We start from the raw sequence: 144,179 nt of genomic DNA on the forward strand, positions 1-144,179 counted from the left end.
AGCAGCGACTACGGCGGCCTCTTCTCCAACTCGGCGGCGGCGGGCGTATCCCCGCAGGAGCCCGGCGGGCAGTCGGCCTTCATCTCCAAAGTGCACAGCTCGGCGGCCGAGAGCCTCTACCCGCGGGTGGGCATGGCGCACCCCTACGAGTCCTGGTACAAGTCGGGCTTCCACTCCACGCTCTCGGCGGGCGAGGTGGCCAACGGTGCGGCCTCCTCCTGGTGGGACGTGCACACCAACCCGGGCTCCTGGCTGGAGGTGCAGAACCCGGCGGGGGGGCTGCAGAGCTCGCTGCACTCGGGCGCCCCCCAGGCCTCGCTGCACTCCCAGCTGGGCACCTACAACCCCGACTTCAGCTCCCTCACCCACTCCGCCTTCAGCTCCACCGGCCTGGGCTCCACGGCCGCCTCGCACCTGCTCTCCACCAGCCAGCACCTGCTCACCCAGGAGGGCTTCAAGCCCGTGTTGCCCTCCTACACGGACTCCAGCGCGGCGGTGGCGGCGGCCAGCGCCATGATCTCGGGCGCCGCCGCCGCCGCCGCCGGGGGCGGCTCGGCCCGCTCCGCCCGCCGCTACTCGGGCCGCGCCACCTGCGACTGCCCCAACTGCCAGGAGGCCGAGCGGCTGGGGCCGGCGGGGGCCAGCCTGCGGCGCAAGGGGCTGCACAGCTGCCACATCCCCGGCTGCGGCAAGGTGTACGGCAAGACCTCGCACCTGAAGGCGCACCTGCGCTGGCACACGGGCGAGCGGCCCTTCGTCTGCAACTGGCTCTTCTGCGGCAAGCGCTTCACCCGCTCCGACGAGCTGCAGCGGCACCTGCGGACTCACACGGGCGAGAAGCGCTTCGCCTGCCCCGTCTGCAACAAGCGCTTCATGCGCAGCGACCACCTGAGCAAACACATCAAAACGCACAACGGGGGCGGCGGGGGCAAAAAGGGCAGCGACAGCGACACGGACGCCAGCAACCTGGAGACGCCGCGCTCCGAGTCCCCCGACCTCATCCTGCACGAGGGGGTGGGCGCCGCCGCCCGCGGACCGGGCAAGGAACCTACCGCGGGGCCCGGCGACTCCTAGGGGCAGCGCCGGGCAGCCCCCGCGGAGCCGCCGGGGGAGCCCCCGGGGAGCCGCCCGGACTCTGCCCCGCGCCGGCCGGAGGGACGCCAGCCGCCCTGCCGGGGCCCGGGGCCTGGGGCAGCGGGCGGGCGGCGGGGCCGGAGAGGCGCGCCCCCCCCCACCCCCCACCCCCGCTCCGTCCCGCCCGGCGGCCAGTAGGTACCGAGTGACACTTTCTTCCGTTTCCTTTTTCTCTTCTCTTTCTGTTGGAAGGAAAGCATCCTAAGAGAGGCTGAAGGTGAGAAATCAAACTGCAAGTCCGAGGCGGTTCCTCTGTATCTCATAAACATCTGTATAAATAGGGTTCAAAAAAGAAAAAAGAAAAAAAAACAGATCGTGTTCGCTTATTTTTCCTGTAAATGTTGATCTGATAGGGGGTTTGGGGATTTACTTTACTTTTTTTTTATTGGTGAATTCCTGAAATTCAGGGAGACTTTGGGGGTTTTGTTTTGTTTTTTTGTTTTTGGGTTTTTTTAAATTTAATTTTAAATTTCTGATGCACTTTGTGGAAGTCAGTATATATGTAAAAGATATTTAAAATGTTGAGTTAACATTTCACTCAAACACACGTAAGTTAAGGTCTCTTAAAGAAATTAAATGCGTTTATCTGTATGGAAAAAAAATCTTGACATATTTTCATTTTGGTATTATTAAAGGACTCTGAACAATATACTCACGGGTTTGTTCTTCTTCGTGCCCCCTCCTTATCCCCCACCCAGCCCTCGCAGGGGTCAGGGTTTAGTGGGAGCTCTCGCACCCCCTCCCTGTCCCCCTTACAGTGACCGTCATTAAAAATACGGCCGGGAGGGAAGGAACCGGCCCCGGGCCAGGAACGCTTGAAGTGCTCTGGCCGCTCTTTTCAAACGCCTTAGTTTTGATTTTGGGTTTCTTTTTTTGTTGTGGTTTTCTGTTGTTTGTTTGAGGTTTTGTTTGGTGGGGTTTTTTTTGTTGTTGTTGTGGTTTTTTTTATTTTTTTTAAGGAATATAAACAGAGTCGGAACCCTGCGACAGCAGCTGGGAACCACACCGAGCCCTAAGAGCCTTTGGCGAAACCAGCACCGAACTGTGCTGAGAAACTATTTATTTAATTTAAAAAGCCTTTAGTGCCACAAGGCTGCCTAGGTTGGGAGGTGATCTCGGGGGAATAAATCGCTAGAGTCAATACTCCGGAAAAGACATTTCATGCCTAAATGAAAATCTTGTTAAATGTTATTAATTTTGACTTAGAGCACACAGCAGCCCCCTGTGCCTTGTATTCCCTTATTAGGGATTCATGTCTTATCAAATATCTAATTAATCTCCTAGACATCATTTGTTCTGGCCAACTTTATCTCAGCTGGTCCACGGGGAAAACTCCGAATATTCTCGGTGACAAAGCTCCCTTGAAGATCCTTTTAATTGTCCAAATTAACTGCACCAAATTTGCATGTCAAACGGTAAAGGGCAACCTGAGATAAAATGTAAACGTTTTAAAAGCCCCAAACTAAGCACTTGATTTGATAACTAGGCTTTTTAATGTTATGGAAGACAACTGCTCCTTTCCTTTTCAAAGACAGTTGATCTATGCAAATAGTGAATTGGAAATGCTTATGTCCCCATGCAGTCAAATGGTCCTTGCATGTTATTTGAATATCAGTGGCTCTGCTATTGAAAAGGTTCAAGGATGCTCTCTGACTTCTTTGTGATTACTCAGTGCAGCGTCTTATTCTGAAGAAAAAAACCTCAGGAATAATTAAAGGCTGGGCTAAGGCCTGGGAACACATTTGGGACAGGAATCTCATTTAGACAGGCTCTTTCAAAATAAGGCACAGTTAAATTGACCAGAAGGCAATTATTGAAATGAAAATTATTTTCACTCCCTTTGTCTCCTGACCACCAACCTAACAGCCACAGTATTTTTTTAAAGGCAAATTGTTAAATGAGATAATTGTGTTATTAAAAAAAAAAGGGGGGGGGGAAGGGGTGAGAAGGAGGGGGAAAAAAAAAAAAGTTAATTTAATCTGCCCGGTACAGATTGGAGGAATACAAATATTTTAATCCTCCGTAAAACAGGGAATGCAAATAGCATCGGGAAACGGATTCTGCTGTCGGCCACCAACTGGAATAAAGACGTTGCGTTAAAGAAAATACATCTGCCGTGAATACTAATAACCGCGTCCCACCTCCTCCGCGCCACTGTTGCACAAAAGCGACCGGGGCAGCGCCGGCACCGCCTCTGCCCCGGGGCTCCCGGCGGGTCGGGGGCGGCGGGCATCCGGGAGCTGCCCCTCGCATCTGCCCGCTGGCGGCACCCTCCCCGAGAGCCGCTCCGGAATTTTTCTGGCCGAAAGCATCCCGGCCAGGTCCCTTTCCTGCCGCCCCCGTCCCGCGGCCGCCGGGTGCCGGCGGGTTTCCCGGCGGGCCGGGCAGGGGGCTGCTCGGGCAGAGCGGCCGGGCGGCAGCGGGCAGCGCGGCTCTCCCCTCCCTGCGGGCGGCGGTGGGGCGGCGGAGGAATGCACCCGCGCGGGGTGCTGGGCAGGAGTCAGCTTTGTTTTCGATTTATAATAAAACACATCAAAGGACGCCATCCAGGTCCAGTTTCTGCCAGGCCGGGGTTACAATTCTCAGCTCACTGATCAAGGACCTCTTTGCATTGCCTTTGCCCCTTCGGGTCAGAAAACGTCCATCACTTGCAGACTCCCCAGAAACGAAGAAGGGAGCAGCTCCGGGCCGCAGCGCCGGTTCGTTTAACCGGGAAAATAGAAAGCATGTCACCTTTTTAAAAATAAACGACACCATTCTTTCGTACATGTTGGCGATAATTATGTGGTCTGGTGAAACTTCTACACAAAGAGAAACTAAAGACCAGACGGCATGAGTACCGAAAACTAAACCTGATTTCTCTCATTGAGCCCGTAGTTCAGCAGCACCCCCTTAGCGGGAAGGCGCTAACCCGAGGGGGCTGGGCAGCCGGGCCCCCGCCGCCCCGGCCCCGCTCGCCCGGCCCCAGCCGCACACACCGCGCTCCGCCGCTGTCCTGGCCCCGCTCCGCCGGCCCGGTGCGGCGCGGCGGAAAACCAGCCGAAGGCGGCAGCCGCCGGCCGCCGGGAAAAGGTAAAAACGCCGGGAGGAATTATCTATTAAATGCCACTCGATCGGCGAGCCCGGCTGGCAGGCAGCGCGTCCCCTGCCCCCCGCGGCGAACCACAGCCCCAGCGGCTCGTTCTACACTTAAAAGGTAACGTTAATGCTTTTGTTCTAACGGGATGAGACAGAAACGCCCGCTCCCGTGCCCGGATAGTTTCTTAATTGCGTCTTTCAATTCAAACGGAAACTTTATCTGCTGGAGCCGCGATTTATTTGCAGCCGTTGCCCGTTCGCCGAGAGCCTCTCCCACCCTCCCGAGCGGCAGATGAAGGGGAATCCAGCAGACAGCCCGCCCCTCCGGGTAATCGGTGCGCTAAGTGTTTATTTTAAGTGAGAATAATTTAGCTGCAAATTTCCTCAAGGAATAACATTCTCAGCACATTATTAAAAAAAAAAACAAAACCAAAAAAACCGACAAGCGCGCCCGCGGGCCGGGGCTGGCGGTGGCGCCCGGCGGGGCCCTCCCCGGCCGCACGGCGGCTCCGCGGCGCCACCTAGAGGCCGGCGCCGCCCCGATGCCGCGGCAGGCGGGCCCGCGGGCGCGGCCGGGGCCCGCCGCGGGGGTGGCGGCGCTGCGCGGGCCGGGCCGCGGCGGGGGCGCGGAGAGGCCGCGGCGGCCGGAGGGAGGCGGCGGGGGGCGGGAGCGGCGGGGCCGGGCCCCCGGGAGCGGGCGGGCGGGCCTGGCGCGAACTTCTGCGGCAGACGGCGGGGGTGGGGCAGGACAGGCCCACGGCGGCAGCGCGCGCACCCACCGGAGGGTCGCTGGCTGCCGCGCGGCCCCGTCACCTGGCGGGGCGGGGGGGACGGGCACCCCGCCGGAGGTGGATAACCGCTCTCCGCCCTCCGCCGCTCCCGGGGGCCGGCCCCGCACCTGCGGCCGTCCGGGGGGGGCCGGGCGGGGCTCCCGGCGGGCACCCACCAGCGGGCACCGGGCGAGGCCCCGCCGCCGCCTTCGCGCCGCTGTTTTAACACAAACCCCCTGCAGCGCCGCGCTCCGAGATGTGCTAATTGCTACCTGGCTGGCAGGGCGCGAAGTCCTTGTCCGTTCCCTGGTACAAAGTAGGTTGCTAGAAAATTTGAAATTGCCTTTCAGCCTAAAGCTGCCTTACCTGAATGTCATAATTACAGTAATTATGTACATCCAAATTACACGCTAATTAAATTAGAATCAAATCGTTCTAAATCGAAATCAAATGAGGTAGCGAGAATTAATCAATGACAACATAAATAGAGAGCTTCCTTCAGGGATATTTATTGTAACGATCCGAGCAGGAACCCGATCCCCAAGTCACCTGCTCATTTGCTTTGGGAACGGGCGGAATCACGGCTCTGAGTTAATTTCAGACGCCCGGTTCGGCGGGGCGGCGGAGCGAAGGGCGGGCGGCCCGGCGGCCCCCCTCGCCCCAGGACAGCGGTTCCCTGCCAGGCCCCGGCCGCCCCGAGGGCCACTCGACACGCGGGGCCGCCCCGTCCCGCCGCCGCCCTCAGCGCGGGCCCCGACCCGGGCCCTGCCCCACGCGGCGCCGGGCGGCGGGAGAGCGGCCGCTGGGGCCGCCCGCCCGCGGGGAGCCGCCGGCCCTCCCCCGGCCCCTGCCTCCTCCGCTCCGGGCCAGGTAGGCCCGGCCTCGCCGCCGGGGCCCGTCCCCCCTCGCCGGGCGGAGGGAGCCACCGCCCGGCGCCGCGGCCCCGGCCGCCCGGCGGAGGGTGAACCCCGTGCCGCCGCTTGAAGGAAAAAGCGGAGAGAAGAGCGCGCTTACCGTCATCTGCGAACCGACAGCACCTCCTACAGGGCCCGGCCGCGCTCTGCCGAGCCGCCGCGCCGAGCGCCGGCGTCCCGAGGGCCCTCACCGGGGTCCCGCGGCGTGTGCCGGGAGAGCCGCGCCCGCCGCCCCTTCCCCCGCTGCTCTTAACCGGGCTTTGAACCCGGCGGCGCGGCAGGCCCGGCCCTCCCACCGCCCGCCGCCGGGGCCGCTGCCCGCGCCGGTGAGGGCACAGCGGGCCCAGGCGGCACCGAGCCCCCCCGGCGGCCACTCCCGGGCTGCCAGCGCCGCGCCCAAGGCGGGACAGGTGTCGCAAGGCCGACTGCTCTGTTTCACAGCCCTTCAACAGGTGGTCTTGAGCCAGACCCATCCAAAATGTCACCATTGCTCTTCTGGTCTAGTTCTCATTCGCCGCGGCCATCCATCATGGTGAACCCGTGCCATTTGTCAGTCCCTTCCAGTGCGAAGCAGCAGGATGCACATAGCACACGGTGTAACGACATGCGAACAATAAAATGCAGAGCCCACAAAAACGCCTGCAACTGTCGGTGCTGAGCTGCCCTTCCTTCCGCAGGGGGAAGTCAGCTGCGCTGCGGTCAGCTGGCTCCTGTGCCACGCACACAACAGAGACAGACCTGTAAGCAAGGGACCTTTCTTTGGAGCAGAGGCACCTTCCAGCACTTACTAGTTATTCCTTGTATCCTTCACACTGCACTTCACATGAAAATGTTCTACCAGAATATGCCTCTTCCCCTGTCACACAACTCCGTTCTCTTACACGGACGGATAGTAAGATGTTTTGTTTAGATCGTTCATACGAGTGTTTCACCAGCCTCCTGTTCCTTCCAAATCAGAGATTCCACACACACAGTAGTACAGGGCCTGACTCTGCTGAATTGTGCGTGCCCTTTCACTCCCAGCTACTTCAGCAAGAACGCCTGGAGCAACCTAATGCAAAAGCATTTAAAAGAAGACCGTGACATTCCTTAATGGCTCACCCTTTCAAACTCATTCACATGCACTTGAGAGATGAGCTAGGTCACCTCCACCATATATTACAGTCTGCATGATACTGGAAAACTTCTGAGTGACCGTTTTAAGAAGCAGAAGTTGGCTGGTAATAAAAGATAGTTACATTTGTCCTGTCACTGAGGAGGGGAAGAAAGCTGCTTGCCAGAATACTGGGTATGGTGACACCTTCTCACGTGCCCGCTAACTAATGCACTTCCATCTGCCATCCTGAAATGGCAGAAGCACTTCCTTTGCAATAAAAACCTCGTGAAGTGTTGCCCTATGCATTTGTACTGGTTCAGAACTCTGAAGAAGGCAGCAGTTCTCACTGTTTCTAAAGAATAAGGTATTTTATTATGCAAGTCCATCTTCATAACAACATGCGCAGAAAATGACTGACAATCATTAAAAACCCAGAAAGTGTTTCATGAAAACAAAAAGATGACTATTTACATTAACCTTCTACCACAAACAATGAAATACCTGAAACAGTTGAGGCAGTAAATATTCTTTTCATGTCTTGAGAGATTATTGAACAGTAACTTGACATTGTACTGACACATACCAACAGGGGTTCAAGATGTTTAGATAGCCCTGACCAAGTTGTACACTGCAGGAGGTCAAAAAATGTTGGCTACACGCTTATGTGAACTATGTGTCTCTGTTGTTTTCACTCGTGAAATTGATCTCTTACAGGGAAATTTAGGAAAAATGCTTCAGCATGAAAAAAAAACCCTCTACAATACAATGTTTTGATATCTGAAGCAGTGGTTTTATCCAGAACGATCTCAAACATTTGTTAGCATTTAGCATGTCCCAGGACTCTTCACAAATTACTCTCCGCTTCCCCTCTCAGTTGCATCTAAACAGAAATGATCATTGACAAAACCAAGAACATCACATACTGCTCTGAAATACTTTAAAACGCTAAAATCAGGTCTATGAATTACTGCATGTATACAAGAGGTATTTGCCAACAAGTATATTTATACAGTAAGAAAAATATCATCACATTTATACCTAATTTACAAATATTCCGACATTATAGAAATGATGCTGTTGGCTTTATGTAGGAAATGCTAGTTGCAGAGGTTGGAAAAGGAACAGCAGTATGTAACTGAGCCCTTGTTAAAGGTATTCATCAAAAAAAGGAGATGTTTGCACCTGCCCCCTATACTACCTAGTTTTTTTCCTCTCTCTGCTTCTGCTTCTACTGCGTCTGCTCCTTTCTCCACGTTCCACTTTACTGCACTTGTCCCCATAGCGCTCTCTAATTTTTTTCTTCTCTCTGTGCACATCTGTGCTGGGGCTCCTGGCTTCATTTTTCCTGTGCCGCTCCTCACCAGGGCTTTGACTTGGACTTTTTCTTACTTGCCTTTGCCTGGAACTGCTGTGACTTGTGCAAGGGCTTGTCCTGCTCCCCTCATCCATGCTTTGGCTTCTACTATCCCTCTCCTTTCTTTCAGCCTCTCTCTTGTCGGTGCTATGGTATCTGCTTTTGGACTTCCTTTCCCCCTCACAGAGGCTCCATTTGTTGTTCTCCGCAGAACTATCTTGCTTTAAAAGTCTGTACTTCTCCCTATCTTTGTCCTTGTTACCGTGACTACTGGGGAGATCTTCACAAAGTTTTTCTTTCCTCATCTTTGCCTTTCCTTCTGAATCGCTGCTGCTGCTGCTAGCTTCTGAAAACTTGTCTTTTTTTCTTTTCTTAGAATACATCTTCTTTTGTGCCGCTTTATCTCTGTTGTCAGTCTCGCTATCACTGCTGCTTACTGAAGTCTCACTGGAGGATGAGGAAGAGGATCTCATCTTACGTTTCTTGTGTTTACTTTTGCTTTTTTTCTTTTGCTGCTTTTTCTTCTTTCTGTCTTTCTTTCTCTTTTTCTTCTCCAGACGATCCAACTTCCTTTCATTTTCAAAACAGAAGAGTAGCACAATCAGATGTGTTAAAATATTCTAAATTACAAAGTCATTGTCTTTTAAAGTTCACTACTTCTGATGACCTACACCGTAAATGTGCTATTTTCCACAAAAACATGTTCAATTCCTCTCTCAACAAAGCATTATTTTTAAACTTCTAACCTGACGTTAACCATAGTAAGAATCCTCCTGTACTCCACAGCTGCTCTCAAACAGGAGGAATATGATTTTTTAGTTCTTTAATTTTAAAAAAGGTAAGTAAGGTATGTCAATTTTGTCCTTGTAATTAGGAATAAATACATTCACTAGTGCTTTTTTTTCCTTGCCAGCCTGCTCTGGAGACTTTGGGAAATCATTGCTGCTTTTGTTTGTGCATTTTCATAAAAGGTTTTGAAAATGAAAAAAAAAAGCAATTAGCGTTCACTTTCTATTAATGATGGAAACTGAGACTCTAAAGCCTACGCCTCTGAGTTCTCCATGCAAACAATACAATATTTTCAATAACATTTTCTGTCACAACTAGAAATGTACAGTTTCTAGCTATAAGTACAATATTCCATCGTGCACAGGCATTTGCTGCTATTTGCCTGCTTTCACCTAGCTTTCATTTTGCTTTCTTTGTTTATTCTTTTCAAAAAAATCAGTGCTGAATAGTGAAACTACCTTCAGTATATTAAAAAGAATCCTTTCAGGCTAGTAAAATCTAAAGGACTCAAATATTTACTGAACTTCAACTTTCAAAGATAAAGTATTATAATTTCATTGTGTTGGGCCAGCAGCTCAAACAAAGTACTGTTTTAAATGACTCAAACTACATACGTATTCCTTACTTAAAAGGAATGTAAAATATGCCACCTCTTTTCAGATAATTATTTATTATATAGGTGAATAACATACGTACCTACCTACCCACGTATCTCCTTAGCCATTTACCTTTCACCCCCCTCCCACTCTCTCTATACAAAACTTCTCTTAACTTAAAAGGACGTAGTGATACCTGTATGGGATCTACCAGGCAATAGTTAATATTTTCAATTTTAAACATTTTCAGTTATTTCAAGATAACGTTGCAAATTAATAGAGAAAAAAAAGAAGTCAGTCACCTGCCATATGAAATCAGCAGGATAGAAGCAAAGACTTGAAAACCTCATTAACATTTTATTAGAACCACAAAGTGGGTTAGCTCCCTCCGCTGGAGCAGTAAACTGTAAACCCTGATCCCAGAGCCACCGGGCTAGGCCAGCCGCGGCCTGGGGTGCAATGTCAGGTTCAGTTTAGCCGCACGGGAGAAGATAACAAACTCTGCCAAGTTGTAAACCAGTAAACAAGAACATAGAATTTTTAATCCCAGAGGAAGATGTTGTAAACAGTGGAATGTAAAATAATATTTTAAAATAGCAACTGACAGCATCTTCAGCCAGCCTATTATTATTATTATTATTATTATTAATTATTATTATTATTATTATTATTATTCCTTCAGTATCCCAGTTAAATTGGAAATGAGCCCTGGTGCAAAGGCATCACAACTAGACTGGAAGAGCCAGATTAAAATGAAACAACTAGATTAAAAACCCATGCTGCATAATGCCACTTGCGGCCAAGTGTATGTTAAAGCAAGCTGATTTTCCTCTGCACTGATGGTGCTAAATTCTTCAACGGCATAGAAGAGTTACAGGGACAATCACAGAGTCAGATCTACTGGCAATACAGATCTCCTCCACTAGCTACCACACTTACCTTAGAAGTTTCTGTTTTTGTTTGGTTGATAGTGATTTTAAAAATTCAACTTCTGGATCATCATCTCCTTCACTTGCAACAAATTCCTAGGAAAATGTGGCAAGACATTAAGTTGTTACTGATAAAAATAATAATCTCTTCATTCAGATGTCTGTATTAAAAGTGATGCCTCTATGTACCTTGTTTTTGTACAGGTACAAATGTATTTGTATTACTAAGTCAGCTTAAGAGTCTTTCCAAAAAGAGCAGCATACTCGTTACAAAGTGACCCCCCTCCCCTCCCCATTCTGTCTCAAAGCTGAGTAGGTGTTATAATGTGGGGGTTATACAACAGGAGTTATTAGTAACATATGAAAAAATCACTGCTAGGGAAAGAAATATTTCTGAAATAGTTAATAAAAATGAGCCAGTTTTGGAACCCACATGACTTCTCAGGATTCGTCACTCCATTGTTACCATGCTTGGATGAATAGGTAAGATGCTAGTCCTGCTAAAACCCAGAGTAATTTAAGCAAATTACTTTTCTGTCTCGGTTTAGTCATCAGGAAAATGGGTATTAAGACATCTACCTCACTGTTGTGTTATTAGTCTTTAAATGTTCATAAAGTGTTCTAGCAATGCAAAATACTGTAATCATATAATCTACATACAGTAACGCAATCAGCAAAGCATAGCTGCTTTGAAGACCCTGAATTCTTCAAATTATGTGCATCTGGTACACTACAGTTCTCCACTGTGATGTTTTTAATTTTAAGCACATTCAGGAGGGGAAAGAAGAAATAAAGATTAAAAAGCTCTTCCAAAAAACCCCCAACATACCTAACATAAACCAAACATACTGATATCACCATGACTCATTTAACGGTGCCCATATGCTACGTTTTTCTGGGGTACATAGCTTTTTTAAATGCAAAGGTACATCCATCTGTGGAGACACAATGAATTGTTGATTTACTCAAGATTTCAAGACCAGCTTGAGGTCTTCCCCTCTTTATTAGTGGTTTGACTATCCTGCTGCATGAACAAAGGTTATTTCATAGTGGCTCACTCAAGGAGTATACATGATTTTTTTACTTTACAGTTTTATTAAAGCACCTCAATTAGAAATGTACTCTGTGCAGTTTAAGTAAAGACAATTTAATATTTTCACTCCCAGAAATAATAAATGTAACAATAGTGAATCAAGTAAAAACATCTTTAGATATAGCATTACTGGCATTAATTATTTGTGCATGCCTCCTCAAACTTCATTCACAGGCTAGCATTGCATCAGAAGTACGCAGCAAAACCCGTAACCATCCCCTTTATGAAAAACTGAATTTCTAGTCACCCAGAGGAGGGATTTATCTTATTATGCGTGGTTTTAAAAGAAGCAATTTATGATTCACCATTCTGACTGAAACAAGTCTGGAAAACAGTAAGTTTCTGGACATTTTTCTACTGGTATAGCTATTCAGTTTTCCTATGGATATGCATATTTGAAAACATTAAGTAACAATTCACAAGCAATCACATTTAGATTTATAGACATTTTCAGCTTACTGGTAAAAAGATCATTACCTGTGATGGATCATTTGCGGTCAAGTTTCTCCCCAGTACATTTTGTTTCAGTGCAAACCCACTGTTTCTCATCTCCGCTATTAGCTCCGAGGGGTGCATTGATGGCCCTGTTCACAAAAATCACAGTTTGAATGTATCATTTATATCTCTCTACCTTTTTTGGACTCCACAGTAGGAATTCAGTTGAAGCTTTGTTAAGTAAAATCACAGCTAAATCAACTCAATAATCTTCTGCTGAGCAAATAATCAGATATGATTTTCTAAAACAGCAGTCTGGAGATTCAGAATAGAAAATAATTGCATTTTTCTTTAAGTACAAGGGGATTCTCTTATGTAACTTTGTCATGCTGAAAACAATATATATTTAGGTAAGTCTAGTAATATATTTTTATTACAGTAAAAAAGCACAGGAAACCCAAAGAAAGCACATTAAATAAGACTTTTAGGTGCCCCCTCTTCCTTAAAACAAAGGGAAAATGGACTTCTAATATGTCACTAATAAGGCATTTCTCAAAATGACTCAAAGTTTTGAACTTAAATGTAAAAAGTAACCATTGTTAGAAACTCAGTATACATATAAAATATAAATAAATACGTGAAAAAATAATCTGTGTCCTTAGCTATTCTAGGGACCCCCAAATATGCTGGTTCTCTAGGCTGTTATCTCCTCAGATATTTCTGTTTTATCAGCTTAAAACCCACACTATATATTGTGTTAGAGTAGGTGTTGGGGATTAGGCACATCATCTTTCTTTGCAAACATCTAACAAGGAGTAAAATATGGGATGTATTTTGGATCATTCAGACTTGACTGTGTAGTTCATAAACCCTGTTTACTCACTCTTTTGCTTTAATGATCATCAAAGCCTCATGTACTTGTCTGATTAGGTACTTTTTCTTCACCCTACACATGCACTCTTTTGTTAGGCCACTTTCAGTAAATTTCCTTACCAGTTCATTCACCAACTTTACTGTCAATGAATTAGTACTACTGTATAAGGTAAATCTAAATTAGAAGGAATGTAAAATAGAGCATGGAGCACATGGTGACTACTTTTCAGTAAACTAACTGTAAATTATATGATTAATTAGTTTTACGAAACATACCGATCCTGCATTGTGGTTTTAAGAGTTCCTTAGTTGTGGAGATGGACAAAACCCATATATTTTTAGCTCAGAAAAGCATGGAAAGGGAGATTTTTAGTATGGAAAATATATGGAAAGTCAAATAGCACTTTCTCAAAAAAATGTCATCTTCAACTTTTTCTTCATCTTCCCGTATAATACATTGCTTACAGAAACAGGCCTATAAGTAAAGCAGGAAGGAAGAAGATAAAACTTTGAAAACGGTTTAAGAAGCCCTTACATTACTGACTTTCTTTTCACAAGTTCCTTATTTTGCCAGGCAAAAGAATTTCCTAATAAGATACCTTTTAGCCTTTCCTCAAGTTTACATTTTTATTAAGTAGGGGGTTATACCCCACGCTCCCAATATATGTTACCAGAAGCGCTTTTTCTTTTTACATTTTACAGTGTAACTGTAAGCTCACTGATAAGTTAATGAACGTATATGGGCTCCAGTGTCTACATTTTTGCTTATTTCAAACTTAAAACCTTGCTCTGCTTGCCCAAATCTACTCTGGCTGGAAGAGAGAGACATTAGACAGAAACCTAACAACAGAATTTGGTACCAGCAAGCATCTTGCTTTGAAAAGGCCACACAAACCAGCCACACCGTTCAGTCAAATACCCTCTACAAGGAAGCTGAATGGAGACAAAGTTTAGAGTTGTGAAAGAAGATTTCATCATACCAAAGAAACCAAAGCATTCGACAGGATGGCCTGCAGTACTATTATTCAAAGGCAGCAAGAGCCACTACTAACAAAGTAACCTAACTAATTTACCAGCTATTCCTCTTCCTTCAGGGTCTCAGACTTGTCTGCATTTTGATGTGTATTGGATACCTAATTATTCTCATCAGTGTGAAAGGTAAGTAGAGGAATTCAACTCGTTCAAATCTATAAAGATTTGCAAAATAACGAAGACAGAACCTAACTTTGTGGTTCCATACAAGGACTACGGGCAGAACTGAGGCCAGAGAGGTGTAAAGGCATATCAGCCTCCAAAAGCACAGTTCAAAACTATTTTCTAGAAATAAACTTTTCAGGCATTTTTTGTGCATAACACTAGAAAGCGGTAAGCAAAATAATTTCCTCTTTTATGTAAAAGGTTTATAATTAATGCACTCTACTACTGATTTTTGTGTATTTATGCTGAATGGTATCAGTTGTGCTGTAACGCACAGTCCATACAGAAGAACAAGAGACCTGTCAAGGTGGCTGCTCACGCTGGGATCCAACACACAATGGCATGCAAACTTTTGAGTTAGCTTCCCTATGCTTTTTAGAGGTGAAATCAGCAACAGATGTAAAAACCAAAAATACAGGTAAGCTTAGGAGGAAAGCAAGACAGGCTAAAAATAATTTAAATGCCTTCTGTTTCCCTGTTTATTAATGATATCAAAGAGACACTCATAGCTCAATCTACAATATTTCAGTTGCAACATGGTATTACCACGATGACGACAGTTACCAAATGACTGTTATTCCTGCTTTGTGGATGTATGCAAGCGGCACCAGATGCACCTTCAAAACCTTGAGACTAAAGTGGTTTATGGAATAAATTATTCCTGTTTGGGTCTCCCTTTAATTGTGAGGGAAACAGTAATTTAGGTTCAGACTAGCTTGTCAGGAGAAGCAAGATCTCCGTAAAGCTTTATGATGTATGCTATTTTTACTGTAACTAAAGGTTTTACAAAACGCTAGGAAATGAAATTCAGGAAATAAACCAACCCCACAAATGGAAGTGGTGTCAAAACACAGCTCTGTTTCACAACCCTTCTGCGTGCAGACCCCAGCCAGGCAGGCATGATACAAGCACGCTGTCCACTACGGATGATTACAGAGGGCTCTCTCCCACTGTATGACCTTTGCAGTTTAACAAACGTTAACATTTTTGAGAGGACAACACAGGTGAACCTGCTCACACTTTTTTCCTGAACAGCTGATGCCACTGAACTTCCCAGAAGTTCTGCTGCCCAATGACAGCAAGACTGCATCGCTACCTCTGTGCAGGTAGCAATGCTAGGCCACAGCAGAGAGAAAACAATATCTGATCTGGGAAACCTAAAGAGACTGTTTTCTACCTGGTTACAAGTCCAGGCTGAGTTCTATTAAAACATTCTATTTGACAACAGCTGCACAGCTTAATAACAAATCTTTATTACTACCTAATTTCTGCAACACAACAATGAGAATCAAGATTTTAATCTTATAATTAAACTCCTTTGCTTGGAATCAAAGGAATCAAATACTTGGTAACTTTCCTTTCCCATCCACGCCTCATCAGACTGCTTTTGGTTTACACTTTGACAATTCTGATAAGCAGATCTGATTTTCTTTGAAATATCAGTACAATTTGAGGTCTCCCAGGATTCCTGGGCACAGCTAATTTATGTGACAGCACTGAGATTTGTAACACACTGTGGGCAGCTTCTTTGCAGAGTTTTAAAAGATGTAGGTGCCTAATTGTGTGAGCAAACAATCGCTTTCCCATTTCCACACTATAAAATTAAACAGGGCATTTCTCCTGGCTAACACAAACGAGGGACACAAAATCTGTAGAAGAAACACCAAACACTGAACCTCACTTAACAGAGGTTTGAAAAACTCAACTTCTCAGAAATGTCTTTGACTTCCTTATTTAGGAGCTAAAGCTTAAATCTTGGAGCCAGCAGTATATTGGCTGGTAGAGGGCCTCTTCCTTTGTTTGCTGCGAACCGATTGTGGAGTCCTACTTGCTGGACATGCAACTATGCTTGGAGTGACAAAACTTGGTTTGCCTGGTGAGCCAAAGAGGTAAATCTTTTCAGCCTGTCTTTGGCTTATGACTACACTTACGTCATTACCCTCCAAGATCTTCAGAGCAAACAGTACAAAGTATACCTAATAGCCATATATCTTGACCTAGGTAAGTTCTAATTAAGCCATAAACTGTAAAACACACAGTAAAATTGAGCTGAGAGGCTCCCAGCTGGCTAAAACTTTGGGAACTGATGTTAACTAAGTATTCTTGAATAGCATCCATCAACTTGCAAAAAATTACTCCTACATTAGGCATAGAAAAATACTTTGTCTACTATGAATTCTGATGTCCTCATATTTGCATTCCTTATGGACTTATGAGACAGTGTGAAGAAGCTACCTGCAGGATGTCATCCCGGTCAAAACATCTGGAGATGACATTATACTGTGAGTTGACGGAACGTTAGATGTAAGAATCCTGTCAAAATAGCTGAATGCTACAACTTCTGACAATTAGTCTCTCTGCATTCTTCTACCAGCAAACTAAAAATAAGTCCAAAGTTACAATGTTTCATCATCTGTTTCTTATTCTTTCTGAAACAAGTCAAATACAGTACCTTGCTATTTCTGAATATGACTGTCAGGCTTATTTTCTGGAATTTACATTTTGAGAGGGAAAAAAAAAGAAGAAAAAAAGAGAGAAGAAAAAAACCTGTAAAACTTTTCCAGATGACATTCCTTTAAAGCTAAAACATTTATCTGCTTTAAAATTAATTTATAGTCTCAGAAAAGCTTTTTACCATATAGTGGAATTAATTGCTTGCTGATATACTTATTTTTATGCATTAAGACAACTGACAACTTGTTCAGTTTTCTACAGCTACAGGTACTTGAAATTATATTACGGGCTTGCACAAAAGAGGCTCCATATTTAAAGACCCACCAAAGAATTTTTAAAGTATTTTTTCATGGCCTTTGTAATTCTCAAGAAGTAGTCTTGTCAAGCAAATAGGCTACAGTTTCTTCCTGCTTCTTACTTCCCACAGAAGTTCTTGCTGGATTAATTCTCTCTGTTTTCTTCTGTTTAAGATGCTATTTAAGGAAAAAATCAAGATAGCTCAGTTGACTCAAAGAGCTGGGGCACAAAATCAGGAAACTCAACCATTCAATGAAGAAAAGGATTTTTAGTCTTTCCAAAGTACAAGCTGAGTGCAACCTTAGCTTGACAGCTGTTGGTACATCTTTGTAATACTTGTACAACTAAATAAACAAAGAGCTATAAAAAGATTTTTTCTGAAGCCTATATGAGCATCAATTATACTGGATTGGAGAAGGATATCCTACTAGGATTTCTACAACATATTGTAAATTTGCTCCTTTATAACAAAAAGCATGCCAATTTCTTATCACGCTTAACAGAGATCAATTCTGTTTCTATTCAGCATCTGGTGGGGGGGTGTGTGTGTGTGCAATATAATTTTGGATTTCAATTACTTAAATGCCTAGCTTATAGCAAGCTCTCCCACTCCGCATAACTACCCCCTCTCCTGTCCCAGAAACGAGAAACCTATAGCTGCAATTAATTTTCAATTCTTTCTGTACTGCTCCTGAAGCTACAGATGCAAAGTATATGTAACACCCTCTCCTTGCCACAATGTTTCCTACAGGAGGCATGGGCACAGGCTTCCTCATAGGAGAACAATGCTAGCTGTAACATACCATCTAGCAGGCCTCCATTAAAATGTCTAAAGCACATTATTCAAATTATCCAATATTAGAGAATAGTACACTAAAACCTCTTTTCATAACGACTGTGATTAAATACCACTTTTTCTGCAACAGTTTCAGTGGCAGTAAGGACAGACCATAATGTTATGATTGCCAGTATCACCAAAAATAGCAGTTTTACTTCTATCTACTCATGATGCATAGTCTTGACAGTATCCGCTCAATTTATTGATAACAGCTTTCACTGCTGTCCCCAGTGCAGATGAGCAAACTGAATTACTCTTTGCAGTCAATTAAGTTTTAAATGGATTTTTATTAGGGAATACATATGGAGAGCAAAGAGATAAGGAACAGCAATAGTGTAACCACTATCCCCACCTGTGGCAGGGGAAATTAAGGTAACCAACTGTACTTAGATAGCGGCTGCAGTTCTATATTGTTATGAAATGGACTACTCAATATAAAAGTTACTGAAAAAAGCTGAAGGTTCTTCATGGTGTTATTTTAATTACAACTTTTTAACCTTTATTTTAACTAATGCTCATTTTGTGTATCAGCAAAACAGAGTATTTAGAACGGGGCTTTTCTAGAGCTTCCCCTTCCTGAAAACATGCTCTGGTGTAGGACATCTTTTAGTTTACAGAGTGATCATTTAAATCTAAAACCACCACAATCAACACATCACACTTCTAACTTGGAACTAGAGAGATAATTTACATAAACATAAATGTAAACAAAGCACACCTGTATATCTGCTATCAATTCACCAGTACACATCACACCCAGTATACTCCACTCTACAGTGTTTAAAAATTAATTTATGAATCAAGGACAAGATACTTTCAAGGCTTACCCTTTATTACTACATAATTTTTGTTAACAGTAGGCCTAAAGCATGTTGTCCAAGATGCATATAAGAAAGAGCGAAGACAACATAACTCTTCCTAGTTGTAATTTGAGTTTCTACATAACAGTGATACTGAAGCCACACTCTGCTGTGGAAAAATAAATAAATACATACTCCAGGGAGTATGCAAACAGCTCTTTCACATTCACCAGGTTTTATAAGACCATTCTGCTGGTGGATTTTGGTTCAGCACAATCACATGAAGGATGAACATACTCTGAATTCAGAATGCTGCCTTTTCTGGGTGGCAGCAAAGGAGTAACATATGATACAAGGCTTTTTTGGTTTTTATTTAAAACAGAAACTAAATTTAAAATCAGTAGACAGCTATGTCAATACATCCATATACTTTTTTTTGTGCTCTCCACAGAGTTTTGTAGTTTTTTCATATGGCTTGAAAGGAAACTGAACAAAACCAGAAAAAATTTACAGACTGAACCTAATCACACTGCATCATCTGTGAAGTTTTACTGTGGTTGTAACAGACATAGGAGTGGACACTTGCTTATCTGAAGTACAAAGAGCCATTATCAAAATTATGTGATCAGGATCCTGGACATGAAGAACACTGCAAATTTATGCTGCCTCCACTAATACAGAATTGATCATTTTTTACTAATAATTTTTCCATCTATTTCAGAGTTGACTGCATTTTGACCATATTTACACTTCAAAGCAAGTGCTGCAGTTGGCATTAAGATAAATCAATGAATAAAAAAAAAAATCTGGCTTTTAATTAGCTCTTCTTAAGATGGTCTGCACTTTAACTGAATTTAACATTTTAGCACAGAATTTCAGTATGATCTGTCATGCTTTTGTCCTAGGGTATTTCAGAGAAACCTGTTCCCTTTTTACTTTTTTTAAGTACTAAACCCCATTTAACAGTATCAAACTGCTATAGGAATCCATATTTATTGCTTAAACACTAAGCACAAGACTTCTAAGAAATCTGTATTTTATGCATTCACACCAAATACAGAGGCTTCTGAAACATAAATGGAGGATTATTCTAAAATGTGACAGTTTTGAAACTATGTGAAGATTTAGTTAAGGTTCCTACTGTTCACAATCAAAGGTCTCAGCTGCAGATCATAAAGGAAGGTTTTACACACTGTGTTTCTACAGATGACCATTTATACAAATATTCACAGTTACCATATTCAAATACCTTCTCTTTGTTATTACAGATTCAAGAGAACACTTAAATAAATTCCTGCATTCCTGATACAATGCAGATTTTTATCTGCTGGGAAACAAAAAAGCACTGTATTTGTCACTGAAAAAATGCAGTGAGATATAGACATAATACAACATAGACAGAGATTTCCTTTTTTGCTGACTCCGTATGACTAGTAATTTCAATGATTACTATGGAAAGGAACTTCACCCAAAAGCTAAAGATCAGTTGAACACACTAAGTGACAGACTGATGGAAGCTACAGCCACAATTAGCTGAGGGGCACTCAGGCGATGACTTTTCCACAGCATGCTAATCACTTTACAGTAGCCTCTTTCTGGTCAGTAATTTCACTGGACGGATCACACAAGGAGCCAGTCAGCTGTAAAACAAGCAAAGTAGTCCATAGCAGAGAAGGACATCCAGCACCCCCCAGGCTTCAGTTTCAGAGGCCAAGAGCGTAAGAATCATTTTTAATCTTGCTGTGCCACCTCTAACTATGCCATTCAAACAACTACCTCCCCGTCTGAGAAATGAGCCTTACTTCCCAGATAACAATAACCTTTCTTCGTAAGACAGTAAGTTTCCCAGCAGGTTATTTGTTCTAAAAAACATATGATAAAAGTTGTAAGCATTTAAGCTTTCATAGGTTTTTAGCAATGTCCCCCAACCCTCATTAAACAGGATAGAGAAAAAAAGAGAAAAAAGTTTATCCTAACTTTACCTGACTAAAAAAATTGCAGGCAATTTTGAAGTGAAGTAACAGTATTACTTCAAAACAGTCTGCAGAGAAAACCTACTAGTCTCTATTCTAATGAAATCAAAGGCTTTTCAGACTTCACAAAAAAAAAGCAGTGAAAATCACAAAAAAAATTAAAAATCAACAGAGGCTGCTGGTTAATGACAAAAAAGGATTGTAAAAACAGGCAAACTTTTAGATGCTAGTGACCTGGGTTTTTTGCTGGTATATATTACATATTTTATGCTTGCATATATACACAGTGGCACATAAAGTCAGAACCACAACTGATACTTTCATCTTGTCTGGACTTTGAAAGTTAGAATTTTATCAGTAAAAAACCCTGTAAATCAGTTTAGCCCAAAGAAGCATTTTGATTGCCTAATTTAGCTTTGTAAAGGAGAAGTAAATCTTGTAAGTTGGTCTCTGTAAGCCTCACAGCTGGAACATTCTAACACTACTTTGCAGTTTCCAGTGATCAAAGTAAGTTACTTTATATCTAAAACTAAGAATTTCATAATGGAAATAATGCAACACCAGGGGATGCAGTTATCATGAATAATTACAATCCTGGGAGATTACAGACAAGGCTGTACCCCAGGGGTGTGATTATCCCATGATAACCACATCCACTGAAATTGCCTTATTGCAAAAATAATCTCTATTCACTGGTGAGATATTATTCAATAGGCGCTTTTTTAATGGTAAGATTATTATTTTTTTTATAGGAATTACCAGCTAGATTAATAAAATGGTCCCAGAAGCAAAATAACCAAGCCACCATGCCCAAGTTAAGGTACTGACTGTACTTATTTTTGTTTGCCCGAGTACTGCAGTGTATGTCAGGTCTTGAAAGACAGCAGTCTCACCAAACACCGTTATGTGCCACAGACGTGCTTTTGCCCTGTAGTGGTTCCACCAGAGTAAACTGAAGTCCATGACTGGTCTTTGCTACAAGATACTCAACACTGAATCCAAAACAGCTATTGCCAATCAGTTTATGTGCAAAGAGAAAGATTACAATGCACTTCACATAAGATTCAAAGACAAGTATCCTGCTGCTGGAATAAGACAATCACAGCTTATAGAAGTTATGGGAAAGAAAAAGCCCGTTTTGGTGGTTATTTTATAACGTGAAGAAAAATGTCTGTAGGCAATCGATAACTTTTTTCCCTCACAGAAAACCAGAGCAGGAACTTTTGATAATGCAACTAAAACAGACATGAGTTTAATTTGCATTCATTCGAACTCAAACATTTTGTCTGAGGCTAAAAAAACCCAGTCTGAGTCTAAATAAGACCTTTTGTTTTGCTCTCTTTTGGAAGCAGGAAAAAAAGAAAGAACAAAATACAAACTGAACTTGTAACAAGTGCTCTTGAATTCTGCTTCTATATTACTTAAACTTTTTCTCATTCAAATAAGGAGTCTACATCCTATTGAAACTCACCGATTTGGGCATTTGGGAAAAAAAAAATTACATTGCTCCCTGGGCTTGTAGTAAACTGAAGTCACCACTTTGACCTTTGAAGGTCCAGGTTTGGAGGAAGAAAGGGAAGGATGGGGAAAAGCTGCTCTTGCTCTTCTAGCTCAGTAACTTGGTTATCCTAATGAAATTATTTTTTACTCTCATTTTCTGTCAAAAGCTCTTGCTTTTGACCAAGGAGGAAGATGAAAATGCCCCTCCAATTAGGTAAGTGACAATCTTTCGTACATACATAAAGATACATTGGCACTATTGTGGCCACCACTGTTTGTACTGGGTTTGGCTGGGATAATTTTCTTCATAGTAGCTTGTACAGGGCTGTGTTTTGGGTTTGTGAGCAAACCAGTGCTGATAGCAAGGAACATTTTGCCCAGCATCAAGGCCTTTTCAGTTTCTCAGGCTGTCCCACCAGCAAGCAGGCTGGAGGTGCACAAGAAGTTGGGAGGGGACACAGCTGGGACAGCTGACCCCAGCCATATTCCATACCATACAACACTGTGCTCAGCAATAAAAGCTGCAGTAAGAAGGAGGAAGAAGGGACATTTGGACTTACGGCATTTGACCTCCCAAGTCACCATTACCCATGATGAACACCTGCCCGCCATGGAAAGTGGTGAATGAATTCCTGATTTTGCTTTGCTTGTGTGTGCAGCTTTTGCTTTACCTATTGAACTGTCTTGTCCCAGCCCATGAGTTTTCTCACTTTCACTGTTCCAATTCTCCTCCCCATTCTGTGGGGGAGAATGAGCGAGTGCGAGTAGGGCTGAGCTACACCACCCTGTTTCCCTTCCAGGTTAATTAACTCTGTCCAGTAATGTTCCGGACAGCAGTTACACTTCTACACCAGAGATTTTTAGACTTCAAAGTTATTACATGATGGAATTCAGTCATGAGTCTAATTAGTATATAATAAGCTTCTCCTGTGGTTCCTAAACTTGTATGGGTAAGATGTTTCAGTCCTCCTTTACAGCAGAGCATCTGAAGAAGTTCTGCCATTACTGTTCTGTGGATAGAAATCCATTTGGGTAAATGCATGAAGACAGCAGTGAACAAGACAGTCCTCTATTTTCCTGTGTGCTAAGTGTACTTCTCCAAAACAAGGTTGAGAAGAAAGAGGCCTGCTAAACATCTCCTACAGGGAAGACAGACCATTTCTTAAATCTGCTTCTGCAGAAATTAGTGATGCCAATGTCCTCAGAATACTAGATTTAGAACCACGAGGCTGAGGGTTCCCAAGCACTGATTGCTTACAGATTCATTACCAGCCAGGATGCTTTGCCATACATGGACTAGCATCTTCCAACACTATGCTGACGCACTGTGTGCTCTAACAAGGGAGAGGATTTTTCAAGTTTGAAGAATCTTAACCTAAATTTTGGTAGTGCAACTACCACACACTGCCCAGAAAAAATTATTCAGTTCGGTTTGCAAGAAAAGGATGCCAGATCATCTTTTACTAGGATGAAAAGACTACAGATGGGAGGAAATAATGTGCTACCAAGTAAATCCCTTGAAAGCAAGCGCTCTTTTCAAAGACTTTATAGAAAAATTCCAAAGATTAGCTCTTTAAAAAAGAAAAAAAATATTCAATGTTCTATAGCTTAAATTTGGTTCTTCCAATACAATTAATTCCATAAACTAGCTGGAGTCCTGGAATATTGACTACTGCACTAAAATTTTCTTCTGGTTTCACCTTCATTCCTTACTATATGTATATTTCTCAGATGTACCCTTTTATTTGAGAGACAATATTTATATTTCAATTTCCTGACACACAAGCTAGGAACAAGTTTTCAAAGATGGTTTTCTACATATGGAATTACTTCCTGACCTTTAAAAGTCTTATCTGCTCTAATAACTTAGCCCAGCATTTTTCAAGACTTTCTTGAGAGCTGGTTGCAATTTTACACATTTATTTATTAAAACTCCCATACAAATAAATTAAATAAACATTCCAGACTTCTTGTGTATTATAAACAATCATTCCCTATGCTTGAAATCCCTATTCATTGTTCTCTTCAGGGTGTTTATTTTCTTCTACACTGTAGAAACGAACAAACAGCTTCTGAAAATTCTTTGGAGTTCAGAACTTAGAAGCCAAGTGGTTTTGTACTTTTTTGTGTGTGTGCTGACAATCGTGATACATGAAAACTCTGGACTATTTACATGTCTTTGACAAGTTTTCTAAGCATGAGGAGACACTTATTTGTGACACATGGCAGGGGAAGTGTGTGGGTGGATGGGAAGCAATTCAAGCCCTTTTTTTTTTTTTTAAGCCTAATCATCAATTCGTCAAACACAGAAAGGTTTCATAAAAAGATGATATCATAAAAAGTCTCTGTCCCTTACAAAGCAGCATTTTCTGCAGTTCTAGCCAACCTGAATAAGAACAATGTGGCAATGGACATTTTTTCAGTACTATAAAATAATGAGAAATAATCAGGAATTTAGTCTAGAGACATAAAAGCAGCCTAGGAGTGCATGGAATTACTGATTGAGACGTGGGAAGCAGCAGAGCATGAGGACATATGTTGTACAGAGGAACAGAAGAAGGTTCTTGGAGGTGGATACTGATCCAGCATTAGGGCTAGTAAAGAATTACGTAGAAGTAATGAGACAAAACAGAGCAATAAAGAGAAATGGTCAAGACAAGATTATATTGTTGGGGGGTGTTGATCGGCACATGGAAGAATTTGGATTTTTAATGTTGCAGTGTCTTGTTAGGAAATGTAAACACAGTGTTTTACCCTCAGCGTAGGTTAATTTTACAGAGCTAACTGCAGATTTCCTGCACTGTAACAACTCTCAGCAGTGCAAAGATAACTACTTACTCCCATCCCAGACAACGTAAGACTAGTGTCAGGGTTTAGTTGAAAAAAAATCCCATTTTTTAGAAAATGTGTGATGTAAGCTTTAATATGCCTCATAGATGAGTTATGAGTCTTAAGAGAATCAGTGAATTCAGTAACTTGTGTTCTCACTTAACTATAGTGCTTCATTTACATACATAGAATTTTCTAAAGTCATCAAAGGAGTGTAATTTAGCTTGTTATTAAGTCAGGTGAAGTTTTAGAAAAGTTGATAAAAGGATTGTATTCCTGAGGTTAGAAAAAGCAGACAACCTTTTATCTGATGATCTAATTAATGATCTTACCACTCCCCATAAGCCTTATATCTGCTATTAAATGGAGAACTTAAAATTGTTTTAATTTTACCTATACTGTTTTTACATAGTGTCCCTGAAAGAAAGAAAAGGAAGTAGCAGTATCATTACAGCTGACTATTCACATCCAAGAACAGCGTCTTACAAATTATATATACAAACCCTGATCTGTCACCCACCCCTACTCCCTGAAATCCTTCCTCAATCTATAAAAAAAGTCCATGCTCAGCACAGCACACTAAGTTCCAGAGCTAAAACCGAGAGGGCACTGGCACAGTCTGAGAACATCCAAGTAGTTCTACAGCACTTTTCTTCATGCAAAATACATCATATGTGCTAAATCTCTCTCTTCAGGCTCAGAAAGGCAGTTTGGAAAGCTACCCAGAGAACATCTCCCTGACTGGGAAACACCCACAGCAGTCAAACGTTGTCTACACGTACATAATCAGTTCAGTTAGGTTTGAAACAAGCAGTTAGTCTTGTATTGACACTACAAAGTGTCCATATTACACTGTTATGAATAATAAGGAGTCCATTTTCAAGTTTGTGCAAGCACATGTAAATACTTTCCACTTTCCCAGCCAAACACTCCTAAAATTTACCCACGTAATTTGAAGTGTGGGGTGGGAGGTGGGGGAAGTGAGTTCTGCAGCACAAAAGCATATCTGACACCTAAGAGCTGCACAATATAATTCTACCAGCACCAAACACAAGCACAATTTCTTCCAAGGTAAGGAAGAAAGAAGAAAATTATTTAATGTTATAATCTACTGAACAGAAAGGCTGATAATGTCAACTACAGGTTGGCTAAACAATGGTATAATCATCAGACAGTGCCTAAAAGCAGGGGAACGTAAGAGGTACTATTTCCTTTAAATTAAGTCTCCCAGGCCTCATCTCAAAGAAATGACACATCTAGGTGATCTAATTCTGAAAAGCAAGATTGTTGGTAGGCTAAGTATGTAGTAAAACCAAGAGCTACTACATCAAACAGGTAACACCTGGAGGTTTTCTGTCCTTCCTCAGGTTATCAAGTGTGCAATTGTAATGCTATCCCTGCAAAGCTGAATACACAATGCTGCACGTGATCTTAAAGCACGGTACAGCAAGGCTGAAGACTCACCCGTGTTATCAGGTGTTTCTTTAATGTGTCACAAATTTAAGAATCTTTAAAGTTTTACAAACTTGGGTCAACTTACAGAAAACAAGAGTATTGTAGGCAAAGAAGTATTCAATTTGAATGTTTATATCCACTTTAAACCTCATCTAACACTAAACGCTGTGTGACCTCAAGTAACAGGAAAGCTAATAAAGGAAAAAAATGGTAGTTCAGGAAGCAATGAGAAGGCAGCTGAAAGAAAACCAGGCATCTGGAAATCTAGGTTTCAACTGCTTGCCCACTTACAGAAGCACAATTACGATATAAAAAAAACAAACCACCCAAGCCTCTCCTTTTTTCCAAGTGATTAACAAAGCTATACTGATACATCCCAGCTTTTCCAAGCAGTGTGCCTGAATCTGAACTGGGGCAGTCTCTGACAACCCATTACATTGACAATATGTGTCAACAACAACAAAAAATTATTCTGGTAAACAATCTTGTTGCAGCTTCTTAATTTTTGCCACAGATAGAATTGAACCAACAGTCATTATGGAATATTTTTTAAATGTGTCATTAACTAGGAAATTAGGTCCCTGCCATTTGAAATAATAACTTGAAATTGTAGAATACATTTGGAATAAAGAAGCATTTTCCCCATTTCATCAATTCTTTAAATTATGATAAACTTAAACCTTCTAAAATTAAATGTTATTAGCTCCTCCAAAATTTCTAACCAGCATCTTTAAAAGACATTCGCTGCCTACCTGAACCATCACTGGAGACTGAGCTTGCATTAATTCCAGAAAGGCCAAATAACGGACATTCGCGATCAGTGTTTACATGACCCCACTTGTGGCATTTAATACATCTCACATTCCGCACCTAAAAAGCAAAAAAAAATAGACATAATTTAGTTAACTATAGAGCTTAATATTTACAGAAATATCTATATTATTAGGCGTAAGAGAAGCTTTTAAACTCACTGAGAAACAGATGATAAAATTAAGAGAGTCCATGTAAATGTTCTGTAGTTAGATAATATTTGAAATATACCCAAGACATCCACAGAGTGAAATTTATGGAACTTGCCTGGATACCAAACGGCTGATCTCTGATATTCATATCATCCTTAGCATATCTGTTACACAAACACAGAAGAAAATGAATACTCAAATTACTATTTTGTTTAAAACCATCCTACCCCAAACTACCTTTTATTGTTAAGTGTATATCCATTTCAGAGATACACTTCCAGTAAACATTAGTTTTAATGTGTTTTCAAATATAGATGTAAAATTAAAACAAAAACTAAGCTGATCAAGGAAACAGTACTAGGTTTGCAGGTTTTACTAATTAACTGCTAGGACATGACAAGATTACACAAGTGACCTGCTCAAAAATAAAACAGGAAGGGAAGGGGCGGGGGGGGGGGGGCGGCGGCGGGAAGAGATATGAAAGGTAAGTAAAAAGAAAAAAAAATTATTCAGATATCTTACTTTTCTCGAGGGGCGACTTTTTGCCATTCAAATTTGTATTCAGTTTCTCCTTCTTGCTATAAAACAGAAAACATGGTAAGTTTGAAATATTTTCTTTTAATACATCTTAAGTAGGAAGAAAACAACAAAATGATGTAATGAAATACCTCCTTAGTTTCCTCTTTGAATGTTCAGAAGTCATGAAAAGAAAAGAAAAAGTACGTTAATTAGACACCAGCTGCATTTTACATGCATAAGTTATACACAAAATATTCTATGGTTTATACTAATACAATGGTGCAAATACTCAGAAAGTAACTTTATTTAAATAGAGTGCACATAAATAATCAGCCTCTAGTATATGGTTACAAATGTATAAAACCAGAATAATCTTTTCAAACCATACTGATTTGATATATAAATACAAAGAACTGTATAGACTTGTTTTCCAAAAGCAGCAACAATACTTAGGTCTAAAATCTTCTAGCACAAAAAATCACTAGTTTAAAATTGCAGAATATGCTCTAAGCTTAAGGGATTACTTTAAGAGCTTTTAAAGTTAAATAATTGCAAAATTTGCTCTACAAGAATGAGCCCATCCAAGCACTTCCAAGGGGTTTTGTGCAAATGGGAAAGATGCATTTTAAAGGGGACGTGTCTTCTTTTAAAGGGAATATGCTTTCTTAGTTCTGCACTTATATTCAGATTTTGCTAAATTTAAGTGACCAATATGAGTACCCCCCAGGTACTAAGTAACTTCAGTTTATGAATCTACTAAATAAAGTCATAGTCACCCACCACAGTCAGGTCAGCCAGCACTTTTGACTACAGAATCTCAGTATTTATTATTTCTAGAACTTCCACTTATTAACTTCTTGCTTTGGTATTTCCTATGTCTTACATGCATCAAGCTGAATTATGGACAGAGTTTTTAAGTAAAAGTGACCCTGCTATTTCTAAAAAGGTGAGTAAGCACCTTGGTAAGGTCTAGTGCTCCTCCAATGCCTTTATAATTGGCTAAAAAAACCACCTTTGGCCAACGACAGAATTTCTGTTGTTGGCAGGAAAGATATTTTATCCATTTTTTTCCTTTCACGCTGAATTGCTGCTTTAAAAACTCCCAACTAGTCTCAATTTGAAATAAATTAAAGCGTTGTGAGATCAAAATTATTATATGCTATGTATTTCTGCATATTACCATAGAAAGAACTAAAAATCATACCTTCGAGCATTACCTCAGTATGAATAAATTATTTTAAAATAAAAGACATTGTGCTCATTTCTTCAGAAGGTACTGTCAGTACTGCCTGCTCAAGAGTAGGAAACCACAGTACCTTTTTTTGCTCCAGGTGGGGCCTCATACATGAAATTAAGCCCATTCTTCACACGCTCATCACCCATAAGCAACCTAAATAAAAAGGACAGAGTTTGGGATGTTACACACAAAACAGTCATATTACTTATATATATTTAAAAAACCCAAACCAACAAAAAAACCATGCAAATATGCAGCAGGAAATCGTTATAACAACTGGGAATTTTTCATTTGTTAATTTGAGCAACAGAAGTTGAGCATCAAAAAAACCCGAGAGACCAGTCAATGCTTTTGTGTGCTCCCTTGAAAAGCGTGATTTTTGGTACACAATCTCAACTGAAATGTAACTCTGTGTCCACAGAATTATGACAGACATTTTTGTGTGACCCAAATATATTGTTATACAAGGTTACCTACTGTTCCATGCAATGTAACACATTTTGAAAAGAATTAGAAGATGCACAGAAGCCACTTTAAAGAAGTTTTTGTGACCTCTGCTTAATCAAACACCAATTTATGAGTCATTGTCCTCTCCTACTACTATGGTCAATGGCAGACAATTTTTCAAATAACTCACAACGATATGCCCTTTACTATGACAAAAACAAGAGACATTAGGAAGAAGTGTGTGTGATCTTACGCTAATTCTCACCTGTTATCATAAGATTCCTGTTCTTTCAGATACTGCTGCATTAATTCTTCTTGTTTCTTCTTATCGTAAGATATTTTCTGTTCCGCCATCCATACCTAGTTAAAACAAGTAAGTTCCTACTTTAAACAAATTAAAAAAAAACACCACAAAATACAATCATGTATAAATACTTAACTGGCTTCATGTATTGAAAATACTTAACACGGGAAAATTCCCATTCCAATCACATAAAGCATACTATTTTTGTCCAGCATTTCAACAAATGAATTTCACACAGGCAGTAACGTTGATAAGCTACAACTTCAACAACGTTTAGGAACTGAAGTGACGTGGGAAAGCTGAGTACGTGGGAGGAGGGGGCTCAGAGAACACCCAGGGGTGCCACCACCTTCCCCGCACCCCGGTTCCCTCGGCAGCTCCCGCACCGGCCCACTCCTGGGGACGGGATCCCTGGCACCGGGCCCAGGCGGGTGTGAAACACCGGCAGGCCTCACAGGCGGGGGCGGCCCGGACGGTGCGTGGGGCCTGTTTATCCAGAGAGCCAGGTGCTGGGAACGCGTATAAGCATACACATTTATATTATAAATTTAAGGGCCCAGGAGAAGGCGACAGTCGCACACACCTATGAGGAAGCAAACCTGTAGCTTCAAATATTTCCTAACTTTTCTTACTGCCCCATCCTTCCCCCTTGCCACAGCGCCGGTCCCGCCGCAGGAAGGCCGACCTGCCCCGCTGATGACACTGCGGTGCCGGGAGCCCGGCAGCCCCCGGGACGGCTCCCCGCTCCCGCCCCCGGACAGCACCCCCGCCCCGGGAAGGCTCCTCCCGCCCCGGAGGCCGCGGTGCGCGGCTGAGGCGGCCTGGCTGGCCCGGCCGGCTGAGGGGCCACCGCGCCTCACCCCAGCCCAGCCCAGCCGCCCGGCAAGGCCCGCGGTAGCTGCCGGCCCTCCCTCACCTTTTTGATGTTGGACTTGGAGGCGGGGTGAAAATCCTTCTTGCACATGAAGTTGGCGAATGACTTCCCCATGGCGGCGGCGGGGAAAGTGCGACCGGCTGCCCGCGCTGACACGGGCCCTCAGCGGCTGCCTCCGCCGGGCCTTCCGGGTCGGCGGGCGGCCCTTCCTGCGGGGCGCGGCAACGCCGCCGCCCGGACCCGCCCCGCCCCGCCCCGCCGCCGCTGAGCCCCGCGGAGCGCCCGCCGCCGCCGCCAGCATGTCCGCCCGCCCGCCGCCCCGCTCCTGCGACACCTTCGTGGCGCTGCCGCCCGCCGCGGCGGGGGGCCGCGTCATCTTCGGGAAGAACTCGGACCGGCCGGCGGACGAGGTGCAGGAGGTCGTGCACTTCCCGGCCGCCGCGCACCCGCCCGGCGCCGCGCTGGAGGTGAGGGCGCGGGGCGGCCCGCGGTGGGGCACGGCCGGGCCGGCGGCAGGAGCCCCCCCGCCCCGCGGCCGTGCGTTCGCAGCCCGTGAATCTCGGGGCGACGCTCGCCAAAGTGCTGTCGTGACAGGTAATTCGTGTCGTGCTCCGGCTTCTTGCAGTGCACCTACGTGACGATCGAGCAGGTGGCGAAGACCCACGCCGTGGTGCTGAGCCGGCCCGCCTGGCTCTGGGGCGCCGAGATGGGGGCCAACGAGCACGGCGTCTGCATCGGCAACGAGGCGGTGTGGGGGCGGGAGGAGGTCGGCGACGACGAAGCCCTCCTCGGCATGGACCTGGTCAGGTTGGCACAGGCTCTTTTGGTAAACGGTGCTGAACTCGGAATTTAATTTGGAAACGTTTGGTGTGAGTTACACGGGGAAATACGTGCTTTCGCTTTCAGAGGACACGCCCACCTCTTCTGCTGTTCCAGCCGTGGTTAAAAATAAGTGTGCCTTGGCACAGCCTTGCAGCCCTGCCAGGCGCCGGGAGCCCCGAGAGCTCTCAGGTGCAAGAACAGAATCCATCGAGGAAATCAAACGTTTTTCTCTCCACAAGATTTATATTAAACTGAAACAAGACTTAACAGGAGCGCAGCTGGGCTTCAGGAACCAGTGTTTGGGCCTTCTTCTAGCATCTGCACTCATTTCCTGTTTCCCCCAGCTTTCACACACGTATTTTTAAATTCCAGTCTTAGCCGGGCACCTCCAGGTGAATAATGACAGCTGCTGGTGCCTGCCTCACTGGGTGCCAGTGTAACGCCCATTAACCCACAGCGGGCAGGCGGTTCTTGGTACTGTCTGCCCCTGGTTCCGTACCCACCCAGCACTGGAGGCGTTCCCTAGGAGCCCTCTCCCTGCCTTTCTGTATTGCCCGTTGGTTGGTTTTCCCCACGTCAAGCACGTAGAGGACCCACTTCAAACAAGCCCTTTGAGTGACTTGCTCCTTTCTCTTACCAGATTGTACAAAGCATCAGGTACATACAAAACTAGTATGCTAAGTCAATTTGTATATTCAGGCTGAATACTTATATGTAAAGTTTATAGTTCCAAAGATTACATCTTCCTTTTTGTTTTGGGGTTTTGTTTTTTTTAGGCTTGGACTCGAGAGAGCAGACACAGCTGAAAAGGCTCTAACTGTCATAGTTGATTTGCTAGAAAAACATGGACAGGGAGGAAACTGTATGGAGAGCCACATGGCATTCACATACCATAACAGTTTTCTGATAGCCGACAGAAAGGAAGCATGGGTGCTGGAGACATCAGGAAAATACTGGGCAGCAGAAAAAGTAGAAGGTATGGATGACACTCTTCATTTTAAACATTTCAAATACAATGACAATTAGCAGTTCTCCACTTCTCAATTATCATTTCATTAAGGCATCGGTCTAGCCTCCAGATGTGTACGTGTGCCTGTAAGCAACAGCATTGCTTCCTAGGGCATCAGTGTGGAGTGGCTAGCAGTTTCACAGAGGAGCTGAGTCACAGGGGGCTTTTCAGAGTCAGAAATGACCATATCTGCACTTGGAAAATGGAGGACAGCAAGAAGGTCAGCATGAGAATGACAGCAGTATGTATGGTGTTAAGGATGGTGGCAACTGATGACAGTTCCATTTGGTGACAGGGTAACACTGACAGGATTGGTGCATTAGGCCCTGAAGTGGCTTTTTTTTCCAGTGGACAAGCTACATCTTTGGAGGTCTAAGAAGAAGAATGTAAAGATGGGAATAATCAGAACAGAACCTGAAATATGATGCTGGCAATAGAAGTAAATGAGTCAGGACTGAGTGGCAGTGGAATTTCAATCAGAAGGATGCATAATAGCCAGGGAGAGAGGGCCAAAAATAAACCACAGGATTCATAGATCTTGTAGGAAACTCTTCAGGGCATAATTTGCTTTAGTAAGGTAATTGTAAACAAAGTATCAAGAAAAAGCATTCAGTGTATTAAAATGATTCTTTCCTCACTTTACAAACAGGCGGTGTACGGAATATTTCCAACCAGCTCTCTATCACAACCAAGATTGACAGAGAACACCCAGAATTGAAGGAATATGCCAAAAGCAAGGGCTGGTGGGATGGCGAAAAGGAATTTGACTTTGCTGCCACATATTCTTATGTAAATACTGCCAGAATGACCACATCCAGAGGCCGATATTGTGAAGGCTATAAACTTCTGAACAAGCACAAAGGTATCATATTTTTATATATATATTTTTAAGATATGCAAAGCATTTAGTGAGATACATTAATTTAAATCATGTTATTAGACATCTGATGTGGGCAATCATTGACATGATCTGGTGAACCAGGACCTACTTGAATAACTTTTCGCCCAAAGGAGAAATGCTGAACTTTAAGTCTTCTATCCATTTCTGCCTATTTGTTGATGAGGGGAAATTAAAACAAGGGTCAATTATCAAACACACAGAGTAACAGTGTCAGTAACAACACTGAGAGGTCACATTATGATCATACCGCTTAAATACTCTGTAAGACCTGCTCTGAAACATTTTGATAGGCTTTATGTTATACTGTACCTCTTAAGAAAAAGAAATATGCAGGCCAAAACAGACTCCCAGTGGTTTTCAGCCACAAACAGAACCTTATGAACAATGTCAGTCTGGTACCATTCATACAGGCGTAAGACAACAGCACAGCATTCAGATACATATCTTGCATTTATTTTTTGAGACTGGTTTTTAAATCTTTGTAGTTCCAGTATAACTGCTACTCTAACCTTGTGTAGTCTAATAACACACTGAGAGCAGAACAAAATAATCTTCTGTACTCTAAGCAGGTGCTCCTAATCACTAACTTAATCACTTATTTTTCAGACCTCTATAGAAAGAAGCTATTACTTCTCTTCTAACTGCATCCACCTGGCAGGTTTTTGCTGCATCTGTATTCACTTGCTCATTTAAAGTAATTAATCTGAACCAAAATTACATTGCACCCCTGTGTTTTTTTATTTGGCTGAGCTCTGCCAGACCAGGTTTAGCATTTAGTTAATGCATCAGCATGAATTACCTTTTACTGTCCTGCGCTAGTGATCGTGTAAATCCTGCATTCATTTTGGGAATTGCAGGTTCAGAATACTGAAAAGCATTTTCATAATACCTGTATTTACTTGTATTATAACAATGCTGAGATTCTATCAGTGTTTTCATTCTAAATCCCCATTTTCAGGCATTTACCTGAACCATTTTAAAAATAAACACCAGGTGTCCAGGTTATCAGCCTCATATGGTTTCGGTTTGTTTAGATTTATTTTAAATAGGTGCCCTAACTAAAAGCTATTTGGTTTACAGCATCAGTAAAATCACTGGTTTCTTAATCTACCTATCCCAGCTTTTCCACTCAGTGGCATTACAGTTTTTTTCTAGGCAGCCTATCATGCAAAGACCATTTTTAGATAAATGTTATAAATATTTCAAAAAATAAGGAATGTATTTCAGGAATACAAAATAATAAAAACATATAGCGCAATACCTTCTTTCCTCCTGGACAAGCTGCCAGCTTGCAGTTGGCAAACTGTTGCTTCTTTTAATTTCTTTGATTCTTCTAGCTTGCCGATTTGTTGAATTCTTCAACTTTCCCAGGCAACTGTGGGAATACTTAAGAGTGTTTCCTTGCTGAAATGTCTACAGGCATGCAGAATTGTGTATTAAAAAAAAAGAAAAACCTGGACACATCTGACTTAGCAGCAGAGTGATTATTTTAAGAGGAAACAGCAAGGCAGTTAAAAAAAAAAAGAATCTTTATGCAGCTAGAACTTCACTGAGGGAAACGTTAAAAGATTAAATGGTGGATGATACCTTCAAATAAAAAAAAAAGTGAATGAACTAACGCTTTTCTACCATATGCACACATTCAACTGGTACACCAGATTTGAAAAATAAACTACTGCAAGTGCTGCCTGTTGGATTGCTTGGTGATACTATGCCAGTATTTAAGCTTCAGTGCACGCTATACCTGAACAGCAGTATCATCTGAACACTGGATGCAGAAGCATACGTGGAAAGGGTTTTGTTTCATCTAACTGAGAATTATTATTTTCCATACCTCACATAGATAATTGATTAAGACTTATTTACAAATGGATGTACTATTGTAGTTTTGTAGTTGATTCTGTAGCACAGAACATGTTACTAGTGCAGTGCATCTGTTCAGTTGTCAACTTGAAGCCTAAGAGCTTTGGAAGGTCAGATGATTAAAATAATAAAAGTGAGTCTTGGTGTTTCATTTTCAAAGTTACACACAAAATTCACGCACAATTGTTACTGTTTTTACATTTCCAAAGCAACAAAGTGGTATAACTGTGTACAAATACCAATAACTATTACAGTCACTTAACTTCCACACAGTGCTCAGAAAATTCAGCCTTTAATCCAGGCTACTAATTTTCATCTGCAGTGTTACTGTGTGAACAAACATTTGCTAGTCATATGTATTTTACCTTTCTGGGAAACATCGTGTGTCATCATCCTCCCCCTTTTCTAAGTCATAAATGTTATAGCTCGTTATCACCTACTCTCTGAAATAAATACTTTGGGGAAAATGATAGTATTTTTAAGTGTGTTACATATATTAAGGTATGCTGTTAAGATGATTTTTTTTTCTGCCAACATGGACAAACTAAAATTGGCATTGCCTATTAAAGGAAAAAGCAGCCAGTTGTCGAGAACATGCCATTTAGTTGGCATTGTCAGTAGCGCTGTGTGCAAGTAATTGTATTGTATCTTAAATAGGATCCATCACTTCTGAAATAATGATGGAAATTCTTCGTGACAAAGAGAGCGGCATTAATATGGAAGGTGGATTTATGACAACTGGAAGCATGGTGTCTGTATTGCCTCAGCAGCCTGATTTGCCATGTATTCACTTCTTTACTGGAACACCAGATCCTGCAAGGTGATATAGCAGCAAATAATGAGGATAAAAAGTTGCAAGTATCTAAATGAAAAAGTGTTGCAATTTGTCTAATTATATTCCTTTTTGTTTTGGGTTGGTTTTTTTTTCTCTCCCTTCTCCCAGCATAATCCAGAAGGAGGAGGAACATAACGTCCATTAAGGCTATCTACCAACCTACCTAGTGAAACACTGCTATGACACTGACTTAAATATCAGTTAGGAGTTGGTTTGGTGGTTTTTTTTCTAGACTTCTTAAATGAAAGAATTAGAAGAATGGTAAAAAAAATACAGCAATCTACTGACTCAACAATTTTAGCAAAACTGTATTAGTAAAGGATTTCTGTTCTATTTTCTCTTTCTAGGTCTGTATTCAAGCCTTTCATTTTTGTTCCCAATATTACTCAGTTATTAAAAACTAGCTCCCCTACATTTGGTCATGATGATCCAGTTAAGAAGCAACCACGTTTTCAGCATAAGCCAGATCGAAGACATGAGCTCTATAAAAAACATGAAAGCGCTGCTGTAGTTATGGAAACTATCAAGGTATGTTGATTAAATTAGATTTCAACGCAAGCAGCTGGTTTATATAAGCTCCTTGCTCACGTTTTGTTAATGTGAGACCATTTAATGCCCTTTGATGGATTGCAAAGAGCATTGTAGTGCACCAGAAGCCCATTGTCCTGGCATCTGGCAGGCATATGTTTCAGACACTAAAAATTGCAACTAGCACATGCTGTACTCCCAGGCCTAGCCCCAGACAAGTGTCTGTACTGCTCATCTTGCAAAGCAGCAGGCCACGCATACTCCTGCACCAGTCAGATAGTGGGGAAATGCTTGAGCAGCCACAGGCAATATACAAGTCCTAATAAGAGTACTTAGGGCTCTTCAGGACCCTGGTCTCAGGCAGCAAGGAGGGCATGCCTTTTACCATTGCTTGGTGTGAACTGGAAAGAAAACAAGATCACGAAGATAGCAGGACACAGGTGAAGCAGGGAGGTAGCTGCTCACTTTTAACAGTAGCACCTCTCCTATTTACATGTTCTAAAAAGTAAGGTGTGCCTGCTTAAGTGTTGGTAGCCAAATAGCTAAAGCAGCTTTAATTTTATTTTCAGTCCATCAGACAAGGATGTAGGAGATGAAGTGAGTGCTAGGTATTAAGAAAGATTCCTAAGAAGACCTGTCATGGTGCTATCTTCTACCAACACTAACTTGTACCCTAGAAACTATTAAGAGGTTAAAACAAGGACATAAGAACAGAATTTTGTTAGGGTGAACACTACATACTCTGTATAGGTTTTACTGAAATACAGACGTTTCTTTTTGCAGGGCAAAGGTAAAGAGATGCTGAAAGAGATACAGGAGTTGGAGAAACGGAAGATAAGTGAAATGGAATCAATCCTGCAAAACAGATGTCTTGATGTTAACCAAATGGTTAACCTTTTTTCACAGTGTGTAGAAGAAGAACTCAAAATATATAGCTAAAACTACTATTTGAATGTGGTAAAATTCAGTTTTGTGATTTAACTTTTTTAATGAAGTGGCTATATAGATTACATCCTATTTTCAATATACCATTTAATATGGACAGTTTTAAAAATGCAGTTTCATATTCAGGCCAAACAGCTTCTGGTTGTATGAAGCAATGTTGAAAAGGCTCTTAAGAGCTAGGCAGTGGCTTTGTCTCTAGGTGACATAAAGCTGTCAGCAGAGACTGATTTTGCCTACAAACAGATGCAACGAGAATGTAATAACTTGACTGAATTGTGGAACAACCCCATCTCTGGATGAAGAACTCTAACTCAGAACCCAGTTCCAATGTACACACATGTAGCTTTTATAGTCCAGATAATCATAGCAGAATTTCACACTGCCTAAATTAAAATGGCCATACTGAAGGACTTTGTAAAATGTAGAAGCTATTATGTGCACTGAATAAAAAGTGCTATGCAAGTCAATTAAAATTGATATTCAGCTGTTTGATAAAACAGAACATTTTAAGATACTTTTCATCTATGAACCTTCTACTCCTTCAATGTAAAATGAGGGTAAGAGTTCAATGTATATTAAAACCAAATCACAGTTACAATTTTACCGTGAGTTGTTAAATCTGATAACATGGAATTCAACAATGCAAGCATCCTGCAAGCTACCACACAATCTTTACTTCCCTATTTTCCCCACCCTGACAACAAAAAATAAACTTATTTGCACACAGTATGATTTTTGTCAAATTAATTCTTCAATACGCTTTATAACATTGTGTGGGATTTTTTTAATGTTTCTTGAATTGTTACTTTTTTAAATTGGACAGCTAGAAAGGAAGAGGTAGGAGTACACAAGTATATACATGTACTCAAGTGGGACACTTAGAAGGACTTTCAAAAATTTTTCACTTCATATAAAGCCTTTTAACCATGACTTGTCTTGCCAAAATTACGATCTTTTTGCCCTGCTATGAACTCTTCCTCCCTGTATAATCAAGCTTTTTGCCCTGCTATGAACTCTTCCTCCCTGCCCTGATCCTGTTTAAAAGTAATGATCAATATGTGACACTACTTTTATTATCTGTGGCAAGGGACAAACTAAGCAAACAAGAAAAAGCAGATTCTGGCTTTACTACACAATCAAGCAGGGTATGACTGGAAGAAAAAAAAAACCAAACCAGCCAGCACTTCTGCAGACCTTCAGAAGAGAACACATAACATGAAACAGAGCATTAGAGCTGCGGTAGCAGTATGTGACATGACACAGCACCCCCACAGAAACACAGAGCAGACCACAGAAAGACCATTTTCTGATGATTTTTCTATATTTAGTCTATAGAATCATTTCAGATGCTAGAGATGGGGCTACACGCGTGCAGTTTGCTCATTTTGTGAGCTGTTCTATCCCCCCACTGGTAAAAAAAGAAGTAAGTATAAGCAAAGAAAAGAATACACATACAATGAAGTTTGCAGAATGAATAAGAAAATTAAGAGCTTAGCAGAATTTGTTCTTCCTGATCTTACAATGAAAGTAGAAGTTAATTTGGAATACCGTGTTCATATCCACAGCAAGAAATTAAGGGGTCAGGAAAGGTTCTTGAACATTCAAGTGACAGTAGCAAGTAAGACCCAGTAGCAGGTAAGACTGAAAGTAAGTTTGAGTTGACTGTTAACCTTTTGTGTCTGTGTTGCCAACAAAACTTAGAAGTTCAATAGTGCAGTGCATGGTTGTGAACTGGAAGCTATAATCAATAAAATTTTGCTGTATTTACCTGTTTGCATCATGGATGTCTTTATCTGACAATTCTGTGTATCTTTGTCCTATTTTTGGTCATCAGCTGTTCCACACTAGCTCTTTGATAACTTCAAAGCATTAATAAATGCTAGGTAAAACTGTGCTGGAAACAGAGTCAAGTTTACAGGTAGCATAGCAAAATAAGAGAAACAATTTTGTGCTGCAGTGGTGCCTTCCAACCCAAACCATCCTATGATTTTATGAAGTTACACAGGAATGAAAGTAGTGAAGGTGGTGGAGTAGGCCTTTAAGTGAATGTCTTGGCCACTTAATCACGGGGTGGCAATTAACCAGGTTAAACATATTGGTCTGGTTGTAATATAGGCAGATATAGTCTAACTGTTCCTCTAGTTTCTGTGCTGTTTTTTATTTGGTGGTCTACAGGATACAAAGTAAAAACGACGTGACGTGTGGAGGTAGATCAAGTGCTGGCCAACAGAGTAAAGGATATTTTGGTATCTTTTTTTTTCCTGGGATTTCATCCTTCTAGAACATACGCAGTGTCAAAACAGAAAACGAAGATGAGGTCAGGAAAAATAAAGAACCCTCCCTCCCACAGTCATAAATTTTAAAAAAATTAAATAAGAATGTCCTCTAGAGGGCAATCTTTGCATGTATTTAATCTAGGAATATATGTTGCAGCTTATTTTAAAAGGTCTAGAGTTTGATAATGATCAGTATTAAAAAAACAAACTCAAAAAGTACTAAAATTGCTACCTAGAAAACAAAGTTTTATATCCACCCCTGTCTATTATCACAATTATTTTGAGATATATATTGAGATCACAAATATTTGAGATCAGTGAGTGTTTCACTGGAGACTCCTCTGGACTTACTTGGTCAGTGGATGTTTTCATGGGACTATAACTTCCAAGTTAACTGTGATTTATCCCAAACTAATCCACCTTCAAAAATAAAAGAACTCATTGCACCACTGATCACATCTTTAAAGCAAAGCTATTTCTAAACATCAAAAATGCACACTTCAGTAGATCAACTACTGGCATACATCAAATTGTCAACTACTTAGAATTTCCTAATGCTCCTCGGTGAAAGCAAATATTTTTCAGATAAAAGAGTTATGTAACTTTCTAAAGCTATTCAAAGTATTTGTAGCTTCCAGAAGTACCCAGTGATTTGGAAATAGATTATCATATCCCATATTTCATTCCTAGTTTCTTTAGTTCTTAGACTTATTAACCATTACAGACTCTCATCAGACTAATGGGTATGATTCTCAGCAGTCACAGTATTGTAACAGTTAAATCTAACAGATTTTGGTGTCAGTTGTTCATTAAAGGTGTTAGATTTGTAACAGGGAGCCTTCTCTAAGCAGATACTTTGAGCAATTTCTTACTTAAAACAGATATATTGTGTTCAAACCTAGGGAGCCATTATAAAAAGGGAGGCAAGGGCAGGACTTTCTGGTGAAAATGAGAAAGACAAGTGTAAGAACAATGACTATGCATAGACCCATAAAACTGACCTAAGACCAACTTCTTGAACATCTGAAGAATAAAAACAAAAAATAAAAAAATACTATTTGCTAAGTAGATGATAATATGGAATGTTCTTAAAAGATCTGTTTATGCTGTTGGATGAAAACTGGTATCCTTGTGTGAACACCCATTAACAAGTCCTCTGTCTACTTAAAAAGCATCAAGGGTGGATTAAAGAAATACCAAATTTGAAACCCAAGAGCCACTTTACCAAATCTCTCAGAAAAACACATTTATCATAAATCTTGACACGCACACATAACCCTCTCACACCTCGCATCACATCAAACCTCAGAACTCTGAAATCAAGTAACAGATTTATTGACAAGTTACAGTACTTAGAAGCCAGACATACTCACGGCTTCTGCTCTTAAGTCGCATATATCTAATTATTCCAAAATATTTGATGTAATAATCTTCAGCAGTTGCAGGGGAAATATACTATTGTTTTCCTTTGTGGCCACAGCCTGATACAAATGTCAATTTTTTTGTTGCTGGAAAACATTAAAACACGTCAGTTTGTATAGCATACATATGCAGTAGCATGCAGTTATGTTTCTGTGCACACTACAGAAGTGCACTAAGACTGACAGTAAAAGGAATTACTTTTCCCATATAAGCCTTGCATGGAGTTGTAGCTACTGTGACACAACTGTTTCTTCAATGGTAGCTCATGTTGCTAAAATCACTTTTAATTCTTAATACAAACTAGATGCACAAGTAGCTATAATAAAAACCTGTGTACCCAAAAAAAAGAAAAAAAGGAAAAAGAAGGGAAAGACTTTAAAAAAAAGGATGAGAAGAGTTATTCATATACTTGAGCAAATAACATTTTTTTTTTAATACCCAGGTTCCTTTCCTTCACTATATAAAATTTTTATGTAGACATATAAATGCTGTTCTTGCAGTTGTAAAAGGGCAGCATAACGGCTATCAAATACTACAGTTTGTCTTTAAACTTTTCAAAACACTGTAGAAGACACACAGATTCGCAGATTCTGCTTTCAGTGCACAGAAATCTGAATGACACTAGAGTAACTAAACATCATAGGAGGATACCTGAGGCTTATTAGAAATCATTGTTAGGCCACCAATACTAAAATTTCAGGATCTTTAGCTACTCTAAATCCTAACTTGGATGTTCAGTTAGGATACTTTATATAATAGATTTAAAAGTCATTGTATTCCATTTAAAAGATATTATGATCTGATAAAATTTTTCATCCTGACTTGCACAGGTATCCAAGGCTTCCATAACATCTTTCTTTGAGGTTGGCACTTCTGAATTAAAACTGGAAAGGCTAATTTCAGAAATTAAAAATCTACTCATGACAAAGCTGTTACTACCACCATAAGGCAAAACTTCACAACTAATTTTTTATACAAAATTCTATTATATCATTTTCCTGATTTGGGGGAGAAGTGGGTATTTTTATATGTTTTCAAGATTTGGTAATTTTGTAGAGAACCATTATTTATTCCACTCAATATTTCCTCAGCTTTAATCCTCCGACATCGGAATCATCTTCACAACAATTCTACTTTTACAAATGGAGGATTTTATGTTTAAGGGGGAAACAAACTACCTGATTTGAGGTGTAAACAGCTAGAAAAATTTCCTGGTGTTAGACAAGAGTAGAGTAGTAAAAACCGTGTATGATAGAAGAAATTCTACTTCTGTGAAGTCACAGGGAGGCCACACTAAAATATGGAAAACACACGGCAACATAAAAAATACCTCTAATTCATGGGTGGTTTTTTTCATTTGGCACCAGTCACTAAAGCTGCTGTTACAATGCCTCTATAATATGACAGTGACATATACCATTTTACTATTTGTTTTGCTCAAAATGGAAAAAATGCTCTAAATCCAGAGCATCTTGTTTTGTTCTAGTTGCATTAACTGGAACACTCACTAAAAATCCTTTGCTGACATTTCCTTCAGAACAGACATAAGTAAAACCACATCTCTTAACTTTACAAGAGGGAATAACTCAATTCTCCGAGAGCCATGAGAAAGAAATACTTCCAATTTCACTGGTGAAGGCAGAGGAGGTGGTCACACTCACCCCTAACTGCCTGTCCTCTGCCTACATTCTCAGGTCAATGGCTCTCAACTGCAACTGATCTCTTAGGAACAAAACGGTAATACAAATATTCATCGCGAAATTCAAATTCATTTGTAATATGCTGGACGACGCCTCCTCTCATCAGTCTGTCTCCATACATCACAGCTTCACCACGGTCAGAGGCAAGGCCAACTTGCATGAGCCAGTTCACCAGGTCACAGCCAAAGAAGATGCCAGTGGAGATCTTTGCACCACACCTGTATGTCAAAGGAATGATTCACCCACATGTTCTGTAAATCTGGTATCACCACTGCACGATGGGGAAAGGCAAGGAAAAATAGCAGGAAACAAGGAAAGACATCATGATAGTTAAAAGCATGTTAGAAGAGAATTTGCAAGTTTTGTATATTAGGGACTTGCCAATGTTCACTACCTTTTCCTACAGACACTTCAATGAGAAGCAAAATGAACATACAAAGTTATTTTAGGCTTGTGCAAATAAACTTCAGTGAACATAAGTAGCAATGTTTCTAAAAACATACACAATGTAATTTATTTCTTGAGTACTTAGTTCCCACGTACTCATTATCATGACCATTTCTGCAACAAAATATCTGAGTTGAGTGCAGCATGTCTGCAGCAACAAGGACTCAATCCGCACTTCAATTCCATTTTATAATTTCTTTACAGATTTAAGCAGACACTAACTGCTTACATACATTGTAAACAAAAACCATTTAACTTGCATATCCGGTTAAATATTTACCACACAGGCAGTACTAAGAATAAACAAAACGTTTACAACAAGACTAAACTAATTTTCTGTTACATATTTATGAGGCAATGCCACTAACATTTACTTAGTGGCCGTAAAAATACCATTCAGAAATTTACCTGCAGCAATGAATGTTTCTGGTTATCTAAAATCTGCTCTACGGAACCCAAGCGCAGGGTTTCTGAAGATGATTAACAGCTACACAAGACAGCAAAACACAAACTTCTTTCTCTATTTTTAAGTTAAAAGCAGCAGTAACACAGAGCAAGTGTTAACATCTATTAGCAGAGAAGCAAAAATTAAAATAAATAAAAATCCATGATTACAAGGTCTCAGTTACAGTATGTTCAAATCAAAGATGATAGGATCAAGTTAGATGAATATTTAAAATGAGAAGAGAAAAGCTTTCTTTTAACTCACAAGGAGAAATAAGACATGAAACTAGTTCCACACAAACATAACATTAAAACAATGAAGCAACAAATGTCAGATTTTGATGTGTTCTCAGGTGGATATATGATTAATAAAAAATCACAACACTCAACCAAATCAACAGCTCAAAGCCCAAGAAACCACAACAGCAATAGAGACACAGGAAACATAGCTGTAAAACTTGTCCCATTTCAGAACAAACATTTTCTGATATATCTTTTCTGTCTAGCATGAAAGAAGCAAGTCCTTGAACTGCCACAGTTCATTTTTCCTAAATGGATAACTTCATCACTTTATTTCTTATGGAATATTGCTGACTTCTGAGGAGACTGAATGAAATCATGATGCTGTTAAACCCAGATCTGGAATCTGGTTTTGGACCATCTGATCATTAAAAGACCACCCCACCCCGTCAAACTAGTCCTACTTAAAAGCCCACATGACAAGACGAGTAGAAGTGTCCTGTTAGAACAATTCTTCATGTCTCCATTTCACACACTAAATATTTAAATAAAGGCAGAATCTTTTTCTTGCTCCTGCTACTTTGTCTGCATTTCCCTCCTCATCCACCTAAACATACCTGAATACATAATCCTTGATTTGGGCATCATAATTTGCCTCTGGAGGCTTTGCTCATCTCATAAAGTAAGGTTTAGACCTCACAAGAGGCATGAGCAAAGAAAATTGTATGAACTTAAAAGGTGTAAAGGTCCTAAAAACACTATTATCTCACAGACTGAGTAGCCTCTGAGTACACATGACACCAGTTGCCTCCTGTAAAAGCTATTTATCAGTAAACACATAGTCACATAAACAGCGACACCTTCTTAATCTCAAAACGAAGGGTCTCAAGTCTGACAAAACTCACAGGCACATGGACTCTACTACAGGCATTATTATACACATTTCTTCAGAAAGATTTTCTCTCCTGAACTCCAGCTAAATGCAAAAACTGGGGCAATGCCTTAATGGTATAAAACTTTTTGTAATTTATATAAAATCTAGATGAGATAATGTGACAATTTGCACCTCAGTGTTCCAGTGTGAGACTAGAAACAGTTACTGCTAAATTCTTAATCCTCACCTTGAGGTTTGAATAAATATGCCACAACAGGAATCACCCACAGACAGATAAAACTGCATTTCATGATTTCCAAAAGGTGAGCTATGACCTCTGTAACAGGTTATATGTGCAGGGAGGAACCTTACCTTCTGCCTTTGACAATACTTTTGACACAGTGATCTCTATGATAATGAACAAACTGTTGACAAGTCATCCTGATTTCCTCAGGTACAGAGGGATCTGTATGCCCTGCTGCTTCTCTTCCTCCCCAGAAAAATTCAAGTCTTAATAAAAAAAAAAAAAAATAAATTACAACCAGCAAATCAACCAGAGGCATTTTTAGGGAATCTGAAAAAAATGGAATGCAACTCATAGGAAGCTTATCACAACTGTTTTACTGGTTTGGTGCCCAGCACTTTATATACAATTTTCTGAATATACTTGTATGGCCTTTGAACACCGAGAGTTTTTATTCTAGGCTCAGGTGGAAGGGAAGACAGAGAGTAGTTGCAAGCCAGCTTTAGCTGCTGGATTCACACCACAGCCAGCTAGCTCTAAGTTAAAGATTGCTTTGTACAACTTGCACCTCCACAGTGAAAGTGTCCACTTGCATGAGGTTATGAAAACAGGACTTCAAACCAGTGATGACAGATCCTGGTTCAGCATTCACATCTAAGTTTTAATTTATCAGTTGCAATTGTTTCTGAACATTCACCATCTTGCTGATCCAACCCCATATGTCACCATCATTTGCCAAAGGTTTTGTCTATAGGGAGCCTGTGGGATCTTTGCCTTTGGGAGTGTCATTAGGACAGCAGCAAAAACTCATGCACAGTGAACTGCAATTAATTCTCCACAACTGGGAGAGAAAAGAAATTTGGAAGATCAAACAAATAGGAAATGAAATGCAATGGCACTGAACACTTAATACCCTTTAAAAATTATCATTAGTAAGTTTATAGGTGTAAGTACAAAGATTTTATTTACCTTCGCTTGAATGGTAGAATAATTAAATGCTTATCTAAGCCAAAAATACCAAAGCAAATAAAGCCCTGGAGGAAGAAAGACAGAAAAAGCAACATTAAGCAAAAACTTCGGTTTCTAAAGAACAGAAATAAAATGTTAAAAACTTATTGCCAAAACACACATGAAAAGCATCCCTGTTCTCTGGATATCATGCAGAATGCATTTTGTTTCTGCTTTGGTACTTCATTTGGGCCTTAAAAAGAGATTAATACATAACAGTCATCAAAGAAACTCTTTAAGAAATTGTTCAATAAACCTAATGCTGTGACATGCCACCTGACACTTCAGAATAATTGGCTGTCCTTACATAGCCAGTTATTCAAATCTGTCTTTGTTAATGTCAAAAAAATAACTGACTTACTGCAATCTGAATGCTAGAATGCTCTCTAGCTGATTCATTTTTCTGTACTGCTTTTGTATCAAAACTACTATTGTTACTCAATACTGCAGTGCATCGGTATTGACACTGCCTGGCTTTCACCTCCATAGATAACAAAGCTACCGTGTGTCAGTTTGCACTGAAATAGGCTCTGTGCAGCTGGGACAATTATACCCCTAACCATCAGCTATTAGTTAATGGTGCCATAACTGAAACTGGAGTGATAATAAGTTAAAGCCTTACAGTGCAAGTATCCATGTCGCCATCTTACACTTACTTATTTATACTGGTGTAACTCCACAGAAGCGACACCAGTGAAGCTTTTTGGTACAAACAAGGCTAAAATCCTACTGTCAATTTCCACAGACATTTGGCATTCAGTTATCATTTGTACCTTTGGAAGTGTTCATGCACATAAAAGACATGCATTATGATAAGAAAGCTATCAAATTACAAAAAAAAAAAAAAGCTGGACAAAAAGAGGCAAAACAACATAAGGAACTGGTGACTTAGGCATTGTTTGAGGACTTCAGCTTAAGAGTGTAACAGCATCTGCTGCAACAGCCACTAACAAAGTAATTTTCAGAACAAACATTGGTAAGTACCTGACCAAAATTAAACACAGCACAGAAGAACTGCAATTCCACATATAGCCTTCCAGGCTCTTGGTTGAACAGCCACCACAAGCAACTGGAAAGATTCTGTTAAGAAAAAAAACACAACAAAAAACAAAACCCACAAACCTGACTGTTAAAAATCAAAAGCACTTTCTTACCCTTCACATGCTAATAGATTCTTGCACGATTTTCACTGTTTTTATTTAACAAATTATTCAGATAAAGACAAACAAAAGGGAATAAATACCTTAAAGCACTATTTTAGTCAGGCTTAATGGTGGTGGTGGGGAGCATTTTTGTAAACAAAATAATACAAAACATACCAGTGTAGAGGTCCTGCCCCTTTACATGTTTACAAAAAGAACTTGCTTTAAGCATACTCAGGTATTCAGCCAGATATGCAGTATTTGTCTTTAGGCTTGTTTAGCTGAGACCAGTGCTTTCTATGTATTTTCTGCACAGTTAAGATTGCATGAAGCTGAAGCACATACCACTTCAGCTATTTAAGATGCCTGACAGAGGAAAAAACCTCCAAAGTTAACCCCTTTGGGTGTAAATGTTAATTCTTTAATGTAACTGGTCTCATTTCATAGCATCCATGTAATCATTCAGATACAACTAAAATAGAGGTTAACGTTTGGGACACCTCTTAAATATAGAGGATGTGAAAAAAAACCCCCATATTAGCATGGAATATTTGATACAGTAAATTTGAGAGAGGGAAACTTCCATGTTGTAATTTCAGAGAACCTGAAAAGCAACAGTAGTAGCTATTACACTACATAGTTCTGCCACACTGTCCTCCTTTGCAATATTACATATTTGTGCCCTAGTATTTCCCATTTCAAACAAAAATACTTCCTCCCAATTGTCATCCATTAGAAGCTCAACTTTGAGCATTACATTCAAACAGAGAGTGTTGTTTCTCATCTTTGTCACAGTTAAAAATTCAAATTATACCTCTAGTGCATTACATTCTGATACCTCACACTGTTACACTGGAGCAGCCACCTTCACAGCTAGGATCTCAATAACGATGCTTGGCAACACCAGCTTAGCTATGTTGCCTCCAAACCACCACTAAAAGTAACAAAACGGCATTTTGCCATTTCAAATAAAGTCTTACATTATTCTTCATTACTAAAGCACCTCAGAGAAATCCAAGATCCAAATATAAGCACGATCAAATGGAACAATTTTTGTACAGTCTCCTTCAGAAGTAGAATTCACTTTATATTTTTAATTGATTATTGTCTAGGGAAGGAGAAAAGCTCTTGAGAAAAATGAGAAGAGGGTCAGTAGTGATGAATTGATTACCAAATGATATAATTAATTTTTTTTCCCCCCTTCAGGGTTCTCCAGTGTGGCTTGCTTACTAAAGTCATCAATCTTAACTTGCCTTTTATTTATGATGTGACACAGAAAAATAAATTTTATGATATCCCTCTTTCAGTAAGGGACCAAAATAAAGCCTCTAATTTATTTAATGAATTGTTAATGAGTAACTGGAAGACTTTTACCGGACTGTCTATATAGCTTTCCTAAAAACCATTCCACCTCAATGAGTTAAATGACACAGGGAGAAAAAATATTTACAGCAAACAAGCCAACAATAAGTAGTAAGCACAGCAGCACATGTCTGGCCAGCTGTTTGTCTCCAGTCTGTAGAAGCTGTTCTTCCTGAGCCAACACACAGGTTTGAGCACTGCAATGACTCACACACTGATCAGCTGAAAAACAAACCACAATTTTTCATTAGGCTTCTGACTTACAACTCCATGAGCAAACTTGTTAATGTAACTTGCTGAGTTAAATTACCTTGTAAGTATCTGTACTGAAGTCACACGCACAAAATTTAATTATTAACTTTGACAATAACCTGCTCAGACATCTATTCTCAAATGAAACAGTTTGCATGTGCTCCTAAAATGAAGACATTTTTTGCAACAGAACTCTTCTTTCCAAGGTTTAATGCAAACTTCAGTTGCGGATAACATTTAGAAAACACTACTACAAGTATTGAAAAAGTAGCCATTTCGTACAATAGTTTTTAAACTAAGAATTCATTTCCACAATAAATATTTCAAATATACCATCAGCTCTAATGTTTTCACTCTATCTCTGTTGTTGAGCTCTAGATCAGACAATCAACCATATTTATTTCAGTTCTGTGACTGTATTTTTAACGTGGTATATCAGAATACATTATAATCCTATCAATCAAAAGACCCAAACACACAGAGAATGGATGCTTCTCTTCCAGCTACAGAGTACTAAGGAATTATGAGTGTATCCTCCAGATGGCAGTGAAAAACTTCCTGTCAAAGACATACCTAAGAATTTGCACCAGATACCCTTCACAGCAGTTCAGTGGGGATAGTAGAAGGATTAGTAGTTACTGCAGCCAAAGTTACACAAGTACATCCATTACAACTTGCTTTTATGGATTTATAGTTTCAAAGTGTTCACTCAGCAGGTCAAAAAATTTTCCACTCAATCATAAGATATTTCCTACCTTATCTTTTGGGATAAGAAAATTAAACTGGCCTTCCTCTGTCATTGGAAGACATTCTTATGCTACTTGTCTGAATTACTTAATAGATACAATAGCAATAGGTGGAAAGCTAGGTTTTTGTGAGAGGAGACATAACTAAGTATGTTTCGGTGTGAAATATTTAGATTTGTTGAAAGTTATGCTGCATCCAAACAAAGCATAAGGATATGAACTCTTGTTAAGGATGCAAAAAACCAAGAAAAAGGTAATAGGAAAAAGAGAAAGGTTGCACTGCAGCTACTTTGATTATTGAAAGCAGTGTACGATGAGAATGGGCTAAGCATGCAGTTTTCCATCAGGTGCTTAACAGTCACTTTGATCCATTTTTTTTTCCTATTTCAGTGACTCCTCAGGCCCCCTTAGTCAATTTTCTCCATCTGTCTGCCCTAGACATGAATAGTACAGCACCATGGGCATTTAATCTGAAGTACTTGCTCCTCTAGTCTCATTCAGGTTTCTATCCAAAACCTGTGCATGATTACAACAAAGGCTTCAAAGGCCTTTTTAGAAGACACAAGATGTAAATATGAGAATGTAAAAAAGTGTGTTTAAGTTGAAAACTTCAGGCTAAGTAGGGCTATGCATCCGACTTCCCAGCACCCAAACAAGGCAATGATGAAGAGGTAAAGTCTGAATGCTCAGGACATGTTAAAGTAGTTTAGTGGTAAAAAAAACCAACCCAAAATGACTGTCCATCTTGAGTGCTGAAAGATTACTAATAATATCAGGCAGAAGAGAACAAACACCTAACATATTGCCTAATACTTTAATATAATATGAAATATAAGCTATCCAGGTAGAGCTGAGAGAACAGCCCAAACAGTTTCTTTATGAGAACACATATGAATGTTGTGGAAGAGTTTGTCGCATTAAAACAAGGAGACGCTACTGCTTTACCTGTTTCAATTGGAGGAACCTTGCTTTCAACAGCATTTGACACTGCTTTGCTCTCTCTAGCACAGGCCAATTCACCATTTGTCATTTGACAAGAACAGCAACCTATTAAGCGTATACAGTAACAGGTTAGCTTCCTACACTACCATAATTTATTTTCCAAGTATAACAATATATTCTATACAGTTTTAACTATTATGCTCAAAAATAACCCGAAAGGAGAAAGCAGGCTTAATTTTTCCAATTTCTGAGAGGGTAAATGTGTTACACTAATAATATATAGAAATATTTAACATAGCACTACCACCATGGAAGCAACACAAGTACTTCTAGCTAGAGGGAAAACATAGGAGAAGTGATCAAAAAGGCTACATACAAACAAGGGAGATTAGAAACACATTGAGTACCAATGCTAATGGCATATAATTCATTCTCAGAGAATGTGGGTAAACAATCAAAGATGCCTAACAGACTGCATTTATCACATCCTTATCAAGATACCGCTACTTACATAAAACCCACACACATGCTTTTTTTCCTGTCCACTTCCCCCACACTTACAGTGATAACCACCAAACTTCTTAGAAACATAAACCTAAACCCTTGGTCAGTTATATCTAGGTTTTCTTCTGTCCTAGTGTAACACTTCAAGGTCTAAACAACTGTTCTTCCTAGGTCAGAATTAAATTTTGAATATTGTTTTATTGTATCCTGAGGCATTTATTCTTTTACATATCTGCTTTCTCCACCTCTTTCTGCAGATGGCTGTGCAGAGGATCCTGGAGATGGCTGTGCAGAGGATCCTGGAGATGGCTGGGGCATAGTGGCTGACACTCGATCCCCCTCACTCCCTTCCACTTCGGTACGTGGTGAATATGGGTTCAGTACCTCATAGTTTGACTCTTGCCTATTTCTGTTCATGCACATAAGTGAGATACCTGACATCAATATACTGATGAACAGGATCACTGCTGTGGTAATTATCTGTCAAGAGAGCAAAGAAAACACACTTAAATACAAAATAAAGGAAAATAGTTTGCATATATCTAACTTCTGTACTTTCCTAAATGTACTAACAAATGCACCTGAACAAGCAGAGTTTTCTGCATTTACTGCTGTTGCATCTTGTGGCCCTGAAACAGCAATCAGTACATGAGACTAACTAATTTTTCTTGCCTGAGTAACTCGGCTTTTTTGGGGGAGGGTTTTTTTTTTTTTGGGGTGGTGTTTGTTATTTTTTTTAAGTGTGGACCCTTATCTCCCATGCAATTCAAAAACACCCCCTCATCACCATCTTTCCCCTCATGATAATTAGCGTTTCAGTTTAAGTTCTGTTCAGGTGCCTTTTAATTTCAAAGAGCAATGTGTTCTTGTTACCTTCTGGCACAGCTCTAATTCCCATGCTTTTGCCAAAGGGGAGCATCCTATTAATTAACTTCTCCTTCTAATCATCTGCCACCAATATCCAGAGTCCACTGAGGCTATTTAATACTTGTGAAAGCACCACATGAATAATCCTGAGAGACTCATTGCCTCTCTACCCATAAGAAAGACAGAGGGAAAACATGACAAATATCTACGCTTGTGCACTTTACATCCTCTGATAAGAGGAACTGTTTATTGGTAAAAAGAGTATTTCTTAAGGCACAGGGACTTTCAACCCATGAATGTGCAGGGAAGTCTCCCACATGGCAAGCAGTTACTGCTACACAGCTAATGTACATCCTATCCAAAAGCCATTAATTAACTATTGGATAGTAATAATGTTAGATAATTATTGAGTGAGACTACAAATTAGTCACCAGGAAAAGGGTTCTGAAATTCATTACCACTCCTAAGCCTCTTCTCTGAGAAGCTTACTCCATCTTTTTCTTAGTCATAGTTGCCTAAATGTGAAGGTCCTTGTTCAAACAAATCTTCCTAATGGTTCATTACAGAAATACATTTTTGTATCAATCTATAAGCATTCTATAATGATACTGTTATTATGGTAGTCTACTTCGGCTGAAAGCTACTTACATATGAAGCAAACAGAACACAAGTTTCTCAGTAATGTATTGGACATGGCAGAAGTCTGAAGTGACGAGGACAGAACATGTTCATACCTGGTATTTTCCATAGAAAAAGGCAGAGTCAATACTCCTGTTGTTGCATTCACCAACAATTAGTAAGATTCCCACCAAAAGCGTTGGGACTCTGAAAGAGCAAAATAGGAACAAAGTAATGTATTTAGCATGCTCCCACTAATTCTACAGGGAAACATCTGAATTAACTTACCCCCATCCAGCTATGATAATAAACCCAATGGGAATTTTTACTGTTTCTCTCTTCCTCAACAAAAACAAAGAGAAAGATAGAAAACCTAAAAAAAAAAAAAGAAAAAAAAAGCACCTTGTTTATTATTAAAAAAGGAACTGATATATAGTCTAGAAACTCTATGACGTGACCTGCTCAATAACTTATTCTTCTCAGACCTTCAGATAGTCCAAAATTTTATCTAGCTGTTTTCTGAGAAAGCAAAGTAGAAATACCTATTCTGTTAAAAAAATCATATTAATAAAAAAAACCTGAAGAAATTCCAGAACAGTTTATATTAAATTTCCACTTCTAAATGCTTAGAAAGGTTCACAAGCGTGTAAAAGATGTCATAAGAACACTTAAGACACAAGTAACTAATCTCTTAAAGTATCAACAGCAGTTGTTCTAGATTGATGCTTGTAAGTAACCAACACATAATGTTGTATTCCGTTATAACATTTCTTTAAAAACTGACTAGTCCTTTACAAAGTCAATGATACATTTAACAAAAAAGTTTTATGAATCTTTACATATCTAACTATATATAGGAGTATCTTCTGGATCTGCCTATTCTATTCACAACTCAGAAGTTCAGCAACATTCCCCATGCTGGAGCAAAGCTAGTATTTATGTTAGGGTGTACTAATCATAAGCTACCTATTTCAGCTAAACACAAATACAACTTACTTCACAAAACCACCACAGGAATGAAACCCTTAGACTTCTGGACTCAAGAACAGTACAAAAAGTCTCCTGAATACCCAAAGTCTCTTTTTTAATCATGTATGGTTCTCCAGGATTCTTGATGCATCTTTCAATTCTAACTACTTCAAGTAATCCCTTCATTAAACACCTATACCTGCAGAATACAGACAATGTTTTTAGAAATTACAATTGCCAGGGGAAAGAAATATTAAAGCTACTTTGGTATTTCCTTTTATTCCGTATCTCCTATTTCTTTAAGGCATAAAGTATCAACAACTACTTAATGTGGAATAATTAAAACCTCAAATTCTGCATTAATTAAAAATCAATAAAATTTTGACTAGCTGAAGGGCAACCCACTATATTCATTCTACTTGTAATTGCTTCTGCCTTGAGAGCAAGTTCCTGTCTTCTGTTACAGGCTAGGAATGCTACTGTACCTAGCAAAGACAAACAAGACCTGCCCTAGGTATAAGCTTCCACTAGCAGAAGTACCTGACAGTGAGCCCTGTGTTGCTAGTGCTGCAGCTTGGCACAGCTTACAAGTATGCATATTTGTAGAACCACAAACAAGCAAAAGGAAAATTACTCTGAAGGATATAATAAAATTATTTCAGTGCATTAATCTTTTATTACAGTACCTAGGTTCTGCCTAGAAAAATCATACCTGTCCACAGGTAGGTGCTATAAAGCGAGCTGTAGAGGAATATAAATACTAGGATCTGCATGGTGATGTCTTTCTCTTTAACAATGAAATTCCATGCCACCATTCCAATGCAAGCAATAAACTGGAAAGAAAGGTAAAATGCCATCATTTAAACTAGGAAAGCAGGATGACAAGAAAAAACTGCACACAGTGTAATATAGCTACAATAAGCTTTGAAACCTCACCCCCAGATTCAGTGGAGTATGGTTTTATGAATTTGATAGTTCTCACACAGTAAAGCAGTGCAGCAGTAAATTCAGTATTACAGTTATGTCACCGACTGTGGTACCCTATTGTCAGGAAGGGGTTTTCAGACAGCAGTTATATAGCACAGATAAATGGCAGTAAGGAGAGTCAGAAAAAAATATGAATATCCATATACCTTATAATAAATAAATGTAAAGCTTTTGTTAAGTACAAAACATTTATCTGAAATTATCTGGACATGAAGCTGAGGTCAACAGATGTTTGTTCACCCAGTGATACTGTGTATCTGACAGTTTTAGTACGGAAGGAATCTGAAGGTAGGCTCAAATATTATGGGAACAGTAATATGGTAGTTCAAAAATTTTTTAAGATGGAAGCTAACTTTGCTGTTACAGACAAGAAACACCTGCAACTCTCATATGTGACTTTTTTCAAATATAACTCCACGATCAGACCTCAGAAGTTTACTTTTTTTGTTGTTTTTAAACTACAGAACACTTCAGAAAGCACTGCCACACAGATGCATTACAAGCACAGGCTGCTCTCACTGAATTTAACAGCAGTCATGCAGTTGACTTCAAGGGAAGGAGGAACATGTACTCTGTAGCTTTCTTTCAGTTTAAGTAACAACTAAATTTAATCCAGAGCTATTTGGCTTTGCCCTTCCCTAGCCACCAGCAACGTATTCCCACACCCCTTCCCTGCATCAGCACTGGCACCTGTCAAATGCCTTACCAAGCCACTTCACTGAGCTAAACCAGCACGGGGATTAATTTTCTATTTAGCTCCTTGAATCAGGTCACCATAGAGTCAAGCACACGCTACTGCTGATCCTGGCATTGCTGACTTCAGATTTGCATAAATTGATACAGAAGTGCGCTCAACAGTATTAAGCAGTACCTAAAAATGTATTTCAGAGGCCACCCTCCGTTCTGATTGCTTATAGTTCTGTTTGAGAACCATACTACCAGCATCAACTATCATTTTCTTCAGGGGTATATTTTAAGGCACAGAAATTGTTCAGACAAGTTGCACATTAGATTCCCCTGCCCTTCATAGATGGCTACAAAGATTCCACTGTAGAAACCAAACCTGTAAAAACATTAAGAATAAAAAAAAACAAACAAAAACCTCACACATCATTCTTCTTACTACTGACCTGAGCAACAAGTAGATTTGTTGTAATCATATGAGGAAGCTGTTTGTATTTCTTACTCAGAAGAACAACAATAAGAGACCAAGTCTGCAACATACAAAAAAGTTGAATTTAAGAGTAAAACAAAACCCGAAAAAACAAGGTGAGTATTCTGGTAGACTATGGTGAAATGAAATATGCAACAAATCTTGAAAAGATTTTCATTAACACTCATTGATACTTCATTAAATATTCACTGACATTTATGGACCTGAAGTTTGTACACAGTCTTCACTACTGTGATATCCAAGCACCTCACATGGCTTGATGTAATTATCCCCTGTGGTGCAAGCTAGTACTGTTATTCCCCCACACCCTGTTACTTAAAAAAAACCCAACAGTGAAAAGGACAAATTCTTAAGCCCTGCACTAGTGCTCTAATTCACTTACTATCTTTCTCTACAGTGCAGCTTCCCAGCTGACCCACTGCTAAATAAAGATTTTTAACTCCTTCCTCATCTTCCTGCAACAGGAAATGAGTCTCATCTTCTCATGGCTCAATGTGCTGCTTATGTACTTACACTACCTTGACACGAAAGCGTGCTTTTGTATTTCACTTCATCAACACCTACCAGAGAAATGAGGCTGACAATACTTATGTCAAAGCTAACATTTTGGAGTGCAGATGCCAGTGGGTTGGGGTCCATAGATGGAATGGTCAACAGCCACGCAGAAACATACATAATAGGCGCAGACACAAAAGTGCTTATCACCATGCCTGAGGTAATCTGCAGAACGTCAAACAGAAACAAGAACGGAGTTAATCAGCTCCGACGCTAAACTGCTTTCAGAAATACAACTGCTGGCAAAATTGTACCATTGAATTAAACATACCTAGACCTTTAACAAATCACTGACTTGTTTCTGTAACAATGTTACTTAGAATTTGAACCAGAAAGTATCCATTTTAAACATTCAAACTGAAAATCTTAACAAGCTTCTGAAATAATAGCATTAAAGAGTTCCCTACTGCAAATTCTAGAGCTTTTTCATGGGCGTCAAATACAAATACATGGGCGACACAAATATTCACACTGTAAATAAATAAGATGCAAATACTAATATGCACCAATTCATATTTGGTCAATATGAGAAGAAGTCATATATATTTACATTTAAGCGATTTCTGTTTTGGCTTCTCCTCATATTTCTGCTTTCTCGAATTTGCACAGTGATGCAAGTGTGAATTGTTACTAATACTACAGATCTCTGTTTTAAAGAGATTTCCTGAGTTTGTTGGGCACAAAATTCTATCTTGTAAGGTTTACTTTTAGTATCCTTTTTTTTCCTCTCTTTCTTTAAAAAAAACCAACTAAACAAACCAAAAATAGGTAACATTAAAAGCACTGGAAGTCAATAGAATGTTTGAATGTCATTTCAAATGGAAGAAAGGAAACATTTATAAAATACGTATTTTAAGTTGAAAAGATAAATGATACCCTCTACTACTAAAAAATGTAAAATATATTTCTATAGCACAATTTAACTGAAGGACAACATGACATCATCAGTTAAAGCCTATATTCTTCCATAAATTTTCAGCATTAAGCTAACATTGTTCTTACTAAAGCCAGTAAGATTATCTCTGTTTTTAATTACAAAAACAGTAGCTCAAAGGTCCTTGAAAAAAAACACCTAAACAAACCAACAAAACCAGAAAACTACAAATCCACAACAAAGATAAAATTCTTTAAAGTTATCCTAGTTCTTTCTACTAGAGTCATGAATAAGAAAAGTATGAGGACTTCTTTATGAACATGTACTATCAAGACATTCAAGACATTGGAAACAGTACTTTGCTTAATTTGTAATCTGAAATATAGTTTATATTTGAGACCTAGGGAGTACAAGTAAACTTAAGGAGTCTATACTACAGAAAAGCAAATTCATTAAGCCTACTTATTTAAGTATTTCATCAACACAGTTAAGCTCAAAGTTAGTACGTTTGGGAAAAACTAGCTACATACAATTCCTACTTCCATATTAAATTGACTTGCAAATATTGCGACACCAGGTGCTGCTGGAAAAACTCCATAAAGAAATGCATAGTTTGATAAACTGGTGTGGTTGACTACGCTGTCACTCTTGTCCAAGAGTTCCACCATTTCTCTACAGAGAAATGGCATCATAAGTCTGAAAAGAGAGGGGGAAAAAGTAATTAAAAAAAATAAATTACTCAAGCTATAGCAATAGACTATTCTTTACTCAGAAAATGATCCAAAAGGAAATGTAAGGCTTGTTTGAATATTACTTATGAAAAGCAAAATACTGACATCACTTTGAATGATTGCTTTTACTGTTACCATGACATTTACTAGTTGCCTAAAAATGTTATGCAGCTAGTTAAACCAAAACCCCATACACACACACACAGAAAAGGTAAAAATTACAACAAACTCCGGGATATAAGCACATTCTCTGATAGTACAGACATGTTCTTTGTATAAATCTCAGATTTAGAAAGGTAAAATATTAAAAAATATGCTCATTTTTCAACTGTTAAAGTAACAATAGGTATAAGCAGTCAGCAGCTTTGAAACTTAGACCACCTTTCTGCAAGCTGCCTGAAATATAACAAGGACTTGAGCTTAAGTATCCCATTCTGAAGGTTTTTGCTAGAAAAAAAACCCTGCATCAAAGCTATTTTGTTTGCCTTTAGCAATACCCCAGATCTCACATAGACTCACTATGTAAGCCTTACCCAGGCTGATTACACAAACCCACCAGTAAAGCAAAGTGGTAATACTAAAAAAGATTTTTCATGTTCTTACAAAATTTGTTATTGAGCTGGTTTACAAACTAGGTCTTTAAGTTTACTAGTTAGTTGTACCGATATTCAAATGCACCTTCAAATTTTACAGTATAAACTTAATCACCAAACAATTGTTCTATTATGTTAATTGTAGCTCTGTAGCAAATAAAATATATAGTGTAGCAGTAAGGGAAGATAATGATGGTATAAGTTCTAAATACAACTTGTCATCTATTCATGGTTAAAAGTCTGACAGTTCAAGAGTGTAAAGCAATCATTTTTAAGTTCTTCCAATATAGCAGTTTCAAAGATTTATAGACAAAGAAAACCAACTAATTTAGAGATGTATTGTGTAATCCTAAGAAAATACAAATACTATTCAAATAATGCTTAAACTCACCTTGTCTAACTACTTCACTAGGAATTTTAATTTAAGCTAGTAATTCCCCAAACACCCAATTTGTGACAGATGGCCTGCAGGGAGTCCATGAAGCCGTAACACTGTGGTCTGCTAAACTTCCTTTAAAAGTTAACAGTTGTATACTATCAAAGAGCTTAGGAAGCACTCACCCAAAATACTGGAAGTGAAACATACTATAATGACCATGATAGAAAAGCCACCTGACCAGTACAATCAGAGCTTAAAATGTCTAGAGAAAAAAATTATAAAAGTACATAAATTATACTTACAGTTTAGCTGTGATGAGAAGGATCAGTGCAACAAACATACCCTTTGTCAGTCTTTTTGTTTGTCCCACCATAGTTAGTCCAAGGTAAAAAAGTGCAGAGCCAGAAAATGAACTGCCCAGACCATCAAGGAAGTTTTCAAGGTATTCGGGAATTTTCTGGCCAAGAATAAAGTTTGAGGCAATTCCTATGAAGACCATGAATACAATTGGGTTCTGCAAAACTCGAAGGAGTGCTAGGCCCACTATTTTGATTTTGCTCTGTGACACAATGCGATTATCCCTCCACTTCTGGATTTCACAGAAGATAAACCCCAGAGGGTTTAGCATCATAAGAGATATTGGAGCCACTAGGTAAATGTACTGGAGATATTCTGGGTAAGTGGTTTGATATAAAGCTTCAACTAGAAGACAGGAAATGAAAAGTGATGAGTGAACATTTCAGTACAAAAATACATTAATATTGAAATTAAATGTTGTTGTCTGAAAATTAGAGAAAAATTATTTCATTAACCTTCAGAAATAACTGCATTTACAATCAACATAAGATGATGTAGTAAGAGAAGTATGCCAATCACCATCAGGCCACAGTCATCTAACAAACACACTAAAGACCAAAGGTTAACTATCCAACACTATTTAATGATTCTATGAATATTCAACATTTATATTAAAAGAAAAGGAAAGAAAACAACATAACAATCCCATGTGCCCTTTGAGTCATCCCAAATGCTGAAAAAAATGCGGTTTTTTTTCTGAATTGCTTTTCCTCCACAGAAACACAAGAGTTGTGGAGAATTAAATGCACCTTTGCAGGACACAAGTGAGACTAAGATGAGGAGCAACATTCCAGAATTTAACCAGTTTTCAGCAGGTAAGTAGCCTGTGAACCTTCTACACAGATTCAACACAACACAGCAAAGCACCAAGCAAATTAAAAAAATATATTATCACATAATTATTACTTGATTCTCTGGGACTACTCAGGACAAGTCATCACTGTAGTTCTGGTCCCTCAAGGAATTTTAAACCATCAATGTTTGTTTTCATTGCTACTACCATACTCTGAGTTAAAGTAGAAGTGCTGCTTCTTTCAAGTTTGGGCTAACAACACTTCAAAAACCATGAAAAAGAATCTGGAAAGATACAAAAGATTCCATTCTAAGGTCAACTGAAAAAACCCTAATACTTTTAAAGTAGGGTGTTAGCTTTTACCTGCCTTATAATGTTATTTCAAATAATTTTCAAAGATATACAAAGTGATGCTTTCCATTTTAGCTTCTCCTACCCTAGTTAGAACGAAACACATTCTTCCCCAGGCAGAAGCATCTTAACATGCAGGTGCAATTCTACTTGCATTACAAGGAATACTACAAAAAGGAAGCACTATTGCATAAATAGACCTTTCTATGGGATAAGAGCGCTCCAAGTACCAAATGAAATTTAAGATCACTAAGCTGCCAACTGTTGGAGGTATTTCCATTTCCCCATGTACTAAACCTGTTCTTTTCTGAAAAAGTTTTCCCTCATGTCTATGTTTTTCAAAATCCAAAAGATTTATACCTTCAAATTATTTAAGCATCTGGAATGACAGGATCTACTAAGTGCTGAATCAGCACTTACTATAAACAGTCTCCTCTTTAGATTGAATAAACTATCTCAATTAGTTTAGTTCCTTTTCTTATATATTGGAAATTATGGTGCTTTCCCTCTTACAGGACATGATTAAAGTATGTATACATGGGCCACCTGTTCTAAAATCCTGAATAAACCGCTGAACAGAACTAACAAGTTTATGGTTAGTTACTGCAGTTAACATGCCAGTTTTAAACAAATATATTCTGATAAATAAATCCACTTTAAACATGCTGGACACTTTATGTAAGTAAATTTTTTTCTAAACCCTAAAACCTTAGTGTGATGGTTTTATGCTGCTTTATACAAAATGCCCATTTTAATGAAACACAACTCAAGTCACATGTAAAAAATGCCTGAGTAAAAAAATGTAATAAATCAATATTTTTTGGCAAGTTGAAACGGTATACTTATCAATATATCAAGATCTGTTAGTACTTCAACTGATGTATGAAGTCACAATGGTTTTTTTTGGGTAGTGAAAAGTGGAACCATTGTAGATTACTGAGTGAAAAAAAAAAGAAATCACTCTTAAGGAATTATTAAAACAGTGAAAATAATCCACAACTTCCACCTCTGATGAAAATTTTTATTTAAATCAGGGTCTCTGCTTGCTGATCATAACAAAAAGTTGAAATCAAAGATATCTTAATATTTTTTTTAAAAAATCAATTCTTCACATCCCAGCTGCCCAAAATTACATATACATCACACACCAGTTTTTCATGCTTAATACAATTAGCACCATTAAAGTCGTGGTAACTGAGCCATCACCACACCACACTTCTGCTACACCTATGCTTTAACAATACAGCACCAGGGAGTAGATGAAGCTGTTCTGTCAGAGTTCTCTCATCTCATCCACTAATAAAACCAAACAGACAAAGCTTTCTATCATAGTAATTCTATCTACATCAGGGTGCCAGCAAGCCTCTACAGCAGTTGTTTTTCACTCTAATATGTAGTGTAGAACTGTCATAAGTGATTAGAGAAAAACAGAGTAGTGATCTTTGAAAATGTAGCCTGCATTTTGATTTTCCTATGTGCAAATCTTTGTTAAACAGCAAAAAAATAGCATAGTGGTTACTAAAGAAATTACATGGGATGAAAACTCAGGGCGGTTTTTTATTTACTTAGGAGTTCAACCTACTTTTTAAAATACTGTTATTAGAATTCACAGATTTGTCGATAGTGATTTTTTTTCCTTTACAAATGTCAAGTGAGGCAGCCTTTAAAAATATATTTCCATTAAAAGATCAAGTTTTGCTCAAAACACTACCTATCACCATACATGAAAGTTGTAAGCAAGGTGTTCTTTGTTGCCTAGTCCTGCAAACACTTCACAGAAGCCACTAACAGTAAAAAGATTGCACACATGACAGCATGAACCAAACACTGGTGGAAGTTTGGGGATGGGAGAAGGGAAAGGACAGAAAAGAAAACAAAAAGCTCTAAGAAAAAAACAACCCTTAAGCGCCTACAGTGTTACTGTTGGGTTAAGTATTCCAGTAAAGCTCTTAATGAACTAAGTGTTGCAAATTTGGCCAAAATGTACACTGAAAAAATAAGATTCATATCTTACAAATCACAAAATACTTGAAGAAAAATGTAATCTGACAAGAAAATAATTCAAAGTAGAAAGAATGTTTTAAGGATACAATGGAAATATGTTGAGACAACCTTAAAATGGAAAAAAAAGAAAACCTCTAACTGCCATTTTAATCCAGTACCAAGAAACAAAGACATAATTCTCACAGCCCTATTTATGCTATGCTTCTGGTTTCTCTCAAAAACTAAATCTCAGGAGATTCAACTGAGGGAAACAGGGTATTTTCATCTGAGGAAGAGAAAGTTTACAATTGCTTTTGTCTACAGTTTACATGTATCCAGCAAATTTGAAGTAAGAAAGAAAAAGTCAAGATTCTCTTGAACATGCTGCCCTGGAATAGGGAGAAAGAAACTGCCAACTCCTCAAGCAGTCTAAAATACAGAGCTACTTTATACATATAATCTGGAATTGCATGTTTAAGCTTCTCTTTTGTAATTTTATGCTCGATTCTGTCATCAAATATCTTGCTTTTGGCTTTGCTAGCACAAAAATGCTTTTTTTTTTGTTATTAACCTTGTCTAGATGATAAGGGTGATCTGAAGAGAATTTGAGAGTCACAGAGTATGTTCTCTTCAGGGAGTAGCAAACAAACAAAACAGTTCAAGCATCCTCTTCAAATGCTTCCACTCGAGGTGTGTTTTGAAGATCCTGATACCTGCAGTGTTCTTTCCCACACCAGCCACATGGGTCAGCCTGGGAAGAGGCACCACTGAAAGCTACGCTGGCACAGAAAAGCCTCCCAGGACAGGTAAAAAGCACCACAATTCAGACAGTAGCAGGTAGGAGAAGCCTGCTACAACTCCAGATCACTTTCAAAGTATCACAGTACACATGGCTAAAAACATTTAACATATCATTAAGAAAACCTATATAAAGGAAAAAAAAAATCTTGCTTATCAAAAGGGAAGAAAATAACAGTCTTGCAGATTGGGATAAAATTAAGTTTAATAACTGATGTTGCTTGGAATTCAGAATATAGGCTTACAAGAACAAGAGTACACAGTTATACAAGTTATACTCTGAATGCCTCTTTATGCTTTGTTTCTTTTTTAGCTCCACTAGATCAGCGGTTAGTTACACGTCCTGAGAATGGCACCATAGCCGCATAAAATTCCGATTTGATACAAACAAATGCAAGTTACCACAAATCACGCAGCAATCTTGCTTTTAAAAGACTGACTTGTTTGAAGACTATATTCTAAAGCATGTCTGCTGGTCACAATAGAACAAAGATAATGGGATAAAACACAATTGACTATATAAATTATGTAAAGTAGCACAAAAATCAGAAGTTTCTTCAGAACAGATTCAAAGTTTGTCATACACACTTCACAACCAGTAGGCACCAACGTTATGGCTAGAAGTTTTCTTTGACCTAAACCAAGAAGTAATGCCAAATCAGTAAAAAACCCACTACAGCTATTTCAGAGGCCACAGGTACAGGCTCATACTTTGCAAAGCAAGAAATTTTGGTCTTAATGGCAACTCTGGCAACTTCCCATAAGGAAAAGTGCCTGCAGTAAGTGTAAGGTGATTTACAACAATTTTGAATTTTTATTCCTTTTTTTTTTAAATCTAGTTTACTTAAATATACCAAGATGTACAGACAATGGTAGCTGGATTGTTTACAATTCTGTTTCATTCATACCAGCTGACAGTTTTCTTCCCTTACTAAAAAGTACAAGGTCTGAGGTCAAGAAATGTGACTTGGGAAATAACTTCAATAGCTTATAACTTCAGTTCAGAAGTCAATTTCAAAGTATGGAAAAAAAAAAGCAAACATGTCTAGGACACTGAAAAATAATTTTAAAGAAGAAAGCATACTTACCGATTGGATATCCCAGTGCAAAGTCATTGCTTTGTGTAGCAAAAATAGGGAACAAACCTGCTTTGCTAAATCGATTCTCAGGATTGGCTACCAATAATGTTAAAACACAGACTAAGAAAAACACAGCAGCTTTCGCAACTAAAATACTGTACAGGAAGGACCAATTCACATCAGAAAAGTTAAGTACCACCATGTTTTTGAACAGTAGAGCTGGGAGTGCAAAACGGGACACAAAATTTCCGAGTCCTTTGGCCTGAGTTGATGTGATAATGTTGGCTCTTCCAGCTATGTAGCCACAAAGAATTATTCCAAAGCACTCTAACAGGGCTGGGAAAAGCCTGCTTATTGACATAGAAGGAGTACCGCTGGTGTTATTGAGTCCAACTTGTCCAGGCAAAGAAACAGACATATTGGCTGAAGATGAGAGGTTCTTTGCATTGAAGTCTGAATAGCTATCCATTTCCTTTGACCACCTCTTCCAAAAAAGGAACATGAAATGATCTCATCTGTCAAAGAAACATAAAGTATTTATTTATTAACTTCCAAAACTGTGTTTGTAAATGTTTATGGTATTAGGCTTGCTGACAGAAGAGTTTACAAGTGCATTACATATAAATAATGAGACAAATAGCAAGTAGCTAAAGAGAAACAACTCTGAGAAAGAAGAATGCTGAAAAATCATTCCATACATCTTTTTCTCACTAGTCCACACATGCAACAAGACAACTGATAAGAGGCTAAAAATCCACAAAGAAATTTGAGGGTAACACTGAAATATTAAAACTAAACATAGATTGAGCATCCAAAAAGCAAAAAATCTGTTGGAAGGAAAGGAAATACAACAAGGATTATTTTGTTATTATTCTAAATATTAATTATTAAACATTAATTAATTAAATTAATAATTATTAAACAGCATTTAAAATAAATTACAACCCTTCAGCACTTTCCAGTCATTGTTTCAGAAAACAGCAATTACTAAATTCTCAGCATATATTCCCCGGTTTCCTGGACTATCATTACAAGCCTATTTATTTCTAACAGAAAAGCACAAGACTCTTTACAGACTCACCAGCAGCTTGAAACCTTCCTCAACTCCTCAGCTCACTGTCAATTCCCAACTACAATTCTCACATACTCTTTGTTTTCAATGCTCAAATTTTTAGTTTTCTTTTCTAAGTCCTTTTGTTCACCCCAGGATATCTTGTCTCAGTCCTCCCTAAATCATGTCCTACTTGGTTCTTTTTCCTTCACAATAAAAATACACTTTAAACCCTCAATATTAAAATCCCATCTTTGACTTACCTTTAACTACTGCTGTTCACCTCAGCTTCCACATGCTCAGTTTTATGCATGCTCAGGAGTCTCCCTTTACCTGCATATTTAGATCTTATTTAATCCAGGTTCTTCTCCTGAAACAACTCTTACCAAAATCCCGAGAGGCCAAAACCTCCTTAAACTCTAAGAACTGGTGTTTCATCTTCACCCCTTGTGACCATCACACACCTTTATCATAATCATCCTCTTCTTGAAATTTTGCCTTTCCCATATCTGTAATTCCAGCACCTCCTAATTGTCCTCCCACCTCTACTTGTTCCTATAACATTTACATGGGAGGATCTCTCTAAATTTCTGTGGGTGCTAATAGGGCTCCTTCCTTATTCTGCTATTGTCTCCCTACGTGCTCTGCCTGTGTATTTTCATAAGCACTTATTCAATTATAAACAGATGACTCACAGATCTCTCTTTCTAATCCACACTTAGCATCTGTTAAAACTATTATTTCAGCCTGTCTCCAAGATCTCTTTTGTGAATATCCTGCTGTCAATTCAAGTCAAATGAGCCTGAAACTGTCCTCTTATTCTCCCAAAAAAGATGTTCCTCAGTTATGCTGTGCCATGTAACTATTTTGCTAAAGGCAAGCCACAAAGGTTACAAAATCCTCTAATTTTGTGGGAAATGCAAACCTACTGAACTCGCATTCATTGATAACTGTTGAAAGGAAAATCTTCATAGTCTATCAGTATCAGTTCTTTTTTTGTACATTCTTCTACAGACTCATTCTACACACATCAAAATCCCCTTGCTTTCATATTCTTTTACAGTATAAATTTATACCTTCTTAATCTATTACAGAATAACAAGAAGAACAGCCTTTATAAGAACTGAGCACCAGGCAAGGAAGATAAATTTGACCAAGAATCATAGCTTGTCCACTCTGGCACAAAAACACTTGGCAGGGCCCTCTCTACCTTCAAGAAAGATTTAGAGATCAAATCATCAGATCACCCTTCAAGCCTGTACCTTGCTTTGTGCAACTTTGACCTCTCCCAATGTTTCAGTATCACATGCTAATGATGCACTTTCCAGTTAGCAAGGGATCGACATATGACACAGTGGCCAATGATCTAATTCATTATGCAACTGCTTACCCATATTCCTACATACAATTCTTCAGGCCCGTAACAGTATACATTTGATTAAGTATTTATGTCTAACAGATACATCCTGTGACTCCTGATCTTCGCTTGTTACCAGTGATGCCCTTTGAAAGGGCTGACTATAACATAGCAGGTTCTATCTGCAAGTAGACATGTAAAGTCTGCAAATCAGAGAATAGAGTGGACATCAAACACAAATATTAATTGGTCAACAGCAAGGTCTTGCCAAACAAACACAGCTTTGGTAATACAGCTCCAAAATATGTGCAGCCCATTAGCTAACTCTATACATAAAATTTTGACATGAGTAAATCCTAAAGTACTCTGGATTTAAAGGAAATCAAGGCAACTTACCCACTTTCTAGAGACAGAAACTAAGTCAAGACCAACCTGATTTGCCTTAAGCCATTTAACATATCAGTGGCAAAGCTGAGATTTTCAATTCCCAAACCAGTGCTTTGTACAGCACACCTGTGCAAATCAATTGGTTTAAGAATCTTCCTATCCTCTTTGTATCCTATCCGTAGGGAATCGAGAACTCCTAACACTCAGGTAAATAAGCAAGTAAACCAAGTCAGAACAAGGGTGAGAACTTGTATGCTCTATTTCACATCCTTGCATCCAGCATACACTTATTCACATGTAGCATAAACTCTTTGACTCATGACATTTATTTATGCCTGAGGCTTTTAGTAAGCACTCCTACAATGCTGGTGTTACAATTTATCTGGACTGAGCAGCTGCATCACCCAAATCTGTCAAGTAGCTTTGGCTCTCTCTTCTCCCAAGTAAAATGAGACTCACTCCAGTAGGACTTATTTTAAACGTATTTTTCTTATGTTATAGATGATATGATCACCTAGATGTATTTGAACAAGGAGCTCAAAGCATTATCTACTACAGAACGATGGAAAAACTTGCAATAAATAAAGCAGACAATAAACCATTTCTTCCAGCAGCAAACCTTAAGGAAGTTGTTGGGATTTGCAAAATGCCCAAAAGAGGATCAGAGACATTTCCAACATTGAATTCTTGAAAGAAGCCAGCTACATTCTACACTAGCTGCAAGGTGAAAAGCAGGTTTCTGGCATAGCTCCACCTCAAATTTTTCAAGCTTGCAGCACTGCAGACAGGTAAGGCTCTTGGCAATGCAACATGTTCAACCTACTCAGTGCTCTGCTGAAGTATATTTTTTTTTTCAGCAATAAGATAAACATGAAGCTTTTTAAACCAAACGCAACATTTGTTCTGTAGCGGAAATCTATTCTGGCTGTATCTATCCCTAGGTTCTACCATTTCTTCTCATCCCCTGTACCTTCCTATCCAAGGCTGTATCTTTTTTACCATGTCAATACTAATGACAAAATTTATTTTCTGATATTCTTACTCACAAAAGCTATACTCTACATAGAGTTATATAGTGGGAAGGACTGTATCACTATAACATCTCCTTCCTCTCTTTCTCTCCTGAAGAGTGGTTTAAGCTATCCAGGCTTTTTGCTTGCACAGACTAAGCCTGCACTGGCAAGTCTATCATAATAGGTACACAAGCCCATACTTTTAAACCAAAATTATGCCTAAATTAAACACTTCTCTTCCCTCTGTAGTAAAATTATTTCTCCTCATAAAATCACTACAAAATACAGAAATGCCCTTGTCCCCAGTTTATAATTCAGGAGTTAAATAAATATGCAGAAGACTGACTCTTTAGTTGTAGCAGTCAGTAGCATGTGCGAAATCCTGTATCTTCCTTACTAGATCAAAACCAACATGGATATACACCCACACATCCTTCAGTCATCTTTTGTAAAGTGCCACAAATACTCCTGCAGCCTTCCTTTAGGCTATCTTCACCTTAAACTTCATTACAAGGGACACTGTAAAGTCAGTCTGGTCTGATTTTGGTGAACCACCTGAGTTTCAAAGAGAGAAACTACATCACAGTAAAAGCTGCTACTGGCACTCCTCAGGTGGCTTTGAGTGTGGATCATCTCTTCAGCTCCAGGGATGCACACATCCCAAAACATTCACATTTAACACAGATTACCTATTGCATAGCAGTAGGTATTTTCCAGAAGTGCAAGCTCTTGCACAGCATGCTGCTTAACACAGTGAATACATCTCTCAGTCCCTTTTGCTCTATAGGATACATGCATTTACGTTACTGTTATGAGATTATGTAATGACTAATCTCACATTTAACATTCAGCCTTATCACACCTGGGGCTTCACTCACACTAACATCTCACAGGAGCAAAAATGTCTTCGATTCACAGTTCTTAATGAAATCAAAGATACTGATCTGATGCAAAACCAAAATCTTACATATTCTACGCGGAAACTCATCTCTTCTTACAGTAGATGTAACAAATCAGCTACTGAAATGACACTAAAATAAGGAAATATAACCGCTCCAAAGGAAAGCACTTAGCTTTGACTCCATAGGACATAGTCCCTTCAGGGACTGAGGATTGAGATTGAATCCTTCAAAACTCAGCCGCAGCTGCATTGTTGGGAACTGCAGGCCAATAAAGACAAAGCTTTTAGGAATAACACTGTTTTATCTGCTGACGATTGTGTCAAGCATAGCTGCTTGCAGCCAGACTGTCAGTTTCCATTTGTAAGGAAGGACAGTACAGCTAGCCCAAGAGGAAGCCTGGTATGAAGACCAACATTAGACAAAGAGCAAGGAACAACTGCTGTTTACAAATCCCTTGAAACAAACTGGAGCACTGATATTTGCCCACTTCTCTTGTAGGTTGTCAATATTTGTAAAGTGTTAAAACTTACCAGACCAGAAACTCAATTCTCCAGCAGCTGTGATTTAAGCAACATCAGGTTCTTCTCTGAGTACTGAAATAGAGCAGTTGCCTCTTTTTCCAGCAGGAAAATCCCTTTCATCTTTTTTAATGAAAGTCAAAGACAATATGACAGAATAGAAGAGACGAGCTCAATGTGAATCCTCTCTGGTCTCTCACTCTCAAGCTTTCAGTGGATAATCACTCTCAGGACAGTCCTGGTGACACTGGCAAGGCTGTGCACATTGTTTGTAAATTATATCCCACAACATGACCTCATTTACTACTTTAATGCAATGCAGAAACATCTGAAGGATGACACATTATTTTACTTAGAAGGCTGAAAGTGGAATCAGGGCAGTAAGAGTTACTACTTGTGGCAGCTACAGCACCTTATCCTCAGCTCAGATAAGAATACACCATACGCGTTTTCATGTAAAAGTTTGTACAGTAAGTCAAACAGGAAGCAATTTTAGAGAGTTACAATGATAAAATGAAGTGAGAAGAAGTGATTACCGCAGTTCCTATTCTTGCAAGTTAACCGCAATTTTTATTTTTCTCTTCACTGGGCTAAGCAGAGAGAGGACAACATTCTAACAGCAATTAACTCAAGAAGTGGGAGACCCCTAGCTTGAAATCTGGGCAATGCCACAAGAAATATCAGACCTTAAGCCTCTCTAAGCAGTTGTTTTTCAAAACCACATTTCCTTTTTCTTTTTTTTTTCCTGTTCTGTCACTACAAGAAAGCACCTGGACAGCGCAGAGGCAGGGGAAGCTGGGCAAAGCCCAGGCCTGCCCTGAGCACATGCGGGCAGAGCTCATAACAGCAGCACTTACAGCTATGTAAAAATTTGTCAGTGTGGGTGTTCAGACAAGACCAAACGAAGCAACAGTTGCCAATACAAAAATGGCAAGTCAGAAAAAGAAAAGGAAAACACACCTCGCCTTAATTTTCAATTAGGCTCACCTTAGGGCCTGTCAACAGATAGGTATGTACTTTTGAAGCACAAAACAAAGCATTTTTCAAAAGACAGGTTATATTTTATTGTCAGCACCCCTTAAAAAGCACCCCACTTGCCCAATAGGGATGAAATATCCTTCGAATTACAGGGAGAAAGCCACGACAAAACAAACGCCTCCTGCCTGCCCCTTTCTTGCCCATCACTGCGCTGCTCTCCGCTGTCACCTCAGCCGCGAGCACACAGCATTGTCACTCAGAAACAGGCGCGCGAGAGAAAAATACCAGCCCTGTCCTGCGTGACAGCTGTGTCATCAGAAAATAAAGACAAGTCGGGGGAAGGAGCGGGCAGATTACTTACTTAGCTTTTTTGGTAGGCGCCTCCGCACAAGGGTACGTATAGAGGGTTTGTACTCAGCCAAGGTGAGAACCTCTCTAGGCCGAGGCCGCCGGTACCGGGCCCCAGAAAGGGTGGGCTGGCTCGGCCTGGCCCGCCCCGGCCCGCCCCGCCAGCGGCCGCAGCCTGCTCAGCACCCGGCGGGGCCTCCGCCCTGGGGGCCGCCCCCGCCGCCGCAGGCCAGGTCCGGGCCGCCGCCCGGCCACGCCGTGCAGGGCCCGCGGGCGGGCAGGGGCGCGGGGCTGCGGCGGACGGCGGCGGGGGGGAGGGATCAGCCGCAAGATGGCGGCGGCGCGCGGCCGGGCCGCTCTGCCGCCGGCCGGGCGAGGCCCTCCGCCGGCGGGCGGGCAGCGCGGAGCGGCGTGCCGCCGCCGCGTCCTTCACCCCGCGGGCTTCTCCCGCCCTCGGGAGCCGCCTTCCCTGGCGGGAGCGGAACAAGCCCCTGCCGCCCCCGGCTTCTCCCCGGGGCAGACCGAGCTGCCGCCGCCTGCCCTCGGCCGGGCCCAGCCCCCGGTGTGATGGCGGGGCGCTGAGGGGGCGTGGGGCAGAGGGCAGTCCCGACTGCAGCGGAGGCCAGCGCGGGGCCGGCCGGCACCTATCTGCCCGGGGCAGGGCTGCCGGCCCAGCTCGGCGTGGCCGATAGCGGGGCTGGCTTCCAGCCCACTCGCAGCCCTGCTCCCCCACCTTTCTACACGAATTTCAACTTTCTCAGCTGTTAAGAGCGCTTAGAAACAAAACCTGAAACAAAAAGCCACGTTTTCCACAGGGCATCGGTTCCTCAAGGCTGGTCTGACAGCCATTTCCCCAGTAAAAACTAAAAGCTGGTAACGGCCAAAGATTTTCTTGCCAAAAAGAAGAATGCAGCTTTCTCACAGCTTCCCGTTCCTAATATGATTGAGGACACAGCAGTTCGAGCTGCCCATTTGCTAGGAACAAAGCCAGATATTGCTTGCCACAAAGACAGCAAGTGTGAAATTCTGTCTGTTGTATACTTTCTTCCACAACAAAGACACAAACCAGCTCATCCTACTTGTGAAGCGAGGCAGACTCAGGCAGTAGGCCTCCTGACTGGAGTAAGTGAGCTTTCCTGGCAGACACGCCATCCAGAGTCGGCATGCTTTGTACTTTCCCCCTCCAAACTGGGAACTTCAAGCCAAAAAAGCACCTTTCCTCTTCCCCTCTCATGTAACGTCTGGAGGAGACCTAAACAGAGGGGAAGGGAGAACTATCTCAAAAAAAAAAAAAAAAAAAAAAAAGTATGTGATTGACAATTTATGAAGTGCTGTCTCAGATATGATCTAATAAATTCACCCTTAGTTCAGTTTATAATCTACTGTCAAAATACTTAACAGAAACACATGAGGTAATATATAGTAAGAAAAGTAGTATCAGTAGTAACAACAAAAATAACGCTTAAGGGAATTACATGAGAGGCCAGGAAAGGGTTAAGAAAATCCCACAAATAATGCAGATGGAGATAGTAACTTGTGGGGATAAAAATGACTGTTGGAAACTTTTAGAAGGTACTATATTGTTGATACTGTATGTCTGCTTTTATTGTAATTTAAATGTACTGACGCTTAATGAGTTAATTTTTATGTTGCTGCATTAAAAATGTATTCACGTAACAGAAACCCCAACAGATATTTAGTGGCCACGCTGATGCAGAAGGCAGTGCCTGCCTCCTCTCTGCCTCTCATTCCAGTCCCCATCTTGTCCTTACGCTGAGCCAACACAGCCCAACCAACAGATCAGCAAGGGGTTGCACCCTTGCCAACAAATGGACCTTTACGGCTGGAAGGTGGTACAGCCTGTTGGGTAATGTTCACTTGCCATAACATTAGGGTGAGACTTTTTTTGATGCAAGTACTAATAAAGACGACTCTTTTGTCAATTTATTCAATATTAAAGTTTCTCTGTTTGGCACCTGACAAAGGCTGCTTTTAAACTGTTTTGGATTAGGTTTTGGAAGTACAGTATAATGGGATCTTTCAGATTTTTTGGCTTTCTGCCTTGCACTCTTCCCTATAGAAGTGATGTGCCTCAGAGGGACACGCTCTGGGGAGTAGCAAGGGAGGCATACTAGACTGTACTAAGAAATCTTGGCAAGAATTTATGCCTTCCCTTCTCTCAAACTCCTTTCTTCCTCTTATAAAGATCACTAGTGATTCAGCATTTAATAAAGTATTTAAAATATGATCATCCTTCAGTGCATAGATTTGGCTGGATAGGCTGCTTATTGATTGCTATTGATATCCGCCGAGCAACAGCGCGATTTTCCAGGGGATGAGCAGTTACAGCAGAGGGCTGTATTTCCATTTCAGCTCTAGCATGTACACACTTCTAGATCAGGAAAGTGCACTTGGCCCAAGTCTTGTGTTTTCTTTTGGGGAACGCCGAGGAATGGAAATACTCAAAAGTATGAAACTGTAGTACCAAAGGCACATGATTAGATAAAAAGTAGTAAAAATATAGTAAAATTATATTTAGATTGATTATTTTTAAAAAGTTGTGTGAATTATAGCTGCTATGAAAAGGCAAGGGAAAATGATATGCATGGAAATAAATAATTAGGACTTCATATGGCATATTTCCTCCTGAAGATTTTAAGTTTTTAAAACATATTACAAGCAGCCTAGCAACTATCTGTCACTGAGATGCAGCCATATTGGAGATGAACAGAGAAGAGCGCTAGGGTCTGACCCCGTACCCTGTTAAGAAACATGAAATCTTTATTAACCAGACTCCACCACAAAAACAGCACCATGAGTAACTAAAACACTGGATTACAGGACCAGTTCTCCACTTGGTTGGGAACTGTTAGAAACACACTTTGTTAGCATCTTTTGACCTGGATGATTAGCAATGATAATGTAACGTTGGAATCAAGAATCCTTTCTAATACAGTACTGAATACTCAGGATAGGATACTCCTGCACATTCCCAATGGCTGTACAAAGTCCTGCTTTCCAGGAAGAGCAAAGGACAGTATCTCCTCGGTGTTTGACACCTCCTCTTTGCTCCCCCAATACTTAATCAAAGCTCTGTACACTGTTTCTTTGAGCCACGTGTTCTTCTCTGGCCTTGAGTGGACCTTTGTTTTGGGTGGAGCCCCTTTGTGTTGCAGCACCTGGATTTATAACAGAATTAACTCTTTCTTTTCTTTTTTTTTTTTTTTTTTTTTTTTTTTAAGATCTTTGTAAACTAAGGGTGACAGTCATGGACTCCAGTTCACCAGTTTCATCCAACCCACAGAAATGTCGAAAAGCCACTCTGCATTAATAAAACCCCCAACATTTGAACTACCAATGGCCATAGCTATAACAGTATGACTAATATATGGGAGAGGCAAGTTTTTTGTCTAAAGACTACTGAGGACAGATTTATACAGTCCATCAGCTCTTGATCACAGCTACCCACTGCCACTGACAACTCAACTTCGGCAGTTTAACTGTTGATCACAGAAAACACCATTACCAGTGTTCCAAAGCCAAGCTTTCCAATAGCTAGTAAATAAACTTAAAATTGGAAGTTTTTTCCCAAAAATCTTACTTTGATCCTCTTGAACATTCCTGTACCACCCATTACATAATCATGAACTACTTTCCCCCTTGATTTTTCTTCTGCTTTCATTCAGATAGGATGTTTCCATTCACTTATGTGCCAACTGAGCGTATGGGAAAGACAGTTCCTGCTTTTTGATCTGGGCAACAGCTCAACCAGTAAAAAGCAGCTGGAGCAACAATTACATGAGCCATCCTGCTGACCCATGGCTTTCATCATACTCATTTACCTACGACAATTACACACACACACACAGACTGGCCCCACACAGGAGCTACAAGAGGATTAACTCTCTCAATGAGAACAGGCTTCAGATAATTTAGCTTTTAAAACCTAGCGGTGACCACATACAAACATTTTTTTCAAAAGCATACAACTGAGCCAACTTGGACTTATTTTCAGGGGATCACAAACATATCTTTGTACTTGATGTGAAGGGTACCTTACCAGTAAACTGCAAGTGCTTGTTGCAAAGCCTGAAACGCTGGAGTATTCCAAAGAAAAGCCCTCAATAATTTACTGTAAGCCAGTACATTTCTCCAGTTGGTTTCTGAAAATACTAAAAGTAATGGTGTTGGGGGTTTTTTTGGGGGTGTTTTTTTGTTGTTGTTGGTTTTTTTGTTTTCTGTTTGTTTGTTTCCCCCCCCCCCCCCAGAAAGAGTCAGAGAGCTAGCATGGAAGTTGTAGCCAAATCCTTAGGGTATGGTAACTGAAAAACAATGCTGCCTTACAATAGGAAGTGTCAGGTGAGCTTCAGGGCAGGACTATCAATTGAAAATGTAGCACCAACATCTCTAAAGAACTCTCAGGAGGATATTACAAAAAAAGTGACTTTTCCAAGAACGGTCAGAAATAAGAATACAGAGGATGAGCGGACAGCAAGAATGTTGGCAAATACATCAGGAGGAAATCTGTCTGGAAATCTACACGTACAACCTCAGTGCAATTTCCAGACAGCTGTGCACCTAGTTTTCAACAGCATGGCAAAGTCTAAATATCTTACTAACACAGTAATTACAACAATGGGTGGAGAGACTAGCGCTTCTTAGGTAATCTTATATTCAGCCACAGGAAAAATACTTACTCAATGCTCCTCGGTTATTGACAACAAGCCAAATTTTATGAGAACTGGAGTTACACCTACAGACAACATGGCCCTGTAACTCTAGTACTGGAAAAAGTACTATTCTCGTGCTGTTCATTGCTTAAAAAGTAAATGGACAATATAATGCACCTGTGCTCATCCTCTGTTAAATTTTCTTAGCTGACTCCATTTGAAAATGCATGTTTAACTTTGGTTATATAAAAATGTAGTGCAGGATTTGGAAATCTTGTTGGTTTCTAATATCTATTCTCTTGCAGTTGTGTGTAGGATGTATAGGAAGAATATGAAGTGCTTATCTGTATCTAGATGTGTCCGATCACTTACACTGACTTACATGCTTACTGGAAAATAAACTACAGCTTACAATATACCTATGTTTGATGAGGCAGTTAAGCAACAAGGGAAACCCGAGAAAAATTAATCTGTAGACAAGCAATAGGCCCCTGGATTTCTTCTCTGAAGAGAATCAAAAGGAAAGAACTTAATGGTCCCATGAAAGAATTTCCCAAAGTTTTGCAGCTTAAACACCATGAAAAATCCATCATCTGTGTCCTTTAAGAGCAATCTAACCCAGAGGCTGCGAGAATACCTAGCCAGATGCTGTTACCCATAAGCTTGAAACCTGTTAATGCAGAAATTATGAGAGATTCACTGGATGTTTACGTTCACTTTGATTACCTTGGAACACTTTTGTAAAACATCTTCCTTCTCAAGAAAGCCATTTATCTGCTCATCTAGAATTTCACAGTGGTACCTCTCATTATCCATGTTGGCTATGAGAACTTAATTGGTATTTTTGGGATAGTATCTTTTGTAAGACAATGTGTACATTCGAGCTGGTTTTGCAAAGTCCACATTTACTGTACCATACTCACTCCCACATTGTTCTGTGGCCAAGACAAGGGCACGTGTTACTCTTATGGCACAGAGCTGTAGGTGCAATTATAGTCTTCAAAATACTGTATCTGCCAAAAGAAAACACACGAAGCCAATATGAGCAGCTTGCAGAAAGTCAGACTAAAACTTCAGCAATGGTTACATATGTTCTGGTCTGTTGAAATGGACTGCTCTTATAAGCAAGTGCAGTAAACATCATGCATGGTGAAGTTCACTTCCCTAAGGCAAAAAGTAAAGAAAAAAGTTCAAATTAGATTGCACTGAACATATGATTTCAATACTATGAGCTTTTTCTGAAACTGCTTTCGGCGGAGGCAAAGCAACATTGCAGAGACCTCCTAAATGTATAAATTCAGTCATTGGTGTGTGATGGTATCAATTTGTTACTTGGCTCAGCAAAAAAGGTAAATTTTCTGAAATCAAATACAAGTACTCAAAGATGAGTTAACAAGTCTGACTGGGGAAGAAAATCCTGTGAAAGTCACACAAAGAAATTGCTGTTTTAGCATAGCTGTTTCAAATGCTTTATCTGGAAAGCAATTATCAAGTCTTGTCCCACTTACCTCATATTATGGTTAGAAAAGTATCTACTGTATGTAGAAATTTAAAATATTTTTTTACATTTCATATACCCACATGACTAACAGCATATGGTGAAATTATTAAGAACAGGGCATAAAAGTTACAGCTTTTTCTTGATCTAAGAAAACTCATTCATTCATTTTGATTAGGCAGCTTGTTACTTACAGGTTCTCAGTACTCTTACTGCTCATTTGCTGTAAGACTACTCATACTCAGCCCAGTTCCTCCAGAGCAACAACAAAAAGTTAGCAGTGTTGCACACAAGATGGTAAATGCTGCTTTGCTCAGGATAACTGTAGGAAAGCAAGCTGCACTGATTAAATAAACTGTTTCTGATGTGATCTGCTGCACCTGTTGCTTATTCAGCAAGCAGCTGATTAGTAAAGAAACACAAACACACACACACAAAACAAACAACCAAACCACAAAAAAACAATTTTAGCATCAAAAATTAAAAGCTGGGGAAACATTTTCAGAATATGACCCAAATCTCTGCAAGTTCTCTTCACTTACTAAGTTTCCATTACTTCATATCCCACCATCTTTCAAACCACCATTTATTACTTACATGAACACAGTTTAAACATTAAACATACCAAATGTATTGATTGCAGTGTATTGTCTCCTTTAGCAGAAATCCAGTAGTTTTTGTTCATTTAATTCTTCATTTCACCACTGCTATAGCATTCAATCATTTCTATTACTTTGTCACAGGACCATATTAATACACCCCCTTGTTCCTGAATTCTGCATAAAGCTACTGTACCTATACTTTTTTCATATTTCTCCCTCTGTAACCTACAGATTCTTCCTTGACATTGTTTGTTCCTCATACCTTTTCCTGGTTATGTTCAGCAGTTTGGCATTTCAATTAATTCATAGCCAATATTTTAATTTCCTATAGATTCCCAGACTGATTGTGTTTTCTGTTTCTTTGACTCACAATACAAAGGAATTTATTTCTTCTGTTAAATATTTGAGTAAATACTGGTTTTAAGACTGCAACACTGTCAGTGTGGCTTTCTTACAACTATCTGTTACTTCCACCTGACATCTTCAATAAAAAAGGTATTTTGCTTTAATTTTTACTTCTTCACCAGCTGCAGTTAAACTTTATTTGTTGAAGACTTTATTTGTTTAGGTCTAATAGCACGCTGCTTTTGGTTGAACTGAAGCAGAGTCAGACATGTGATTCTGTTCCATCATTTTTATGCCAATACTGGAATTTTACTTACCCTAGAGTTGTAACTGCATGGAAGATCAGGCTGGATACATCTGGAGCGAACACGCCGCTGTGCCGACAGTGAAACAGTGTGTAGTGTTCCTAAAATGATGAACTATACGTTGCCATATGCTCGTAGCTGAAACCATGCAATCAAAATAGTCAATAGCTAATACTAGGACTGCAGCTGATCAATTGCTTATCATACAAGCAATGAAGTAGTAGTGAAACATTTCTAGTTGGCATAATCCCCAAGTTTTGACAGTGACATCGAAGATGCTGTCCTGGCTGGGCAGCGCAGAATGACTGGATGGAGCCAGGGGTGCCCCCCTGGGCACGCTGCCCCGTGGGGCTCATTGTAACCGGCTGCTACCCAGAGGCATTCGGGCAACTCCCCAAGGAGCCCGGGATTCAAAGCCAACAGTGAGCGGGATGAGGAAGAACAGGTGATTCGTGGGCAAGCTGGTTAGCTCACAGCGCTTACTGAGCAAAGGTGGTTTTGAAATGAGCTGCTGCAACTGAGTCAGTGCTTGCAGCCCTGTGCCCACACCTGCTGCTCAGGGCTGATGCCTTTATCCGGCTGAAGCTGGTGAGCAATGCCCCTGGCATCAGGGAAGCCCTCATACCACCCATGTGCTTCAGCAGGGCTTGGCAAACTATGCCATTTGGACTCATAATTGTTATCTGCTGTGGAAACTAGAGCCTTTCATAAAAATAAATAATTTTTATATGACAATGGGGGAGGAATAATAGCTGGTTAAATAATAAAACAAGAGATCCCCAGAATTAAATGTTTAGAATAAAATTTCCCGGTGATGATTACAGGGAAGGTCCTTGCTGTTAATTGACTGTCTAACATGCTCTTCTATAATGTATCAAGCCTCTCCTTCCCTCAAACGCAAAGTTTAGATAGCTTACAGGATACAAGGCTTCTCTTGCATCAGAGGCAGAGTATTTCTCAGCACAAAGTGGAATTCCTAGGCTGGAGGTGCATCATAACTATTCCCACCTGTTTAGTTAAAACCAACCACAAATACACAAGGTTCCTCATTTTCTGATGCATGCTTGTACTTGGGTTTATATTAGAAAAGTTTGCAGCTAAAAAATGGATTTACAATTTCCTACCCTGCTAGACAAGTTGCCAGTAGGTGTACGAGAGGGAGGAATTAAGGTCCTGGCATAAAGGGTATGTAGTAATTCTCTTAAAGCACACAGTGGGATTTTTATTTTTACATCAGTAATAATCTGGAGCAAACACACCAACCCCGTGGTTAATAGGCATTTGGATAAAGGTGCAGCAGCAGTCCTGCAGGCACAGTTGAGGAGAATAAACTATATATTTAGAGGAAATGAACAGGGTATCTGTATGTTTTCAAACAAAGCTTCCTGGGTTTCATAAGTAACCCAAGCTCCTGGCCAAATAGCAGAAATGAAAGTTTCTGTTTTCAATAGGGAGGGAGAAAGCCCTCAGTGGGAGGATTTGAGCGGTCTGCAGCAAGGGCTGGCGTTCAGGCAGCACAGAAAGTACCAGCAGGCTCTGCAGTCTGACAAACAGCGCAATGGACATTATTTACAAGGTACGCTAGTTCCAGCATCAACACACATATGACAGAGACTGGGTTTTAAGCCTAGACTTTCACCCATAGCCTTCACCTTGATCTCTTCAGAAGCACTCTGAGCACTTCAGCTGTCTTTTGCTCTCTTGGGAGTGCTCAGCCTTCAGTTGCATGGGCTCTGCTGCTCAACGGGGCCCATGAGGGCTCGCCACTAACTCTGGATTTACTAAAATTTCTGCTAGAATGAAGAAGGACAGGAAAGAACAATTTTCACAGCCCTGTGTACGTGAATGCTTGCTTCAAGTTGCGTAGAATACGAGATAAAGAACTGGCTAAACAGCTGTCTTTGCATGAACATAAGAACATTTTCAGAAGGGAATTGGTTATGCACCTTATCACATATAGTGTTCACACAGGCTTGGAGCCAAACAATTTTGCACACAGGTAAATGCAAAAGGTAGCCAAAGTGGTCATTGTTGGGAAGGGAATGGTTTTGAAAAGGGAGATACACAGTGATAAAGCCCTGCCCTGGCTTTAGGGAGAGATCAGCGGTTCCTGTTTGAGCAAGAGGAAGGTTGAAGAGCAACCAGCAGCCCCTCTGTCCTCAGCCTCTCTGCCTGCCTTCACCTTAGAGGTGCTTAGGCAGAGTTTTCTGCTGTATTCTAGCAAAAAATTAAGTAATGAGAGCAGTCCCATACTCAAAATGAGAAAGGTATTTATGTAGGTTAAACCCCAGGATTCTTTTTTTATTTGAGGCAGAAAAAAAGAATGGTAAAAACAGAGAGGAAAAATTATGGAAATTAGAAGTGCCCTATTATGGTGGAGTAGAAAACTTGGCAATATTGCAGAGAACATTCATGATAGATTTCAATTTTACATTTTGAATGTAGCTTCTGCAGAAGTCATATATATCTTAAGCCATAAATATGTGTTTTAAGATTGAAGAAGTGATTATCTGAACTGATGTTTTTGTTCAGTAGACAGATTGATGTCAGACACAGGTAGTGTTAGCAGCAGCTATCCAATTTATTCTCTGTGTTTTCATCAAAGTATTTTTGTGTCAGTCATCTTTTCCTCAGGATTATTTCTGTATTTGGACTGCTGTTGAAATTTTTAGATGGGCTAAGAGCCTGATTGCCAATGCAGGAAATAGCAAAAGTGTGCAGGATCATTATGGTTTCAAATGACTGTGTCCTACCTAATTCTGTTGAAATGAAGATCTGTAAGTATAAAAATTTTAACATTTAATTGCCTGTTTCCATCAGCTGTGAAAGAACAGAATAGACCCGTAGCTTTCTTTTTCTTTCCCCCTTTTTTTTTCTTGATCTAAACAGTTGAAAAATTCAGATGGATTTTCCCATCCATTATGGAAGGAATCCATTGTGCAGTCTTTCCCAGAGAGTTTTGACCATTGAAGCTGAAAGTTTAACACGATTGAGGTGTTTTCTTCTACATTGAGATGCCACCTTACAGCCTTTGGGGGCTGTAAGACACATAGCAAGCAGTTTTGCTTCATTTTGGGAAGTGATAGCAGACCTGCTTACTATGGGTTTGATACATAAGAAGGGTGCACTTACATTGCTAGGATGCAGATGACTGGACTAACGAAGCTTGTATCAGGAGACTTCCTAGGCACAAGAAAGGCAATAGGAGGGAGACATCAGATGAGCATATTCTGCAAGTTATGGCAGCACTTATAAATTCTTGGAGGAATGCTTTCAGGAGTTACAGAAAGACAAGTTATTATTGATGAATTCAAGTACCAAAGAACTACAATGTGAAACAATCATTCAGCTCAGAAGTGTCTTCCTAAGACCTGTACATTAGTCAGTGGATGTAATCTGTGTATTCAGAGACTTTTACTAGCTCACATTACTAACAGTAACTATTCATATTACTTTTTATTCCCAGTGCTGCTGCAATATCTACAGTGTGGAGGCGAAGTGCCATCCTGTTTACTTTTAGGCTTCACCAAAGATTTTGATTAGCAGTCCGTATTTGTGCAAACACATGTAGACCGAGCAGCACGGATACCCCATAGGCATAATACCAGTAGGGTACAAAAAAGGTTACCGAGGCCCCCATGTGGTCTGTAAAATTTTTATTGTGATATATTTGAAAGAGGGTGGGGAGCCCAGGCACAGCTCTGTTTGTAGGTAAAAGTTAATGTCTATGGGGAGAAACATTCTTGCTTATGAAAAACAATTCCTTGATTTTAAAGATGGCATGCCACTGTATGCACCAGACCCTCACAGCTTGGCAGAGTAAGTATGAACTTTTAAGGAGGATTATAGAGGATTTTATTCAACAAAGTGAACAGGATGAGCTCTTTTTAAAGGGTAAACCACACAGTTTCATTATGTTTAAATAAAACGTATAGGACCTCTAACAGCGTAACAGAAAATGAAACTTTGACTCAAGCTTACGTCATGTTACGTATCAGGGTAACTCTTAAGACAGCAGGAACAGCTGTTAAGAATTGCTCGTTATACTTGCTATTAGCCAGACAAAAACAAATCCTGAAGGCTCTTGATCTATTTTATTAGTTAAACAAAATAATACATTAATCATTGTACAGAGATGTATGGGCCAGTATTTAGCCCCCAAATCGGTAACTGGGTAGGACCAAATTTACTATTTTCAATGTGAAACAGTGTCAAACTAGGTGAGAGGGCAGGAGGGAACAGCCTGTGCATACAGGGCAGGAAAGTCACTGGAAACTGTTGAACCATGATCAAAGGAGTTGGGTATTTTTGTGTGTGCTGTGTGCAACACGTGAGCCTTCCTGCAACTGCAGGGAGCAGTCAGAACTGTTTTACAGTGTAGTCTGTGGGTTTGTTTTAAAGCAACAGCATTTTTTTTGAGTTAAACGGAGGAAGGACTATGTTGTGGTTATGACTAGGTCACAGCACGCTCAGTTCAGTTCCCTCTTCGCAGTCAAACAAGTCATTTAACCTCTTGAAAACCAGCAAGAACTGTGTTTCCTTTGGTAAAATGTGAGATAGACAGTCCTAACCAGCTGATAATTAGATTCATACCTCTGAGTTCTTGTTCAAGGCTACGGCCACTAAGATCTGCAAACAAAGGTGTCTCAGCCTGCTGAACCAGCTCCTTCACGGCTCACGAACTCCTAGCCTCTGCCCTCCGTCATGGCTCTTCTATTTATACAGCCCAGGCACCAGGACTGGTGGGCTTCAAGGCTACATCTGAGCCATGAGTGTCTGTGGCCTTTTAAGAAAGTCAAGATCTCTGTCCCAGTCAATTAATGTATCAACAAGCAGTTCCCATAGATAGTTACCATCTCTGTAAGAGCAAACCTGCTGCTTAAGTCTTTGCAAGATTGAAGAGTTACAGCATAGAGCTTTTTAGCTCAGGTTGTAAATGACCTTTCTAATTTCTGAGGAGAAGCTGGAAGTTTAGCCTGAATCTGGACTTTTATCAAAGGGCTTTCTGTGATGAACCTGGTCCAAATTACCTAAAAAGGTTAACCTCCAAGATCAAGAACAGGCCTTCAAAGTCAAAAGGAGGGTTTCATTTGTCTGATATTCTCTGGCAGCCTTCTGCCTAGTGAGTGGAGATAAGAGGAACAAAAATCTGTGCTTAGCTAGCGATGTTCCATGTCATCTCCCTGTGGCAAGTGCCTAGCTTGCCTTGCCAACAGCCAATGCCCATTGCTCACACAAAAGCCATCTACAAGTACAGCATCACTGACCACAGACTTTCAATCATTCTTTATCCGAAACTAAAGCCATTATTTCTCCTTATCTGCAGGTGTCTAAAGTTCACCGTATCGAGGCCCAAAGTCCTCTGAGCATTCCTGCTGTGCTGCTGTGCAATGGCAGGTGGGAGGGGAGGAGAACAACCTGCCCCAGCTCCTGCCAGGCTCAACTGTTAACGCTCCTGCTAAAGCTAATGTGTGTTTCTGTCAAGGAAGCAACCACAGTTGTTCTCAATCTAACAGTCTGCACCCACCAATTACATAAAAGTAAAATTTATTTGGCATAGGACAGAAAAATAAGGAGAACAAAATCACACACAAAATAAATGTTAAGCAAAAAAATATTCACAGAACTAGATTAACATTTTATAAAAAGCTCAGACTTTAAGCATCTGATAAAAACATGTCACTTTCTGCTCTGCCTATGTTTTAAGTTATGTTTATCTCTTTCATAGTTTCGTGTGGCTTTGGAAGTCCAAATTTTGATGTCTTCCTTTGCATGCATTAGTTTACACTAACGAACATTTATCACGGAGAAACTGTATTTCAAAAATGGCAACATACTGAAGGGTTACTCCCTTTTTTAAGACATGCAGTTTCCATTTTTTTCTTTTAGCCTGTCTACCTACCTGCTGCATATGCACTTACTGAGAACATACACACGTGCCCTGCTTCTGCTAACTGCAATGCTCCTCTTTTTGCCAGTGCTCCAGGTTTACATTTCAACTGAATGGTCCAGACACTGCCACGTAACAGGCTACAAGATCCTCGTTTTCTCCCAATGTACATGAAGAACCATTCCATGAATTAGCTACATTTAATGTGTTATCTTAGGTAAGAGATTCTCCTTATTTTCCAGTGAATACCATTTGAAATATTAAAGTTCATACAGTATGTTATAGAGTCAATGTACCGCCATAACAGGTTGTTCGCACCTGACTGTGAGACACTATTGCGACATGATGGTACATACATGCACATTTTATATTGTAATTTGTACTCTAGTATTGATAGCAACATTCAGCCAATTGGTTTTTATTTCCTTGAGCCATCTTCTCCTTTCTGGTGTCCTGTGGCTGAGGGGCCCTCTCTAGGTCTCCTGACATTTGACATTCTGCTTGAAATAATCCCAGTTTGATCATTCAACTCCATTCTTTGCTTCCAAGGAAAAAAGTACCCTTTCCATCTCCATACTTCTGCACAGAAAATTGTTGTGTTACAATATATGTGAAGCACAATCAGTTCCCTCATCCTCTGCTCCAACAGAGACCTACTTCTACAAGTGACATGTAAACAGTTGTTGCTGCAAGTAGAAACTACCGTCCAGTTTTTAAAGTGACAATTTAAGGAACTTCTTGGATAGTTCAGCCTTACAGGAAAAAAAAAAAAATAATTTTTATGATTCTTTTAGCGTTGGGAAATGCTGGCTTCTAAACAAGAACTTTACAACCTTATTTAAGATGCAATTCATTTACAGAAATACATGCTTCCTGAATCACAAGCTGAGTTCCCTTTAACAATTATGAACACTAATCACCGTGATCCCTTCTCCCAATGGCTGGTGTAGAAAGTCATAACAGACATAACATGTGCTTCCAAAAATATTGAGCAGAAATTATTTTCATGTGGTACAAGTTATTCCCATTTACTGACTTGAATTAAACAGAAATGAACAGCTGTGGCCATTGTCACGCAACACCAGTCTTAGTGATGACATAAAAAGATAGTTTGAGGTGTGTAGGTTTATAATACAATGCCATTGAAACAAACCCAGTAAATCTTACATGCAAGCAGTGAATCATAATTTAGTCCTCTAATAAGCTATGCAACCACACCAAAGTCAGCTGGGCTGTATGGACAGCAGTGTGAGACACTGGTTTTGGGAAAGGGTTAAATTTTCCAGAGCAATACCAACAATTGATTGTGAGGCTAACCAGTGCTCACTTACACCTCGCCTAAAGACTGATTCAACAGTCTCGTCATACGCTGAGCTCACTCTGACGTTAGCAGACTGAGCACATTACAACAGCAGGACTTGCCTCAAACACTGTGTAAAGCTACTGTCGACACTATTTACACTAGGGTTTGGAAGAGCAATGCCTATTAATTATTTTAGTGAGACACAGAAAGGTTGACTAAAGAAGTCATAAGGCACCATTGATTAGATCTGCTTTGTATTCTTCGTTTTTAACAGTTCATAGTGAAATAAATACTTTAATACTGATCATATTGTAAATAGCTACTGATACATGAAGCAATGTATTGAATGATAAAATGCTGCATTGTTCTGGAATATACCTAGGGACTTTTATGGCAAAAGATATAAATAGTAAAGTTGTTAGGTGAAAAAAACCCTCTTTCTGCATTGTTAAGCTATTTTACATATATGCCAAACATCCATTCTGAAGAGGTTTCTGTAGTACAAAAAAGTGCTAAAATCCAAATAGCTCAGGTTTCCTAGCTTGTTGACGAAGGGCCTTCACACAGCACATTTTAAAGTGAGACTGAAGCTGGTTTGCTAAGTCTTTGGTAGTGGTCCGGAATTTCCGGTCAGAAAACCTTGCTCAAAAGATCAAATATAGGATATTTTCAATGATGCAGGGAGCTGGCAGAACAATGTGCAGCATTTTTATTGACTTACTCAAAGCAAGAGAGTCATACTAGAAGCAGGTAAGTTACAAAAAGGTGTAGTTTCTGGAGATTTTGGGTTTTGGGGGGTTTTTTTGGCTGCATAGCTATTTGGATATTAATAAGGATTTGGCAGGTCAAGGTACTGGAAAATATTGTATTCTGAAATTCAAAATTTCTTTAGAAAGTTTTTAAGTGCTTCAGTTTAAAAACATGAATACAATAATTTATCCTTTAAGTTATTATCCTAAAAATTTTATTTGGACTTCTATTCACATAATAATATCCCAAAGAGATAGGCACTTTAAGTGACATCCACAAAATACATATAAAAATTCAGTATTGCGCTAGGTTTGATCCCAAGGTGCACCTGTCACATGGAGGTCCCACTACTATCTTAAGAAACTCTTACAGCCATGATCCTGCAATTAGATGTAGATACATCCCTGCGCCTGCGCATTTAATTGCAGGTTCAAGACCATAAATAGTAACTTAAAATAGGTCATTAGATATAAAAATGTAAAAACCAGGTACATAATCAAATCCTATCACAGCTAACAAGACTTTGTAAACAAACGTCAAAAAGGCCAAATTAAATTGGATCTGGCCAAATCCAACTCTGTCTCAACCCTGTGACTGTCCAGGCTGCCAGGCAGAAAGGGGGTCTGCCCCCCCCCACCCACTGACAGCAGAAAGCCCTATGCACACACACTTCAGTGCGGTCCAGACTCCCTTCACCTAAATTCCCTACATTTTCAAGACTGACCTCATTCTAGCTGCAGAGCATACTTAGGATCATGTCTTCCATGCTAGAGAAACATTTTCTTAACCTACATGACTAGTTTTTTGGGGTTTGTGTTTTTTTTTTGTTTTGGTTTGTTTTTTGTTTTGTTTTGGTTTTTTTTGGGGGGGGTGGGGGGGGGGGGGTAGGTGGCAGGGGGAAGGGTTTTGAGCAACACCCTGCGAAGCACGACTGCTCATACAGGTTGACAGGGATCCCAAGGAGTCTGGCGAAGAAACAGAAACCGTTGGGGAGACGGAGCAGAAATTTTTCAGAGCTAGCTTTCAAAAGTCCAATTAACAAAGAACTGTCATTCAGCAATATTTCCAATCCATAATTACAATCTTCCTCTGATTTCCAAAGGCATTTTATATGCATTTAGACCTATTTTTAAAATGCACTCATACAATGAACTCTTTTCTCATATACAAAATTAAAGAGCTATTAAACGTATTAACCAATTGTCACAATGTTAGAAGACTTCACTCTCTCTTCTATCAGCGTAAGCCTTGCAGCTCTCTGTGGCGTCTCCTCTCAGCAAGGTTTGAAAGGACAGGCTTTGTGGTAAACTCGGAAGGCCAAATCTTCCCATTTCTCTTGAACCAGTGCGGAGAGCAAATTTTGGAGCTGATGCTCCAAATTTATGGTATTGCTCCCATTTGAACACACAAACCCCAGACCTCATTCACTACACCAAAGGGCTTTCACTTACCCACATTTTTGACCTCAGCTGCTCTACCGTAACGCAAGTCAATCTCTCTGAGACTTGTGACCGAAGCCCCAGAAAGCTTTTTAAGTCAAACCCCATCATTTAACGGGTTCAACCAAAGAAACAACTGGAAAGCAGTCTGTGGAGCACTGGTGTTAGCGATACTTTACAGAAGGAGCCTGCAACTACAATAATGGCTGCATTTGCACCCAGACGGCTTTCTGAGGACTCTTTGCATATAGTCCCAGGTAGAGGGATAATCCAGGACATGGATGACAGGGTTGGTCCACATCAGAGTAGGAAAGAATTAGGTGACTAAAAGCATAACACTATTAAAGAAACAAGGAGAGAGGGATAAAAATAAAAGATATTTTTATGCTGCTGAATTCTTCACTTGCGCTTTTCTTTGGAAGATTCTCCGCAGATAAAAACAAGGCCAGACACACTTTATCCTCGGGGACAAGATGTGATAACTATTGTTTAAAATAAGATTTGCTGAAGTGAAAAGGTTTAAGATGAACTCTTGGTCACCATGTAGTAGGCCTATGTCCTGCAGAAGCAGATGGGCCAAGTTAGGCATGCAAAGAAGGACCCAGGGGACTCCTGGCTACACAGTTTTCCCTGTTTTTTAAACAAAAAATAGATTGTACTTTATCATTCAAATAATACAGCCACTGCACCCAAAGTGAATGAAACAGTTTTGTTCCAGCTCTCATTAAATTCAAAGCTAGACCTCTCGTGGACCTCTCAGCGGGACAGGGCTGGACACGGTAAGCGTGATGCACGTATGTTGTGTATGGTCCACAACATGCCTTTCATGACAGCCTGCAGCATAAGCAAATAAAATTTATAGCTTTGAGCAACTATAGTTCGTAAGCTGAATCTATTACTTCTGTAATAGAGACTGAAGTTTGTTCCAGCTGACAAGCCAAAAGTGGAAATAAAGCAAAACAGACAACTTTCCAATGATGTGGACAGGAAAGCTGAGTTGAAGGAAACTTGAAAACAGACGTCGTCCAAGGATGGGCCAGAACCCATTTCACCTCGGTATAGGCGGAAGCGGGGGGGCACCTCTTTCTTTTCGGCCAGAGCCACCTAAAAAAGAACAAAATTTTTTGTGTTATTCCTCCTGGTGTCTTTTAAAGTGGGAGTTTACATTCAAGCCATTAACTCAGTAATTGGTGAAGATCCACTCATTTTCTTGCCTAGCCATTTTACTAAAAAATCCTTGTAGAGTTTCCAGTTAGTTTATTAAACAACATCAAAACGTCAAATGGTGTAAAATAAAGTTTTTAGCTAATGCTATCCCCAAATGTCTGGAAGGCATATGTATTTCAGTCCTTTGTCTCCTTCTCAAAACAGATCGATAGCTCTCGTTAGCCTTACTATTTTGTGTGAACACACACCTCAGCATTACTTGCAACACATGCAAATTTCAATGAAAGTGGCAAGCTCTGAATACAGTAGCATTTCAAAGCTCTTCATGTTTTTCCCTATATGAAGACTTTCACTGCAAACTCAAGAAAGGAAACATAAAAAATGCACATATTACTACTCTGCCTTTCTTTGTGGAGTAATACAAACAGGATGAAAGCTAACAGGGCAAATGAAGGGTCAGAGACTAACAGGAATTTCTGCTCCAAACCAAAACCTCATCATTTGGAAACGGGAAAGAGAGAGAAACATCTGAGTGTACAGATGATGACAGGATAACTGTGAGCCACCAATATCACTGGTTGTGAAAGAAGTAAAATGATTCTTGGGCGTATCAGGCAAAATACCACTAATGACGACAGGAAACATTTATGTTGCTGTAGAAGACACAGTTGAGACCTAAACTGGAACAGCACGTAACACTGATTGGAAAAGACAAAATCAAACTGAAATGTATACAGAAGCAACCCTGATGATCAGAGAACACAGCTTGGAAGCAGAGTGTAGTACATCCTGATTTAATCAGCCCAGCAGAACAAAAGCTGAGGGGAGGATATGACTGTTGTCTTAAAAAATACTAGGGGTTTAATACAGCAAGGAGGGAGGATAACTAAAGTCAAGGATGATGTTGGCACAAGAATAAATGAGTTGTGCGTTAATTTAGATGGAACTGAGGAGGAAGTCCTGGGGGATTCTGTGGTTCTGGCTGCCTGTAGCAGACGGGATGACTATAATGGCAGAGGTGGGCTCTTACAATACATGTTCTAACTTCAAAACCAAACAATTCTCCCCTCAAATACAAGTTTAAGAAGGCTTGTGCCCACAAACCTGCATTTAGCTTTTTCTGTCTGGTGGGGAAAGGTGATCAGGCTGTTAGTCTGAGCTGCTTCAAAACTTCAGCATCCAGTCTCTTCCCTATCCACACTGTTTTTAGGATGATACGCTGAAATTCCAACAGCAGAAGTGGAACAAACTTACCTCTACTTTCATTTCTTGCTAGTTTACTGGGATAACTTCTGTTCATGGGTACATATGGCTCTGGAGGTGGCAAATCAGATATAGGATGAAAAGAAAATCTGCTTTCCCACTCATCTGAAAGAAATCCCATGCAATTTACTCGTTAGTTTTGTGACATAGCTTCAGGAAAGTAAATTGACATTAAATCGTGTTTAATACAAGTTTTATACTGCAAAATGCTTACATAGCTGAGTATTAAACCTACATCCTATTGAGAAGTTAGGGAAGAAGATGCTTTAAGTTAGTTTGAGAATGAAAATTCTTACTAAGTGATCACTTTAGCCAATTTAATGCACAATCACAGATCGGGAAAATAGCTGTAATTCCACTGAAATAAGTGATATGTTTCCTTCCGTGTATAACAGAACTGCTTTTTTAACACAAACACACATATACATATATAATCATTACCAGAAATGCCTAGCGTCTCCTATTTCAGAACAGTATTTTGTTCCTGGGTATAGAATTTTCTTAATATTCATACTTTGTTGATATATGGAGCTCAAATGCATCATTAAAAGCACGCTGACCTATAAGTGGTGGGTTTTCTCTCTTAGTTTTTATACAGAAAAAAGAAAATTTGGGACCATTATGAAAAAAGTTATGACGACAGAGAAACTTGTATGTAGCTAGTATAAAAAAATGGAAAAATACATCAGTTGAAATTGTATCTCTTGAGACTACAGTGCCCTATCGATGTACTTACTGAGTCTAAAGAATAAAGCAAGCTGGTAAGTTTCTTACTGAAGTAACAGGAAATGTTTATGGAGCTCTGTTCTGCACATGAACTTGAACAAAGGCCCAAGGAAGAAAGTGTGGGCTATCTTAAACTTTGTCATTTCTTCACTTGGTTGCTTCAAGACTTTGCAACCATAACTTTCTTGCAATATTGTTATATTTTATTGCATAATGTAATGAACAGCTGAGTAAGTTTTGCCTGGCTGTTGTACACATGGTTATTTACTGGGATCCAGTTTTTCTACATTTACTCGCAATGGCTGCAATTAGAAACCCGTGTGTAAAGGAGCTGCAGGTTCTGAACCCTGCAAATGACTTGTGTAGGAAAAAACGTGCCTGAGACCCACCTGCCTTATCTGATGTGTGAAAGTGCTTCAAAAGTATGAGTTACTGTTTTACTTTCTGCTTGCTTTTTCTAACCTTATAAACGTCAGAAATACCAATTTTGGCCTCCCATAATTAACCGAAAGATTCATCTGCCCTTTGTAAATAGAAAACAATTAAAACAAAAAGCACAATAAATCTTTAAGACACAGTGGTCTTGGACCTCACCTCTCCCATAAACACTAGCAGAAAAGGAGATACTTGACATTTTCAGCAGTGTTCTGATAATCTCTTCCCTCACCTGTTTTTCAGCTTTTGAGTCACCATCTAACTTGTTCTGACCTCCAAAAAGTCTTAGGATAGCTATGCTTTGAATTCGTATTAAGAGTCAAACAATCTCCTTAGGCCTATTTCTGTATTGTAGCAAAGAAGAGCACAGTGAATACTTTTCCTCTTTTCAGGCTGTTTTTCAAAGGGTTATTTTGGAGACTGTATTCACAGCTTTGCAGTGCTGTTCTATGTATGGCATATTTACTCTGTTCTTACTTGGCAGGGTTAACCAAGACCCAAATGACACCTCTGCTGGTCAGAAATCAAAGGTCCGCACTAGAACCAAAGCCTCTATCCCAAACCTTTTTTGATGCATCGAGGCTAAAAGCTGCTATATGGTCTCTATGAAAGACAAACAACTGGGAGGACGGCTTACCATCACCTGGATCCTGGAAGCCGTTTCTGAGAGCTGATGAAGGCGGTGGTGGTGGCGGTGGTGCTGCTGAGCCTGGCCGGTCAGGGGGAAGCGGCGGTCGTGGTCCACCCCTCTGGCTGTCCAGCCCTGCCCGGGAGGGCAGCTGGGGAGCAGCAGGCAAAGCCCTCGAAGTGCTTCCATTCCTGCTTATGGGAGGAGGTGGTGGGAGGGGGCCTGGAGCAAGACAAGAGGCAAACACACAAATGACATTTGCACTGATAAGCTGCTGCCTGCATCCCACAGCCTCCCACTAACAAACCAGAGAGGGTGCGTCAGCTTTGGACCCTCCACCCTGAGGGGGAATTGCCCTCAGCACCCACCTCCCTGCTCTCCAGGGCTCAGTTGGTGATTTGAAGAGTAGAGAACAGGGGAGTGTGGTATATCTAAGTATAAATACACCTCAATGCCCACATTTCCATTTCCCTCAGATACAGAAGCCTCTGTAGAGGTGCTGGTCCTTGAAGCCACTTTTAAACCACTCTGAATTATGCTGGCCACAATAAGCAGAAGTTACAGCTGGAATTCAGGGTACTGTGGCGGTCCAAACCATAGCCTATTTCCTTTCCATGTACCGTTGCAAGGCAAGAGGACATGTAGCAGAAGAGCTCTGCTACCCTCAGAGGCTCTTTCCCCATGGGAGTGCTTCTCTCTGGGTGTCACAGCTGAGGTCTGCAGCGCTGCACGGGAGAATTCAACCCAAGAGTGGTAGCGTTAAGCAGCACGGCATCAGCTCACTCATTTATAAACATGTGTGCTCTATGCCAGGTTTTTCAGTAGTTGGAGCATACCCACCTCCAGCTAAACTGGAAACAGACCTCACATGTAGACTGGCATTCCCACTGTCTATCTGAGTAACTGCTGCAGTGACCCAACAGGTCAAATATGAGGGCACTGCCCATGTAACACAGGACCAGGGCTGTCCCGAGGGCAGGGGAAGGGTGCTTCTCTGTGAGAAGTCAGTAAATAAAGGCAAGAAAGCTGCTGCTGCTAGGAAGAGAGGTACCCATGGTTAGGACATGATGAGAAGCAAAGGGTGTGGAGGGCTATGCATGTTCAAAGGTCTCACCAGCTCAGTTCGGCACACTTGGGCAACTGACAGTTATGATCGTTTTTATTACATGCTTCCTCATCCTGATGAAATCTAGCTACAGACATGCATTTTGAACAAAGGAGCAGCAGATATTGTGTCTCCAGCAACGTGCACCGAAACATGCTTCAAGAAACATGCTGTACTTTTTGTGGTCTTCTCCCCCTCTTTTTCTTACAAATCACTGAAGTTTGCCTTCAGGGAATGGTTTCTAAGAATGAGAAGCATTTAGCAACTTTCAGAACAGTTTTGCTTGCTCTCACTCTCTAAACCTACCTAACCACCATCATCTATATTGAACCGCTGCAGAATACGAGTACTTATGTTTGTAATTTATTGCTACAACTTCCTTCTACTTATTAAGCCAGCAGAAAGGTGGTGCAGAGTTCCTAAAACCATCTGCCTCTGAAAAGAGCCAACCAGGGATGCACTGGTGGAAGCAGAGACCATCATGGAAAAAGTTCTTGGAAGTGTCTGAATAATTGCACATGCTCTCTGCAACTTAGATCCATGCTTCCAGTCAATTGTGACAAGATTTCTCTGATTTATTTACTACAGGCTGCACTGGCATTGTACTATCCTTTGGGCTGGCGACCAGCTCCACAAAGCATGGTTTCGGGGCCAGGTATTTTCTGTAGCCTCATGGCTGCTGCAGGTGCTGTGCTATAGGAGATCCAGGAGCTGGAAAGCAACGTGGATGGCTGTTGCCTGTGGGAGCTCCCACGACATCCATCCATCTTTATTGTCCAGGACATCATTGTCTGAGATGTTTCCATATTTTTATTCCAAAGGATGAAGTGAAAGGCAACTCTGTGGAGCTTCCCAGCATTGCCTTCTGTGCAATGCTTCTCTCTTCCCGACGTTACAGAGCCTGGCTTCTTGTGCCTAAATTCTCTCATCTCCAAAGGGAAAACCATCAGGTAGTAAGACAGCGAAGTTATGATGCGCAGCTCTTAAAAGTTACGAACAGTAGCTGTTACAGGGGACAATCCATATTTTGAAATAACTCAAAGCAGACAATTCTATTTTTAGCCTTATTTGAAATCTGCATATGGCAAGTAACAACAGTTAGTCACACTGCAAGGACTGCCATTATGTTTAACAGCTGCTGGCTAGGTTTTTTATTAAAATAATTTGCGCTTGGCTGTAAGCGTTCGTGCCTCCCAACACGCGGAAGGTCGGATCCTGCAAACCCCCGCTCAGGAGCGGGCTGCCGGTGACTCGGGAAGGCGAGTGCTGTCACCTGCCAGAACCCCATAAACCTGCTCCTTCCACCAGAGCCTGCGACCTCTGCGGCCGCGCCGCTCGTGGGGAACGTGGCCGCGACCCGCGGGCAGGAGTGGGGCCGCGCTGCGCCTCCGGCCACCGGGGCGCCCGCAGACCCCCCCTCCCGGCTGCAGCTGGGGGCTGCTGGGGCAGGACGGCCGCGGGGCGGCACTCCCCACGGGGCACGGCCGCACTCCGAGAGCTCCCCCTTCCCGTCGGGAACCGCCGCCCCGTCCGCCCAGCCCAGGACCCTCGCCCACCCCCTCCCCACACCTTCCAGCGCCGCCCCGGCTTCCCTACCTGACCGGCTGGGGGGGTCTCTGACGGGCGGCGGGGGCCTCTCGCTGGGCGGGGGGGGCAGGGGCCCGGAGCGGCCCCCCCCGCCGCCGGGCGCCGAGGAGGACCCCAGCGAGAGGTTCCGCTGGGGCAGCCGCGGCATCTCGTCGCTGCCGCCGGGGACGGGCGGGACGGGGGGCGGCCCCGGCCTGCTGGGGGGCGGCGGGGGCGCCGGGGCGCCGAGGCCGGGCCGGGGGACGGCGGGCACGGGCGGCTTGCTGTTCTGCGGCGGCGGCGGGGGCAGAGCCGCCTCCCGGGCGGCGGGCGGCCTGTGCCCGGCGGGGGGCGGCGGGGGCGGCGGCTTGTCCTCCGCCGGCCGGCCCGGGGTGGGCGGCAGCGGCGGCCGGCCGGCGAAGGGCGGCGCGGCGCCGGGGCCGGGCTGCCGGAGGGACCCGGCCGGCCCCGCGCTCCGGCTGCCCGGGAACGGCGGGGGCGAGGGCCCCAGGCTGGGCTGCCGGCTCACGGCCGGCACCGGCGGCGACCCCCTGTTGTGCAGGCTGGAGGCGATGGGCCGGGGGGTGCTGGGCACCGGCGGCGGCACGGCCTCGGGCTTGGAGCCGACGTCGGGCCTCGGCGGCGGCATGCGGCTCCTCTGCGGCTCGGGCGCGGCGGTCCGCGGCCCCGCGGGCGGCCCCGGGAAGCGCGGCGGGCCGCTCGGCGGGGAGAAGGGCTTGGCGGCTGCGGAGCGGCCTCCGGGCGGCAGGGCGGGCGGGCGGCCTCCCCCGGCATCTGCGGGCACAGGAGCGGGCATCAGCATCCAGCGGGCAGGGGCTTCGCCCGGCGCCATCCCAACGGGCTGCGTCCCGGGGTGCCGCCAACGCCAAGGGGGTCGGCCCCGCAGGGCCACGCCAGCCTTGGGGACTTGGCACCCAGGAACAGCCAGCGGCGACTTTGACAGCACCGGGGAGCCACTCCAGAGAGGCAGGCTACCTCCCCGCAGCGCTCGTCAGGGACAACTTGAGCGAGGCCAGAGTGGCCGAAAGGGAACGCAACTGGTGCAGCCACCGCGCAGCAAGCGGTAACGCAGGGGGGGAACAGTGAGGAGCAAGCATGTGATACCATCAACCTGAAAGCAAAGAAGTCTTGGCTTTCAAATGGTATCCAACAGTCTGGCAAAAGGCTCTTTCCAGCCCTTTCTAGTAGCTGTTACCTAGGGATGGGCTGGTGCAGGTGAGGAAGAAGGCAGCCAGTTGAGGAAGTGCTGTTCTGCGATGCCAGGAACTTTTGTATTAACACAAGTTCCCAAAGTAGACTGTGACACAGTATAAAATACAGCTCTGAGGACTGTTTTGCACAGATGAGCTGAAAAATTAGGTTGCTCTACAAAATATCTAAGGTTCATAACACCTTACAACCCCCACTGCCCAGTCCTACTTCACAAGCGTGACACCATACATCCTTAACCTTACAAAACTCATTGGCCCCCAGTCTTCATTTCAAGGGACACGACGAGGCTTTGGGTAGCTGTTTTGCCAGCCAGAATAGTGCCTTCCCCAGACAAGCCTCCAACTGCAGTGTGTACACCAGTCAGCTGGGATGCCTCACACACTCCCTAAGTGGTAAATCACGCTGCTGTGGAGCTGACGCAGGTGTGCTTTCCATTTGGAAAGTAGATCCTCTTCCCTGGTGCACAAGGGAAAATTAACCTGGAATCCTTTTATGTTCTCCTCTGGTCCTGCACACTCACAGCTAAGGCAGGACCTAGTCTGCCTGCCTGCCTGTACTTTGCAGGTAGCAATTCAACACTGCTGAGATCTTTAGTTTTCATCAATAACTAGGAGGATGGGTAGGAAGAACAGTCTCACTTTTCCCTCATAAAATGAGATTCAAACTGAAAATTACATTTCCTAAGAGCCTAAGAAATCTCAAGACTTTTTCAAACCCAGTAGGTAATTTATTGCAGTGCTATGAACGTTTTAAGCAATGTCATTTACTTTTTCTTACTGGAACTGCCAAGTCTTTCTTACCGGCATCTCGACTCGCAGCAGATCTGAGCTTTGGCATTCCTGCTTGAAAAAGGCCTCCAAGGCCAGGTGGCCCACCACCACCGAAGCTTCCACCACTGCCGCCACCAAAACCGCTGCCGCTGCCACCTCCTCCAAAGCTACCACCACTACCTCCACCAGGTCCTTTGGGTTCTGTTGGGAAAAAAATCCCCCATGTTAGGCGAAGAAGCAAGACTGCTCCTGCAAAGTCATCTCACTAGAGCAATGCTTGCAGCTGGGGAAGCATGGACAAGCTTTCAAAACACACAAGTCCTTTTTCAGGCTGGATCATCACAGCTACCATTACCGCCACTATTGCACCATGGAAGAGGTGGTGCAATAAATACAGCCACTGTGTTTTATTAAGCCACCGCTTTCCTTTAGCCTGCTCCGGACTGGAAAGCAGAGCAACAGTCACTATGGAGAATTTGGAACTTAGCATGGATGGGACCTCTGAGGATATCACATTGTCTTTGTTAGCATCGTTGTAGCTGCTTCCCGTTTCTTCATACCTTTGCTCTCTTATCCTTCCCTTCCACTTTTCCGTAAGCAAACTGAGAGACAGGGTAATCTCATGGAAAACGAGGAAGGAAGAAGGAAGACAGGTGTCCTTCCTCATGGAGGTGTCTCTGGTGGTCACTTTTGGGATTGAATTCTGTCACTATTGATGACGTTGCAACATATCTACTTACTTAAAGCCTAGTGGGGAAAGAGATTCCATTTCTGATGGCTTCCCTGTAGGTCCAGAAATGCAGTGACAGGATCATTAGCTGCCGATTTTTCCAACAGGCAGGAATTATGTTATCAGCTGCTCCCCCCTTTCCTCTCCCATTTCTCTCTAATGTCAATGTTTCTGCTGTGAGAACACCAAGATGATGCTAAAAGTAAAATTAAAGTGTTTCGACAACTACAAATAAAAGGAAAAGCCCTGTTCAGAGCATCACTGAAAAATGAGCGGGCCCACAGGTTGGGATACCTGTGGACATCAGTTCTCAGATGACGGGCTACATGGCTGAGGACCAATTGCTTAATTTCTTGGAGGCTGAGGATCAATTGCTTAATTTCTTGGCATCTCGATTTCCACAACTTTGGGTGGATAAAAATTTCACTGACTTTAAAGTAATTACAACCTGTGGATGAAAAAAACTTCTAATAATCTCACCCAGAAAAAAGGAGGAAGAATGTATTCATGGGTGAATGTTTCATATCATCCTTCTCTTTTCTTAAGCATGTTAGCTCAGTTCAGCTCTGACTCACACAGGGCGTGAACCTCTGGAGAAATGCTGCTACTATGGTTTAGTCTTTCATCATGATTTGTTAATTCGTGCAAGCAAGATAATAGGCTGCATCATTTTTATCTTACTGTTTACCCCTCCTTTAATCTCCTCAATGCTTTTGTCCAGCTCATTACAATACCTAGAACATGTAACTTCGCTTTCGGAGATAATACTCGAGTGTTTAAAAACTAAGTACCTGGCTGACTTGTAGAACTGTATCTGTTTTTTTAATTACTCTTATTTGGTCACACTCCTTTGGGCATTTCCTTCTTTCCTCATCGCGTTCCTATCACAGTCCAGCCTTTAATTGCATGGCCAGACCTGGACTGTGTTGTGTCACATTTGCTAATCAGTCTGGAGAAGTGTCTTCTCTCCTGAGGCAATAATCGCTGTTCCTCTGACACCGCAGGCCCTCCATCCTTGCTCCTCTGCTGTTTCTGTTCTGTCTTCCCAATACTTTTGCTACACAGGCTTTTCCAGCCCTCTCTTGCACCTGCCAAGATGCACAGTGTGACACAGCAGCAGCACAGCTGGACAGAGACCTTGTCTCCATTCAGGTAAGTGGAGCCGCTGCCTCGTGCCACAGCATCTCCAGGTAGGCTGAGCGACAGGGCTTAGCCAAGAAGGTAGCACCCGAGTCACTCCAGGAGTGGCAACGCGGCATGCAGCAGTGACACACAGGTGGGGCTGTGGGTCCTGGCTCTGGTTTTGCTTTAGGCCGTACTGGGGCCATTAATAAGCCAATGGTGTCATGCCAGGGGTGTCTTTATTTTTATACTGTTTATGCAAAAGTAGAGTCTGAAATTCCACTTTATGCTCTGTGCTCTCCTCAGTCCTGATGGGGGTTTTGTTTGCCTTGTCTGCTGCAGCTCCTCAGCAGAGCTCCTAGTAGGGTTTGCACAGTTTTCTGATTTAAGCAAATGAGAAAATGAACTGCTTTATGAGAGTAAGCAAACAAATTAACACTCACATTTCATAAGCAGTACTTGATTTCTCAGCTGACTTAATCCATGATGAACAATTTATTTTTATGCATGCCAACTTCTGGCTTTTGATTTTACCTGCTTCTCTCATGACAGTTCATCTTATGATACATAAAATCATTTTTTACATTTAGATACGTAGAACCATTCACACATACAGAAACTCCAACATGCACAGTCATACTTACTGTCTAGAATTGGAGCGCTTCTGTCATTAGTAACCGTCTTCTTCAGCTTTTTTCCTTTGGTAATATCAGATAGTAGAGCATTTCGCCCTGCTTGTTCTGACCTGCTTAGTGATGGCTTTTCAGTATTTGCCTGCAAAATAAAATCAAATAGGAGGAGGCAACATATACAAAGTTTTGCTCCAATATGGTAGTTACTTGAGACTTCAGTTTCTGTTTTAACAACACTGGAGTGTGTAGCATGCCGTGTCTGGTTTTGTGAATGATGTTACAGGTAGAGACGGTCTTGTTAATGACTTGAGGCCCCAAACACTGCTGCTATTCTAACCCATGCTGTTCACTGGAAACAGAACACCTATGTGAATTCACATTTTTTTAACTCAAGATTTAGAGTCTCTGATTTTTTAAAGCCAAGGCACATCTGTGGCAAATTGCCATTTTTGAGAACAAACAAAACCAGACTAGATGCGTAACTTGATTACACAAAAAGGTGGACATTCTTGAAAGTTCTAGTGAAAACGCCTAATATGCAAATTCTGGATAAATCAGAAGAAAGATGGAGCTTTATCTACCGTTTTAGTTTCGATAGAAAAACTTCAAAATGGCAATCACCACTTAAATAATATAGACCTCTTAAAATAGGACCCAGTAAAACCTTTAGATGCGTGAGTTTGTCTCAATGGTTCTCTTTTCAGATTATGTTTTGGTGACAGTTTTTCAAGGAAAAACCCAAAAAAATCCAAACCAAAAAAAGACTGCATACACATATATGCGTGTGCACACACACACATACACACATATAATTATGTCTTCTAAGAAATGGTGATTTCTGAAAAACTTTCTAACTTATCAGATCAGTGTTATGGAAATTTCCTGAAAGGCGGTGAGAGTTGGCATGGAGGGACCAAGCACAGAGTCTTTTTTCTCACCTGGGGTGGACAATGAGGGAAAGATTCTTCAGCAGCACAGCCCACCCTACCTGTGTACCAGGTAGGTTGTAATCACCTAGAGTTTTGCTATGAAAATACTGAGTACTTTACAACAGCATTTCAAGAAGCCTTTTCTTTCTTGTTAGTGAGGTGACGGACTGCTGGGGGGCAAACACAGCACAAGCTCTATTCCAGTTTAGCCTGACTTAAAGTCAGGTTTGATGTAGTCTCCCCCACCATGCTGTGCCAGCAGGGCATCCTGTGCTCTGACACCACAGGCTGGCTGAGGGAGCTGTGCTGGCTAAGAACTACTTGTACCAAACTGAAACAACAGGACTGATTTTTTTCCAGCTCAGGTCATGTATGTACTAGAGTAGAATGAGGGAGAAGGTGGGAGTGTGTGGCTGGAGAAAGCCAAGTGGAGGGCAAGACTTCAATTGCCCTGACTTAGACAAGCTGTTGAGGAGCTGTGCCTCTCCACCCAGGATCCCTACACCAGATCAAACCACCAGTGTGGGATGAAGAGGAGGATGGAGAGTCAATGTGACTAGTGAAATCTGTACGCGCACTGCAAGGGAGTGGAAGTGATGGTCCCTCTTGCAGGATCAATCATCAACCGTAAACAAAATGTCAGAGAGTTTTTCCCAAATACCATGCATACCCTCATCCACACCTCAATGCCTCTGGACATCGTGTTCCACACGACAAGCAGTGACAGAGGACAGTGTATATGGTGCATTTACCTCCTGTAAAACTTACCAAGGCCAGTGTCGGGGGTGGAGGGGGAGCTGGAGGGGGAGGCACAGGCATGGTGGAAGGCTGAGCTCTGTCTGATCTTGCTAAGAAACCTGCACAGCAAAACACAGAAACACATAAGGCCCAGAAATTAATAAATCTTAATAAATCTCTACTCTAACTCAGTTAAAAAACAACCTTGCAGGTAACAGGTGTATCTGCTACATTTTCTAAGTCTAACCTGTAAAAAGTGCTTCATGTTTCATCATATGGAAACCAGCTGCATCCTTAAATGGGGGCTTCCTACATGATCTTCATTGCCATACAAACTCACAGACATACACATCCAGTTTTGCACACATACATAATCCATGCATTGCTATGGCAATGCACAAAAATGCCGTAACAAAACTGAACTCTAATCCAAAGATTTTGTTCCTGTGGAGGTACTTCAGGATAATCCTGCAGCTATACACATCAATCCTTTCTTAAAGAAAGCATCATCTCTTTAAGATCATACTCAGAAAAACAAGTTGACCTTTTAAAGCCCTTAAATTGCTGGAGGATTCCCCCCTGCCCCTCTACACACACTGTTATGGGTAGGGCAGAACAGTAGGGCTCTCGGAAAAACTCATGCTTCTTCCTTTCTCCCTGCTTGCTCTGAAGGCTCCAGGCTCCAACATCACCTCTGAACGCACCTTCCTCCTCCTCAGGAGCAGCACACAGAGTCATCCTCTGTGCAGTTTCCCAGAAGAGGAAGAGCAAACAGGCAGCCTGGCAGAGGAAAAGCCTGGCTGCCACAGCTCAGCCTTCCCGAGCTTCCCTGCCGGGGACCAGGCTCCCGCTTTTCCCTACCCCAAACAGAACTTCCAACTTAGGGCAAGCCTAAGAGGCTCCCACCTGAGATGCAGAACTTCTTCGCAATGAAAATATTAAATAAAAAAACAAACTAGAAAGGACAAGCACCGAGGAATTCTTTTCAAGTCAAAAGGGCTTTTTGCGGCATTTTGGCACACCGCGCGCTGGCTGGTGCCTATCAGAGGCTCCAGGGCTTTTCTAATGGTGCTATGGCATTTTGGCATGTGCTTTGCTCTTGCCCATCCACCTGAGCCAGCTTTAGTAACAGTGATTTGCCACCATTCATATAATGCTTGCACAAGACTGGTGAACACGGTGGGAGCAGGAACCAGGGTTATTCTCCAGACAACCCCAGGCTGATGGCTGAGGTCCCCAGGGCAGTTATTTACAAGAATACACGGCTCTCGCTTTGTGAAGCCACTTCACTGTTTTTGATGAAACCAAAGATAACGAAGAGCACAGTATCTACTAGATCAACTTCATGCTAGGTACTGTACCCTTTACAGTTTAAATAAGCATTAGGAAAATGTTCTGAATGGAACAAAATGGCATTTGCAGTGAGTCACCACCGACAAAGTCTGTAATGGCTCTGAGATGACCCACGATACGTGTGTGAGAAAAAAACACATTAGAAGTACAGATTTATCTCATCAGATGCTCGTGCTTCAAAAGAATTACAGCTATAACCACCACCCTCCCCCACAGAAAATAAAAATTGCTGATCTGCCTTTCACAGAAGAAAGCTTTTCTGAAATAAGACTTTAATGGATTTATCTAAAATCTTTAGGGGAGAAAAGGGCTTGGAAAGGAGCCTGACTTATCACCCCTGCCTCTGGCTGTCTATCTAGAAAAAACCACGGAGTTCAAAGTGTCATGAGGCACCACCACAGCCTCTGGTGTTTGTAGGTTTTCTTCTTCTGTGCTGCAGAAACTGTTTCTCTTTCCGGTTGCTGCAAAAGAGCAAGCAGAGCAGGGGGGAAGCTGGCGGACGGACAGACTTACTGACAAAGAGGAAACTGCGAAGCCAAGCCTACGCAGTGCTGTGCAAACACACACATTCTTGAAGTCCTGCAAACAGGCAGGCGTGCTCTCATTGGCCCTGCGGTGCGTTACTGCGCATCTTACGGTGTCTCCAGAGAAGCACCAGCTTCTGCCTGAATTGTTATATTCCTGTCCTCCATATTTCTAGCCTTCAGTCGTTACACAAAATGCTGCCTTATCCTTTCCTGATCTGCTTATCCTAAATGCAATATTTGAAATCTGAAGCCTATTAAAAGCACCAAGACTAATGCTGCTTTGTTCTTCAGCTTCCTGTTTAAAAAATACAGTCAACAGGAAAATTATTTCTTACAGCAGACCACAACCATCCTGTTTCTTAACACAGTCTTTTCACAGCTGCAGTTGTCTCTAGCATAACTGTGCCATTAAGCTGTTTCACCAAGATTTTAACTCTTTCAACTGATTAAAAACAGAAAGAGAAATTCTGCTCCCTGCACTGCTTTGATAAGAGGCCAAAGCAAACTGGATAATGCGCCATGAGTCTCCTCAGCGCTCCATGTGCCACAGGAAAGTTTCTGGAGCAGGCAGAATAAAGTTTGGTTTGATATCAGACTTTTAAATTAATTCCTTAAGGCAGCTCAGATCTGAATGCAGGGAGACAGCTGGTCTATGAAGCGTTTTCTCCAAAAAGCAGTATTTTTGCAAATGCTGTAACTTGTCTACCTCCCTCCTGTCAGTTAAGTGATTGCCTTCTGCATGCTTGTGCTAGTCTGTTCTACTTTTTTTTTTTTTTTTTTTCTTTTTCATTTTAACTGGGTTGGTTTAGATCAGCTTCTTAAAGAATTGGTGGGAACAGAGAGGAAGCAAGGTAATACTCAAAACTTGAGTTTTCCAACGGGAAGCCGCAACCCACGGACACATTCAGCCTCTCCAAATCCTCCCTGCACACACTATCTGCAAGGAGGTAAGGGAGAGAAAGGCACTGGGTGCCCCCTCTTTCCCTATCCCATCTTCCAGAAGGATGGCATCCTCTGATGTACTTGTAGTCACCAGCTGCACACTAGCTAGTCACCTCTTCTGGTGCTGAAGGGCTTTCTCAGCAGGACAGGAGTGGAAATTAGGTACACAGCTGCACACTGGTGAGCTCAGCATTTAGCTACTGTTGAACAAGCCCTAGAGCCACCAGGGCAGTTACCAGGATGGTCTAGAAAATGGCATTGGAAGCCACACAGAAGCTCAGGACAAGCTTCTGGAATAGGCCAAACTCAGTCAGAACTGGCTTGAAGCTTAATGCAAGCATCTTGTAGTTGTCTACTCATGATGTTGTAGAGCACACACATCCTTTAGGAGCCATCAGAAAAGGGATCATAGAGCACGACCCAGAAACTGCATGACCACACACAAAAGTATAATGCATACATTTATAGAGCCCATAAAACACCCCAGTTTGTCAAATTTTAGCTTAAAAACTAAGTTATGACACTGCTTCGCTCTCAGTTTTTTCACACTGACTCTGCTCCTGCTGCTGAGAAATAGAATTGCAGAAAGTCAAGCTGAAACTTCGCAGCAAGAAACAGCACCTCTGTTTTGAAGCTCTAACTCACCCTTGCTCTTTGGTTCTTAGATTTTGTACAATTTATTCCTGTGAGTTTTTGTAAGCAAAAAAACTGGTGGTCTCTGGATTTTTAAAATTTGATCACTATAAGCCTGTAAGAAGAATATTAACGTATTAAAGAGATGCAGTGACCTGAGGCTCGCCCACGCAGCACAGCGCAGTGCTGGGACTGACCCTTAGGATGAGCAGCACCTCTTGGGCTACAGAAGCAAAGCAGCTGAGTCAGCACAACACTAAACTTGAATTCTGCAGTTGCTTTGTTTATTACTAATTCACAGGACCGCTGTTTTGCACAGAGCATAAAAATGTCCTAAGATGTTAAGCATAACTCTGCAATTAGAGGAGAGCTTTGGTTACTGTCCTACACTCCAGCAACACACTCAGTTCATTATTTGCTCTTAGTTAATGGGAAAGAGCTGGATTTAAGAAATGGACATTTTGTTTGATTGCTAACAGCTGACACTATAAAATACCTGAAATAGTAACCGATCCACCCAGTAATAAATTTTACCTACCAAACCTGTTAACAACCAGGTCGCTTATTACACTTGATGCTGCAAGGTGCTGAAAAGGAACCAGTTCTGAAAGACCAAGGCTGAAGGCATAGTGGTTACTTTGAAACCAAGGACACATGTCCTTGGTGCATTTTCTAGGCAGTAGTGTAAATTACCTCAGCTTTTAAGCAGCTATATGGAAATGTTATACCTAGATGAGCACTGGTGGTGCTGCAGAAAGGATTACAGTAACCAACCCTCACATGTACACCACAGCATTGGCCCCTGAGCCGCACGCACAAAGGTCTGTATTGTCAGCACGAGAGAAGGATTTCCACAGCTGGCAGCAGCAGCTGCTCTCCCACTGCGAGGCAGGCGCCAGCAGCACCATGCACTCTGCCGTTCCCCCCAGGGGTCCAGCCCTGATCGGGGCTGCCATCCCTATGAGTAGACACCCCACTGCAGCCCCCCTCGCACTCGCTCTGCTCTGCCTCAGCTACAACCCCGGTGCCAGACCGCGGCAATCTTCTCAAGAGGGGTGTGTGCACAGCCTGCATCTGCTGCCTTTTAAGAAAGCCACCCCAGCCGTGAGCAAACAAGATGCCCCAGAGCCGCCTGCCTAATCCCAGGTAAATCGTACGATCAGAGCTGCAGAAGGAAGCTCTGATTTCTGCAAGCTACCAGGCACACCTGGCAGTCACTATCTGAAATGGTATTAAAATATTAGGATATGCAATACATCCTGATATAAACTAATTTCATTTAACAACCAAAACAGAGGAGAGAGAAAGTATATGTTGCATTCTGCAGAGAGCCCTTTGCTCCGGGAAGTAATCCATGAAGAGCAGCAAGCAAAAGTGGCACCAAACTGAATTCCCTGAAACACAAATTCTGAGCATTTCAGATTTAGTTTGGTACTTCAGAAATAATTTCAGGAACATTACAAATGCTAAAAAGAAATGTGACATTTAATGTGGGATGGACAGTGTGAACAACTTGTATCTAGTCAGCCATTTTGAGAGGCTTCAAGGCAGCCCCTCTTAAACGTTTTGAGTCAGAGGCAGACAGACAGCTCACTGTGGTTAATCATTTCCTGCATGATTAATTTCCAAGCAAAAAAAGCGGAAGGAACAAACAACTGTAGAAATAAAATAGAATTGATAGAACTTCAGGGGAAAAAAAACCCCCAAAATAATCAATTAAAATGCTGATTGGCCCTCTACGCAAAAGGACCCAACTTCCAACCCAGTATTGATTTGGATCTTTCATTACCAGAAAGGAATGCATTTGAAAGAAGGGAAAATATTTAAAAATCTGAATTTGAAGAAATTGGGCTAGGTTACCAAGCACTGTACTAAAGTAGCTCTCAAAACAAAAAGGACAACTAAGAGTAAACACATTACAAAGCAGTTGGAAAATTGTTTAAAATCAGTTTCGTACAGACCACAGTTTTTTTTCATGAGCCATTTTTTAACAGAGTATAGGACTATTAAGCTATTTTGATAAAAAATGTTACCGTGATGTCATGAAATTTGTTCAAGTCCCCTTGCTCCCACTTCCCTTGGTGGACCCGAGTCATTAGTAACTCTACACATCCCACATTCCACCACCATATCCTCCAAAGGCCAGAGGGGCTGCCTGCGTTAGAGTCAGTGCAGGAGTGCGGCAAGGTGTGGATGAGAGCTTTAGAGCATGTGAAGACGCTCCTCCCATGCAACACCATGTCAATAAATCCCATCTGAAAAAATAATGTATTTTTCTTCTTCTCTTTTTATTGAGGTTTCTAAATACGTAGAAACCTATAAATAAACAGATAGATAGATAGATGATTTTAAGCCCCTAAAGAATTCAACAAGGGCACCAAAACAAGCACAGTACAGCATGAAGCTACCTGTATACATATATATATATATATATGCCTCAGTCATTCACACATAGAGGAGTGAAAAGCCTGACAGGTGCTGAATTGCCCTGGTACAAGTTTTAATGGAGACACAGTGGGGCCACTGTATAATCACCGGAAAGCCTGGACTCTCCTCCTTCTAACTGGGATAAACCTTTCAAAGCTGACAAGCTCTGGAGGAAGAAAGTGACACCTAAAATGTTACTCTCAGTATTTTTGAGTCCTTTCACACCAGTGACTGGTCTTTTAAGGATGGTTTCTGGCTGAAACGACACTCCTTTAGTGCACAGTTACAAGATTCCGTGGCCTGAGAAAGGACATCACAAGGGTGTGGGAATGCAAATTGTCCTGTCCTGTCCAGAGGAAGCTGTGGTAGCAAAAGGAGGCACTAACATTTCACTGAAAACACAAGCTTAAAACCACTTGCAGAGAACCAGACAGCCCAAAGAGAGACCAACAGAGAAGTTACTTTGGATGCATGAAACCCAGGGAAATTCTGGGGAGCTGCTGATGCCAGAGAGAGGAAGCCAACTTTATTTGGGACTTTACGCATTTCAGAAAAACTCTCCCCAGTACTTGAAATGAGTGGTACAAGTACGACACTCCATCCAGACCAAGAAGTACCATCCCCTATGCAAAATGCCAGGGCAGAGAACGTGGCCAGTACCAGCAGTGCCATAGAGCTCTTGCCCTGACACTTCTCTTTCCACAGAGGGCCCTCAGAGGGGTGGTGGATGATAGGCTTCACTCACGGGCACATGTGTAAAGTGGATGAGGTCTGCACGGCCCCAGGACAGGACAGCCCAACCTGAATGACACACAGGAGCTGGCAATAACAGGAAGATCTGCCACGGGGAACTGCACCTTTACAAACCCAGCAGTGACTGACTTATGGGCTGTAACGCCATCCTGCTGCAGTCGGGGGCCAAAAAGGAGAGAAGAGGGAAGCAAGAGCCTGGAGGCCTCTGGTAGGACTGCATGGGGCATTTCTTGGGGAAGAAACACATCAAGCCAGTATCACAGTGAGCACTTTTTCAGCCCTACTTAGGCTGCAGAGAGATGATACATTTTTTGGTTTGTTTTAGACATACCCTTTTCAATCAATAGCAGAGTTCTAATCTTTTAGCTCAGTTACGCTGTTGTAAGAGGTATGTGAAAGGTGCAGGTTCTGGGAGGCTAGTGAGGAGCAGTAAGATAAATAACCACAATAGCAAACAAAGCTCAAGACTAGTTAGAAATATATATGAGAGGATGCTGTGAAGTGATTTCATGTCTCTGCACGTTATCCCAGGCACCTGTGCCCTGCCAACCCTACGGCATCCCCATCTTCCTCCATCCCTCACCCCCACCTCTCTCATCCCCAAGCACCCAGCCAAGTGCAGTGACCCCGCAGGCAGCACTGCCTGCAGTTCACACTGGGCAATTCCCCAGAGTCTTAGGACCCCCTAAACACTTTCCATCTACTTCTTACCATCACAGGAAAACAGTAACAAAGCAGGTTACTGTGGGGTGTCAGTGACAAGCGAACTATCAGATCACTGAGCCAGCACACAACCACGGGCTGCCAAGAGCAGTAAACAGTCAGGTGCACTCATGGGCCACGGCAAGCTGCATCCAGCAAACCTCATCTGTCAAGGGCAACCAGGAGTTATATGGTGAAAATCCAGTGGTGTTGCATCCATGGAAAATTACAGCTAAGAAATAGGCCACTGTGGTGTCAGAATGTTGTTTTAATCCAAGTATTTAAAGAAGTTTTTCTCTTTTCAGTGACATATTTTTCAAGATATGTAGAGGATCATAGGCAACAGCTAGCTTCAGAGGACTGCCTCCACCCGCCAGTACAGTCACTATTTGGAAGCAGCAGCAAAGCTTTGGATCAGTTTAAGTGTTTGAATATTGACTTTGAGAAAAGCTGATAATATGAGAGCAAATGCACTGTCGCAGAAAGTATCGCTCTGACTCCCTGAAAACAGCTTCCATCCAATCCATGCTCCTGTAATTTCTTTCAGAGGAGATGTACAAAAATTTTCCTGTCTGCTCAGACTGAGAGTCTCCTCAGCCCCCGCCACAGCATCCCTGCCCTGGGAGCGGGACCTCAGCCCTGCAAATGGCACCTGGAGCAAAGCCCCTGCACCAGCCACCGCGGGAGGGAGTCTCGCCGGTGTTTTAAACCCAGCACGTGTGTGTCATTCATCAGCAGGAGGTCAGGGCCAAAGGCAGAAGAGAAATCTACAGTTACTGGGCTGTATCCCAGCCCTCAGGACAGGAGAACTCAACTGGAGACATTGCAACCTCCTGCAGCTCCTTCCCAGCTCCTGCCTCCCTGCCAGAAAAGGACAAATCCTTCCCCCAACCCCTCCACAAAGAAAAGCCCCACAGCAAAGAGCTTTGCTCGCTCTCTGGCAGGCAGAAGTGATGGTTAAGGACTGAGCTGTTTGTGCCTGAGCTCTTACTTCAGCTGTCCGGAGCACAGCTGCCTGCAATATTCAATCACCTACCATCTAAGGCAGCCTTTAGTCAACCCAAGTATTTGAAACAACACACAAGGCTGTGTTATCCCAGGCATGCTGCCCAACGCAGCCAACACGGGATTCACCCAGGCTGGAGGCAACCTCAGCATGCAGCCCTAAAGAAAGGGACCCTTGTGGTGATGCTCTGGAGAGGCTGTAGGGACGACATCTCCACACAGGGACAATATACCCAGGGCAATGAGGACCTGATGTCTCTCTCCATCTTCTTGCCTTGCCTATTCCTCCTTGTGAACATGCTGTGCCCACAGAATACTGCTGCTAGTACATAGCCCAAGAGCTTCTCGCCATGGGGCTGCTTTTTCCAGTGCCTCATTACTGCAGAGGTGGTCACTCGGAGTCAAGTGGCTGTTCAGCAGCATGCGCTTCACCACACAGCTTTCTTCCCAAAACCTGAGCCGCCTGAAGTTCTAGGAGCTGCTAGTAGGGTGAACAGGCTAGTTCAGAAGTTAAGGATTTCTAAGTATTGCCTCCATCAGTCCTAAATCAGAACAAAAAGCGTTCGTTAACTTGGAAGAAGTCCCCAAGAACAGGACTTCTCCCACCAGCTTGTCTTCACCACACAGCATGGCTCCGCTCTCCGACTGGACCGGGTCACTCCTGGCAGGCAGGCAGCCCAGGGAGCCAGGCGGAGGGCAGCAAGGGATGCTTCCTGCACCTGGTCACCCACAGGCGGAAAGGCACGGGCTGGCCCTCAGAGCCCCTAGCTTGTTACCATGGGAAAAAAACTGTTGCCCATATTAGTGTCCCCTGCCTGTCGCCTTTCCACCTATTGCTCCATATTTTTTGTTCTGTTTTTAGGATGTTACAGGTCTGACCACTTGTTTGCTTTGTGTAGTAAGAAAGCAATCCTGCCACTTGGATCAAATTGACAGAAGTCTGGAGATTTTTTTTCCTCTTCTGTTCACTGTTTTATGGCATAACAGGCCAAAAAGTATCAGAAATTAGTCTGAATAGCCTTTTTTGGTCACTTGAGCAGTTACAACTTTCAGCCAGTGTGGAAAGAAGTCATAGGAACCAAATCTGGTGAGCAAGCCCTGGGATTTTGCTAGTGGACTTCTGCTGACCACAGTTGCTAACTGGCGTGCTGTGCATCCCCTTCACAGCAGAGGGGCTTCTCTCTGCAAACCCTGAGGCTGGGATGAAAAGAGCCTGTTTGGAGCCACAGGTTACACTGTGGGAGCTCTGGGACACCCCACACTACATCCTCTCCATGCCCAGGGCACTAAATTAATAATGTTACGGCCTGTGTAACACCATTGCTGAAGCTGTCTTCATTCACCTTTCTCTTCTGACCAACAGGATGACATGAAGCTGCAGTTGAAAGCATTTTACTATAATGAAGGCATACAGCAAAGGATCAAGGATGTCACACACTGCCAGATGATTTTACTTCTCAGTAGGCATAGGTTTAGAATTCAATTGGCTTCAGCATTCAAATAGACTTTTTTAACGTAAAATTGTTTTCTTCATCACAATCAACTAAGTCTTACTAAACCCGCAGTGAACCATGACTGGTCTACTAAAGCCAGCATCTATAAAATAATATTGAAATAGCGACTACCTCTAAAGGGGAAATCTGAGGCATGTAAGGGCCAGACATGTGGAATGAATTTAAAGCACCATTTTCCAATCTCTCTCTCTTGTAAATATTGCAATATTCCTATAAGAATGTTGAAAAACTACAGTGCACAGAGATTAGTTCAGATTTCACATCAAAAGCCCAAACAAAAAGTTAAGTGGCCTGGGTAGCCAGCAGGGAAAGCAACTACACAAGCAAGAGTGCATTAGAGTTTTTACAGCCCAGGTGTCGACATGAATTAGAGAGTAACTTGAATACCTGTCATTAAAGTAGCAATCAAAGACTGATCTGCCCAGAGTGTGGGAAAAACAAAACAAAACCCAGCCCTAGATCTGCATAATGTAAGGCAGCCTGCTCCACCAAAGACAGTCCAGAAAAAATGAATACCACCTCGGAGCCAGGTTACTGTCAATAAAAATCTCCGTTCAGTGTGGCAAGTCCCATAAATCAGTTTTGTGAGAAACAGGCAACCAGGTCTGGTAGAGATTTTAATTAAAAGGAAAAAAAAGATCTTATTTTCCATTCCCAAAGTTAATTTTGGATGATTTGAGGCTGCAAAGGGCCGAGACTCCAAACCACCACTAAAATGGGTGGAGATGGAGAGTCTGATTTTACTCTCGTTAGAGTTTGGGGAAAGGCTCAGGCTGGTTTTCAGATGGGGCTGGATGAGACCCATTGTACCTTATGAATTTGCTGAAAGTGTTGGAATTATTTAGGATGATCAGACAAAGATTCAGAAGAGCGCATCCTGCAAAGTCCCTTGATGTTCTTTGCTGTGCAGGGATTTGCACTGTAGCTTGGGGCTGGTCATTAAACCCAACCATTTGTGAGGCAATGAATCATATCTGCACATAAGTAATGAATTTGAGGAGCCTCACAATCAGCACTCAAAGTTGGCACTGGCTCCCACACCACCTTCCCTTGGATGCAGAAGGCTGGTGGAGCAAGGACCACAGCCACAGTCTGCACAGAGGTGCCATCACTTGCGCTCAGCACTGCTGGCATCTGACTTCATGAACTAGGGGAGAGCAGCCAGCAAGATATATTGTCATCTGTCTCAAAGCACTACGACCTATTGATAAACTCCTCGTAACTCTCCCTCTGTGCCCTGCTCACAGACAACAAACTGAATAGAAACTCATGTCAGACCTTACAACCTGACTAGAAACTAAATGAGGACTCATTCTGCATACGAGTCGTATCCTCTGTGTTCAAAAACCTCTGACCTCTGATGCAAAAAGCTATAAAACAGCATTTGATCTGCCCTTTAAATGCTTATTTCAGTAACGTGGCCATGGAAAGTTAAGTCCTTTGTAGACTCTGCTGGACTGTTACAAAACAATTACTTTTTGTATAATTCACATTCCCAAAGGAATTAGTGCAAGTCTGCAAATAAAGCAATGGAAAATTTTCAGCTTACTGAGGTATAAATGAATATACACAAAATATACCATTACTTTGCATACTGAAGAGTTTTTAGCATTTACCATGAATGGTATTGTATCATAGCTCCTCCTCTGGGAATAGCTACAAAATGAAACTCTCTCTTGGATAATTTACATATTAACTAGCTTACAGTACTTAAAATTAGTATTACTTTCAAAGCCTGAAGACCCTGACGTACATGAGGCTGGGCAAGGTACGCTGGGTATCTGCACATGCAGGCAGCTGGGTGACAAAGTGCCCATTTGCACAAGCCATCAAAGGCACTCACAGCATCCGCTCTGGCTAGCTTGGAAGAGAGCCTCTGCCCTCTGAGGTCTGGCCTGCTGTGTAGCTCATACTGCGCCTCAGAAAGCTTTCCGACGGGCTGCTATCGTTTCAGTAATGATTTTTAAAGGTTCTCAGCAATATAAAAACAAATCTGCAGAAGAGGTTTTAAAATCAGGATGGAAATAATAAAGGGGAGGGAAAAGAGGAGGCAAAAAATAATCTGAAACAAACAGAAGGTCTGCTTCAGCAAACAGACCCTCCCCCCCCCCCCCCCCCCCCCTCCAGGACTTTAATCACCCCTTCTTCACGTCAAAGCCAACCTTAGGTCAGCCCAAACTACTCGGGTACTGTGGCCAAAAGGTGATCATCTTCTCAAAAGGGTCTACAAAACTTGAGAAACTGCATCCAAAGCAATACAAAAAACACCCCCAAACCCAAACTGAATTAAGGATAACAGATTAATTTTAATCTTAAATATCTATCATACATGTTTTGGTTTGAAATTGTTTCACTTAAAAACAACAAAGAAAAGCAACAGCGTTACTGAAAACACAGTATTTCACATGTGAATTTACAGGATCACCTAATATCCTGGCAGTACTGGCAAATGATGTCTTGTTCTTACCCATGTTAAAAACAAGTCCAGCTGCACCACCAGATTATTTGCCTGGTTGGAATCCAGCAAGAAACTTCTCCTGCAACTTACTTCAGAGAAATAGAGGAAGCAATACATTACTGCTATTTAAAATTGTTCAATAAGACAACTCAAAAACTGTCTTTAGGTGGACAACTCAAAAACTGTCTTTAGGTGGCTTGTACAAAACTAACAGACCAGATAACCATTAATTGAAGCTTGCCATTATCTCTATATTGTTTGGTTCTTTGTATCATATATAAACTCTACTAGCTCAGACCATCTTTTCCACAGTTTTAAAAAGCATAGCTTCCATAACATACTCATATCAACTGTGTTGTTCCACCACCTCTATTGCTATAGCAAGAAAAGCTTAATTCTAAGAGGTTTTTTTTTTTTTAATAAAAGTTAAAAAAAAAAAAAAGGTATTAGCTGTCTTTAACTGACAGGAACTGCTCTGGTTTCACTCCAGAGCTACGGTCCAGAAGTAGTAATGTGAATCTGATAAGTGACGAGGCTGCCAGTTGAAGCTCTAGGGCTAAAGCAGGCTACCAGCAGGGAAGACAAAGAACTGCCTTTTCCTCCTGTGATACTGAACCACTGAATCCATCACATACCTTATTCTGAGCTGACCAGCACTTTGCCACCTTCAAGACCAGTTACTGGGTGAAGTGAACTATTACCTAATGGAAACTTGTATAGAAACCCTGCAGGAGGTCTCCTGCTCTAGACTTGCTCCTTGGGAAGAGCAGCTCCAGAGCAAATTAGTGGTTTGGTGACTGCCCTGCAGAAGGTCACCTTCAAGCCAGGGACCAACCAGAGGGATGGGTGGAGGAGCAAATACAGGAGAGAGCTTGGAGACACCCTCACTCTTTGGCCACCCTGGAGATGAGCTCCAAATCATCCTCCTGAATCGAAACCACATGAGGGAGGTGGAACTGGTGGACTGGTGTTAAAGAGATCCCCAGGCAAGGAGCCTGACACCCTGGTGGCTGCTCTCTCAGACTCCCATTCACAGCCGGAGTGGTGGAAGGACAGACCTGGAATTCTGCCTCTTCTGTCTGGATTTAGTTTGGCTTTTTGTGAAACAGTACAAATCTAACCTACAGTGCATTGGATACCTCTCCATGTGTAACAGGAGAGACCTTAGCCTTCAGCATCTGAGTTTGCATGTGTGCAAGTTACCCACGATGCTCATGCACTGTTCCTATCACTGACAATTTCCATTTGGTCCAATCTGGAAAACATCCTGAGTAATACAAGGATGAATTTTTCTGTTAAGTATTTCCAACATTGCCTTTTGGCAAGAAAAAAAATGTCAAAAGTCAATTGGAAAAGAAAGGTACAGCTAAGAGATGTTTAAGTTATTTCATAAATAAGCTGCCAAAATGCAAAGAGTAAAATCCAGGCAATACTAATATTCTTCATATTTATACCATTATAAGCCAACGGGAGATCAGAGTACTGACCAACCGCAATTACATTTTATTTCATTTACTACAGGTGGAGCTACAACAAAAATTCAACTCAAAATAGCTTTGTAAAGCCATTTTTACATTAATCTTAGCAATTCATCTACTTTTGCAGGAGTTGATATTTATGAAATACAGATATTTACGAAACATAGGTGAGAACACTGAAACAGAGGGTTCAGATTTTACATCTGGCACTTTAGCTGAAGACTCAGCGTTGATATTGGGACTATGAAATTTGCACATACACATCTGAGCATGCAGTACACATCTGCAGCAGATGATGCCAGTTCAAACACCTACAGTAGGGGCACACAGTTAAACTGTCCATACCTAATCTAAGGTTTTCATTGTCCAGATGGAAGCCCTATAAGTAAAGAGAGCTTCTGAAGATTTCATTCATGAAATATACTTTTCTACTTGTTTTGGCAGTTATCTAATAGATGGTAAGGTACAAGTTCTGTTTTGCATCAGTCTGTGGTTCTTTTAAACTCAAAGCAATTCTAATGTTATATGAAAGACTAAGTCTAGGAATTCACATTCCCTGTTCTACCTGGAAAGGCACTAAAATTTGTGTATGCTGGTATCCTACAGGATTAAACAATGTGGGGTTTTTGGGGAAAAAAAACCCCAGGAGTAGGAAACTAATTTTATAACCTGTCAAAGTTTGAGACATGAAGAGATTTCTGCCTTAATCAGGAATTTAAAAAAACAAACAGTTTTGTTCTTCGAAGCACAAATTTCACCAGAGCCTACATTTGCTTTAAGTATTTTAAATTTCTTTTAAAAGCTAATTTTAGAATTCTCCAATTTCTGAAATTTAAACTTTGTGCCAAATTCATCTTTGCTCTTGGGGAGGGGAAGGGTTTTGAAAAACTGATGGTTTTAATTGGAAAAGCTTTTCAATAAAAATATCCTGGAAAACTGTAACTGTGATCAACTTTGATATCCAAACAGAAATTTTCTAGCTTAGGCATCTAAATCCTATTGCTAGGGGCTTATGTTTTCATACCTTTGTGCTGCGGACCCGGCACAGGGCTATCCTACTGATTCTTAACTGCCTTGATCACCCCCTGGTCCCCGGAGGGACATGGGGCAAGTCTGTACCCCTAGAGCTTAAGACTGGGGGGACACAGATGCAGACAAGCAAGGGGAGGGGGGGGCAAAGTCCTGTAGAGGGGACTAGTTTATAGCACGGCACAAATCAAAACAAAAGCAACCAAGGACAACAAAGTGAAAACGCCCTTCTGCTTAGTCTCCAATTACAGAGGTCTTTGCTCCAATTTGTTCTCTTTGGAAACAACTTTTTACAGCTGCACATGGCAAGCACTTAGCTAGTGAGCAAAGAAGAGAAGCTGGAAAGAATGATTATTAATGGATTCTGCCAAAAAAATAGGCAGGGCAAAGTCTTTCGTGGCTTAGCACAAGAACCAGTCAATCTTCCCTTACGCAAAGAGGAGGCATATCTTGTGTTGCCTTCCTGCGAAGGAAAGCAGCGCAGCCACACTGCCTACTGCTGCAGCCTAGGCTGGCCCCCCAGGAAACGCGCAGCACCCTGCACTTTCTGCTTGTGAAGCTAGTCGAGTCCACACATGTTGAAAGACAGCGTTTGCCCAAGTCATTTTTAGTTAAAACCAAGCAATTCCATTCAGCTATCTGCATTTTAATTTGATTATTTATACCTCCAACCGTTTTCCACGACCTTCCATAACCAAGTGTTTCTACACAGCAAGTGTAGTCAAAGGCAATGTGCCACATGGGTGCCTGCCCTGGAGGGCACAGGTTTACCAGGGGGCTCTGGGGACTGTAGTGACATCACACATGTGGTCCCATCTAGCTGACTCTGTAGATCAGACCCGGGTGGACATGCTAGGTAGGTGAATATGCTAAGAATGACAAATCCACACCTTGCCTGAACTTGGTGGGAACCATGGCTCAAGGAGTGACAAGGTCTCCTGGACACCTGCTCAAGGTTCTTGCCAGTTTTTTGGAAGCAGTGCCCAGCTAGCATTGCACCTTGGTGTTAGCCGGCAGCTCCGAGACCAGCTCCACAAGCCATGCAAGAGCTCAGGGGGAGCCCAGGCAGCAGCTGGTTTGGGAGGTTATTTGCCTCTGTGGAGGTCTAGCTGAGCTCCTGATGGTATACCAAACGCAGGTTTTTGCATAAAAAGTAGTAGTTCTGTGCCATTTAATCTAAAAAAAAAAAAAAAGTATGTACAGTATACCACTGCCACGAAAAAACCATACCCACAAAACCAAAAGCAGCCACATACCATCATTCAACACTTGCGGTTCCTCTTCAGGACATTCTTCAGTAAGTCCTCTTACTCCACAGGACTACTCAAATTTGTCCTAATGCCAATCTACCAAAAGCTCAGGGGAGAAAACCAATCAGTCACTGCAGGCTGGACCACTCAGTGCAGGTGCCCTGAAACAGCAGGCATTGGAAGATGGCAGCCAATTTCCCCGTTACTTTCTTTGTGGCTGTCACAGTTGTTAAACCTTAGCTAAAGTGAGCATCACATCTGCTGAATCCTGTAAATATGGCTGAAACCCTGATCAAACTGGCTGAACTGTTTGGCTAGCTTGCGTGGCCAAACCCAAACTGGGTTCATTGTAAGTAAATTTGAAGACTAAGTTTAGCATATGGCAGACTGAAATACAACTCCTAACATCTCTGCTTTCAAACCCAGAATCAGTAATTAAACAGAGTTAAGATCCACTTCAAATCTGAGGCCACAAGCTTCCAGATAAAAAAAACCCCACCAACTTTTTCTGAACTCACAAAGCTGGAGTTGTATCTGGATCAAATTCCCAACTGAAAGGAAGCTTTGCGCTGTTTTTATCAGGTTGTAAGACATTATTACTCTCATGAAGTCTGTTTTCTCTCTTAAACTGCAGTCCCGATGACTGGCAGTCCTCAAGCAAACAATCGTGCAAGGATCACCGTTTTCTTCGTTATCTGCCAGGGCCCTTCAAAGCAGCCTGGGTCGCGGGGGGCTGGGTCACACGTGCAAAGAAAAAGCCCCCCTTCTGCACAGAAGGGTCACTCAGCAGCAGGGCTGCTGTGTCAACAAAGCCTGAACTCTGCAGCCAAACGCTGCTTCAGGCGAGCCCTGATCCATCAAAACTGGCTACTAGGAAACCTTGTTCAACGCAGACCAAACTGGTTTTGCACAGCCAGTATCAATTTGAAGTTTGCTGTTAGTACCAGGGTTTTGAGATCCATGATAAAAATGAGCAGTTTTCTGGCTTCCCATAACTGCTCGCCCGAGAAAGCAGCACAGCCTGCCTTTTCAGGTCTCCTTACACCGGGAGCAGACTTTGCCAGCTGCTAATGATAATAACTCAGTGCTTTCCCACCGTGCACACTATAATGCACTCATTTTATCTGCTGACTCCAAAGGTAGAAAAGCAAAATCTCCTCAGGAAACTCAGAAGCAGCATGTCATCTTCCCTCCCTGAAAAGTGGAGTATGGGATATTCTGTACCATACATCTGGAAGTGTTTATTGCTTTTAAAATAACTATTCAGCTCTCATCAATAACCAGAAAAAAATAAAGTCACTGTCAACAAGGAGACTGAAATACAGAATGACAGACAGCAGGGCTGGAAGAGGGCATCTACCTTTCCCCTGAGTCAACATTGATAATGTCATTCCTGGCAGGTATTTATTTATCTCTTCTCCCTAAAAATCTCCAATGATGGAAATTCTGCAATATCCCTCTGCCACCTACTTTGTTAGCATTACAGCTAATGAAGCTTTTGCCACTACCTAATCTAAACCTCCTTTGATGTGATTTAATTTGCTATTTCTCATCCAATGTACAACTGATGTGCAAAATAATTTATTCCTTTCCTCTTCATGGCTTTTTGAAAACTTTCTACATGCCTCTTTGATCTTCTCTTCTTTAGGTTAAGCAATCATATTTCTTCCACTCCTTCCTCATGGGCTGTTTTTGGTCTGTCTCTCATCATTACTGTTGTTCCTAGGATGTTCCATAATCCCCTAGCATATTTTAAATGGGTGAAGGTGATGTGATTTACCGTCTTTATCTTAGTATTGCACTGAATGTTCTTTTGCAGCATCCAGTTTTCTAATCTGAAATAAAATATAAATGTCAATTTAAAAAATACTCCTATTTTCCCTATCTGCATGTCTCCCTCCCTCAAACAAGCCATCCTTTCTCACCTGCTGTGTCCAAACAGGTGTGTTTGGCTACTGATCACACAGCAGTACCATCTTTTTTGGTCCTCTGATGTGGAATAGCCCTCCAAGTATTAGGCTTTGCACCAGTCCTCATCCTGACAGCAGTTCATCATGCTTGGTATGGGTTGTGGACCCATGAATAAAGCAAAATGTTTGCCTGCTCCTAGGGCTAATGCTTCCCCTCTCATATCTCCCAAGCCAAGCACCCAGATTTCTCCAGATTGTGGTTTCCAAAGCAAGCACACTGCTGAAACTGCACCAAAACATCAACCCACGTGCACAAGCAATAGACCATATCAAGAAGCCGCCCAGAATGGTTTTGTGCTCATGTCTACAGAGAACCAAAATCCCAAGCACCTCTAGGACCCTCCCAGCATCAGATTCTACCTGGCCACAGTCAGGTCTTACAACACAGTGCATCTGAGATAATAAATAATACTTGATCTGCTGGGCTGCACCAGCTCTAGGTCAGCATGTTGCAGCCTATCTACAGCACACGCTTTCTACTTAGCCTCTGTTGCAATGAAAAAAAATACTAAAAAGTAAATTCACTCTTATTTCTTCCTTTCTGATTCACTGTGTGTGTCAGTGGACCTTTTCATACAATTTCTGTTCATGAACGCCAAACTCTGAACATTGCAGCCCTCACTGTGCAGTTTTCTAAGTCAGGATAACTACAGATTCACAATGCCTGGTCAAATCATATCTTAGGTCTCCTGACCTACTTGTGAAGTCTTAAATCCCTCCACTGTTAGCACCATGCTACTGGAATGAAAAAAACAAACCCCACCCTCACTGCATGTGTTAAAAGCTTGTGGATTTGGCAGAAAATCTGATGTAACCTAAGGCACCTAAATCTGATATTAGGAAAGATGTGCCACATCAGAGCATGTCAGTGAAGTGGCATTACCATTAACCAGGCCTTGGAGAAGAGTGACTCCTGTACCATTACACTGCAAATCAAGACATCAGGTGGCTCCATGCCTTCTGACTGTTACAGGCCAGGAGGACACGTATCAGAGATGTTTTTCCCTGTGCTGCTGCTCACATGGTGACTCCTCCCCCCTCCCATCCCTCTCCCAGTGCAAACCCCACAGGCTCTGCACCTTGTCACCAGCAGAAGAGGTGCTTACACAGAACAGCAGGACTGGTAAATTCAGTCCAGAACACACTTGCTGAAGTTAATTACATCACAGTAACATTTCCTGGGTTGCACATTCCTTCAAGGAAGAAAAAAACCCCAAACAAACCAAAGCCCAAACCCAACTATTAATTGTGAAACCAAAATGCTGGGGTCCACAGAGCTTGGGTACATCTGTCATGCATTTCTTTGCATAAGCAGAAATTCTGCACGAGAAACTGGCAGTGTAAAGAGAAGCACAGCTCCATCTGAAGAGGCATCAGAACAGCAAAACACACTGATGCTGCTCTCCATAGCATGTTCGCATGGGAACAAAGGGCCCAATTTGTTCTCCAACAAATTTAAGGTAATTCCCCCAACTTCAGCATAGCATAGTAAAGGCCAATATAAATGGTGGAATGAAAGCAGAAAAGCCTACAGACGTGTATGAATGTAGCAGTAAGACTGCACAGAGTTCCCCACTGCTACAGTTGTTCCTCTTAAAAAAGCCATGGCTCACCAACCAGCTTTGTAATAAGGAGGTTTCTATAATTTAGGCTAGAGAAAAATGTATGTACAAGCTGAAACAATTCAACTAAACAAAAGTAAAACCAAACTCCTTCAACCTCTAGATGCTTTTAACAGCTGACTACAGAAACTGAACTTGCAGTGTTTGGAGGGAAGGGAAGGGGGAGGGAATGGCCAGCAAGATGTGACAAAGATGTGCTGCAAATAATGTCCCAGCGAAAGATACCTTGTCCATTTGATGTATTTAATATTAAAACAAGAAAATGTCTCTAACAATCCAGTCAAAATAAAAGAACAGTAACCATTCAGCATTCTATGGACTTCTATTTAGAGAACAAAGTCTCGAGACTCCTGTCCCTCACTGGGATGAAGCCTTTGCATATGCTATGTGGTGAAATGAAACCCAACGAGGATCCTGTTATGAATGCTCTGAAGCTGGTCTATGCAGTTCACATTTGCATTAGCTGGTGTTGCACATCTTAACGCCTATTTTGCCCTTGCAGAGAGGAGGACAACCCTGTGCCATGGATCCAAGTGCACAGTGGACACAAAGTCAACTGAACAATGCAGCTGAGTAGCTTTTGGGGACCAAAACTGGCCAGTGATTAAAGTGGCATTCTGAGTGGTTTATTCTGTTTGTTTGATGACTTAAGAGTACTTTAAAGTTGCTTTCATCTAACTTTGAAGCTCTCTCAAACTTACGAACTTTTATACTAATACTGCCCAGGGGAAAGAAACCAAAATAATTAAAAAAAATCATACAGAAAAATGAATTATTCTTCTATAGATGTTATGAATATGTGCAAAAACATACACACAGTCTCCCTTCCTTCTGAAGTTCAGCAAAAGAGGAGGATTTCTTTCCTGAGCACAGAATTTGTCCCCATCTGGTTCCATTTTTTACTATTTTCTTTTTTTGGTTTCCTTCTCTCTTCATTCCAATCCATATTTATTTCCTTTTGTTTAGTCTGTACTCTTTATTCCCTTTCCTCTTTTTGCAGATTTCCTTTTTAATTTGTTAGGGAAAGAAACATTCTTTCCCTGGTTTTCATAATGCAAGCTGGTGGAACAGGCCCATTCAGAAATTTCCCCTCTCCTGCTCCTTCCCTCCTCTTTCAGTCCTGGTTGCCTGTGCTCACTCCTGCTAGCAGAGTAAAAGTGTTAGGCTTTATTTATTTAGGAAAGTGTCTCAGTATATTTTTTAATTGTTTCAAATACCTGGCGCAAACCACTGTGTGGAGACTCAAATATATTATTTACAAGCCATTATACTTAGCTTAAAACAACTCCTAATCTATTTGAGATGAGCAGCTATAAGGCAGGATTAGGCTGAAATGAAAATGTCTGCAGTGGGATTTTACTAAATTGCTTTTAAATCACATTCTTAGTTAAACAGAGTTGAGTTTCACAGTGCTCTAGTGGGGCTATAAACCCTAATAAAGCAGAAAGGCTGATTTTGGGCAGAACTTTGGTTTTTTCTGCAAAACTTGCCAGTTTTACAGAAGCAGAGAAGCCCAGCTAAGGTGAGAGCCTTCTGCATGAAAAACTCCAAAGCCCAAAATGTGAGAGCAAGCTCGAGAGCCGCAGAGCAGTGACCTGCCCAGACACAGGGTCCTGCTATGCCCCAGCCGCCGAGACCCTCCATGCCCCGCAGCTCAGCTGGCCCCAGCAGCTGCCTCCCCAGGCAGAAGGCAGTCAGGACTTCCCCGCTCGTGCGCCTGGCCTTCCTGAGCTGCTGCATTCATTTTGTGTAGATGTTTTTACGCTGCGATCAGGGTAAATGCACTAGGTGGTACGAGGAGGGTAAAACAACAGTGCAACTTGGTCTGTTTTTCAACAGAATCAAGGAGATATTTTAAAAAAGATTCGGGAAGAAGTATGGACAGTTTTAGAAATACTTGCCTGACACTCAAAATCTCTGATTTTAATGTCTGCCATGCCCTTGGTACAGCATCTGTCATCCCCAGCAGCAGCATTTCGTGCTAGACCACTGCCACTACCACTGTCCCAGCCCCTCTACCTCGCAGACTGTGACTTTGCCTAGTGAGCAAGGGAGTCTTTGCACAAAGCAAGTACCTTTGCCTTCAGCTGCCACCACCTGAGCAGGCTGCGTGGCCGTCACCTCTTCTTTCCCCTGTGGTCTCCCAGCACCACGTGCACCCCATGCTGGGTTTTCATTTTAGTTCAGATTCCATGTAGTACTACTACTATATTCTATATTTTATCATCCTGAAGCTTATTTTCTTTGTAATTTCCACTCCTGCTTTGCATTCAAAGTTTTTAATCAATTACAATTGCCTAGTAATATTTAAAAGTAACGAATATATTTTTGCACAGGAATACAAAACGTACATCCCATTAAACAGCCTCCCTCTAAGAGCTTCCACATTTTCCAGAACCTAACTGGTGCTGTTTCATTCCTGATACAGTGAGCTCTCAAGTCAAAACCCTCCAGCACAGAAAAGCTGGGATGGAATTCCTCAACAGAAATCACCAGGAATGAGAGAAAACCTTAACAAGAGACTACACCAGTAAAATTAAGAGAACAGCTATACACTTGGTACAGCCAAAACAAACAAAGTGAAGCTCTCGCTATAGTCAATAGCTTTAACCTGCACTTGGAAAAGCACTTTCTGGTATTTATTAACACTGAACACTTTATTAAAAATCCAGACCTTTTGCTCATTAGATGAAAATCTTAACAAGACAGAAAAGATTTCATTTGCACTTCCAACGTGACTCAGGTCCACATTGCTGTTCTACAGCAAGGCAGGCTCCAAGCTCCCCACAAACCAACCTAACTCACAGATGAGCTTCCTATTTTTGCCCCATTCAGTCGTGCTTCAAAAGCCCACATCCCTCACTGCCAGCTAACACAGGTAGTGTTACCCTGCCGCATGGACCAGTTCTCATCCACCCCACCAAAATTCCATGAAAACACATATCACAGAACTCCCACAGGACACTGAAGAGGCATTTTAAGAGAACTAACCTGCGCTATTTGAATCTGCTGGAGATCACCCGGTTCTGAACTTCCTCCAGCAGCTTCAATCTCGTTTCCTGTAGAGCAGCATGTGACACGACACTTCCTCACCGCACCTTGCTAGACTCGCTTCACTTTTTACAACAAGATGAAGAAACTCACTGTCCCTTACAGCACATTTAAAGGCTTTCTGCTTTCGTGTTGAACCACTGCCATTTTTGCATAGCCAAAAAGCCCTCCTCTATTGCCTTCTGAGTCACTCCATGATTCAATGGACCTTTTTGTACTATTTCTTTGTATTAAAACCAAATGCTGAATGTGATTCTGTTATAGTATGCTCAGTGCCCCCCTCCCCCATCTTTTAAAGAGGAAACATGTAGTAGTGGAGAACGTAATTACATTGCAGAGGTGGGAAAATTAAGTTCAAGGATATCTGTTTATCAGCTTTTCAGAGTGGTAATAAATTGACGTATTTGAATAGATGCAGTCATCAGCAACTTTCAGAAATATTTTTCATTTGAACATGGCAAACAGCTTTCATAGGAGTTTGAAAGTCCTGTGAAAAATAGTTTATGACTTCAGAAGAGTAGAGGTTCTAGAAGTGTGCATCCATATATTGTCATCTAGTGATGGGACAAACAGGCCTGAATATGCATCACAAATCTAAAACCAGTAAAGTCCTGGATTAGAAGAATATGTTTACAGGATTAGTCAACAGGTGGTGCTTTAGCAGAATTTTATTTTAAAGATACATGAATTTTGGAAAGGCAATCTAATCCCAAGTGGTACCATCACCAGAACTATCATGTCAGAGGAGAGGCAGAATGGTCTCACCAGAGTAAGTAAGGAGATACTGCTGTGCTGGAAGATGCTCCTTGTGGGACATGTTAAACACCCTTCAGTTAGGCTAAGGAAGGGGATAGAGATCAACTCAATGCCCCTTTATTTAGCAAGAGCTGAAATAACAATGGCCAGTGCCTGGGGCACTGATCAGCCTGGCAAGGACTAAGTGAAGGGATGGGTTACACAGCTAGAGGGGCCCCCTTGGAGACTGATGGCAAACTTCTGTACTGGGGCACTGGTTGGATTTAGCTGCACCTAAGTGCGGGTGTGAAGCACCGAAGGCAGGAAGAGAGTGAACAGACAGTGATGCTGCACATTTGGGATACAAAGCTTTCAGCAGCAACACTCATTTATGGCTGTCCTCCCACTGCCATTCATTTTCCCCACCTTGTCTCAGGTGTGTTGGCACAGTGGTTCCACAGCCTGTGCCATGGACCATACTGAAGAACTTATCTAGTGTTCAAAAGTAGATCAGGTGGTTGGTTTTTTTTTCCTTCTTTTTCTTTTTCTAACTCAGGTAGCAGGGGACAACTGCTAGCATGAAGCTGGCTCTGCTGCGACCCAGGCTGTAACACAAAGCCACAACTTACAGTGAGAGGCCCAGAGCAAACCAATGGGAGCCTCTTCTTGTCCATTGGTTGATGCATTCTATGTAATTTCTATGCAAATTTAAGAGGTTTCCACTAAAAATACCGTATTTTAAATTAAACCACGCCAGGTGAAGGTATCAATGTTGTGAGCAGCCTCCCAATGACCACCAGCCAGGGATTACCTCCCCATCTGCTGCCTCAGGGCTTGCGACCACTGCTCACTAGTTCACTATTATCAAGTGAGCCAAAGTAGCTCCAATAATTTTTATTGGTGAGTTAGAAGTAATCTAACTGATCCTGCCGGAAATAAGAGTGGCAAGGTTTTGAGGATCCCTCCTACCACACAGATGCAGTAGTGACCTCTGGCAAAGAGGCAGCGACAAAATACAGGATTTCACAGAGCAGCAACTAAGCATTGGCCACATCACACCCATCTCATAAAAACAGGCAAGTACTTTTTGTGTAAACACACAGAGAAAACCCACACAAAAAAAGACTAGTCCACAAAATGAATGGTTTTGCACCAGCCTTTTTGGGCGCAGATGTCGGAGCTCCTGCTGTTGCAGCAGGAGTGCATGCACACACACACGGCCACAGATGCACCTGCTCTGCCCCCGTTTAAAACCTTGGGCCAAATGGCCAAGATATTATTTACACTGGAAGACACTTGAGAGCACTGTGAGAGGCATGCAGCTTAAGCCTTTTCCCCGCAGCGAGTGTGCAGAGACACTCTACGCCGGACCCCGAGCTTCAGAGGCACGGAGGGGAAGTTGAAGAGTTCAGGAGGCGGCCATGCTTGCCCTCAGCACACTGCCTCTTTGTCCTCCCCCAGCTGCTCGCCCCGCGCCTTTCAGGCAGCTCGAACCCCTCACAACAGACGGGTTATTTCTCTCAATTTTTAAGAAGGGGCTACGTTTACAAAGTCACTTTTAACGTGTCAGTCCCTGCGTGATGATCTGGCCACATGTACTGGAGCGTGCCAGAGCTGCGCTGGGAGTCGCTGGCGGGGCAAGCGTGCTTTGCTATCCCGCTGCAACATCTGGGGTGGCTCCAGATGGGAGGAATTTGTTTGCCCAGCAGGTGACTCGCAGCGGTCTCCCAGCCACTTCTGAGCTACGCCCAAGGAAAACAGCCTCCCAGGGTGTTGCTGAGAGTGCGGCGGCGCCTCAGCGTGCCCTTCAGCAGGGCCACGGGGAAGGCACTGCAGGGACAGCAGAGGCAGCTGTGTGACAACGGGGGGATGCGCCGTGTCCACAGAGCTCTCACGCAGTGGGGTTTGCTGAGCCACCACTGACACTGGAGGATCTGTCAGCTCTGACCACTGGCCATTAAGACATGAAGGGAAACTATCTGAAGCCTGATAAATTCCGTCCTCTGTAAAAAACCACTTTCTGCTCCATCCTTGTCACAGATCTGTTGACTGGCACCTTCCAGAGGTCCAAAGCCTCAGCAGGATTGTCAGCAGCAATCTCACACAATAAGCCAACTGCTTCTAACTAATGCTGTCTCTCACCTTGTATATACACAAGTCAAAACCATCTCCTTATCTTCTGAGTGGAAGGCATACCTGAAGCTCTTCCTTATGCACACCTGGGTACCTAATGGAGACGTGTGCTAGCAACCCTGCAGATGGCACAAGTTGTTTTAAGACTGCAAACTGACTTCCCCATGAGATCAAACAGCATTTGATTTATGGATAAAGGACCACCCCAGCAGCAATAACAAGTTGCACAGTGGCCTGACAGATAAGCTACACAGGGATGTTTGACACAGCTGTAAAGCCATTTACACAAATAATCTGCTGCCTTTTTATTGCTTTAGCACAGGACAATCACGGGCTCTGAGGTTTTTGGTTTAGGTTAGAAATGTGCACTACCCTACACCCACACATTTGAGTATACTGGACATGGTGATCCAGGCTAACAGAGCATGCTGAATCCCAGCATTCACAACCCACACACACCACTTGCCTTATAAACATGGGTCCTATTTATTCATTATATGGAAACTCACCCCCTTGACCAACATGGCTAAGACTAACATACACATGCAGAATAGTGCATGTGTCGGGGACTGTTTTCTATCTGGTACCTGTCACCAGAAAATATGAGCAATTAACATCTCAGTGATTGAGCAAAACTATCTGTACTGCTCCTGACCTTCAGCAGGCACAACACATGCGAGGAGTGCAAGAGCAAGCCATCGTGTGAAGCTGCTAATATGCAACTACAAAAAAAACCCAAACCAACCCAAATCTGTTTGCCAAATCACCAGAGCCAAGCACTAATACAGAGGTGTTCAAACTTCAAAGCAGGAGCACAGTCGGCAAGAGTTTGTTGAAAGAATTACAACCAGGCATGGAAACTGGGACTTCTCAGTAGCATATAATCCCTGCTGTTTCCATTTCCTCTTGCTCATTATCGGCACAGACGGGGGCTGAAGATTAGTAAACAGTGGGTGTTTGGGGTGAATTAGAGCATGTATGATGTAGAGCTAGGTATCCTGGTGGCATCTGTGTGACTTCGGAGAGAGTTGTAAATATTTAATGTTGCCCACTACGTTTCTTCAGAACAATGAAATATTTAACACATTCCTTGGGGGTGGGAGGATCATACCACACAGATTCTCTGTTTTATCTTGTCCTTCATCCAGAATGTGAATAAAACCTGATGGTCAAAAATTTTCTGCCCCCCCCCCCCCCCCCCCCATGGTCACGTGTGTGGAAGATGAAGAGTTCACACACTGCTCCTGTCCTGTCTCAAACCAGGAGAAAAAACCAAACCAAACCAAACAAACTCTGGGATAAACCCCTTTACACAGCTACGTAAGTATGAGACATTACATTCTCAGCTATCACCCTTGGTTTTAGCCACAGGTTACCCTTTCAGGGGACAGCCACGCAAACAAAAGCCATTACTAATGAAGTGTAATACGCCTAGAAACACCTACGTATTTCTTGACTTGAGTGAAAACTGCTAAACTGACAAATCTTGCTCTCGCAGTTACTTATCTTCCCTGCCCCAATAATACAGACATCAACAGACTTCTGAAGAAAAGTTCTGCACTGCACATATATCTTATGATATAAATCATAAGATATATTTCTAAAAGGAAAATTTTATCTTTGTGGAAGTCTCTTCATATCATTATAGATATTTCCAATAACCTTAACACGTTCTCAGGAACAAAAAAGGAAGTTTTAATAAAAGGAATGGCACTGGTTGTTGCTTACAAAACTTAATTTCACATAAGACCTAATTTCTTAGTTTATAGCTTTTTTTATACAGCAAGCTTGAGACACAGTTTCTCTTTGACCTGATCAAAGAATATGGGATTACTCAACAGGTCCACCAGCAGAAGAAACAGTGTATGCTGTTTCCAAGGAGTATTTTCAATACTTTTTGCCTAGTAAAAACTGCCTAGCTGTTTTTCCTGGAGCAGCGTCTGTTACACTTTGCCAATGGCATGCCTAATCTTCAAGTAACTTTTTCAATATATAAGCATTGCTATGATGGCAATATTAAAAGCTATTTATTATTGAGCAATTTGTCTTTAGCTGCTAGCATGAGTCTTAAAAGTTTACAGCATGAGTCTTAAAAGTTTACAAAGTTTCAGATATGAAATGTTTGATGAACGATTTTCATATACTTGGTTATTTCTACTATTTATTAGTAGAAAACATCAACTGTTTTAGAAGATCACGCTTAAACCTGAGTAACACTTCATATTCAAACTTCCCAACAGCATGTGTACATATATACATGCACATATACTATGTACATGCAAACAAAGTTAATAAATCTACACTTCAGAGATCATGACCTACCACAACATCCACACATTTTAAATCCACAAAACCAGTATTAATTGACAAAGGCAATTTTTTTTATCTGACACAGGCCATACAGTTCAAAGCTGTTACTTCTGCTTGGTTTATTTTACCTTTACATTCTGAATCATCATACTGGAAGGACTGAAAACTTGTGATTATACAGAAAATAGAAAGGAAGCTAGCTACAAGCAGGAGTATATATTGGCATGATTTCACTGATGACAAAAGAGGGAGCTGTGCACTGTTTTATAGCAGGGGTATCCTATCCAAAGCTCATCCCTTTCACTTTTTTCTTTTTTAAAAGGGAAAGACAGTCCCAATCAGTGGCAACTTTAGTCCATTTCTTCCATTCTTCCCATGGGTGGTATATTCCGCATCAGGAATATCTGGATGCCAAATATAGCCACAGAGCAGAGTCTGTACATACTTACTGGGTGATTATAAAATAGAAGCAGCTTCTCTGCTCTGTGGGGGTTGAGATCTTTTATTCCTTGCTTAGGTATAAGTGCCAGCAATCCCGCACTGATTGGAACTATGCCCAAGTAAGGCAAGCAAAATCAGATCATGTGTTTTTCTTTCATTAGTATTTATTGAAAACAATATTATCTCGAGAACAAATGGGAGAAAGGAAGGCTCAATATATGAATATGTATATCCACTGCATGCCACATTTTCATTTAATTATTTATGCAATTACTATGAATTAGGAGAGTTTATTACTATGAATTAGGAGAGCAGTGGTTAGAGTAGTAACAGGGAATTGCAGGGTCCATGAAAAGCATCCAGATAACAGCCCTAGAGACTAAAGGTCTCTGTTTCCTTGGATGGTGAAAAATTCAGCCCTGTTGAGAGATCCTACATCTCATTCACACATAAGGGGTAGCTACAGGGACACATCCAAGCAAGACTGCTCACACCACTGTGCCCAGTGTTGGCCCGGGTCTGAAAGGATCACTCATGGAATCAGCGAACAGTTTCAAACCTTGTTCACAATTCCAACCACTTCATGATGGCTTTCAGTGTGGAAGTCATTCAATGCCATTTTGAACACAAACTTCTGTCTTGCAGGCCTGGGATGACCAAATCCTTGCACTTAGGCTTTGCTAAACCTGGTAGAAAGACATGTTTAGTCACAGCTCAACTGGCTTAAACTGCCCTATATTGCCAGTCATCAAAACCTGGTTTCATCAACTGCTGAAACAGAGTCAGTTATTAGGAAACCACACTCAAGACGACAAAGCAACACCTCTACCTCAAAAGGGTATGCGAACAGCGGGGTGTCCCTACAGCCCGACAAATAAAAGCAGGTGGGGTTCTGATGCCTTGGCTGTGCAAGTCCCCATAACACACTTGGGAACTGGTGATCAGGACAAGCCCCGCAATGCGCAGGTTGAGATTGAGAGTGGTGGCAATAGTATGGTATTCTGGCTTGAAACAGCTTGGCACCAGGTCTCCCTCATTAGCAGAAGTTCCACACAAGAATATAACCTTGTAATAGTCTATACCCCACTCTGTATGAGTTTTGTTTCGTCTTGCCTCTCCCAATAGCACAAGACCAGGTATTCAGTAGAGAACAGAACAATTACAGCTAAGTATGTGGCTTATGGCTCTGAGGGTGTTACAGCTAAGTATATGGCTTATGGCTCTGAGGGTGTTACCTATGCACAACAGAAAACCCCAGCTTTTGAAGTGTGTCCTAGCATTTTGAAGAATGTGTCTGAAAAGTTGTTGATGACAGAGCAGAAATGCCTTACAGTCCAATTTCTAAAGTATTCAGCAGAGCTGGCTGGCTCCCCTGCAAGGCTGTGCTGCGGCAGCGACCTAAGAGAACAGCGCCGAGGAAAGCAGCAGGGGCCTCCTAAAACCCTCCCGCTCAGCCTGGAAAATTACAGCTGCCCCAGAGTAAGGGGGAGGCTATAGCACAGGTCCCTGGGGGGAGGTGAGAAGATTAGTCACGGGCACTTTGGTAGAGCCCAATGCTTCCAGTCGGTCTGTGGGCCACATCCCTGCAGAGCCAGCACATCCCGGCACGACCCCTCATGGAGGATGAATTGCGAGCCGATACTCCCCGGCTCTCATCGGCAATGCCTCGAAGCATCCCCACACACTGCGGGGGTCTGAAGGTGTTTCTTCACCCGCTTCCCTGCCACTATGCACTGCCAGCAGGGGCTCAGCTACACCAGCTGTGATACAGGCTGTTTATACCTACTTGAGGTTTCATGATGTTAATAGTTTGGATTTAAGTAAACTTTGTGACATATTTAACTTTGGGCTTTTTGCTGCTAAATGGGACAAGGCCTGTTCTCTCAACTTCTAATGCCAAAGCCAGCGCCCAGCATCGCTCTTGGGAATTCTGGTTCTGAAGACCTTCGGTTGTCCACAAGGCTATTTTTGTAAGTATATCCTTGAGAACTATTTAAAAAAAATAATCCCTTATTTTGCACTTGCCCTTATACCAGACAGGATTCCTTAGTGACAGGGTCTGAGATCCTGCACTGATGTGTGCTACAGAAAATGATAGTGGTACTAGGGGTCACATGCTCTGTCGAGAAATGAAGAAATCAAGATCTAAATGTGCCAGAGTTAAATACAGAGAAGTGAGACTGCAATTTGTGACAATTTCACTAGACAAAACTGAGGTTTATTGCATCAAACATGCCTGCAGATACTCAGGGTGTTTTCCTCCCCATACAGTCACATCACAGTGATGCTCCAAAACTAGAAGAAAGACATCAAGGGCACTGGAGCATTAAAGCAGAAGAGTGACCCTGCCTTCAGGATGCTGATTTCCAAAAATAACCAGCAGTGCCTACCAGAGAATAGAAGGAGCACCTCCAGAAGCATAATGGAAGACATCCCAGAGGAAAGCCTGGGGAAATGCTGTCCTGACCTTGCCTGAAACAACCCTGCTCCACCACTCTCTTCTCAGCACTGATCCCCACAGCAACCTTACATCAAGTGCAGGACCAGGGTTGCACCTACCAGCCACGTGCGTCTCTCTGATGCCTAGCTAAGCAGTGGCAGAGGGACACCTCCTTACCTCTATAGAAAGGGAAGAAAATTATATATATATATATATAAAACTATATAACCTTCCTTCTTGTAGGGTTTTTCCATTCTATTTTCATTTGCTTCTGTCCATACCTCACAATGGATGGCTTGGAGCAAAGGTCTTGGAAGCTGTAAATGCTGTGGCATTACCTACCATGTGCTACCATTACTATGGTTTAATGCCTCAGTCTCATTCATTAGTGAGCAGACAGTAAACAAACATATCTGTGAGAAGAATAAAAGCTTTCAGTCTAAGCAAAAAAGAGCGTATACCAATCTTACTGTAAACAACTACAAACTCCATTATTCCTCTTAAGAGGAAACTTTCTTTGGGAACTTTTAAAGTAACACAAACCAGAAGACAACAATGACAGTTCTTTCCCTTGGAAGCACAAAACCCCTCAGTGTTCTCATTTAAGTACTGCACATGATGACATCCAACTGGGTTTTACCCTGCAATTCACTCGCATTATCAGGGACATTCTGCTAAACAACTGGCACATTTTAAGATGAATAAAGAAGGAACTTGTCCAGTCATCTCAAGCTGTTTGTCAGTTATGGAACACTTAATTTTCTAGTTCCCTATAGCAGCTCAAGTTAATTTGTCTTCCTCTTGACTCCAGTCAGCATGCACACTTCTTTTAAGGACGCACAAATGAAAAAAAGAAAAAGCTGTAATAAAACTTGGAGACACTCATCCTGCAGAGAGCTGCTAGGAAGAGGATAACCAGTAAATGAGGAAATAAATATTGCTGTGGTTCCACTTATGGGGACAAGTAAGTATAAGTACACAGCAACTCTTCAGAGTAAGATGCTTCAATGCAAAAAACATCATCTCATCTGAAAATGAAACTAAACAAGACAAGAACATGAGTTGTTCATTTGCACCCAAGGGACACTAGTCAATTCAATTAAGAATAATGTACTTAAAGCTGTGCCATGAAGCAAGTTTTATGTCCCTCCCTAAGCCACCTATTCAGATCAAATGCAGAACTTCTATTTGAAAGTACAGTAGGAAGGTCCAAGGGAAAATTATTTCCTTGTGGTTTGTTGCTGCCTAGTATTAAAACAAAGTTTTAGTGCCGTCTGCTGCTATTTGAGACTTTTGGTTCAAGATATCACCAGAACTACTGACTGGAAAATTTGTCTGTTGAAGTAATTATCTTTCTCTTAGTTTCAGAGTGGTATTAGTCTGGGATGGCTTGAAAATGCGACCTGCAGACAGGAACAATTATATACTGGTAAGTGTTGCCTCTGTGGCCTCAGATGAATAGCACAGCGCACTCTGTAAAACCGAAAGAGACATACTTGTGTATGCTCCCTTACCACTGCACAGCTATCATTTCATTTTTCATTTCATCCCACTGGAATAGAAAATGCATTCTACTGGGCATTGGTCAAATGCATTCCCTATCTCAAAGGTCTCAAAATGAAAGACAAGATATATGACCATATGAAAAATGGTCACATGAACCAAATGGTTCATGAAGGAGCATCTGACCAAACAGAGATACACAGACAGATACCGATAGATTGAGTCACGCAAACTCACTTGTTATACGCATGAACATGTAGTTTGTTTACTTACAACACATGCAACACACACCATCCTTTATGGCTTACATTTAATACTTCCTTTAAAAACTCTTTTCAGTAGCTTTGAACATGAAAGTAAGAGTGGAAAATTGTCTGTTTTGCATTTCTGTGCCAGAACCATGCCCTGCCCTGCTCCCCTCCTTTTGAAAATATATTAGGCAACGTGGGTCAGTCAATGTTGGGTAAATCAGGATATGAAGAGAACAGTAACTAACATGATGGCCATGGAAAAATGGATGAGTTGGGGTACATTGAAGAGAGGACTGTCAAGCTTAGTACTGCATAGCTGATGCATGTTTACCAAACAGAAATCCAAACTGATCCAAAAGAGCGCCAAAATTGTATCACTGAACTACTAGCCAAGGGACATTTCATCAGGTAGGAGTTGGGGGGAAGAATAAATAGTCCTTCGCTGCCTTCCCCCCAGATATTCATCATCACCCACATCTTTCTATTAAAGTGCTACCTAGCTGATGCTAGTTACAAAACCTGTTACCATCCTGTTTAGGCTACTCAGAAAAGGAAGGTTCCTGATTATGCCTCTCTTACAGCTCTGGAGTGCTACATCAGCGGCTGGAGCCTGCAAGCTGCCTCTAAGCATCTCCATCTTTCCTCAGGGACCAGGGTAATTTGAGGGCTGTGATAAGGTCCCACCATTTTCAGAGCCTGCTGGTGAGGTGAGCTAATGAGGCACAGTCTGCTGTTCCCAGCAGAAATAGCAGAGACACCACTGATCTAGGGCAGCAGCTCTCAAACTTAACTGTTCACATAATTCCTTTTTAAAAATAAAAAGGAAGAAAAAAGGAAAGAAAACAGAGTTGGGGTGGGGTGGGGAATTGAAGTTCAGGCAAACTCCTCTTTCACTTCTTGAAAAAGGGGCCACGGCACAGCTCTAAGCCACTGGATGCACAGACTGGTCTGAAGGGTCACTGTTACCAGCTGGAACTCATTTTACCTTAATTCCCAAGAACACATATTTCAAGGATTGTATTTTGCAGATTTGGTAGCACTGCATTTACTCCTTCAGTCTCTCTGGCCTATAGGTATCTTTAAACCAGCAGAAGAAAAACAAGACCAAAAAAATATTTGAAAAAGCAGAGTCTGGACCAGAAAATTCATTACATAGATTATGACTGAATACTCAGAACTACAGGAGATTTAAGTTTTATATAACCTCAAGGTTCAGTGGGAAGAAACTCATGTCACCAGCCAAACCCAGCAGTGTGCTGAGCCAGTGTTATGAACCTGGGGGCAGGGTCTGGACCTGCCAGCCTTGGGCTGCCCACACCAACACACTCATGTGTGCTGCAGGCTACTGCCCTTGCCAAGAAACCCCAAGCTCTCAGCTGTACACGTGCCCCATTGTAAAGATGCCTTTTTTAATGTTCAAGACAGTTTGTTTCAGCCAGCCAGATCATGGAGCATGGCTGATCTGGGACACATTCACAAGTACTCACACTTGTCTTGCTTCCACTGCAGCCAGGCATAGCACCCATACCTATCTTCCAGGCAAAGCTGCCCAGACAATTCAGCTTTATGTAGCTGGCAGGCTCAGCTGTTACAGGGCATTACTCCAACGTGAGCTCTATTGCAATGCACATGTGCAATCGGACAACTGGTCATGGTGACAATAAAATAACATCATTCTATCCAATTTCTATGACTTAAAGGATTTCCCAACTTTCCATGCCTGCTGATGCCCTCTTAGTATTTAGATACCCGTGTCAAGTGAGTTACAAAACTGATCTGTTATTGTGGTGAATAAGTGATGGACAGATCTGCTGAATGATGCAAGGCTCCAATGACTTTTAGTTATGCTTATGTAACTCCATAGTTTCACAGCTGCTAATAATTAGCAGATGACCTGCATAAGTGGTAGACAAAAAAAAAAGGGAAAGAAGAATCCTGCTTCATCACTTCAAAAACAAGCTACCAAAACAAGAGTAATGATTTTTTTTTTTAATCTGCCATGATTTTTTCTCCTCTCAACAGAATTCAAACAAACACAGCATAACGAATTCAGCATAACTTATAACTGAAGAGCTGAATGGTGCCTTGTTCGTAGCATTTGGATTTGAAACACAGATGTAGTTAACTCACAGCTTAACTCCTTCCATGGTACTCTTTTAAAATGCTGATCTGTGTTCTTCTCAGCTTCCAGATTTTAAAAAGTTTTCTTCAAGTGATTTTTTTTTTCTTTTTTAAACAAAGAGAGATTCAAACTTGGATTCAGTGTAGAGCTTCCTCTGCTCTTTTCCTTGCTTAAAAATAAGCCATTAATTGTTATGCAGCAAACTGGGAATAACATCACTTTCTAAAAATTTCCTTTGCAGCTCTTGTCTATTTCACCAAATTCTTTTCCAGATCTGATGTTCTCAGTGCTTCCTGAAAAAGTCAATGTAATAAACTGGTCTTTAGTACTAAAAAACCTATGAATATGACAGATAAAGCAAAAAAAAATGAAAATTATCTTTCAGAAGGTAAAAGCAGTCTCTGTTGCTGAGTGATCTGAAAGTAGTTCAAGTAGGAAGAGGGGATGATTTTACATTTGAAGACAACATCTTTTAACTACTAAGGCACTAGTCTGTCAGTCAGGAGATTTATGATCCTCTGCAGTACTATTACTGACCTGCTGCTGTGAAACTTCAAGGCAAAGCCACTTCCCTACACTATGCTCCTCTCTGTGCTCCAATGTTTGAAGTCTTTATTCAGACTTCTCAAGGCCATTTTTGGATGATTTGAGACCACTGTTATTCCCAGATGTTCCGGGGACAGACAAAAGCAACCATGCTTATCTAGTAATGCAAAAACACAGCACACAGCCAGCTGGAAGGAACCGCTGGATCTCATCTAGTTCAGAGCAGGGCTAATCTGACTTAAGGCAGGTTGTTTGGGCCTTATTCAGTCCAGTTTTTAGACCATCTGCAAGGACAGAGACTCCACAATCTCGCTGGACAACCAGTTTCAGTGGTTAGGCACCCTCACCACCAAGGGCCTTACTGGCAATTTTCATAGGAAGCAGTGCAAGGAGCTGAGGAATGAGATTTCTTCTTAGGGCTCACTTCTCCTCCTGTTAAGTCAGGGTCCAGGAAAATTCAGAACAAACCCTGCTCTACGCCACCTGGTCTTCATGGCCTGAGGATTTCAGCACTCAAGCACAGCATTCACCAAAAATATTGGAGAGGGAGGAAGAGGGAATCACCCCACTTCCTGAAGTTATCACAAGAGAAACATGCACAAGCTATTTTGGGCTCGCTGAATTGAAGCTGCTAAGAGCATTTACTTTAACCTCTGTATTACTTCCCTTTAAAGAATATGCTGTAGTTTTTTTCAGCAGGAGATATGTACTCAAGTTTATCTCAGACAAGAAGGAGAGCCCTCACATGAAGACATGCACTGGATGATAGGAGGGCCCTTCACGTGGACTTTGTCCCGGTTAGGAAATGGCAGGAGCTACACACATACACACACTGAAGAAAATAAAGACGAAGGGTGCCACATGAACAGCTGAAATCTTAAGAACTTTTGCTTCTGCAACATTAGTAGTTAAAGTTACAGAACTATACGTTTTAGCTTCAAAGTGTACTTACGTGTAATTGGAACCAAATGTAGAACACCACCACCGAGGTTACAGCAGAGTTAAGTGTTACAAAACAGACTCTCAAACTACTCCTTGCGCCTCCCGTTTATCTCCTTCCAGGAACAAGAAAAAACTTTCTATTCTGAACTCTTTTGATCTTTCAGATTTAGATGAAACTGCTCCCTTGCCACTTGCATCTCCAGCCTTAGAGACACTCACCACTGATCTTTGTGAACAGAGTTGGACGAGGCCCAAGGACAGCTGCACTTTCAGACTTGTGTGCCTGCAAAGCTGAAGAGTGGCGGCAGTATCTTTCAGAGCCTTAGTATTCAGGGTTATTTCCACTGAAAAAAATTATCTTTTCACAATTCAGATTTCACAACTCGGCAGCGGTGGCGTAGTGCCTGCAGCGAATCGCCACAGAGCACTAATGTAGTAAACAGTTCATAGATTTTCTTCCCCTTCAGATACACATACATGTAGCTGGCGTTACATGAGAGCACTACACTGCCATCACATTGGTCACCACAAGTATCCAAAATATTTTAAACAAAACCTATTAAAGCATGATTCTAGACATCTTTAATACATTTAGGTTTTAGTAATCCCTTTCTGGGCTATTTGCCAACTAACAGTTCAACAGTTGTTATTGAATAACAGGCAGATTTTTCACATACATCTTTGAATTAAGGAGCTAAACAAGTAGGTGTCAACTGCACGCCCAACAGCACGCAGAACAAACAGCTGCCTGGAGGATTTGTGGCCACATCCAGTATTCTCATCTTTGGTACTACCAAGATCTCTTCTACCAACCCAAAACTTAACTACCTCCCCACATAAAGAACGCTTTGACCACCCTTACTCAAGCACAGCTAGCACCATGGATTTTGAATAGAGATACTCGGAGCCCCTTTTTGTAACGGATCCAACAGACCAAGTGTTAGAGTGCACCACATGAAGAAAAGGAGAAAGTGTCCGCATTAGAGCCAAGAATAAGAGAAGTCAGTAGAAAACACAAAAGCATTTAATTAGATTTTCATTTTGATAACACTTCATTGTTGTGAAGAAGCCACAATTAAGACATGTTCACCTTGGCAAAAGCATAAACTTTAAGGAAATCCTCCCCTCTCCATTGCATCACTGTATCTTAAGGTTTCTACACGTAAGTCCATTATGCAGATGGACATTCAGTACAGTTAAAAGTACAGAACATTTCTAAAGACTGCTGCATAACAACTTTTTACTAAACTGTATATATACACCAAGAATAATATATGTGCCTCCAAAGGAAACCTGTGAATTCCTGCCCTCCTGTCACACTTACCAGACACCACCAACATACACTCTTTTCTCCCTCCAAAAAAGCTTCATGTTTATACAAGCAAGGCAGAACACTAACAGCTATTAGAACTTTGTGCACTGTAGGTAATACATCTATACTGCAAAACTGCAGTGTGTTCTCTTCACTCTGGGTTTCTCAAAAAAACACCTCCAAATCCCCACAAAACAAATTCAGAATGGTCTAATAGTCTTGTAGCAATGCAGCCACCAAAGACAGCCTTCCTACCTGATGCCATTCAGAGAGTAAAGTCATGCTGTATAAAGTTTAAAAGTGTAGTTTCAATACTAAGGCAGCAGCAGAAGTTGGGACACAGCTAGAGCTTCAACTGTTTAATTCCCATTTGCTGAGGTGTGTGATCTCAAAGCAGGAGGCAGGGGAGAGGCAGCACAGGGCTTATAGAGGACTTTTGTACAGACGGAGGGAGTAGCTGCTGCTCCTCCTCCTCACTCTCCTTTTCCAGGGATTTTAAACCCAGATTGCTGAACCTTTCAGCGATTCAGTTTACAGCACAATCCCAAGGATAACTGGGAGAGGCTGAATGAGCTGCAGCACAGGGGCAGGAACAGGTGAGCAGCCATAAGAGGGGTGGGAGGGAGAGGGCTGGAAACAGAAACCCCAAAAGCTGCCAAGGGCAATGTGTAGAGTAACCGCAGCCCCCACGGCACAGCCCCTGCCCCAAAGAGCTCGCACTCCAGTCAAGGCCAACCACAGGAACTGGCATGCCTCTCCTTTCACATTCCTCTGAAATTTAAGCAACTATGGCAATAATAATTTCACATACTACAGTGAGAACTACATATTTGACAGGCAGATGCTAAGGACAATGTCCCGCTCAGCTTGAGGTCAGAGGGTGCTGAAGAGCCTAGAAGAGTGAGGCAGAAAGACACACATAATAATGGATGAATGAAAAGCAATGCTTTCTGGAAGAACAGTAACAGGGACTCAAGAGATACAATTTCATATTTTTTAGATTTTTGCCCTTGTCCTAGCTAAACAGATCTTTAACAACACTGCTGTGTACATACAAAATGGTTTTCCTCTCCATTTGTAGCCTTCCTCTGTCCCCCTTGATTCTTTCTCGTACTCTCTTCCCAAATCTCCCTTTCCGCGCCTGTCCTCCCCTCACGTGCTCCGGCTGCACGGCGGGCAGAACTGCTCTCAAACAGCTGCGCTTCCTCCTGGCACGCTCCTTCCCCTCACCCACTCCAGCAGGGGGGAACGTACGTGCCAGCTCAGCCCACCTGGTGCCCACAGCACCCTGAAAGGTGCACTGCCAGAGCGGGGCCCTCTGCAGCAGCACTGCCACCCCGCCTGCCTTCACCGAGGGCAGGAGGGCTCCTGAGCGGGGCACGCCACAGGTACCCTGCGGAGGCCAGGCAGGCTGAGAGGACCTCTTCTTTTTCACATGGCCTCTCGGGCCTCTGCGCTGCGCTCCCAGGTTGGGCCTGGAGGAACTAACAGAGAGCAGAAACAGAGGGAGCAAGACATGCTGCCCATCCTCTGGAGGTCAAGACAACTAAGAACAGCTGCTTGTCACAGCCCCCTCCTTGAGGAAGCATTTCAAAAAATAAAAGAGCAACTTGAAAGTTCCTCATGGTGGGTTCCGGAACAAGCACACCCTAGTGCCATAGACAAGTGCTGTTATCACTTTTGTTTTGCATACGAGGCTGGAGCAGGGCACATGGTAGCAGACGAAGAACACCTACTCTCAGAGAAGGGCTGTGGACCTGCACTGCAGAAAGTGTTTATTAAAAGACAAAGCACAGCCATTGGAGTAGCAGAGGCAAACACGGGGGAAAGTAAGCTAAAACTTTAAGACTGTTTACTCGAGGTTACCAAACTCGACTCCTGCAAAAAACCTGTAAGAGCCAGCTCTGAGGGGACAGACCTGCTTCAGTTGCCCCCACCACAGAGCCTAACTACAAGGTTCACCTCAACATTTGCTGCAGGTAAAAGCAACTGAGGGAGGAAGGGTGTGACACAGACACCTGCGTGAGCAAGTGGCCGCAAGGGCACCCCTCCCGGGTGCCACACGCGTGGGCGGCGGCGTGTGCCACGGCCCCAGCGCGGCCCTCCCCGCCCTGCCACGCCGGCCGGGGTGTCACAGCCGCAGCAGCGACGGGCACGGGTGCCATCAGCCACCTCCTCGGAGGCGCGGGAGAGGCACGGTCGGAGCTGCCAAGAGGGACCGGCGGCGGCGTCCGGAGGCCAGCGCCGTCCTCCGTCCCGGGCACACACCCGGCCCCAGCGAAAGCGAGGGGGAAGCAGGGAGGGATCCCGGCCCCGCCAGCGCGGCTTCGGCAGGCAGGAGGAGCGCGTCCCAGCCCGGGACAGAGCGTCTGGAAGAAAAGACAGAAAGAGAAGAGAGGCGCGAAGCGAGACGGCTCCCGGGGCGGGGGCTGCCGCCGCCCCGCCGCCCGCCCGACCCGTGCCGGCAGGGCGCTCGCCCGCGGGGCCGGGGGTGCCGAGCCGCCCCAGCGCGGCCGCCGGGGCCCTGCCCGCCCCGCACAGCCCCCCCCGCCCCGAGCGGGCCGCGAAGCCCAGTCCGCGCCCCACCCCCCCCCCGGGCGCTGGAGCCCCGCGCCCCCTTACCGCGCTCCGGGCGGGCTACGCGGCGGGAGGGGACGGCAGCTCCCCCCGGCGCTCCAGCCGCTGCGGCGGCCGGGACATGTTGGGCCGGGCGGCTATTTATAGCGGCAGGAAGCGGCGCGGCGCGGCTCTGGGGCGCCGCTCCCCCGCCGCCCGCGCCGCCGCACATGCCCCGGGCCCGCAGCGCGGGGGGCGGCCGGCCCGGGGGGGTCCCGGTGGGCGTTCGCCCGCCCCGCCGCCGTTGCCCCCGGCTGGCAGGCTTGGCTCGGCCCGAGCGGGGCTTTTCCGCCGGGTGATCCTTCCCAGGCGGCCGGGGGGTGCGGGTGAGGGCCGTGCCCCCCGCCCCGACCTGCGGCCCTTCTGTCCCGGGTGTGCGCTGGCAGCTAAACCCAGTTGGAGTTAGCGGGATAACTGCGTTACAGGGAAGGGGCTTCAGGTCCCCGAGTGCTACCACCTGAACCGCCTGAGCTGCCAATGTTGGCAGCGCTTCCAGGGATTCACCCCGCCGAAACCCCACGGGTCGCCCGGCAGTGCCCGTTGCCCGTGCAGCCAGCCCTGCTGTCCGCAGCCTCTCGGCCGCAGGGAGCGTCGGGGCAGGGAGGTGCCGGGTGCTCACTGCGCCTGCTGGGCCCTTGCCTCGGCCTTCTGGGGCGGCCGCAGCCCCCACAGGCCATGCAGCAGGGTCCCCTCGCACCCCAGCTCCCGGAGCCCTGCTTGTCCGCAAAGCTCTCATCGTTTTCCCTACCTGCCTCCCATGGCCTCGATAGCAGCCGGCAGGGGAGGGGTAGTGGAGCTTGGGGAATGGCAAGGCAGCAGGCAGACACACGCGGTAGAGTACAAACGTAATTAAACAGTGGGAAAGAGGTACTTGCTTTTTCCCTTTTAAGGTTTGCAGTATGCCGAGGTGTGGGAAGGTCAATTACCCCTCTCCACATGATGCCCCAAAAGGCATTTGTGCTTCTTACCTCAATTAGCTCACGCAGAGATTGCCTTGCCAGACAAGCAATAGACTCTGCTTCCTTTTCCCTCTCAGCTTGTCTAAGTTTTCTAGAAACTTATGTTAATGTTTTTGGGTCCAGCACTGAGGTCTTGAATGAGAAAATGCCCAAAGCATCACTAATAGAGTAGCTTAGGCAGGTAGGAGCAAAGTGTGGAGGGCGAGAGCCGTGCCCCAAGTGCCCGTTTGAGCCAACACATGGATCCCACACGCTTTTGTCTCTGTAGAATTTCACAAGCTGGAGGTATTTGAATGTTTTTTGTTTACTCGGTGCATGAATACAGTCCAGCCCAGCAGCTACATAACACTGTCATTTAAAATATATGAAGGTTAGGGACAGGTGTCCTGAAGAACTTAAATGTATCCTTGATTCACTTGTAGCAACATGTCCCAGCAAGGTTACTCAGTCTTGAGCTAACCTGCTACAACTTAACTTTCATGTTAAGACACAGCATTATGGTGAGACACGCTGTCCTAAGAGCAATGGCATTGCCGATTTGCCTTCAGTGTGAGGTTTCAAACCTCGCCAGGCTTTTATGTAGGTCATTTCTCTGTTTCTGTGTCATTGCATGCTTGGAGCAGTAGAAGATGGACACAAAAACAGGGACAATTTTTTTTCTCTCTCTACCCACTTCTGACCCATGCACACAACATAGATTAGCTTGCAAGCAAAAATTATGGAGCTCACAAATGGAAAAACTGCAGGTACCCTGTGTTTACTGTCTTTACAGACTTAAAGCTCCCTAAAGAGGGTCACAAATCCACATGAGGTTCCTAAGCACGGCATACTGCATTTGGGTCATCGGTTAGCTGAAAAGTCACGTAGAGGGAAACAGCTTCCGCTTGCCTCCGTACTGGGGGAATACCATGTGATGTATTTATTCCAGGCTCCATATGGAATAAATAGCAAACACTGATACAGATCTGCTTGGCTGTTAGAAGTTGGGAAGACATGCTGTGATGGGAGATGTGTGCTGGGATGATGGGAAATGGTGACAGCCCTTGCTAGGAAAGAGTTCTCCCTTTATGGGGAATCCACCAAGTGACCCATGATCACTGTGCTGCGGTAGCCTACAAACTCCTTTGGAGTTGCCCGCTGGTCAGTCTGGGCTGTCACATGGTAACAAGTGAAGTTGTCCTGCCCTTGTTGTAGATAACCCACCTATAGCCAACAGAACTCAGCAGGGCTCTTGCAATGCGTGTGGAAAAGTTTGCTTGCAGGTAGGCTGTTTTCCATAGCTCTGCCAGTCTTAGATACTTTATCAAGGGGCTGAAGTATGGTTGCTTTAGAGAATCTTTTGCAAAGCAGTGCGTGGTTACACCCTCTGCAGTTTGGATCTGATTTCCAGAAAGGGAGAAGGTATTCCAGAGCATTGTTAGAAGTCAGCATCTGTGCAACATTCATCTGAGAGAATCTTGGGAGACTGTACTAATTTCAGTTTTTCAGGAAAAGAAAGAGAGAGAGAGGGAATTTGCACCCAGGATCATGCCTGGGAACCTGGAGGCTGTGCTAGACTTCATCTACCACTAGTAAACATATGAAAACGAGACGCCTTGCAACTGGATCCAAGCACAGCAACCTTCTAAAAGCATCCAAAGTTAAAAGCATTTCTGATGTGCTAAACTATCGGTGACTTTAAAGGCAACATCTTGCATGCTGCCATACCAGAAAACAAACTTTTCAGGGAGGTAATGCGCTTCCTTTCTCCAACAGCAGCACAGTGTTTATGCACTTTGCGGGTCCTGTGTTACACAGACTCTTTTGCCCTGCTGTCCCTACCCGCTGTGGTCTGCTTCAGCTGTGGAAACAGGAACTGCTGAGTCAGCATGCTGATGAAACTCACACTGCTTTCACACATCTCTGGGGAGTTGGCCACAGCAAAGAGGTTGGCAGCAACTTTATCCTGGAGAAAAAATGAGTACTTAAATTGTCTTACAATTGCCTGAAGCAATAATCTGATTTCTTAAAAACTCCCAGACTGAAGAACTGAGCTCCCAGGACCTGAGCGTGAGTTGCAGGTGAATGATCACACCTGGCATACACAATGTCATGATCAAGCATTTAGAGTTCAGGGAATGTCATTTTTCTGCGTGCTCTGTTGATCAGCTCAACTGTTTTACGAAGCCGAGATCCAACTGTCTGAATAGACAGAATAAGGCCATCAAGTTTAGCTCATCTGCCTAGTGAGGATGGAGAGCAGCAGCCTGTTCTGATTACAGACTCATGCAGAGGTGAAATTGCTCCCTTGGAGCTGGTACAAGGTAATGGACTTTAAAAATTCAAATAACCTCCTCAGAAGGGTCAGGTCTCCTGAACAGCACAAGTGCCAAAGGGGAAAGAGATTTTGGGGGT

At 42.2% G+C, this 144,179-nt stretch overlaps 5 protein-coding genes across 12 annotated transcripts in view; 2 read left to right on the forward strand and 3 right to left on the reverse strand.

The window, feature by feature from the left end:
* The window catches only part of SP9 (Sp9 transcription factor), a 2,143-nt gene extending 1,069 nt beyond the window's left edge, over positions 1-1,074 (forward strand). The window contains exon 2 of the mRNA XM_037398383.1: positions 1-1,074. This exon is cut by the window's left edge and continues 279 nt beyond it. Coding sequence (XP_037254280.1) covers positions 1-1,074 — 1,074 coding nt within the window.
* Positions 1,075-7,337: 6,263 nt separating this feature from the next.
* CIR1 (corepressor interacting with RBPJ, CIR1) lies at positions 7,338-30,958 on the reverse strand. 2 transcript variants are annotated; one of them, XM_037397494.1, is made up of 10 exons: positions 30,790-30,958; positions 29,835-29,929; positions 29,202-29,275; positions 28,035-28,048; positions 27,889-27,944; positions 27,482-27,530; positions 27,157-27,274; positions 12,231-12,337; positions 10,671-10,756; positions 7,340-8,916 (listed from the first exon to the last, which is right to left on the reverse strand). In XM_037397494.1, the coding sequence occupies exons 1-10, from the start codon at positions 30,859-30,861 to the stop codon at positions 8,187-8,189; spliced, it is 1,401 nt and encodes a 466-aa protein (XP_037253391.1). In that variant the 5' UTR covers positions 30,862-30,958; the 3' UTR covers positions 7,340-8,186. The 2 variants fall into 2 exon arrangements, with proteins under 2 accessions (XP_037253392.1, XP_037253391.1); XM_037397495.1 differs by lacking the exon at positions 30,790-30,958 and having other exon boundaries at positions 7,338-8,916; positions 28,035-28,052; positions 29,205-29,275.
* Positions 30,959-31,045: 87 nt separating this feature from the next.
* On the forward strand, positions 31,046-38,379 carry SCRN3 (secernin 3). The gene is made up of 7 exons (XM_037397501.1): positions 31,046-31,214; positions 31,373-31,554; positions 32,346-32,545; positions 33,228-33,440; positions 36,000-36,162; positions 36,525-36,705; positions 37,489-38,379. The coding sequence occupies exons 1-7, from the start codon at positions 31,047-31,049 to the stop codon at positions 37,642-37,644; spliced, it is 1,263 nt and encodes a 420-aa protein (XP_037253398.1). The 5' UTR covers position 31,046; the 3' UTR covers positions 37,645-38,379.
* Positions 38,380-41,238: 2,859 nt separating this feature from the next.
* On the reverse strand, positions 41,239-71,185 carry GPR155 (G protein-coupled receptor 155). Of its 4 annotated transcripts, XM_037397499.1 has the most exons (18): positions 70,929-71,183; positions 69,602-69,712; positions 67,539-67,670; positions 64,371-64,876; positions 59,303-59,702; positions 57,828-57,993; positions 56,433-56,588; positions 55,825-55,908; positions 54,420-54,540; positions 53,027-53,111; positions 52,855-52,945; positions 51,499-51,733; positions 50,753-50,854; positions 48,898-49,031; positions 47,290-47,385; positions 46,267-46,331; positions 45,426-45,563; positions 41,239-43,266 (listed from the first exon to the last, which is right to left on the reverse strand). In XM_037397499.1, the coding sequence occupies exons 4-18, from the start codon at positions 64,861-64,863 to the stop codon at positions 43,044-43,046; spliced, it is 2,589 nt and encodes an 862-aa protein (XP_037253396.1). In that variant the 5' UTR covers positions 64,864-64,876; positions 67,539-67,670; positions 69,602-69,712; positions 70,929-71,183; the 3' UTR covers positions 41,239-43,043. The 4 variants fall into 4 exon arrangements, with proteins under 4 accessions (XP_037253396.1, XP_037253395.1, XP_037253393.1 ...); XM_037397498.1 differs by lacking the exon at positions 67,539-67,670; XM_037397496.1 differs by lacking the exons at positions 67,539-67,670; positions 69,602-69,712 and having other exon boundaries at positions 70,929-71,182.
* A 14,150-nt stretch (positions 71,186-85,335) lies between these two features.
* Positions 85,336-140,965, reverse strand: WIPF1 (WAS/WASL interacting protein family member 1). Of its 4 annotated transcripts, none has more exons than XM_037397316.1 (9): positions 140,833-140,965; positions 108,108-108,264; positions 100,792-100,880; positions 99,107-99,236; positions 96,641-96,811; positions 94,638-95,402; positions 91,946-92,158; positions 90,139-90,252; positions 85,336-88,821 (listed from the first exon to the last, which is right to left on the reverse strand). In XM_037397316.1, exons 3-9 carry the CDS (start codon positions 100,840-100,842, stop codon positions 88,766-88,768), a joined length of 1,500 nt encoding a protein of 499 aa, XP_037253213.1. In that variant the 5' UTR covers positions 100,843-100,880; positions 108,108-108,264; positions 140,833-140,965; the 3' UTR covers positions 85,336-88,765. The 4 variants fall into 4 exon arrangements, with proteins under 4 accessions (XP_037253213.1, XP_037253212.1, XP_037253211.1 ...); XM_037397315.1 differs by lacking the exon at positions 108,108-108,264 and adding an exon at positions 136,909-140,579; XM_037397314.1 differs by lacking the exon at positions 108,108-108,264 and having other exon boundaries at positions 140,833-140,964.
* Between the last annotated feature and the right edge of the window lie 3,214 nt (positions 140,966-144,179).

This window comes from Falco rusticolus, chromosome 8 (genome assembly GCF_015220075.1).
Source record: "Falco rusticolus isolate bFalRus1 chromosome 8, bFalRus1.pri, whole genome shotgun sequence".
NCBI lineage: Eukaryota > Metazoa > Chordata > Aves > Falconiformes > Falconidae > Falco > Falco rusticolus.

What these genes read in the sequence shown, in the direction of transcription:
- CIR1 (XM_037397494.1), bottom strand. Translation starts at nt 30,861, where the DNA reads ATGGGGAAGTCATTCGCCAACTTCATGTGCAAGAAGGATTTTCACCCC. An exon ending in AAAGTCGCCCCTCGAGAAAA is followed by an intron (nt 27,531 to 27,888) that starts GTAAGATATCTG and finishes TTTGTGTAACAG; the next exon opens with ATATGCTAAGGATGATATGA. An exon ending in ATCAGCCGTTTGGTATCCAG is followed by an intron (nt 27,275 to 27,481) that starts GCAAGTTCCATA and finishes TTTGCTTTTTAG; the next exon opens with GTGCGGAATGTGAGATGTAT.
- SCRN3 (XM_037397501.1), top strand. Translation starts at nt 31,047, where the DNA reads ATGTCCGCCCGCCCGCCGCCCCGCTCCTGCGACACCTTCGTGGCGCTG. An exon ending in CGCCCGGCGCCGCGCTGGAG is followed by an intron (nt 31,215 to 31,372) that starts GTGAGGGCGCGG and finishes GGCTTCTTGCAG; the next exon opens with TGCACCTACGTGACGATCGA. An exon ending in GGAACACCAGATCCTGCAAG is followed by an intron (nt 36,163 to 36,524) that starts GTGATATAGCAG and finishes TTCTCTTTCTAG; the next exon opens with GTCTGTATTCAAGCCTTTCA.
- GPR155 (XM_037397498.1), bottom strand. Translation starts at nt 64,863, where the DNA reads ATGTTCCTTTTTTGGAAGAGGTGGTCAAAGGAAATGGATAGCTATTCA. An exon ending in TTATTGTTGGCTTGTTTGCT is followed by an intron (nt 47,386 to 48,897) that starts GTAAATATTTTT and finishes TTTTCTTAACAG; the next exon opens with AATCTTTCCAGTTGCTTGTG. An exon ending in AGTATTGTCAAAGGCAGAAG is followed by an intron (nt 43,267 to 45,425) that starts GTAAGGTTCCTC and finishes TTTGACATACAG; the next exon opens with GTGTGGTGCAAAGATCTCCA.
- WIPF1 (XM_037397316.1), bottom strand. Translation starts at nt 100,842, where the DNA reads ATGCCTGTGCCTCCCCCTCCAGCTCCCCCTCCACCCCCGACACTGGCC. An exon ending in AAGCGCTCCAATTCTAGACA is followed by an intron (nt 96,812 to 99,106) that starts GTAAGTATGACT and finishes TTTTCCCAACAG; the next exon opens with AACCCAAAGGACCTGGTGGA. An exon ending in TGCTGCGAGTCGAGATGCCG is followed by an intron (nt 95,403 to 96,640) that starts GTAAGAAAGACT and finishes CTGTGCCCGCAG; the next exon opens with ATGCCGGGGGAGGCCGCCCG.